This window comes from Lytechinus variegatus, chromosome 6 (genome assembly GCF_018143015.1).
Source record: "Lytechinus variegatus isolate NC3 chromosome 6, Lvar_3.0, whole genome shotgun sequence".
NCBI classification, from domain to species: Eukaryota; Metazoa; Echinodermata; class Echinoidea; order Temnopleuroida; family Toxopneustidae; genus Lytechinus; species Lytechinus variegatus.
Window position 1 is genome coordinate 40,633,203 of NC_054745.1, and position 144,179 is coordinate 40,777,381.

At 37.5% G+C, this 144,179-nt stretch overlaps 4 protein-coding genes across 6 annotated transcripts; all 4 read right to left on the bottom strand.

The window, feature by feature from the left end:
* Positions 1-10,703: 10,703 nt before the first annotated feature.
* Positions 10,704-23,415, bottom strand: LOC121417487 (F-box only protein 40-like). Its single transcript, XM_041611206.1, has 8 exons — positions 23,242-23,415; positions 18,266-18,450; positions 17,840-18,001; positions 16,756-16,968; positions 15,022-15,432; positions 13,785-14,084; positions 12,611-13,552; positions 10,704-12,226 (listed from the first exon to the last, which is right to left on the bottom strand). Exons 2-8 carry the CDS (start codon positions 18,446-18,448, stop codon positions 11,969-11,971), a joined length of 2,469 nt encoding a protein of 822 aa, XP_041467140.1. The 5' UTR covers positions 18,449-18,450; positions 23,242-23,415; the 3' UTR covers positions 10,704-11,968.
* A 6,355-nt stretch (positions 23,416-29,770) lies between these two features.
* Positions 29,771-73,845, bottom strand: LOC121417488 (synaptojanin-1-like). 3 transcript variants are annotated; one of them, XM_041611210.1, is made up of 24 exons: positions 73,632-73,845; positions 67,107-67,193; positions 65,737-66,007; positions 64,808-65,033; positions 63,352-63,497; positions 61,620-61,716; positions 59,068-59,234; positions 57,259-57,340; positions 56,473-56,625; positions 55,198-55,363; positions 54,103-54,291; positions 50,681-50,783; positions 49,540-49,680; positions 48,754-48,946; positions 48,005-48,163; positions 46,758-46,923; positions 44,725-44,809; positions 42,352-42,567; positions 40,875-40,956; positions 39,741-39,909; positions 37,431-37,633; positions 36,647-36,802; positions 35,974-36,024; positions 31,286-31,373 (listed from the first exon to the last, which is right to left on the bottom strand). In XM_041611210.1, exons 1-23 carry the CDS (start codon positions 73,756-73,758, stop codon positions 35,977-35,979), a joined length of 3,432 nt encoding a protein of 1,143 aa, XP_041467144.1. In that variant the 5' UTR covers positions 73,759-73,845; the 3' UTR covers positions 31,286-31,373; positions 35,974-35,976. The 3 variants fall into 3 exon arrangements, with proteins under 3 accessions (XP_041467143.1, XP_041467141.1, XP_041467144.1); XM_041611209.1 differs by lacking the exons at positions 31,286-31,373; positions 35,974-36,024 and adding an exon at positions 29,771-30,893; XM_041611207.1 differs by lacking the exon at positions 35,974-36,024 and having other exon boundaries at positions 29,771-31,373.
* Positions 73,846-108,729: 34,884 nt separating this feature from the next.
* Positions 108,730-127,549, bottom strand: LOC121417489 (oxidoreductase HTATIP2-like). The gene is made up of 6 exons (XM_041611211.1): positions 127,444-127,549; positions 119,875-120,195; positions 118,156-118,263; positions 113,206-113,343; positions 112,411-112,472; positions 108,730-111,570 (listed from the first exon to the last, which is right to left on the bottom strand). Exons 2-6 carry the CDS (start codon positions 120,190-120,192, stop codon positions 111,354-111,356), a joined length of 843 nt encoding a protein of 280 aa, XP_041467145.1. The 5' UTR covers positions 120,193-120,195; positions 127,444-127,549; the 3' UTR covers positions 108,730-111,353.
* Positions 127,550-132,802: 5,253 nt separating this feature from the next.
* LOC121417823 (interleukin 17-like protein) lies at positions 132,803-134,922 on the bottom strand. Its single transcript, XM_041611557.1, has 3 exons — positions 134,612-134,922; positions 133,689-133,844; positions 132,803-132,931 (listed from the first exon to the last, which is right to left on the bottom strand). The coding sequence occupies exons 1-3, from the start codon at positions 134,920-134,922 to the stop codon at positions 132,859-132,861; spliced, it is 540 nt and encodes a 179-aa protein (XP_041467491.1). The 3' UTR covers positions 132,803-132,858.
* Positions 134,923-144,179: the final 9,257 nt, after the last annotated feature.

The following is a 144,179-nucleotide window of genomic DNA, read 5'->3' on the forward strand; positions in this document are numbered from 1 at the left end:
AAATAGTTATATGAACGAGCCAGTTACATCCAAATGAGAGAGTTGATGACATCACTCCCTCACTATTTCTTTTGTATTTTATTATTTTTACGTCATTGTCATGTGAAATGAAGTTTCATTCCTCCCTGAACACGTGGAATTCCATTATTTTAACATTTTGTGCTTCAGGCAAGGAGGTCCTAATCATCAAACTCGTAAAAATTGAAATATTGTATAATTCAAACAATAAAAAACAAAAGAAATAGTGAATGAGTGACGTCACGGACTCTCTCATTAGGATGTAACTGGCTCGTTCAAATAACTATTTTTTTTAATAAGCGAAACTTTGAAATGTCATAACTTTCTTATTTTACATCCGATGTTGATGAAATTTTCAGCATTGTGCTTGTCTGATTTTTCTCTATTGATTTAAATCAAAATTTTTCTGAGGTGGACTTTACCTTTAAGGGATAGAGCCTCGTTGGTCTGGCGCTGCACAGCGGCTGCCGGTCCCACGGTCAATTGGGCAAAGCAAATTTTCTGAGTATTTCATTTCATGTCTATTTCGAACAATACATTATGGATTTTTTAAAAGGATTTAAAAAAAAATCATTTCCCATAGACTCATGTGTTAAAATGGCACTGTTAAAAATCATAAAAAATATAGATGAAATCAGAGGGTCGAATGTTTACTACCAGTGGATAGGATTATATCCGACATTCCATATCTGACCTGAAAAGGGTACCCGATCCTAAATCCATTGAAAGCTTTACAAAACTCAACGAGCGATAGTTGTGCATGGCTCTGAACTCACAAGACAAAAAATACGTTTTAACGTGCATTCTAAAAAATATTGAGTAAAAAATTACCCGAAATTGTGTAAAAAGGGAACATGCATGTTTGTTGGGAAAGATTTTGTCCCATATTGTGGCAAAATTCATGTTTTATGGATAATTTTCAACGAAACATTGGGTAAATTTTACACAATGTTATGTTTTATTTTGTCTATTATGCATGTTCCTTATTTACCAATATTGGGTAAAATGTTTTCAGAGTGTGCATGTGATCAAATTAAAAGACGACTTTTAAACTCGAGATTCATTTTAAAGAAACAAAGATGATAGGCTTTTTCTGTGTATTTTTTCCTTCAGAATTTAATAAAATCTGAAATAAATTAGTCACATATTACATACATGCCACACAAACTACAGTATGTCAATTGCATCGATACACATCTGTGAGATAACACATGAAAAATACACCCAATTGTCATCAATTAATTCAACAGCATTTTAAATATCACTATTAAGGCGGCTATTTCAACAACTTGTAGGCCCAACTGGTTTCGTTTTAAAGAGAGAACTGAATACATGCTTCCTTCATTATACAGTGCGTATCAAAAAAAGTTTACACTAAGAAAAAATCATGTAAAATTATATATTAATAAAATCCTGAGATTTTTTCCACATTTTCACATTGGTACAGATCCATTTAAGCAAATGACAATATAACTGTCAAAAAATATTTCCGCTTGAGTGAGCACCACTTATTTTTGAAAAGTTAGTGAAAAATGATTTGCGCAGAACTTTGAAATAGTAATGCGAATAAAAGTAGACCTGAATCATGAAGAACATGTAGAATTTAGCTAGTAAAATTGATTTGAAGATACCTTTTACCTTTTTAACTTGTTTCCTTGCCCAAAACACTTTAAAGAGTGCATTTCGCCCCACCCCACTCTCTCACACACCGAGGCCATCATGACGATATTTGCTTTACACTGAGCTGTGATTTACATGAAATGGCTTAGGCTTGATTTTCATTTTGTTAATCATTCTCAAGCTTGGGAAAAGTGTAGAGAAACAAGTATTTAAATGAAAAATGAACTGTAAACCCACTTTCAATGATAAAAACTTATAGGGAAAAATGCTGGAGATGTCTGATATAAACTTATGTTCATATTCAGTTATGTCCTCAGATCCAGCTGACACAAAAAGGGTAAAGGTTGTGCTTACTAAGTGTTGAAATTTCAATTTGGGTGGCAAAATTGTTACAAAATGCTTGAATGTATCCGTTTTATTTCAATTGACTAAAAGTGCAAGGGAAATGTATGAGAAATGTTTCGCAGAGTATAAGTTTGATTTCGCCCTTTCCCCTTGACATAGCGTGCAAACAAGCATTTCTGCGCAAACAGATTTCTGCGAGCTTTACAAAAATGGACATTGCTCACTCAAGTGTAACATTCTGTCAAAACTTTTACTTTCATTGGATAGATGAGACCCAAACCCAAGATTATATGTGAAAAAATTACCCACATGTTGCATATTTTTTAATTCCCAGGGCTTTTTCAAAGTGTAAACTTTTTTTTTGATACGCACTGTATATGTGTACTGTCGTTATACCTTGTTGTTCATATGAGAACCAGAATGCAGAGGCTTTCTGTAACAATTTATAGCGCCATTTCTGAATGAGAATTTACAAACTAAGGGGTCTTTAAACATTTCTTAAATCTGACTATGACAGGCCAATCCATGCCATTGACCGGTCATATTAAGACACTAAAAAGATAAGCAAACATTTAGGCCTAGTTGTCACAAATCTCTAAATTGAAATACACATCAAATTTATGTATAAATATGAAGAGAAATTATGTATGTTTTCCTTCAAATTCAAAACATTCAAATTAAAATATTTTCCAAAACATCGTTCTAAAAATGGGTAGATTTCTTATCATAATTTACTCATATCCTACAAGTAACAACTGCATTCAGACCACCTGTACATCCCTCCATAAAACATTTGTGAGTGCAAATATTGGCATGCATGGCCTTCCATAGAAAGATTCAGAATTGTAATCTGGAGAGCCTTTAACCTTGTCTGACAAGCTGCAAAATTGGGTGAGAGGCACAGTTACTATGAAAACCAGCAGATAAAACATACCTCTGTCAGATTCTTTATAAAACTGACAGTAAAAGCCACATCGTACAAAGAGTTACGATTGATTCGATCAATCTCAGCAATATGGAAATCCATCAATGTCATAATTATTTTATTGGGAAATTTGCACAATGTCCTTTGAAAACAAAGAGAAGCATACTGAATTGTCAAGAAAACGGCAAATGTATGAATATACATGTACATCATTTCTAGAAAATATGTTGAATAAATTTGTACGCATAGATGTTGACATTGTTGGCTTTCCATAGTTGCAATTGATCAGATCAATCGCAACGGGGGGCCCTGGTCCCTGTCTTACAAAGAGCTATAATTGATCTGGGCCCCGTTATACAAATAGTTGTGATTGATCCGATCAATCGTAACTCTATGGAAATCCATCAGTGTCATAATCTTTTCGACGAAAAATTTGCACAATGTTCTTTTTATGCTAAGAGAAGCGCAGTGAATTTTCAGGGAAACAATGAATGCGTGAATATACATCACCGCTAGAAAATATTTTGAACAAACATGCATAATAGATGTTGACGTTGCTGGCCGTCCATAGTTGCGATTGATCGGAAACTCTTCATAACTCTTTGTTGACAGGGCCCAGATCAACATCTAAGATGCATGTTTGTTTTAAATATTTTCTAGAAATCATGTATATTTGTGCATTCCTTTTTTGTAACAATTCAGTATTCTCCTCATGTTTATAATGACATTGTACTAATTTCCTGTTTGAAAAATTATGACAAGACATAGACTATAGGGCTATTCCACGGTTACTCACGTTACATTTGGAGACACCTTGACTCATAATTGGAGCTGTAACTCCATTATTATTGATAGGAACTAAACATCTCCTTATCACAACAAAGTACACAGTCTGACTTGAAAAGCGGTTGTGTATTTTAAGTAATTTGACTCTTCTAAACTTCAGAAATATGTAAAGTGGTATGTTGTTGCAACAACAAAATGGTAATAAGGCATATTTCATTTTTCACTATTTTTCTTGTATTTTGGTACACAATGGAAGACACAACTTTTGACAATTTTTTTCCAAGGTATACATATGAAAATAAACTTTTTATTTCTTGTTCCTGAAACTATCATGTATGAAGGACTTAAAGTATTAAAAAATTCAAGAAAATATTGAATTTGAATTTTTAAGCTCATGTCCACCAACCTGTGGAATTGCCCTATAGTTGATTGGATCAAATATAAGTCTTTGTCAGATGGGACCATGTGCTTTGAGGCAAAACATAAATAAATTTGGAGGAAATTCGTCAGATCTGAACAACTTGCCACACAACAACACCCATTTCATCCAATGAGATTAACTGCAAAGGCAAACTGTGGCATGAATGGACTACCATAGGTTCATTGTATGTGTGATCAGCATATTTTGAGAGTCAAACAATGGCATATATGGCCTGCCATAAGTACGTGTACCTGTCCGAATACAATTTTTTTAGTCTTTCATACGTGACAGGACATAGCATGTTTATTATCATTATCATTCAAGTGAATACAAAATAATACAAAACATCAATGAATTTTCAGTTTTCCTTAAACCAAGAAGCACTACACTTTGACTTGAGGTCTGATTTTCGTACCAACATATGTATAATTACTTCTGCTTATTTATAAGTAAATGCATTTGAAATGTTGAATTATACACACATGAGTTTGAATTATAACTGTCGAATCAATCAACAAAATACATGTATGCAAACCGTGTATAATCTAAAGGTCCAGTTGTGTCAATATAAAACTCTTGTTCCAAGTTCAAACTTTCTGCTCGCGAAGGAGTCATTGATTTCTCGTGCAATTCAAGTCTTGCTTAGTAAGATTTCATATGCAAAGAGATACTATTGACTGAAAAGTGGTGAGAATTTTGAATTACAATTGATCATTTATTTCTTTGTTTATCTTTAAAACAGAACATTACTTAAGAAGAAATGAAACGTTAGTACATGAATAATATATTGCATATACTTGCTTCGTATTTTATGAAATTACATGAATGTAATAAATACTAGAAGATTTTATAATACATTTAGGAATAAAGCTTCTCCAATTATGCATAAACATGAATGATTTTAGGATCTTTCAACTATTTTGCAAACAATAACAATACCCTTAATCCCTCAGAAAATTTATTACAAGTCAATAGCCTGCAGAGATTGATGGTGTACAATTTATCAATTATGAGGTATACTGAACAATTCTTTCAAAATAATTATTTTTCTCTTACATGCATAATAAGTGGTGCAGTATTTCTAATAAGAAAAAGACCTGTAATATTGCACAGCTACGTGTACTTTGTAATAATCTACAGAAATAATCAGAGAAAAAAAACCAGAAAGCATTCATTTTTCGTTGCTTGGTTAAAGGGAAATAGATGTTCAATGTTTATCAAAATTCAAAGGTAAATAGCCAATCCAATTGTGTAGTCTAATCTACATATACCTTCATTTAGAACTCAATAATAATTGGCATTTATATAGCGCTTTATCAATCTACGACTGTTCAAAGCGCTTCACAATTATTATTACCCGGTCACTGGATTCATAGCATTTCAAGCAGCCTGTTAGGTCCAAACTTGTTAAACCAACCACATTGACGGTTGTTTCCTACTGGTGTAACTTAGTGTAACTTTATCTGTCAATGTTCACATAGTTTTTTGTGAGTTGATAAGGTTTCCCCAATAATTACTTATTAGAATGATTGATATTAGTTGCCAGCTCAAAAACAAAGCATCGGGCAAAACAGTCAACATATTCAATTGTCATTATATGAGATTTCATTCATCCATTATGACAGGCTATACATCACTTTGGAGCTTAGGAATAGCTTTGATAATCAATATTAACAACTAAATATAATTTGTCCCAATTATGAGGATTTTTTAGTCAATCAAATAAGGTGGTGCTCCATCCTCCTCTCACAAAATCATAGAAAAAAATGAAGAATATTTTGTCAATGTGTAATATTTTGCTAACAAGCCAGGTACAGGCACGAGACAGTATTCTGATAACTAACCCCAGTCTAAACTAGAATTTTAAGCCACACATCTGTGGAATGCTGGCTTCATTAATATTTCTTCCATATTCGGTACAATTATGATGTATCAATTAATTCATGATAAAAATTCACAACATTGTTGTACCTTCCCGTTCTTCCAACTTCATGCCTCAATAGAAATTTGTACAACTTTTTGCAACAGGAAAAAAAAATGGCACTCCGTAAAACTGTGGACTAAGGGCAATTACATAAAATAGTCAACCTATTTGTACATCTGATGCCCATTTTTCTCAAGCTTTACTTCACTTCATAAAATGACCGAATCATGATAAATTTGAGAGCATTACAGACTGTCAAAAGGACCAAATATCAGAGAGAATTTTTTTTAATGAAATCTCACATACATGAGGTCGGGTGTACATATTTAATGGAATTGCCACTTATAGTAAACCATTATATATTATTAATACATTGTACAGATTAGAAATTGTCATGCTCAGTTTTGTTCACATATTTTCAATTAAATAATTGATTTTCGTTTAAATAAAAGATGCATCATATGTATTTTGTCAGTGTTGTTATGTAGGGAAACATTCTCTAAAACTTGTAATGAATAAAAGTTAACCTCCAGGGCCCGTATTCTGAACTCAGGTTTAGCGTTCATAGACCATAGTCAAACTCAGAGCTAAAATTATGGGAAGCTAAATATGTCACAATTTTTTTTTGCGTAGTATACTGCTTATGTTAACTGTGATATTAATAATAATATATAGCGCCATCTATCTAGAAATATTCTATTCCAAGGCACATTATTATTATAACCCCGGCTTTAGCTAGAGCTGCCTTTTAGCGCTCATGCATTGATATACAATTAATGCACATTTATGAGTGTGTTATGACGATGCAGCACACTCGAGGGTATTTACAATTATGCGAAAGCAAGAGGCGCTTCCGCCGAGTGCTTTTGCATAACATTGTGAATGCCCGAGAGTTGCTCGCATCGTCACTAACATTACGAATCTTAAAATGTGCATTGTTTTATAGAACGGGTCGGCAAAATGAATTTTTCATGGAAATCTTGTTTAAATCCCTCCAATTTGTGTACGATCGCACAGACGAAGAGATCACAAGACTGTCAATTGTGACATCACCGGCGTATCTACTATGCGCTCATACGTAAGCGCATCAAAATACTAGCCAGCCTTTTTTACTGAACGCATATCAGTTTTTACGTGCTATTGGAATTAATGCTGCAAAAAATTGCACAGTGCTGCACAAAAAATGCACAGTGCTGCACGAAAAATGCACAAATGGAAGGTTGCGCATAATTAAAGCATGAACATGTGACTTGAATACGCACTCACCATTGGCTACATCCTTGAACCCGTTATATAATAGTGCATATGATGGTGCTGCTTACTATTCAATTTTCACTGATTTCATGTTCCATAATGTTATATGTTTTTACCAAAATGGTCTGGATGTCTGGGAGTAGCATTCCCTTTGCGTGGTATATGATGGAATGGATGAAAAATTGACATGCAATTCAACACAACCAAACATGAATATTGCTATGCAACGCTGCATGCAGTAACAATCCATTTGGCATATCTACTGCCAAAGTACATAGGCACAAAGAAAATCAACAAATTTATAATCAATTATCTCAACAAACAAATGATGCACTAATCAACCATGGGTACTAAGTACACTGGATGTAAAAAGTCAATACTATTCATTCTCCTCTGGGGTTAATTTTTATGTGCTTGTTCAATTTTAACACCTCAGGATGTGGCCCTCTATGGACACCAAGTCCACTGCAAAAACACTGGTGTTAATTTAACACCAGCCTGGTAGTGGTCCACACCGGGGGGGGGGGGGGGGGCCACTTCCATTCACGAGTGGATACCATGCACGACCATGGGGTCTCGAAAAGCACCCTAAACACGTAATTTCCATATTCTGAAAATGCACCCCTTAACAAGTATTGGCGTGTGAAACCCTACCCTTAACAAGTATTGGAAACAAAACGATACTCTTGGCAAATATTCCCTGAAATGAACCCCTAAACAAGTACAGGAATGTTTTATTGTTACGGGTCCTTTGGTTGTCGGCTTTACCTTATTTGGTTTAGTACGACCCACCTTCTACACCTCGCGCAAATAGGACTCTAAACACGTAGTGCTGGGGCAAAAAGGACATCCTTTATAAAGCATTTAAATTTTGTTTTATCATCCCCGCAAATTCGACCCTAAACACGTAATTTTCCTAGCGAAATAGATACCCTTTTTTCATTATTTTTGTGTTTTTGACACCCTTTTCACGTTACGTACATAACGTGCCCTATCGTGAAAAGGACATCCTTTTTACGTGTTTTTTTGGTCGCGCATGGTATCCACTCGTCAATGTAAGTGGCCCCCCCCGGGGTCCACACCAGAGGTGTTGAAACAACACCGACTTGGCGTTGGGCTAACACCAATTTGGAATTTACGCAACACCAATTAGCGTTAAACCAATATCAGTTTAATAACTGGTGTTGTTCCAACGCTTCTCTGGTGTGGACAAATATAGATACCAGGCTGGTGTTAAATCAACATGTGTGTTTTTGCAGTCTGGTGTCAAATTTGAAATCCCATGTATTACAGTGTATACACTGTCAGAACTACAGTGCTTAAAACAACATTTATCTGTGTTATGAGAGGAATGCACCTTCTAGTGTTATAACACCAAATACATGTACACCGTAGTGTCTACATAACAAACAGAATATGTTATAACACTGATGGGTGTTAAACTTCGGGGTAGAACTACATGTAACACCTCAAATTCGACATCGGGTGTAAAATTCTTACTGCGGTACTATGTAAACACTGCAGGTGTATTTTCAACACCACTGTTTTTCCAGTTTGCGAGAGTAACAGAATGTTTGTATGAATGGGCCACACGTACACCCATCTTCTGTGTATCTTTTGCTCAAGATAAGACAAGAAACAAAGCTATAATGAAAGAAAATAAGATCCTACATGTAAATAGTATTAAGACACTCTATAAACACGCATTAAATATATTGATATAACACAGGAAGCACTGAAAAAATACAACATTCTCATAATTCTAAGACACTCAAGAAATCACACAACTCTATGGCAAGATCTAGGTATAATGTTCACAATCAAAATACATGCTAAAGAACTAATACCTAACAAAGAAAACATAAACTATGATTGATAGATGCTATGATTGATAGATGCTAAGATAGTTGGCGAGAGAGAACAGGAGGGGGAGAGAGAGATGACTATTATACATGACTAAACCAAACCTGAACGGTTTTATAAGAATCACATCATTGCCTTATGAACTAATAAAATGACACAGCTTTAAAAAACAATTGAAACATATTTAAACACTTGGAAGCCATCATAATACAGCTTATTATTGCTTTAAAATGAATTATTTGAGCAGCAAAATATAACAAATTATCATTTGGAAGATGGAAGTCCATATTAACTTAGATATCAAACGTATATTTGCAGTGATTTAAAGCAAGATGGTTTACATGTTGATCGATTTGGAACAAAGAATGCACGATAAACACTAGTAAATCCGTCTATTTCTGAAGTTCAGTAACAGAAAAGATATTTTGGTGCTCAAAATGATATGGTTCTGAAAATTAAAACAGGAAAAGTAAACAAGTGCCGGGTATGACCGATTTGGCGATTTCCCTAAATATCTAGTGCAGGTTTAACTCTTCATGCATTACGTTCGCATTATTGCACATCCGTAGGCGTGTTTCTTCCCTTGTCCCATTGTTTTTCGAACAATTGCACGCCCCGGAGCGTGGCTAGCTACATTGTATAGCCTGGGTTTTGTATACCGTACATGTGTACCGATCGATCGCGAGTGCGACATTACATGTAGTTTAGCGTTCGACGGATTATCGCAGTTTACAAATTACAGAATCGTTGAGTTTTCCCCAAAAATCAATACATCCTGATCACAGCCAGGAAGTTCATTGAAAAAGGAGAGGATAGAATCAATAAAACCCTCTTCACAAACAATACCATGGCCAGGTTTATTGTTAGGAGCCTGTGACTCATGGCACGAATGTGAATGAGACCCTAAAATAATGCAACACACAGGGGGTTTACAGGTGAACGAATGAAGAGTTAACCAGTGCCCAATATTAAGGTTAGCGATTCATCGTATGCTTGATTTTCTTGAATAATTACACATACATGTATGCAGTCAATCGTTACAAAAATATGCTCTACGAGGAAAGCTATGCTTTGTGTTATGGGCCCCTAGAGGTGGAGAGTTGTTGACAAATGGGGAAACATCACCAAGTCCCATAAACATGTTAACTTCAGACAGTGGCGGACTGTGACCTGGAGGAGACAAAGCATTGGGAGGCACAGCATTGTTCACAGACAATGCAGTGCCCCCCCCCCATGCTTTGTCTCGTCCGGGTCACGGTCCGCTACTGACTTCAGATGAAAAATCCATGTATTATTGCAAAGTAAAATCACAGATTTAATACTTGAAATGGCATTGTAATTTTTTGTGCTCATAATAACTAAAAGAAAAAGAAAAAAAAGGATATTATGACAAGGTCAGTCACAGTATTCAAATGTAAAATAATGTTAATAATAAATAATTCATCATTTAAATCCTTTTTTATCAATTCTCATTCTTCAAATTGGCAGTTAATCCATATTTGCTTCACTGCTACAATCAACTACAATTTAAATGTATTTTTTTTTAAAGAAGTTGGTGTCCAGCACCTGTGTCTCTTTATCTCACATATTCCTATCTAGCGTTGCCAACTTAAAGCAAGGCATGTATATTAGGAGTATTACAAAGATCACAATTAAATTTGACATACTGTAGGAGTTGCCAATTTAATAAAAATGATGATTCATTTAAGTGATCTCTTATGGTGTGCATCTCTGCTTATCAAATGTATGAAAAACATGTACACAAGTCACTCTTAGCACTGCCGATTTCTAAAGTGTGCATACAAATGAGGAGTATTATCAATAACACAATTCAATTTCAGAAAGGAGTTGCCAATTTGATAAAATGATCATGATTAATTTTCATGATCCATTACAATACCTCTGTTGTCTATACATTTACATCATTAAAATAACCACTATTATTGTTGAAAATTTGAACAAGACTACATGAAGAGTAGTACAGTGATATTATAATTTGAGATAAGAGTTGCCTAATTGAAGTTGTAAGAACATTACCATCACCTACTATTGCGCCCTAATACAGAGAGAAGATGAGTTGACAAGAATAACACTGAGAACATTACCTATTATTATGGTTGAATGAGAGATCATTGACCAATCACTAGTTTTAGAAAGCGTCAACATGATCAGTCTTCTGCACATAGGTCGCCGCTCCTTGACCAACATGGCGCCTCTCCCTCTCTTAGGGTCATTGACCAATATACATTGTACATGTAAGCTACACCCATGAGACAGGTCAGTCAGAACTATTACTAATCATCCTTATGATCAGCCTTTTGTACATAGATTGCTGGGCCTCAATCAACTCGGCTTCTCTCTTTCTCTCACTCTCAGGGTCATTGGACAATGTAATCTTGATCCATGAACAGAAGGCTAATCAAAAATATTATTAATCATCTTCATGATCAGCCTTTTGAAAATAGATTGCTGTGCTTTGATCATTTCAGTACCTTTCACTCTCTCAGGGTCATCAACCAAGGCAAGTTTGCCCCATGAAACAGAAGATAAATCACAAGTATCATCACAATGAAGCGTCCTCTGTACCAAGGTTGCCAGGCCTTGACTGACACAGCATCTCTCTCAGGGTGATAGGCCATTGCGACCTTCACCCATGAAACAGAAAACCACAAACATAACCAATCATCATCAGGATCCAGAAGCCTCCTGTGTCCACGTCGCCGGGCCTGACCAACTTACTCCTCACACTCTCTCTCTTAAGGTCAATGACAATGCAAGCTTGACCCAAGACACAGAAGACCAATCACAAGCATTACCAATCGTCATCTTGATCCAGGAGCCTCCTGCGTCGAGGTCGCCAGGCCTGGACAGACTCGGCTTCCCTCTGTCTCTGGGGATCGTTGGCAGATTCGAGCTTGATCTTTGGCACATCATGACCCATGACCCTGACTGGTTGAGTGGCTGTGTTGCGGACATTGTAAGGACATCGTTTGAGGTGCTCGGCGATGGGAGGGTTGTCTTGGAAGCCCCAGGACTTGACCGGAGTGAAGGCCGTGCTAAAGTGCCACACCTGGACAAAATGGACAAGACAAAGAACAGTGAAACCTACATAAAGTGCACTCAAGGGAGAAAAGAAAAGCAATCTTACAAGATGGTCTTGATGGACAGGTTTCTTTGACACATGCTTCCAAGGAAAAATAATAAAGACCACATCAGGTTAAGCAAGGAATCTTGGGGAAAGTCAATGAACTTTTGCTTCAATCGTAATGCACTACACCTCAATCTTAAAGCTGATGTGATCATAATTAGTTAAATATCGATGTTTTCTTGAATTATCTATCTTTTTACCAATAAGAATTACACATTTTTGTTTGCCTTGCCAGAATACAAGTCTCACCTGAACATTGATTTCTGAAAATGGGAAGCTATTGTCAAGAGCGACAGATCAGCTTACCTTCATGGTTGTGTCCCAGTGTCCTTTATGCTTCTCCCATTGCAGGACCACCATCCCACGTTCCTCAAGAAGACTACAGCAGACCTGTCTCAAGAGCTTCGAAGCCATTGCAAGGTGGTTGATCGTAAAACAGTCCAAGAACCGTAACAAGTATCGCAGCAGTTCAAACGGCAGTTGGCTGAGATAGTCAGTTCCCATGTCCTTTGACACTGCTTCTGTATAATCAACCTTACCGCCAGACGTCATATCGACCTCTAATGCTTCCTTTGGGGAATCCTCAGTACTGCTCTTCTCCCGTTGCCTACCCTTGAACTCTTTGGAAGCTTCTCTATCTGTATCCCCGCTTTGGTCCATACTTGATATTTCAGAGACGTACTCTTCACTCGATCCTCGGTCAACGCAGAACTCACTGTCCATTGAAACGTCCTTTGGTTTGTCATTGATCCCATCTTGGAAGGCATTGCACTTTGATTCTGTACTGTTTTTGTGAAGACTATCATTATTGCTATCAGTTACATGAACATCACAGTTTGTCCTTTCATCATCACCATGTTCAGAACCCATATCTTTACATCCTGATGATTTTGAAGTTACCTCTGCATCAAGCTTAGGATATTTGTAGTGTTCTCCTTGATCCTCACCCTCCTGGGCGTCTCCGTCACCAGTCCGGCCATCAGGATTTCCAGATAGGCTGGTATCGGCGCAACTTCCTGAGACCTCTGTTTTCTCACGCTGGGATTCTTCAAGACACAGACCAAAGCTCTCTAGATTCTCGCTGTGGATGATGTGAGCTCCTTGAGTTCCTGGGTACAGCCGCCGTTGTGAGTAAGTGCAGCCATAGGGGGCTAGCGGACACCGTTGCTCCATCCAACCGTTCAGCCCACCGTGGATATCACTGTGGACATTCTGGAAGTGGTAAGGATACTCATCCCGACGGAATTCCTAGAAAAACCAAAGAAAATTTAGTGTTTCATTATCTTTAAGATAGATAGGAGGCAAAGGGGGAGTACATAGATCATTCTCCATGAAACATTAATATATCTGGACTTCAGTGGGTTCCTTCTTATCTCTGTTTCTTCCAGTAATTCACCAGTCTTGATCATCAACACTACAAATTACTGTATGGTTAACATGGAGCAGTTAAGTTCTCTCTATTTCTTATCAAACAACATACCTGTGCACACAAGAAAGTGTACATGGAATCTGGTTTGGCCTGGTAACGAGTAATAGACTCCAATGAGAGATCAAGACTCAACGACTGTTTACTATCTAGCGACCCGTTTGACGACGAAGACAACCTGTGAATCTTGTTTGTTGATGATGACAGAGCTGGCGGCTGGATGATGATTGGCTTTGAATGGCCTCTAGTTGGTGCTGCGGAGACGTCACCGGTGGTGGACTGGGTGACGAAGACAGCTGGCGTCTGGACCTCCGATTCTTCGCTGGAGAATGTGGAGTTCAGCGATCTGTCCGCCTAAAAAATAAAATTCAACAATCAAATTGCAATGAGGCATGGGGCATACAGTAGCATCACAATGGCCCGAATTCACAAAGGTGGTTTTGAAAACCTACCATTAAGTCCATGGTGTATGCAGATTTCCTGTATAAATTACGCTTAATTTAGGGCGTATCGGGCGCGTGTATAAAACATGCCCAATGCTAATGCGCGCATTTGTCACAGTGCGCCAAATTTATGTCTGTTACCATGGTTAGATATGCTATTTTAATAATGAGTCCACTGTTTTTATTCATGACTTCACTCTTCAAACAGTGGACTCATGAATAAAATAGCGTATATAACCACGGCAACAGGCATCAATTTGGCGCACTATGACAAAAGCGCGCATCAGCATTGGACATTTTTATACACGTGCCCGATACACGCTAAATTAGGCGTAATTTATACAGGAAATCTGCATAAACCATGGCCCCCCCAGCCATATGAACTCCCAAAATACCCAGGCCTAGATAGGGTTAAAGCAGAACTTGCCCTTGATATCTCTGACCTGAGTTTAAAAGCAACTCTTTATGCAACGTGCCCCAGAAAATATCCATCAAGATTACATTCACTTGGTCTACTAGGAGTTGGTATTATAGTTCTTGTTTATTATAATCGTAGTTGGTTTAACATTAATAATAGGATTTTATGGGGCATGTATCCACCTTGTTAGGTGATCAAGGCGTTCCTACATGTATATAGTATTCAAACTATGAAATTGACCATTTCCCTAGAGAAAAAAACAAAATGTATTTTTTTGCGATCACCAACTGACCAATCATTTAGTTTAGAATACTCTTGTACATTCATAGTAGGAAAATAATTCTTTTTATAAATGTGATACACACTTTTATATATCACTTAATGATGTGAAATGAGAATATCAACAAGACACTGAGCTAGTCATATTTACCTCAGGTGGTCCCTCATGAAATACCCCATCCTCCCTCCCTTCACGATGGTCCAGTCCATTGGGGCACCCATCCCCCTCTTGGATGAATCCATTCTGGTGCTCAGGTAGGGGTGTCATAGCGTAATCGCCCACCGAGGGATCGTCTTCTTCATCCAAATCATAATTGTACGGATCATGGATGGCCGCTTTGGAAGCAATGACACGGTCAAGTCGTTCCCTGCGCCGGGCGCAGTGGGAGCAATGGATGAAGGGGTCTTTGGGGAGAGGCAAAGGCTCCTGGAAGGTTGGTTCAGCGACGGTGCCATTGCTTTCGTGATTTTTTCGGTAGAGCTCATTGCATATGCTGCGTTGCAGACCGGGCGGAGTACGAGCTCTCTGGCGATCGGCTGCTTCCTTCTCATCCTGCATAACCTGAATATTTGAAAACGAATTTAAAAAAATACATAAAGATGCGAAACATCTCTGGAAGTCTTGTGTACTTTATGTAATACAGTGCGTCCCAGAAAAAACAAAACCGAAATTTAGCGATGATTTATCATAACTTAATCATAAATAAAATAGACAAATGACCTACCAATGTAAAGCTTAGAATCTCCTCTTTCATCTAGTATTACTTAGATTATTCCTCATTCATGCATGAGTGAGCAACAATTCGAAGAAAGGATGCCAAAAACTCATTTGGCGGGGGGTATCTTAATTTCAAAAAGAAAATTACATGACTAAAAAGTTCAATATCTGCTCTTTTCTTTGACACCTTAATCACAGAAAATAGTCAAGAAGTAAAAAATTTATGATCCCTTGAAACAATGCTTGATTTCCATAATTTCATTAAATAAACATGCTTTCACCAGTTTCCCACAGAAGCAATCGCATGGTAACAAAAGACTTGATGCACGACTGATTGTCAACAAAATGGAGTGTCGAGTGAGTTTGAACGCTAGCCTGTAAAACCTCTTCATTTTATGAAATCATTGAAATTCAAGCCTTATTTCAAATAACCAGAACTTTGTTATTTCTTGACCAATTTCTGTAATTGAGGTATTAAATTGAAGAGCAGATATTGAACTTATCAAAAATGGGGTTTTCTTTTGAAAACCCAGGTACGGCCCGCCAAGTGACTTTTTTGTATCCCCTTTTCAAATTGTTTTTGCTCACTCATGCGTGAATGAGAATTAATCTAAGTAATTTCAGATGAAAGAGGAGATTCTAAGCTTTAAAATGGTAGGTCATTTGTCTATTGTATTTGTGATTAAGTTATGACAAATCATCGATAAATCTTGGTTTCGTTTTTTGTGGGATGCACTGTATAATGCATCAGGACTGTTGACTTTAGATCTTGAAATATCAAACATTTCCCTTTTATAATTTCTCTTTTGAGTACATAATAAAATAATCCATGGCGTGTCCCATGAAAAAAAAAACTGATTCATTTCATAACTAGGTGCTTCAATACCAGGAGACTTTGGAATTTGCCATATTTCGTCTCCTCATTGCTCAGCAAATGAAAATTTTCCAATATAATCATTTGGCACAACTGAAAGGACCGCAGAACTGGCCTTTGGTTTTCTAAAACCATACAAAATCACCTGAATGTGATTTCTTCTATGTCCAGCCCACCCCAACCCCCATGTTAAAACTGTTCCCCTGAATTGTGCAGTGATTATATTGGATCCTGTTGCAACTCATTTTGAAATTGCTACCATTACCAGCATTTACACCTAATGAAGAATTAACCTGAAGTAAATTGACAAGCTCCCTCTGCTCCTCTTCCGAATCGGGAACATCGTTCGTGAGCTGAGCCGACAGGGGCACGGCAGGATGACGACGATTGAGGGCGTTGGTAAGAATCTGACGGGTCCGTTTCGATGCCTTCATAGACTTTGTCAGCATGCGTTGATCCCGAAGGGCCAGAGCTATGTCCAGCTGATTGTAGTTATCTGGTACTACCTATGAAGGGTTATAATGGGGAAATCAGGGACTCAGTTTTATAATTATGAGGGGAGCAATAAAAAGCTCTTCTTACAAGGGGAGCTCTCTTGTCCAATTTCAAAATGGATGGAGGAACGTACACTAAGTTACAACCCACAACCAATCAAGCAATCAGATATCGATCTATGCAATATTTATCTCACTAAACTTTTCAATGTCATTTCTTGCAAATGTGTTTAATTGCTTACAATATGATTGTGTGTTATTTACAAAACCCTGACAGCGAATGAAGATTTCAAGGATGACTCGAACAGTTTGATCATGGACTGACATTGACACAATTGGTGAGGCAAGTGATAAATCGCTCTATCAAAAATGGATTAAGGAGAGCGGTAGGGAGTGATCACTCTCACTCCCCTTAAAACCGAGTCCCTGGGAAATACATCTTTACCCAACATGCCTGATTTAACGTAAATGCTAGATTTGGTAACGATATCAAAATGAGTTCGTACAGAATCCAAAGAAATGACCACCAAAGTGTCTGTTTGTATAAATAAAACGTATGTGCCAAAGGATTCTGGAAGAAATTGTGTAATTGCTGAGAATTATTGCTTAGAGCGTCGGGCCTGACGCTCTTCCCGAATCCTGTGCTTATTTGCTAATTTCTCAGCAATTACACAGTTTCTTCCAAATTCTTTGGCACACACTTTCTATTTATATACAAACAGACACTTTGGTGGTCATTTCATTGGATTTTGTACGAACACATTTTGATATCATTACCACAACTGGCATTTACCTTTAACTAATCGTGACTTCAGAATATGGGCCAGATTCTAAACCATTGCTCCTGGAATACAATAAAATTGAGCAAGCGGCATGGACGTACCTGTAACGGTTGTTGAGGCTGTCTTTCGCTTGCGTAAACAGGCCACCTATTCCATTCCATAGTACAATTAACCACACTAGCTGGACACACCTCCAGATGGCGACATATATGACGTCTTTGTATCTCCACTGGGCAGCCATATATAGCATTCACACATTCAGTCTAAGAGTGGGGGAACAAACCGATAAGTACATACTGTACATGTATCATTGGTGTATGCCTAGAAATTGAACTCTTGTTGGAGAGCTCCTCAAGTGGGGATAGTAAAATCTTCATAAGTCTTTCCATGAAGTTGAGGCATTTTAATAATAAATTTAACACTAATTAGTACTGGTATACATTTATTATTGTAGGCTTTGCATTTAAGACTATACATTTGTCAGGAAATTTTGTGACTGGTAGTGTAGCTGGTACCGTAAAACTCACCTTTGTGTACGGGCAGAGTAGACGATGTTCTTCCTCCTTGCATCGATGGAACCTCGCACCACAATCGACCTCACAGTTGATGAGAGAACAAGCATTGCCGGGCTGCGGGGAGACCTGGCAGTCACGGTTGTAGCAGCTATCGCAGTGACTGTGAGGAAGGTCCGGTTCTACCTCCACCACCATGCCTAGAGTGAATATGCACAAGACACAACATCAGGGTGCTACACTTGCACTTGCAGAGATGCCAAGTTCAAAAAATGTAATGCGTGAGATTTTCATGACTCGACGTCTCTATGCGCGCGCGGCCAGTACTTACACTCGTACGTTGCGAAAAGGTGCGCGCGCATGAGATATGGGCTTCAAAACCATGCGATGCACGCACGCTATTCATCGTATCACGTAGCGCTGTGCGCTGACTGCACTTTTGATTCGTCTGGCGTGTCGGGCTGGACGCGAAGGCGGTCGGCCAGTCGTATAATCTGGCGAATAATGCTACTTTTTCTCTTTTATTTCTGTCGGGTCCCGATGCGTGAGAAAAATGGGTGCCATGCGTGAGATCGTGAGACGGACCCTGAATGCGTGAGTCTCACGCACAATGCGTGAGACTTGGTAGCTCTGCACTTGCCCAATTGCCCGGGGCAAGTAAAAGTTAGAGTTGGGCACGTGTTTTCAAGTAAAGACCGAAACTACTTGCCCGAATTGGGAAAGCAACATTCACACAGTAGAAAGCAAAATTCTCTCAGTAGAATGACCAAAATTAGGGTCAATATGATATTGAGTTTTTTACCCTAATTTTGGTCATGGTAGATAAGATAAAATCACTTTGAAAAAAGAAATGAAATAACAAAGAAGATCAGTTCATGTCAAAAGAGAGAAAAAGGTCAATGGATGATAAAACCGCAAAACTTTCTTTTGAAGCTCTCGGTAAAACTTGTTTTCTAAGATTATACTGGCAAGTGAAATAGATTTGGGGGCAAGAATATTCCAACTATTTCAAAATTTACTTGCCCAACTGGGTAAGCACTTCTAGAAAGTTATGTAGCACCCTGAACATTATCGCAAGGATAACTCAATTGTAGCGTTACTACATGTAGGACAGTACTCGAACTGAATGATGATTCTAAGAACTGTTTGAAGACATTGAAATCTGAGAGATACATGTACATGTATTTGCTATTTTTGAGCAAGCACCATGAGCACCCAGCTGAGGCAGACACCAGCCCTACATGTATACCATAACCCATCATCATCAAGGTATTTTAATTCGTCTTCGCATCAAAATTGCAAAGATATTTGCTTTCGACTGGTATAAAAGCAGGACATTCAAGCAAAAAAAAAATACAAATAAACAGATAAATAGAGATTAAGTAGACACAGATATAACATTGACGAATAATTTTTTTTTGTCGTGCTAAATTCTTCTTAGATTCCCCTTTTCTATACGATACAAAATAGAATCATTTTATTGAATATTGATTACCATTTTATATGAATTTACCATTCTTATTGTTAGTGTTAATCATACAAGATAAAATGGCACATGTATGAACTACACATGTATACCCTCCTCATTTCATAATGTAGGTTTCTACTCAGATGGAAGGGGTTTTCACGGTTACCCACATACATGTAATATGCAGGATTATAAAATTACACTTCATTCATGCAAGACATTTAGCAATCTTTGCCAAAAGCATGCATCAACAGAAAAAAGTTTTCACAAAATAAATTTACTATGCAATGGCATGCCATTAGGAAAATGACAATTGAAGAGGATACAAAATTCAATTTTGAGTCATTGTTGCTAAATGTCAAGTCCACCCATACAATAAAGGCCTGGTCACACCGCCTGAGCGTTGTTGGAGCGGTAGGGAGAGGGTCAAATTTCGCTCACAAACTTGGGGAAAAAATCGAAAACAAAATAAAAACATCGAAATCGAAAATGGTGAACGGTAGCGAGTGGTGATGATTTTTTTCTCTCCGCTCCACGACTGCTCCAACACCGCTCGGGCGGTGTGACCACGCCTTAAGAGTTTGATCTGATGGCAAATTCTAGCAGATTTTACAGTAAAAGGTGACAATTACTCCAACAACTTGGTTAATCTTTAAAATGAATTCAATATTGGTCCATCTAACATACCATGTATGCCTATTGTGAGTTTTGTGACTCACGGGAACAGTCTCAAACCAACTGATCAAATCAGCTCACTGTTCAAACAAAGTTTTAGGAGCTCTAGATCAGTTAAGGCCGTAAGGAATGCTATTACTTTGTAGAATGGGGAGGGGGTGTCGATAAATAACCAATAAAATTGCCTTCTTTCTCGTCTTTGGATGACACAAGAATACAAATTCCATCGTTGTACATGTAGAATCTTCTTTAATTTTGTTCTCTATAATTGCCAAACTTTTTGTACTAACAGTTGATGTGACTTTTAAGTTTGTTAAATTTTTCCAAAGTCTGTATTAAAATTGATTACAAGTCCAGAACACAACAACTGGGTATACATATCATCGCTGCTAATGTGTAAGTGAGAAGCAGTTTTCACAGGACAATGACAGGAAAGAAAAGAAATTTGGGCTATCAAGTTGAATTATTAAAAGGGTGAAGAATTAATTCATCCCCTCAATATCCTTTCCTTTTTTATTTTTATTTAATTTCTTAATTTTATTTTATGATTTCTAATTTCACTTTTGTTTGTACATTATTTCAATTCAATTCAATTCAAATTCAAAAATGGTCTTTATTGATAATCAAACATGTTAGCAATCATACATGAAATAACAGCAAAAGCTGGAAAGATCATGCTTACAAGTTGGTTTTGGCACATTATTAAATAAATAGTAAAATGCATTAAAAACGGTTATACATTTAAAAGTTTATACATTTTAAATAAGGCATAAAAGACAATGAACATGATGAATGAATGAGTGAATGTAATATGATAATGGCAGACTTGAAGGAGAGGAGACTGACACTTATTTAAATGACAAAAATAATTTTTTCGTATGTTCTACATCAAAAAGCGCTTTGATATGGATATCATGAAAAGCGCTATTTATTATTCTCCCTCCTCTTCCTCTTTTTTTTGTTCTTTGACCTTCTTCATTATTTCAAAATCTTCTTCCTTTTCTTCACTCATTCAATTTTTTTTGTCCTTACTAGTATGTCATTAAGTTTGAAAGATAATTATCATTATTATCTTTCAAACTGCATCTTGCCGCCTCCTGAGCACAACATGTCATGGGAAAGTAAAATTCACACTACATGTATGTCAAGGTCAAGAGGAGATGTGAAATATGTAAAATAAAGGGGAAAATCTGAAAATTTGTGTACAAAACTATTGGAGAGTTGTCCACAAAATCAGCCATTTTGAAGCACGTTTGCCAATTTGAGGATCCCCATAGAAAGTAAAACAAGACTTTTTAAACGTCTATAACTTGCTTATTTCATAACCAATTTTGATGAAACTTGGTTTTAATTGTTCCTCTCATATTTTTCTTTCCAATAAGATTGCTTCTCTTCTTGGGTTTTGGTTTCCTTTAAGCTGAACTCCGTTGGCTTCACTCACCAAATACAGAGACCAAAGTTCTAGCGTTCTGTATTGTTACAGGGGACTCAATGGCCATGTTTATTAATTATATAAGTTGGGATAAAAGAGAGAAGTGAAGTTGCGTGACAGCCAAGGTAAGTCACTGTTTTTGTTCCTTAGTTTTAAGGCAGTGTATACAGCCACACGCGTGTGTCTTTACCATCCAGCCACACGCGTGTGGTTATATCCAGAACACCTATCTGTGGATACCGCCACACGCCGCCAGTAATAACAGTAAAACACGTATGTAGGTCTGACCGTCTATATCACGATCAAAATAACCTCATTTCTTCATTAAATTCTTACATTCTAAACCCCTTTGATATCCTTAGATCGTTTCAATTTCATTCTCACCGTCTTCTCTCCTTGCTTTTCTTGTCTTGTTACAAACGGTCGTCTGTTTAACAGCAAATTCTCTTTTTCTATGTGTCGATTCTGGCTTCCTTTGCGGTGGCAGACCCATACAGCGTTAACGCAGCGCAGTAGTAGACATACACAGTTTGGGTTTCGTACGTACGCGCACATAGCCTAGAGTCAGTAGAGAATCGACACAAGTAGAAAAAGTGTGAAAATTTGCTATTTAACAGGCGGCCTTTTGTAACAAGACAAGAAAAGCAAGGAAAGAAGACAGTGAGAATGAAATTGAAACGATTTAAAGAAATCAGAGTGGTTTAGAATGTAAGAATTTAATGAAAAAATGAGGTTATTTTGATCGTGATATAGACGGTCAGACCTACATACGCGTTTTACTGTTATTACTGGCGGCGTGTGGCGGTATCCACAGATAGGTGTTCTGGATATAACCACACGCGTGTGGCTGGATGGTAAAGACACACGCGTGTGGCTGTATACACTGCCTAGTTTTAACTTGATTTTTCCCTATTTCTTGGCAAGTAATGCCAAGAGGGAATATTGATTTGCATTTCGGTCCCATTAATTTTCAAAAGTTTGATTCAATAAAGACAAAATTGAAGAGCCCCGACGGGGGAATCTATTTAGTCCCCTATTGGCCCTAAAATGGCTGCACGATACTCATTCAATTACAATGAACAAGGTTTAATATGCTGCACGATAGCGAGCCGTCTGTGTACGAGGATAAACTTTTTTTTAAATGAAATTAAAAAACTCCTCGAAACAGACAGCTGCCAGCTGTCTAGTGAAAGCAAGGCTACATCATCGTTCTTTCAGAAGGCGTCACTCGCTCACTCATTCACTCGGCAGCTCTACTCACTGCCCAGCTGATCCCCGACGGACGAAGACCGAGCGAGGCCGGGGCGCCACTCCGAGAACATTGAACATCATTGATGAATGAATGACAAAGCACTAAACAGACACACTCGCACAAACATGACAAAAAGACATCGGCAATAATGGAATTATACTCACTTTCCGCTTGCCTTCCGGGGTGAAATTATATTCAATATGCTTGCCAGAATCAGGGTAACTGATGCATTTCAACTTGATAATCGCAAATTCATGGATTTCGATTCACTTTTCCTTTGTTTTGACTCGATGCCGTGCCAAATACTTCGGATGTTTCTCCCTTTATTTACCTTTTACGGACTTGAGGGTCAAAGGTCAACGATATGCATGTTATCAGTGCAATCGATTGCGGTTTGCCCCTAGCAAAGGCCCAAGGTTAAAGCCAAGCGAGAGAGGGGGGGGGGGGGGCGTATGGTCCTCTAAATTTTTGGTTTTATGTTTTTGTCTTCTCTCAAATCAGTCGTACATTGACAATATAGTCTCATAAAGCAAATTCTGCAATCATTTCAAACAAGCATATTATAGCACATAATTGTACGAGAATGTCACATATAATTGTGGCAGAGAACATCACAAGTATAGTTAGAATTAAAAAGATAAAGAGAGAAAACCCCCAAAGATAAAGGTTGGTCTTTTATCATGTGTTCGATTCCAGTGCAAGCACTTGCAACATCTAATTGGACATGTGCTATATCCACATGAGTGGCCCTTTATATGTGTGAATAAAATTAATTCGAGGCATACCGGTAGCTTTTTTTTTTAGAACTGAGGGGCCGAGGGGGGGGTGTTATTGAGACCGGTTTATATGCAATTCCATGAATAAAAAAAACAATTAAAAAAAATATTCAGGGGTAGAGTGAATGAAATTCTGCAAAACAAAACAACCTCTGTATACTGCACCAGTCCCCCCCCCCCCCGGCCCACATCCCATGGACTGTTTGTGACCATATTCCTTTCTTCCTTGATCTCTCCCACTTTCTTTCTTCCCTTCTTAATTCTTTCTTTCCTTACATACCTTCTATTGTTTTTCTTTCTTTCTTTCTTCCATTCCTTCTTTTTTTTGTTTCTTTCTTTCTCTTTCTTTCTTTCTTTTTCCCATCTTAATTCTCCATTAGTAGTTTTTTTATCTCTCCCACTCCTCATAAATCTCAACTTTTTAGTGATTTTCTCCCCCCCCCCCCCCTCTCTCTCTTTCTCTCTCCCTCTCTATCAGACACTCTCAGTCTCCATCTCTCTTCCCTCTTCCACAAGCTCCTAGAAAATTATGAAAAAGAAAACAAACTTCTATATTTTCCACATATATATTTAAAGGGAAAGGCATGGTAACAATAATAATCAAAACATGATCATAAACATATACACTTTTAAATATTGTGAGGAAAGTCTAACAAGCATCATCATTCACATTTTTAAAATGAATTCACAAGGTATGATTTGATTGGTTTGTGCTATCAGTGACGCAACTGTTGTATGAAAAGCGGAAACATTTTGCTAATAAGAATTACATATGAAGGAACAAAAATACAACATTTATGTAGCTCTAATTAAATCTGATAAGCAATAATGGAAGTTATAAAATTTTGAAATTCGGTATGATATTCGGTGAAACCCGGAAGTTTGGAGTATGTTGTCATGAATTTGCAATAGATGGGTTGAAGTCATTTCCACCATTTCTGTTTTTTTTTAAAACATCAAATCAGAATTTTCAAAGTTTTGCATACTTGTCTCAGTTATGAACAAATAAGTTGCAGTGGAGGTCATCTTACACAGTAGATTATTGATTATTTTTGACCTCTTCTTTTAAGGACAAAAATTAATCAAAAATAATTTTATTAAAAAAAAAAATTAATGGGGTATGACATCATCACCTCGCTCTCTGCACATGTATTCATGAAGACATGAACATTTCAGTGAAATAATGCCTGCAAAACTTTGCATTGTAATAACTTTGTTATTTCTCATCTGCTTACACTGAAATTTTCAGTATTTTGTTTGTATGATTATATACTCTTCATCTTTCAAATCACATTCAATTACAGGCTGGAATAATGCGTTCAAGATTGTACAGCACCCTCTTTGAGGATAAATGGAAGACAGACGGGGTAATACTTAAGAGAATATGAACATGAATTTGAATATCAAGATCAATATTAAATAAATTCAATGATACGCCACATGGATCACATACATGACCGTAAACAGACATTTCTTTCCCAGGGAAAGAAGACGCTTGAAACTTTCCTGAAGAAACTTGAAAGCGGAGGGAAGTGACTGAGCTGGTCATGGGGGTGCTTCAGCATTTTTTAAAAGTGAAATTGAAGTATTCTGGTGAATTTTATGAAAATCTTCAGTTAAGATATTGTCAGATTAAGAATAAAAATCCTGGGAGCGATCACCCCCCCCCCCCCAGCTGCGTACGGCCATGACCACGAGTGTAGATCTAGATATGATAAATATTAACATGTTTACATTCGTGTACATGTGATATTACAACTACTCAACAACTCTAGCTCAAACAAATACGTAATGCAGATGAGGGGCCTGTTTCATAAAGAGTTACAATCATCATAACTTTGCAATTATGGCATCTGCTACCATGGTAACAGGGCTTAGCAGCCAATCACAGTCAAGGTTTCCATGGTAGTCACAATAATGGCAAAGTTACCATGAAGTAAGTCTTTAGGAAAAAGGGTCCAGATTAAATTCAAAGACAATTTTTGTAACATCCGTACAAACACACTATTAAAAAATTGAATCAATATGTTTTGTGACCTTGCCAATTTTGTGATAAATAACTATATTGATATGATGTAGTCAGTTAGCCTTTCACAGCATTTTCACAACATACATCTCTACAATAATTATGTATAGAGAGGTTAATATCAAGTTGCTATATAATAGCTTTACTATATATCAGTATTTCTAACTCGTTGATAGCTAAAAATATTATGCTACAACGACCTATAATGCACAATTCATAACACTGACAAATACTGCAATATCTAACCAGCAAAGTGAGCTAATAAAACTATTGCACATAAATCATGATGTGAACATAATGAGACAGATGCCAGAGTAGACCCAAACACTGTCAATAACTATACTGACAGTTATGAAATATCTAGGCTATCAAGTAACTTTGGTAAGGGATGGGACTTGTTGATCAAAGAGGTATAAACAATAAGAATAACATCAGCAGTATGTAGATTGAACATGTATACTACGATCACAAAGAAAGATATAATAAATACAATTATAATGAAATACCTATGTTAAATTTGTTTTATGACATCTACATCTATATACATCAGCTAAAACCCTCATCCCACAGAGAACAAGACCGCTGAAAGACCTTTGAAAGACCATGAATTCTGGTTGATCTTTCAGAGGTCTCTCAATGATCCTACAATGGTCTTTGAGGTCTTACACAAGTCCTGACCAATCTTTCAGCGGTCTTCGTGGTCTTCACGGGCTCCAAAACTTTTTGAAACGGTTCAAAACAGTCTTACAACGGTCTTATAGGAAAATGGTCTTTCAGTGGTCTTTCAGCAGTCTTTCAGCGGTCTTTCAATGATCTTTCGGCAGTCTCTCAAGATTTTTTTGCGGAGATCACTGTAAGACTTGTGAGAGATCGCTGCAAGATCATTCAAAGATCATTGAAAGACCAGGCAAAGTCCATGGAAAGAATTCTGAAAGATCACTTGTTGCATAAAAGATCTCTGAAGGACCATTGAAAGATAGGACTACTCTAAGACCAGTAAGACAAGAAATATTCACCAGTCTTTCAGAGTTCTTTGAGGGGTCATTCTGAGCCATTCCACAGAGATGACAAATTTCAGTGAACTTGAACATCGCTGTAAGACCTCACCAATTTTAAGTCTTTCAGTGGTCTTTCAATGGTCTCCGTTCTGTGGAATGGGGGCCACTGTTTAAGTATACACTGCCCATATAAAGTCAGGGGGTTACATAGTTTCCTACATGAATTAATTCTTGTATGCTGATTGGTTTAAATAGCATCATGTGACCAAACATATTCTCACAATTTTGCGATGATGTCGAAAATGAAACGCCCAACGAAGAAAATGTGCTATTCCATGACGTCAATGATGGAATAGTCGACTATTCCATCATTGACGTCACAGATCATGCAATTTCTCGGGCGCAACGGTCAGTGAGTTGACTCTACCGGGCAAGTCCCGTGAAGGGACGGCGCAGGCACAAATCCGCGTTCCGCTGAGCGCATGGTTTCAGAAAAAGAAGATCAGCCTGCGCAGCGCGTTATATATAATTATTTAAGTTCAGATTAGGAAAAGATGAAGTACGTGTACCAGAGTAGATAAACTATTGTTCTACCTTATTCAGTTATTAAATGTAGGATATAAAACAAATATACCAGGCATTTATTTCGAAAGTATAGAGGGAATTATTTATCCTCGGTTGTACTGGCCAAATTACTATTCAAAATAGTAATGCCAGTCCAACCTCGGATGAATAATTCCTGTTATACTTACTCAAAGCCTGGTATATTTGTATATCATGTGTATGGAAGGTCATTAACGCACAAGTCGGTCTAAGGATTTTGTGAAATTTCAACCCTACAACTGCTAGGGGAGATTAACATTTTCTGTGACGATTCCGCTGCGCAAAACTTTATCACTGGGGCGCTTGTTGACTCTTTTCTTTGAGGTCTTGCTCATCTTTTGAGATCAACTTTATGATGGCAGGGTATGTGGTTGCAAAATTACGCAACATTACGAAAGTGCATGTCAGACCAAAAATTGCTCAAACGCGTGATTTAATTTTGTGCACAAAGTCAATGTAACATGAGTTTTCTTATTTTGTTCGAAAATGTATAGATTATTTTCAGTAAAAATTTTTTACTTTCATCAGCTGAAATTAATCTTAGCATAAATATGCTTCAAAAAGTTTCTGCAATAAATTTGGCCTAATGAACGAAGAAAAACAAAAGGTAGAAAAACAAACAAATACATAAGAAATTCATAAAATAATAGAACACATACAAAATTCATTTTCAAACCAGGATTTTTGTTTCATTTGTAATTGTTAGCAATGGTATAAAAAATATTTACACAAAAATAGCATTCTAGCATTTTTTAGTGAATTAGAGCAAAAAGTATGAATTTTGCACGTATCTATCTTAGTAAAATCAAAGGGGAATAAAACCTTTGGAACAAGTGGGCTTGTGTGGAAATAGAAAAATCAAATAATGTGAACAGAAAGTTTGGAACAATCGGACAAGTAATGATAAAGTTATAAGCACTTGAATTTTGCGATCACTAATGCTATAGAGATCCTACCATTGGCAATGCAACAAAGATGTGTGATGTCACATGTGAACAACTTTCTATTTGATGGACTATGAAATATCCCCGAAATGTCTCTTTTTGCTCTGTCATATGGTGAAATAAACCATAATGTATTCTTTGAAAATCCATATTAGATGCCCCTCTGTAGGAAGAATACACGATCTACTGACAGATGTGATAAAAGGGGCAGATTACGTGAAATATATACAAAATGGGAGAGTTGTTCATAAGTGACACTACACATCTTTGTCACATTGCCAATGGGAGGATCTCCATAGCATTAGTGACCGCAATATTCAAATGCTCATAAATTTCTCATTATTTGTCAGATTTTTCTTAAACTTTGGTTGATATGTTTCTACTGTTCTGTTTTCACACAAACCCACTTGTTCCGAACGTTTCATCATGGAGCTATTAACAGTTAATAGCTCTATGGTTTCATTTTCCTCTTAACGATACAGCCTTGTAGATTACATCCCACACTATCATCAAGCAAATTTTTCATGGCGTTCACGCAATCAGCAGCCAAAATCTCGGTGGTGGAGGGGGGGAGTTCATCCAAACCTTCCTTGATTTTTTTTTACACCAAAAAAAGCCAAGCCTGGTAATGCAATTTTTTTTTTATCCTGAGGGATATAAACTGGAATACAATATTTAAGATCATTACTACAAAAACTACTACATGTATATTAGGATTGCCACTAAAGTTTCATGAAATTCAATTAATATTTGAATAAATATCTTAAGGAATGTTACATCTCATCAGCTTACTGGAAATATAAAAATGAGAATATTTTTCACAATTCTTATTTTGTTTTTCTGAAATAGGCATACTCGTAATGCCGATGTCAACATCTTTCTTGCCTCATAACATTCCACTGACAAAAACTACAAGAACTCTAATAATATAGCCTGGAGTAATTGCTGATGTGGTTTACGGTACACCATGTGGAGTGTTATAGAAACAGCGGCAAGAGACGGACAGTCAACCTGTCCGAAACGTCGAGTCTCTCTACTACTCATCATCTCTACTCGCCGACTCAAGCCAGCATCTCCTCATCAGCTCTACTACTCAAGCTGTTCTCACTCAACATTCCTTCTGGTTTACAGTCCTTTTCAGGACTATTTTCAAGAAAGAATACTCTACTCTCAAATCTCCACTTTCTCGCCTATCCAATTCTTCTCTTCTTCTATCCACTGTTTCTATAACACTCCACATGGTGTACCGTAAACCACATCAGCAATTGTACATGCCACCATGCAAACCTTCAAACAACATCTAACCTCAACTGTATGGAAATCCATCAATGTCATAATCGTTTTCTACGGGAAGTTTGCACAATGTCCTTTGTAAACACAAAAAAAGCACACAGAACTTTCAAGAAAACAATAGATGAGGAAATACAGAGATCATGTCTAGACAATATTTTGAACATGCATTGACGTTGCTCGCTTTCCATAGTCGTGGTTTATCAGACCAATCGCAACTCTTTGTAAGACGAGGCCAATATCTGACTTTGGAACTTTCTCTTCACTGATTTTAGTATATTGAATTCATCATGAAATATTGGATGCTGATAAAAAAATATGCATACAATTTCTTATATCATTGTACATAATATATTTGTTAAAATCAGGTTATCCTAATATACAATAAAATTTAGACATACTATGATATATAAGTTATGATAGAGGCTGTGAACATACATGTACATTTATTTAAATATATAATATTGCAATAATTTCTATATTCAACACTGGAATCACATAGACAACAGCTACAAAACAACATGTATTGATATATACTATATCCTATCTAATACTTGGCCTTGATGGTACCTGTGGTGGAACAATTGCACCAGGGGTAGGTCTTGGTCGGTTGCGAGGTACTGGTGGTGGTGCCATCGGAGGACCAGTGTCAACCTCCTGTGGCGATGGGAGATCAGGGGGACTGAAAGAAGGTGGAGCATTAGACTCTCCAAATCGCTCATTAATGAAATTGTCTGTGGAGTCTGTTTCGATCATCATGGCATCAAGATAGGAATTATCCTCCGGTTCAACTGGTCTCTGGGGAGGTCTCGCTGGGCGGGATCGTGGTACAGGCGGTGCAGTATTTTGAGGTGCTGTGCCATTGGTGTTCATGGAGTCCTGATCTAATGGGACTTCCGTGAAGGCACCATTGTTGGCAGATCGAGGAGGTGCCGATGGTCTTGGTGGTACGTAGGGCATTCTGTCAGGTACCGATTGAATGCCTGCCGGTGCCTCTACTTCCGTACCACTTGATCTTTGCGGTCGACTTGCAGGTACTGGCGGTGCTATTGACAACACAGCTGGTGTTCCTGATGAACCTTCTATCACAGGTGGTGCTGGTCTTGGTGGAGGCCTGCTTGCTGGTAAAGGGCCTCTGGTAGGTGGTACCTCAGCCTTTGGTCGATCAGATTGTGGTTCCTGATGGACAAAGGAATTAGAGTCTGGGATTATTGTACTCCTGGGTCTAGCCACCGGACGACGCGGTGCCACTGACGGTACCTTGTCACTGTTAGTTAACCTCACATTTCCATCCTGCAGAACTGCATTATCATTGTATTTATCAATTGTGGCACCACTTGTATTCCTTTTCAAGGAACCAGAAGATCGTGGTGCCACCACTGGTACCTGGGTGGTAGAGGGAGACGGGTTGGCAAGGGGTGTAGGTACACTACTATCACTACGATTTCTATCAAGGTTGTTCACACTACGGGTAGTTCTTTTCAAACTGGCAGAGGATCGTGGCGCCACTGTTGGTACCTTAGTGGCATCGGGTGGTGGGGTGGAAAGGGTTGGGGGTACATTGGTACCAATCTCCTGGAGAAGTCTGACAGCGTCATCATGGTTCTCTGCATGCATGGTGTGACTCACTTTGTAAGGATCACTGATAATGGAGGGATGCTGCACAACAGAGAACAACAAACATGCAAGTGACAGGTTATGGAAAGCTACATACACATGACATTCTAAGTTTATGGACTGCTATCACAAATCTGCCTCAGACTTTTCTTCATAGTGAGCATTAGTTACAAACCAAAAGTTATGGAAAGCTACATGTACAAGGACATGACAATCTTAGCTAATGGAGTGCAACCCCCAAACAAATAATATGGACCTGCTTTAATATTTTAGATAGTGGTAACTTTTCTTCAGATCAATCATTATTTAAAAAAAAACATAGGACATGGAAAGCTACACAGACAAATACCATAGATCTGGATAGAGTGCTGATTTTTCTGTTCTTAAGAACAATCATTAATTTATTATAACAAAATTTATTTATTTATTCATTTATTTATTTTATTTATTTATTCATGCATGTATGTAATTATTTATTTGTTTATTTATTCATTCATTCATCATTCATTCATTCATTCATTATTCATCATTCATTCATTAATTTATTTATTCATATTTTTTAAGATTTTTAAGATATTTTGTATGTATTTCCCCTCCCCCCAAAAATAAATAAATAAAATAAAATAAAAAATTCATGTACAAAGGGTCTACATGCAGACAACATGAATGAATTGAAAATGCTTAGTGTCAGGGGTCATACAAATTATGCAAATGGGAAGGGATAACAGGGTTGTTAAGACAAAAATCAGGTACAAGCATGCATAACTAGAACACAATGAGACAGCCGTCTACGTCTAGGGCACATCAGACCACATGCCATGCACTGATCTTTCTCATATCATCTATCCCGAATACACAGTAAAATCTGTATTCAGTATAGAAGCACTGACATCTTTTTCTGCATTTCAGTATTTTAGCACATACATGTACAGTTTCAGGAAATACTCATCAGAACACTTTCCTACTGGACTCCCAATAAGATATTGTATAATCATTTCTGAAACTGTATATTGGCGGAGCATGAATGAAAAAAATCTACAACCTAGATTTCGCAGGAATCAGTACGTAGGGGCCAAAGACAAGGCTGTCAGAATACCAACTTAGCCCCATTGATATCGTTGAAAATTTTACGCTAATTTCAATGAGCCTTTGGTTTCACCTGGCCATACCTGGGGACAGCATGAACCAACTCGTGTCTAACCAAGCAAAAAATATTTCTTTATTCTCAGGGTCGTATTTTCACAGCTTACTGCTTAAATCCAGAACATTGGATAAACCTTGAAATTGCAATAAATTGTGATTTGCAGGGCTTCTTTCTTATTTTCCAAGCTCTTTTGAGCATTCCAGGGGCTATATTGCCCCCAGCCCCCGTGTATTATTTTCCCTTTTGTCAAACTTGGTGTGTGGACGTTTTTGTTGTCATGCTCTACCAAATTATGGTCATGAAATTGCCGAATTGCGCAAAAAAAATTGATGATCTCACACTCCAAGGTAAAATAACTAAATTTAATGGGGAAAACTGTATGTGGGGGCATCAGACATCTTGGTCGGTTCTACGACATTTGCTCTGGCGACAATTGCTCTGATGGAAAAACTGCATATAAGCCAAACACAAAGCCCCAAACCCCCAAAACCATTTAACTGCTAAGCCTTGACCATAAAAAGACCAACCCTCAGTGACGTCAGCTAACTTCATGGAAGAAGTATGACTCACACTCCAGCCCCATTCACTTGCACAGAGCATCACCACACCCCTTATACCACAGAAAGTTTGATAGACAGTGACCTGTAGACCAATCAGATCAAGTTTAGATCATTCCCACCTTAAATAGTTACACCCCAAAACTAATGACAACTTCTTGATTATTAGAGAACACCAACGGTAGAATACTACACCCACTCTGATCCTAACTGACTGACTGCAAGACTTAGATGTCCATCGAGTATTATCTTAACTTCACTCCGAATCTCAATCTGATACTTCTAAATTGTTTTCTATTCATCGTCTCCTGATAAACTCTGAATCTTCATGTACTTCAAATTGTGAATTGTCAACTGCAACTAATGATTAAATACCTAGTGATTTGAACTGTATAACTTTCTGCAAAGTTTCCTTATTACGCTTCCCTTCAATAATTACCAAACCTAACACAACATTACCTCCAAAACTAATAACACTAATCTTTATCTTCACATTATTCTGAACCAAAAACTCTAATGCGGTCCGAAGTCTAACCCCATGCCCTCTGAGATACTAAAGACCGGAGCAATTGTTACAGGATCAAATGTTGTGTCACCGTCTTGGTCACATTGCCAATGGGAGGACCTCCATAGCATTTAACCCTATCTAGGCCGGGGGGGGCCTCGGAGGCCCCCCCCTCAACGAATCGCGCGATATTTTCGCCGTGCGAAATTTTTTGACCACGCCGCTCGCTGAGTTTTTACTTTCAAGTCTTGCGCAACTTTTGAGACCAATTTTGCGTCACCCGGGTATGTGGTTCCGAAATTACGTAACATTATGTAAGTGCATGTCAGACCGAAAATTGCTCAAAAACGTGATTTTGTGTACAAAGTCAATGCAAATTGTGTTTTCAACCAAAATTCATAAATGTATGATTATTTTTAGTTTTGCCAGTCTAAATGTATTCATTTTATGATTTTTATGATCACAGAAGAGTCCCCAACAAATTTCATTGAAAAAACAATGAAAAACAAAAGGTCAGAAAAACAATGAAATACATAAGAAATTCCAAAAAACAATATAATACATAAGAAAATGATTTGATATCACAATTTTTTTCATGTACTCTTGCTAAGGACACCACAAAGAGTTTCTATACCAAAAATTAGTACATTTGGAGCTTTATTTAGGGAGTTAGAGGAAAAAGTATGATTTCGCATACTAATTACGCATAAATTAGCATAATCACTTAATAGCAATTCGCATGAAATAAATTACTGTACAATCTTGTAGATTATGTCCCAGACAACCCACGTGCCAATTTTCGGCGCGATCGCGCGGTCGACGGCCGAGATCTTAGGGGGGGGCCTGGGAGGCCCCCCCCGGCCATAGGAACTCCCAAAATACCCCGGCCTAGATAGGGTTAAAATGATCTCAATATTCAAACCCTCATTCAATCTTCCTAAAAATTTCACTGATCCGTTTCTTTGATTTTTAAAATCTTTATAAAAGTTCCACTGGTTTCAAACGTTTCCTTCGCCTTTAAGTGAAATCTTTGGTCAAATTCAAAACTTTGTGACCCCCCCCCCGGGTCTCGTTATCCCAATGTCATCATGCATCAAGCTGTACTGACCACGCAGACACGTTGTTAGTGCTAACAATGCGCTATTAACAGAGGCTCAGTCACAACCGGTAATGTGGCAGCGATGCCTAACGTAACAATGCATTACTTGCACGATGAAATAAATATAAAAAAATGAATAAATAAACTTCACAATCGAAAAGATGTAACTGGGCTTACGGTAAACGCTCTGTCAGGCTAACAACATTTCTGTGCGGCTGGCACAGGTCATCATGCATGCAATGATGCTGAATCTAACGACTAATACCAGAAGAACAAACAAATCAACGTCTTATCATATTCTTTGGTCAAAGGCATTTGCAAACCACCCCCTCGCCTGCCCGCAGGTCTTGCAGAGCCGCCAATAAGTAGGATTTCATTTTATTTAGTAGAATTTTTAAGGGGAAAATGACAGTAAATATGTTTTTTTTTCTCCTAAAAATAGGAGTTTTTAATTTGTCAAATTGATGATTTCTGGTGTGTTTTTCAACATTTTAAAGAAAATAGGATTTTAGGCTTTAAAAAATCATAAAAGAATTAAATAGGATTTTATTTTCCACAATCAAAGTTTGGCAGCTCTTGGCCCTGTCTTACAAAGAGTTATAATTGATCCAATCAATCGAAACTCTCTGGAAATCCATCAGTGTCAAAAAAATTTCTGCAGGAAATTTCCAAAATGTCAAGAAATCAATGAATTTATGGATATACATTCATACCTTGACATTTTTGTTAACATACATTCATTATATATGTTTACTGGCTTTCCACAAAGATACTACAAGGGGAAGATTGGACACTTCGACGATTTTTTGAAACGCTCGATAAATGCTTGTGGGGAAGGGCGCCCAACAGCTTTAAGTAAACCTTTGCATATCGGCACGTGACTGTGTATAAAACATATGGGGAAAATGAGAGAGGGGAGTTTGGAGAGGGCTTAAGGGTGGTACATGGGAATAATTCCACATTTTATTACCAAGAATTTTTTGAAATATATTCATTTCAAATTTGAGGGGGGGAAAATTGAATGAAAAAAATTTAAGATGTAAAAATTGTCTATTCCTTCACCCCTTACCATTTCTCTCATATGTTTTGTACACGACCATCTCGCGATACGCAAAGGTCAAAAAAGGTCGTTACTTACTCAACGCTGTAGGGCGCTTTTCCCGAGCGTTTCATTACGCGGTCTATGTACTGTCCGATCTTCCCCTTGTAGTTTCTTTGCTTTCCATAGATACGATTGATTTGATCAATCACAACTCTTTGTATGACTGGACCACGAGTAGTCCCAGCCTCATCATGCATCAAGCGGGTTACCCTACATGCAATGATGCTGAACCTACTGACTAATACCAGAAGAAAAAATCCACTTCTTCATCAAATTCTGCGTTGAACTGCAAAGAAGGTACAACCAATCAAATACAAACTGAATGATTTATTATTCTTTTTGACTTCAAGGTATTGATCTCTTCATAGAGCTCTGTGAATTATACAATTGATAATAATAATAAGAAAGGATTTATAAAGCACACGTATCAACCCTGTTTAGGTGCTCAAGGCACTCCTGGAACCCTGTTTCAGTTGCATTGCAACTGTTGCAACTTTGCCTTTATGGCAACTACCATGGCAACTTCGATTTTGATTGGCTGCTGGGCCCTGTTGCCATGGTAATTGCCACAATGGCAAAGTTACAACAGTTGTAACTCTTTATCAAAAGGCCCCCTGCATTAACCCGGCTAAGCTCGTCTACCGACTCTTATTCTCACAGCTTCTTGAGGAATTACTTCCTGTCGAAACCCATTTACCTCACCTGGGTTGAGTGCAGCAGAATGTGGGTAAATTTCTTGCTGAAGGAAAACATGCCATGGTTGGGATTCGAACCCACATCCCTCAGATTGAAAGATGAGAGTCTTAAGCACTAGGCCATGATGCCTCCACCACCTTTGTGGATTTGGGCCTATTTTTTCAAATCGTGTTTTTATCAATATGGATATGGCCTATAAAGGATTTGCTTACCCTGACTAGAGGGGCATCGGTTTTCCTCTTGCTCTCCTCTACCGGTGGAGCCTGGGGTCTTGAGGGGGGCGCATTGGGTCTAGCAGGGCGTGTCGGGGGACCAGGTCTCGCGGGAGGTATGCGTTTCTGGGATGCAACTTTGGCTTCAGTCTCCGCCTGGGGGTTAAAAACACAAGAATGATTAAGAACTTAAAGTTGCAATCAGGTCTTGCTTGTATGTTCATGGTGAGAATATCACTCAATATGTTTCTATTTGGATTATCTAATGTATTGATGTAAAACAAGAAAATATATATATTTGTTTAGGGACTACTTTGCAAAAAAATTTCTGCCTAAATCTGCAAAATTTCCTTCACTCCCTTTCTTCATTCTGTGATATTGACAACATTGAACTCTTCATATTGTCACTCAAAACTCACTTATTTTAGCAGATATGTAGTAATTAGCTTCATTGAATGAGCCTGCGCTTATGAATGTTTTCAACAGAAATAAGGTGCAATATAAATATGGCAGGAGAGCACCAAAAACAGTCTAAATTTCGCACAGAAATATGCAGGCAAACTTCTCTCACAACTTCTGGACCCTAGTGAACAGTATATCCACCCAAGCGCTGTATAATCGCGTGCATGCATGAACTTAAGTACTATCACATGCAACAGATGTCAACCTTTTCCCAAGAGGCATTGCATATTTTGGCCTATCCGCTGCTACCGAAAGATGGCGCACCGTAATGTGAATCCACACTGAATTATCCGGTAGGTAACGACGTGATACAACGCCTTACCTGAACCTCTTCCACATTCCCTCCCCTTGGAGGGGGTCTGCCTGGCCTAGCAGGCCGGGGCGGTCTCTTGGGCCGATCTGGGCCCTCCTGGAGTTCTACCGTGGGCGAAGGGGTGCCCGATCTTGACCCACCCAAGGTTGGTAGGAGGGGGGCAGGGAGGTCCGGTTTGAGGGATCCAAATTCTTGACCGTTCTCGTCTTCGTCTGGTGGTGAGGAAATGTAGATAGAATGTTAATACCACAACCAGCAAATGTGAAAGTATTTAAGCAATATTATCAAATTATCAAAAAGCCTGAATGACCTTCGATGTATATGTTATTATCATTGCGATTTACAAACCATCGTCGTCTATATTTTCATAAGCATGGTCATTATTATCATCATCATCATCCCTATCAATATAACAAATCATCATCATCACCATCAACGTCATCATCATCATCTTAATCATCACCACTACCAATATAACAAATCATTGTCATCATTATCATCATCACCACTACCAATATAACAAATCATCATCATCATCACCACCACTATCAAATTACAAATCATCATCACCACCACTACCAATATAACAAATCATCATCATCACCACCACTATCAAATTACAAATCATCATCACCACCACTACCAATATAACAAATCATCATCATCACCACCACTATCAAATTACAAATCATCATCACCACCACTACCAATATAACAAATCATCATCATCACCACCACTATCAAATTACAAATCATCATCACCACCACTACCAATATAACAAATCATCATCATCATCACCACCACTATCAAATTACAAATTATCATCACCACCACTACCAATATAACAAATCATCATCACCACTACCAATATAACAAATCATCATCATCATCACCACCACTATCAAATTACAAATCATCATCACCACCACTACCAATATAACAAATCATCATCACCACTACCAATATAACAAATCATCATCATCATCACCACCACTATCAAATTACAAATCATCATCACCACCACTACCAATATAACAAATCATCATCACCACTACCAATATAACAAATCATCATCATCATCACCACCACTATCAAATTACAAATCATCATCACCACCACTACCAATATAACAAATCATCATCACCACTACCAATATAACAAATCATCAGCATCATCACCACCACTATCAAATTACAAATCATCATCATCATCGTCACCACTACTACCAAAATAACAAATCATCATCACCACCACTACCAAAAGAACTAATCATATCATCATCAAATTCTTTTCATCATCCTCACCACCATCAGTATCAATCAAAGTTGAAGCTCACTGATGCCACACCAAAAAGGCTCATCTAGTAGACTGCTGATACAGGATTGAAAAGTCTCTCCGTATGAGACTGCACATCAGCATATCAATCATCATCCTCCTCCTCAAACTTTTCCATCTTCCTCTTCATCATTTGGATCCCACTACCAATATAATAAGTCATCATCATCATTATCATCATCACCATTACCAATATAAAAAATCATTATCATCATCATCATCATCGTCATCACCATCATCACCATCAACATCATCACCACCATCATCATCATCATCAAATTCTTTCCATCATCACCACCATCATCATCACCATCACCATCATCATCAACATCATCACCACCATCATCATCATCATCAAATTCTTTCCATCATCACCACCATCATCATCACCATCACCATCATCATCAACATCATCACCACCATCATCATCATCATCAAATTCTTTCCATCATCACCACCATCATCATCACCATCACCATCATCATCAACATCATCACCACCATCATCATCATCATCAAATTCTTTCCATCATCACCACCATCATCATCACCATCACCATCATCATCAACATCATCACCACCATCATCATCATCATCAAATTCTTTCCATCATCACCACCATCATCATCACCATCACCATCATCATCAACATCATCACCACCATCATCATCATCATCATCAAATTCTTTCCATCATCACCACCATCATCATCAGCATCACCATCATCATCAACATCATCACCACCATCATCATCATCATCAAATTCTTTCCATCATCACCACCATCATCATCACCATCACCATCATCAACATCATCACCACCATCATCATCATCATCATCAAATTCTTTCCATCATCACCACCACCACCATCATCATCAAATTCTTTCCATCATCACCACCATCATCATCACCATCACCATCATCATCATCAGCATCAACACCCTTCTCTATTTCCATCTTCCTCGTAATTTTTATCCCATTACCTTCTAAGTCAAAGCTCATAGACGGCACGTCAAAGGACTCCCCGAGCAGACTGCTGGATACCGGGTTGAAAAGTCTCTCCGTGTTCGGACTACACATAGCTAGCTCCTTCTCCAGCAGCTCCAACCACCCCTCCATCTTCAGCTTCACATGGAGCACCTTATGTCCAATCTAAGGTCAAAGGTCGATAATAATATCAAAGTAACATTTCACTTTGTTCTGATATCTAAAAATTCTCATTCTGGTTTATGGCGTAAAAACACCATCACACAAATTTTAAAGTATCATAAAGTGCCAGACCACTGCACCTCAAGCTACGATCTAACGACTTCTTTGGAGCCTTGCACATTTTCCACACCATGTTTGTGAAAGAGCAAAATTGCCTCTCAATATCTGAAGAGAAAACTTGAACCCTCTAATAAGAAAGGGCCACCCCCCCCCCCCCTCCAGAAAGGATGAAAGGGTAAGTCCAACCTTGGTGATATATGATTTGCATAAAAAGGATTTAAAAAAAGTTATGGCTTTTGAAAAAACATTGATCACTACTATGTAATCTATGACTCATGGCAAGTATGTGTAATACAACATAAGGGGTCCTCCAGAATATTTTTTTCTTTCCCTTTTCTACCTCAGATGAGATGTTGTAAGGCTCTCAAATTATCAAGGCATCAGCAATTTCTGATGAGAATGGAAAAAACAAAATTTAAATAATACAGACAAGTGTTTTCATGGAATTGCATTCATTCTTATATTTGCACACTGAGTGCTACTTGAAAAGCTGTAGCATGCACACTCAGGGCTGTTTTTATGTTCATTTAATCTATTTTGTGGAGCGTTGTGGCCCGGTGGATTAGTCTCCGGACTCTGAAACAGAGGGTCGTGGGTTCGAATCCCAGCCATGGCGTAATTTCCTTCAGCAAGAAACTGATCCACAATGTGCTGCACTCAACCCAGGTGAGGTAAATGGGTACCTGGCAGGAATTCATTCCTTGAAACGCAGCGAGCGTAACAGCTGCACTGCTAAAGCCAGGGTAATTATGCTGCACATACTGTAGAGCGCTTAGAGACTCCTTACAACATAAGTATTAAGCGCTATATAAGCGAGTATAATTATTATTATTATTATTTTGACTCACGCTTTGATTGTTGAGGTTATCCCGAGCGGATAAAGCACTGAGTCCGTGGCGGAAGGTCACCAGCATGTCAGATCCAACAAACCTGTAAAGGAATATCATTTTTTCATATTTTGTCCAGATTAGATTACTGTTAACAGCCTATTAATATCCGTTCCCCAAGTGTATTTGAAGCGCCTACAAAGTTTACAAAACTGGGCAGCCCGTATTATCTTTAGGGTGGACCGACGTCATGATACTGGCCCTTTACTTAAATTGTCTTCATTGGCTCCCAGTAAAGAAGACAATTTTCTTTACATTACTTCTTTTTGTCTTCAGAGCCTTTAATAACCAGATGCCAAAATATATCAAAGATAGCCTTGCTTCCCATAGACCAACTCGCCCTAATCTCCGTTCATCTAAAGACCCATATTTGCTTGCCATACCCAAAACTCGTACAAAAACAGGTGATCGCACATTTAGTGTTACTGCTTCTAAAGAATGGAACAACATACCCACTTTCATTAAATCATCAAACTCTTCAGATCAATTCAAGAAACTTCTAAAAACATACCTCTTTTCCGATTAATTTCTTTTGAATGTATTTTCATTGTAATTATTATGTACCCTTGTTTTACACTCGTTTGTAAACGCTGTGATATAGTTAACTATGGAGAGCAAGCTAAATGCTAGTTGTTATTATTATTATTTTGTGATTAGTATCACAATTCTAGGAAAGCCTTATAACAAAAGAAGGTATGGTCAAAGCAAAAATAGCAGAGCTTCTTACTGTAGCACTGATTCAAGTCATAACTGAGATTTACTAAACTCTGAATAAATTTTACTTTCATAGCCTTGCAATCAACTCAAATTTCTGTCATAGTTTAGTCTCAATTTAAATCAAATTACTTTTTCAATTTCAATTGTCTAATATTTTTCATATTTTCATATTGTATTTGCATAGATATTTTTTCATTCTATTTTATTATATTTAGGGATGCCAGTTGGAATTGATCAGAGGCCATGAAAATCACCTAGAATACAATATTTTGTACACAAAAATGCTAAAACTATGGCCTGAAAATATATTGCCAGAGCCTGAATTCAGGCTTTTGCCTGAAAACTGGCGTCCCTGAATATTTAATTAATTCTTATTTACACTTGCCCTATAAAAATTATTTATTGTTTAAGTACATCACAAATCTTTACATGTACCTGTTTAAATTGTAATTGTTGCTTTTAACCATGTACATGTATGACTAGTGAACATTTTATTGTAAACATGCCTATTTCAGCCTTTTGGCTGTGTAACATGTATTGTTCTTATATTATTATTGCAGAATAAGGGAATTCAATAGAATAGAACTACAAGAAAATGCAAAGCCCTGCACTTTGAGAGCGATTTTCAAGAGGAAGTCATTCATGACATCCCAATGATCACAGTAAAAAAGTGTGCATTTTGCCATTAAATTGACATGCAATAAGTAGTAAGGACACTTACCTGACGAGTATAGAATCGCCTTCTGACGCCGTCAGCTCCAACGCCTCATCGATATCATCTTCAGCAAATGCTACCTGGTTGCCATGGTGGTCAGTGAGGGAGAGGATGACAGTGGCGTCGGGAGGGCCCTGCTGGCAGAAGACATCATGGAAGATTGATTCCCGGGTGTCCTCATCGACCAACTGGACTTCGACCTCGATGATGGCCACCACGGGTCTGTACACAGAAGTAGAAAACAAAGCTGCCAACCTCAATTGAGAAAAATCCTATTCATCATTTCTTTTTTCCTACTTTCAATCAGTGGTGTAGTGGTTCTGACTCTCACCTTGTAATCACAGGGTCATGTGTTAAAATCCCATCATGGCTTAGCATCTTTTAGCAAGGCATCAATCCACACTCTGCCACTCTCACCCAGGTGCTACTTGGGTACTGGTAGCAAACAACCGTCATTGTGGTTGGTGCAGTAAGTGTGCGCCTAACAGGCTGCTTGAAATGCTATGAATCCAGTGACTGGGTAATAACTATTCTGAAGTCGTAAATTGATATGGCGCTATATAAAAGCCAATTATTATTGTTATTACTAAAATCCTAGTTCCCTTTAAAATTTTGAAAAACATACCAAAAACTAGTATTCTTGCAGATTTGCACAAGAGTGTCCCTAAAGCGAGCACATACATGCAATACGCCTGCCTTTAACGCAGAAAATGGAGTTATTGGTCAAGCAAGAAAAGTGGAAGGTGGCAACTTCACCTTTGACTTTCTGACCTCAAAATTAATTGCTGAGATCTATGCTAGTATTATACACACAAAATTATATGAGACTAGAATAAGTTAAACTGAAGTTATTGCAAATCAAGGACTTTGGAAGGGTAAGATGAAAGCATGTCACTGACTTTGACCTTTGACTTTCTAACCTTAAAATCAATAGGCTTCCTGGGTTCCATGCTAGTATCATGAATGCCAAATTATATGGGCAGGCGTATAAAAAGTCACCACCACTAATCATTGATGATTATAATAAGCCATTTTGTAATAAGCTCTCTAGCAACTCATGACCTTTTCTTTTTTCAAATGGAGAGGAACTCAATTGTTGTTAATCTTTTGAAAGAAGATGTTACGGAAGTTTGACAAAGAGCTACAATTGATCCGATCGACCACAATTATATGGAAGTCCGTCCACATTGTAATTTTGTCTCCAGGAAGTTTGCAAAATGTCCTTTGTAAACAAAGAGAAGCACACTGAATTGTCAAGGAAATAATGAATGTATGAATGAATCCCAGCCAAGGCATAATTTCCTTCAGCAAGAAACTGATCCACAATGTGCAGCACTCAACGCAGGTGAGGTAGATGGGTACCGGTAGGAAGTAATTCCTTAAAAAGCTGTGTGCGCTATGAACGCCTAGCTTAGCCGGGTAATGTAGGAGCGCCTTGAGCACTTAACAAGTAGGATATGTGCGCAATATAAATACCCTATATTATTATTATTATTATGTATGGATATACATCACACATGTATCTAGAATATATTTCAAAACAAACATGCAGTTTAGATTTGACAATGCTGGCTTTCCATAATTGTGGTTGATCTGGTTAATCGCGATTCTTTGTAAGATGGGGCCCAGATTTGCTGCAGCTGCATTCTTAAAGCAGCCTGCCACTGACAAATCATGGGGTAATTCAATCAATATGAAATTTGCAAAAGGCCAATTGACTTGCATATGAGGCCTCCATCATCATCAAGCCTAATCGCTCACGGTGGCGGTCTCCTGCATTCATTTATAATCTTGTTTTGAAAAATATATAACACATCCTTTTTTGTTAATATTTATTTACAATATTTATACTATGCGACTGTTATTATTTTGTTAAAATCATGTTTTACCTTTGTAAATATTGTATATATGTATTTTGTAATTCTGATATTGATGTGAATGCAGAAATAAATAAAATCAAATATAATCCATCCATCATGAGAGCCCGTCAGACTAAGGCAAGTTCGGACATTTGACCGAACTCGTTATTTACTTCGGGTTGTCCCAGTTCTAGTTTCCCAACAATCCCCATTCCTAGACTCTTAGCAGGTCTCTTGATTGCTATTACCATAATAAATAACGTCTGTGAAGTTACATGCTTCAAAGTGAAAACAAGCAGTTTACTCCTGGTCGGTCAGTCTCTTGACTATTGCTCTCCTATACTGTATAAGACCTCCCAGACATGCCGGCGTCTATTACATAACACCTCCAGGCACGCAGCTAAGCGAAAGACTTGAATCCCTTCTCTGTTCCAAGAAAGGCCTTGATAGGCCTCGATTTCCCAATGATTTGTTAATGGTAGGTCGTTTTAAACTTTAAATATAGATAAAGTTTCCATACCTGTGATCAGAGGTCTTGAGTTCAGCTCGACCGTAATGCAATACGCGACCTGGATCCCAGTTATCAGGAAAAGCTTCAAATGGATCTAAGCAACAAAATACAAAAAGAGAATGAGAAAAAAGACAGAGGCCCATATTCTGAACTCAGGTTTTATTTAAAGCCTGGTTTAAAGTTGTGGTTCAACCCTATATAGCCCGGGCTATTTTGAAATTGCAACAAAGCCCGGGGGGGGGCCTATTAGGCCTATTTAGGCCCCCACCCCCCTCAGATCTCGGCTGTTTATCGACCGATTGCGACCAAATTTGGTGTGTGGGTTTCTCATTATGTATTCGTTGTCAAATTTGTGATATTTATTATCATTTTTTATTTATCTAATTAATTATGCAAATATTTAAATTTTTTCAAGGAATTTTCATTTTTGTTGTAGTTTTCCCCCCATTTTTTGAGAAAATGCAATGGAATCCAGCATGTTAGTAGCCAGTCATGTAATCTAAAAGACAGCTCACCCAACTGCATTGCAATTGTATAATTATTAAGATTATACTAGTAAGTAATTATGCGCATATGCTAATTCTTCTCCAAATTCTGAATTTCACATATTGATTACGTCTGGGAATAAATTTTTTTTTCTAGTTGTGTACTGAAGAAAGGTGATATTTACTTTATATTTTGACATTATATCATCAAAGTGAAAATACTTATGCAAATTAGAGATAAATGAATATTCATTAGCAGCCAGAAAGTTGAATGTTTCAAAGTAATTTATTAGATGGATAATATTCTTGTTTCCTTCCGTGTTTCCAAATTCTTTGATTTTAATTTATTATGTATTTCTTTGTTCTGAAATCTCTATTTTTTGTTTTTTTTAAATCTAGAATAGTTGGTGATAGTCCAAAAGAAAGTTATGTGAGGAAAAACAGAAAAAAAACATTCATCTGACAACACTTCTTGTAAAACCCATACATTGTACACACAAAAGTCGATGGAAATTGCCATTTTCAGTGACATTGGTCACGAATATGTGCTATATCTCCGCAAGTGTACCCCCGATTTTCGCAAACAGGGTCTCAAAATGTGCGGGAGATGTGAAAGAAAAAAGTCATGAAGTTTCAGTGTATTATTTTTTGGCATTTAGAAATTATCACGATAAATGTCGAGGGGGGGGGCCTTTTAGCCCCCCATCCCCCCGGGCTATATAGGGTTAACTATGGATAGCAAATTGGAGCACATAATCCTAACAGTAAACATTTTATATATTAAATCATATGACACCAAAATTGTTCATGATTGTCTGGGAATGATACATGTAACTGAAGTCACTTTTCTTTATTATGAAAGCAAAAGGAAATAAAATAGTAAACACAAGATATATACAATATAAACAGAATTTTCGAACTTTTGGTTCCCCATAATTTTAACACAGAGTTAGACCTTGGTCTAAAGGCATGGTCACACCGCCCGAGCGTTGTTGGAGCAGTCGTGGAGCGGTAGGGAAAGAGGGTCGAATTTCGCTCTCAATAATTGGGAAAAAATTGAAAACAAAAAACAACAATCGAAATCGAAAATGGTAAACGGTAGCAAGCGGTGATGATATTTTTCTCTCCGCTCCACGACCGCTCCAACAACGCTCGGGCGGTGTGACCATGCCTTAAGTTAAACCTGACCTCAGAACTATGGAGAGCCAGCTACGTCGACATCTAAAATGCATGTTTGTTCAAAATATTCTCTACATAACTATATATGCATATTCATAATTCATTGGTTTCTTTTGTTATTTTTACTCAGTGTGCTTTTCTTTGTTTACAAAGGACATTGCGCAAATATCCTGTAGAAAAAATTATGACATTGATGCATTTCAATATACCGGTAGCTGAGGTCGATTGGATCAATTGTAACTCTTTGTAACACAGGACCCAAATTATTGTAAAAAGGACAGAGGGACTACCAGAAATCATAACACTCTGGTAACCACCTAGATGCAGGACAGAAGTATGATGATAAACATATGCCAATTCGAGATTTAATTGTCTTACTATCTGTGCTATGTTTGAAGTAGAATGGCTTGTGTCTTCTCCATAGAATGCGGTCAGTCCAGGCTGGTGTTCTCATCTTCTCACTTGTATCGTAATCATCAGAAAACAGGTCGTATTTGTAGGTCGGTGCAAAGCGTATCGTTCCTTCCGAAAATCCTTGGAATGTCTGTATGAGCGTAAAACACAGCGGTTTTGTTGTAACTCAGCATCAGTAATTGTAAAAATATAATCAAATTTATGGTTGATTGTCCACTACCCCAACCCCACCCACATTTTTTGTTTCAAATAGTGAAAGAATAGAGGGAAAGGAAGAAGTACATACATGCAAGACCTGCTACCACTCCTGTATAAATAAAATAAAAAAGGAAAAGGAGGAAGTTTGCAGTACCGGTTATACAGCAGCCTACCAGCCCCTCGAGGTAGGCATCCCAATAGGATACATGCCATTTCCCCAATTCTATTTGTCATGGCATTAGAAGTCATAACTAGAGCAGCAAGTTCCAGTTGTAGAGGTGTTGAGATCAAGAACGAATGCAATCCTAAGTCTAACCCCATGCTCTCTTGACATATCAAGACCAGAGCAAATATCGCCAGAGCAAATATCGCCAGAGCAAATATCGCCCGAGCAAATATCACCGGAGCAAATATCGCTAGAGCAAAAGTCGTGTCACCTACAATCAACCAGCCTAGTTGGGAGTTGAACCCTTTACTTGGAACAAAATTAAATTGAAAAGGTATGGGATTTCCTGAGACTGGTATTATCTAGCTCACTTCAATACTAAAATTTCCATTGCATTTTTCAACAAAAAGTTGACCGCATTCAAATTAGCTATTATTTTTTTTATAATTAAATTTTGCAAGACTGGTAACATAACACATCTTGAATAATGGGATACTTACATTTAAACTGCGTTTTTCATTCAAGAGTTAATAACATTCCAAATACCAATTTTTATTATAATTAAATTTTGTAAGACTGGTAACATAACACATCTTGAAGACTGGGATACTTACATTTACATCGCATTTCTCAAACAAGAGTTGATCACATTCTAAATGCCTATTATTTTTATTGTAATTGAATTTTGTAAGACTGGTATTCAACACATCTAGAAGAATGGGATACTTACATTTCTATTGCATTTCTCAATCAAGAGTTGAACACATTCTAAATGCCTATTATTTTTATTATAATTTAATCTTGTAAGACTGGTAACATAACACATCTTGAAGAGTGAGATACTCACATTTCCATTGCGTTTCTCAATCAAGAGTTGATCGCATTCCTTGAGTGCTTCATAGTCATGAATGGCTACTAGATCTTTGACTTCATCGTTGTCCTTATCAATCCGATAGTTGAAATCCCCACACCAGAATACATAGTCATGGCTCTCCAGAGTACGGCCCTGGCAATAGAAAGTCAAGGGTTAAAGCTGAACTCAAGGGTCCGTATTCTGTAGTCAGGTTTAACTTAGACCACGGTCTAACTCTGTGCTAAAATTATGGGGAGCCAAAAATTCAAAAATTATGTTTATATTGCATTTTTCTAATGTTTACCTTTTCATTTCTTTTTGCTTCATAATGCAATAAAAATACCTCAGTTATCATTCTCAGACAATCTGGGCGTCACATGAGTTAATGAATTGAATGTATACCCCAGTGGCTCTCCATAGTTAAACCACAACTTTAAACCAGGGTTTGATTTAAACCCAAGTTCAGAATACGGGCCAAGATCTCTAAATAATTTCATCAGAAAACTTTTACAATGAAGATTGTATTTTTTTCACTGAATGCATTGTTTTCTTTTATTATTGGAACTGTCATTCTCACCATAGGAACAAAATCTTGGAGTTAAATCTAAGCATAATCATTGTTACCACCCTGGATATGTGACAGAACTGTTGTAAGTTAAGCACAAGTACAAGGACGCCCACAGAACACAAATAAAATTGCCCCCTCACTTGATATTTTTTATTATTGGAACTCTCAATCTCACCATAGGAAACATGATCTTGGAGCTAATCTCAGCATAATCATCGTTACGATCCTTGATATGTGACTGGCCTGCAGCCAGATGAGCACATACGAAGCACATGGACGTTCCATGGAAGACAAATCGAATTGCCACACCCCCTTTATTGCCTGCTGCCCCCTTAAGTCCAGTCTTGACCGTATCCACGGCAACATCCCTGTATTGTTGTAAACAATGAGATATCTTGACTAGTAATGGCAAACAGTTGTCATACATTTGTGAAAGTATTTTCCAAAACTTTATTTGATCCCCCTAAATTTCCATTTTATTTTTGTAAAGTTGTTTGTATTTTCTTTAAATGTAGTTTGCTATGCATTGTATTTTCTGGTTTTTAATTTGAATGCAGAAAGAAATTCAATGCCATTACATTCAATTTGAAGTGAATTTGTAAATTTGAATTGAATATGTCAATGAAATCTCGATTGACGAGAATTTTTTTTATCCAATATGACTACAAACTTTTATATAACTTTGAAATGAGACAAAAGGGTATCCAAATTTGGTCTCAAAAAGATGTGCAAGATTAAAAAAGAAAATGATGTAACATAATGGCCAGTTCTTCTGGCATTACAAATGTATCCAATCAAATGTCAAGGCGGGGGGGGGGGGGACTTGGGATTAATGAACAGTTTTGAGAATGGAAAAGTATAATTCAGGTTATGGAAGTCCAGCTCGAAAATCAACAAATGAATGAAGTTGCTTCCCTGGGTAAATATGAGTTATTAAAAATATTCTACAAATAAAATGTACCTGATGAACGGTGCGTGCTGAGGTCGAATGAAGATGTAGAGACACACTCCGACGAGCTGTTCACACACCAGTAAAACGTATTTGTGTTCTCTTGATAACGTCTTTTGGAGATCCACTCCCCATTTTCTTTGGTTTGTTGTACTGTGGGAAATGCAAACAGAAATATACGATTCTAAAATTACACCTTCATGCTCTCTATCCTCCCCACCCAAGCCACCATGTGACTTGACAATATTCCACGTCAAGTAGTGGCTGAGACGAGACTAGCGGTGGACGAAGAGAGTGGGCAAATGCTGGGTGAACGCGAGATTGAACAACTTCGTTCGTGGGGCCTTTTGTATTCGAGACTCAGGGAAACAATAGTTAACATAAGAACTCCAAGTCAGGTTCATAAAGGCCCAGGAACTAGGCTTGCGTTGCTCACATTCACCCCGCTTCTCGCGATCAAAACCCTTCTCCTTGTATTCCATGCGATTAACCATTCTGCTCCACAATACAATACTAATTTAATTAACAAATACACACCTGTCAGATCCCTTCGTTCATCCAACTCTGGTTCCCTAGTTGTTCCTTATCTGTTAAGACAAGGGGGGGGGGGCACAGGCTTTTGGTCACACTGGCCTGTTCTCTGGAATAACCTTCCATTGGTTATCTGTGAACGCACTTCCATTGACACATTTAAATATTACCTTACAACGTGTCTATTCAAGGTTTCCTACTCTTAATTGTTCCTTAATTTTATTTGTACTTTTCTCTCTTTCTATCACTGTGCCTTGGGCACTCTGCAGAGTGGATTAGGAGCAAAACAAATCCCATCTATTATTATTTTTATTTATTAGTCTTTTTTTCCAGATGGTAGGCATTTGATATGAACATTATAACAGACACAGAGCCTTGCCTACAGGCTACCCCCACCCTGACCTTCATCCGTCGTGGGATGAGCGTAATCAGGTCTTTCCTGGTGTACTAACAGCGTTACGAAAACATAATGAATCCCCCGTTTCTTTGGAAAACTTATATTACTACAAATTATTTATCGCTGACTCCCGGTAAAATTGTTTATTTTCCACCCAATCTGAAGGTTTGTCAAATCGTAGCAACATCGTTATAGTGGAACGGGGGCTTAATTCGCAAGACTCACCTTGCACTAATGATATTGCCAGCATTCAGATCAACCATTTCTTCAAAGCCAATAGCATAGATGTCATTCGGAACAGAGAAGTCAACGCCCATCTCTGAACAACCTAAAAGATAAAACATAAAGTATTTGTATGAAGAGTTTGGCTCCAAAGAGCAGTTATATGTCCACTTTCAATTCAATTCAATTCAATTTCAATTCAATTCAATTCAATTTCAATTCAATTCAATTTCAATTCAATTGAATTTCAATTCAATTCAATTCAAATTCATTTTCTTCTTGATAATAATAAAAACATCATCAAACTGTACATTCGTATAAAGAAATATCATTGCAAGAAAAGGAGGACAACAAAAAATTTACACTTGAAAATAAGAAGCCTCCAAAGAATACAAAAATCAATATAAATTATGTACACATCAGATGTAGAGGGGGGGGGCGAAATATGCTCATTCACACACAGACACACACACCCACCGAGGAACATCGTCATCATAACACACAAAAGCAATCAATATCAATATACAAATAGTGAACAGGCATGAGTGAGATGGTACAAGATTTTGCATAAGGTGAAAGAAAGATTTCTTTCTTTCACCAAATGACATTCGTGTTGTACAACTCCTCAGAGGTTAGCGAAAATACAAGCAATACTCAATTTATCTTATGTTACTCAATGAAAATACAAAATTATTGAAAGCAAAAGCAAGGCAGTCTGCAGTGCAATAAATCACAAACTGAACATCTGTACCATGGTTTGCGCCTACCTGCATGCGTGTACCAGCTACACTGCATACACCACACACAGGTATAAAATTTATCAAAAGGCTACGAAAGGGCCAGATCTATGTAGTTTCTTGTCCCATTTCTCCTTTTCCTCTATTTTGTTTGTTTGGTCTACGTTGGACTACGCCTACAAATCAAGGGTTGTATAAAACAAATATTCAATGTTTTGTCATACGTGCAACCATTCGATTGTTGCATTTGGTGCAAGTTGAAGCAGCCTATTCAACTCTGATTCGCGTCGTTGAATAGACTCTTTCAACGTGCAGGCTCATGTAATATTCAGAATTGTACAACGCCTACTTAGCTTCTTGTACCGAGGCAAGTGTGAAGCTGAACGTACCACGTTCCGCACCATTGCACGGCTTTAGGAGGTGACATCAAATTACGATTCAATTCATCGCGCTCAGTAAACAAATCAAGGTGCAATAAGCATATAGCCTGCTGGATAAATGCACAATACTGCCCTAGATACCATGCATGCTTGTAAGATTTTGCTTTTCGCTTTCAACATTTTTGCCTCCTTTTTCATAGATTAACGAGGGGAAAAACTCCATATTTCTTCATATTGTCGCTAACTTTCAAGGCATTGTCCAAAACAAATAGCAAATAGGTATGAGTGTGATGGTAAGACAATTCGCATTTCATGGAAGAAAGAGAATTTCCTAACTTGTGAATGGTGAAGAAAGCTATCTTACATATCCTTCCGAAACAGTTAAGAATGATTTGAGAGAAAAGTGAGCTGATATATTAGAATTTTACTCTACGGCAGATTTATGTCACTATTGGCTAACCACAACTTGAAACCAGAGATTAAGTTAAGCCCGATTTCAGCATACAGCCCTTGGCCCGTATTCTGAAGCCAGGTTAAACTTAAACTCGGGTTTAAAGTTGTGGTGTAAGTATGGATAGCCAATTGTTACATAAATAACTAATGGTAGAGATACATACTTGCCAACATTTGAAATCTAAAAAGAGGGACAAATTTGGCCGGGCGGCCCCCTGGACCCCCGGCCGGCCGGGGGTTCAGGGGGCCGCTTAGCTTAGGCTCCCGACTTGGTTCAGGGGCAGCGCCCCAATTGGGGCCTCAAGGGGGCATTGCCCCCTTGAGGCTAAAAGAAAAATAGCACTATGGAGGGCCATTAGATGCTTAAAATGATACCAGAATCACATAATATATATATTAATAGACACTCTACACACATGCACCAGTTCTGTAGTTCAGTATCCATGATCTTGAAAATATTCTCCCCTGTTGATCTGTCAGAGCACTGTTGCAGTGACAAAAGTTTACATGCTACCTGACCAATATTATCGTCATAAGTTTTCAGGAGTATTGGGTACAGTTTCACGGCTCCTTGATCGGTACTGCCATCTGTAGTCTGTAAGGCTGATGCTTGACTTTACTGACCAAAGCTTTCGCATAGCTGTCTGCTAGGGTACAAAGGATGTTACTTGTTTTTGTCCGAGCAGCACTGTAACCCTTAGCAATTTTTGAGTCGGGAAAAACTTGTCTGATTCTGAACAAATCACCAGCATGCCATGGTCAGAAACATCAATGTTATTGTTATGTTCCACGAACTTCCACCAAAAAATCAGTAAATCTTACCTCAGCTCCAATGACAGAGGTATCCTCTTTGGGCATAAAGGAAGATATTTTGGACATGCGAGTCGCATCGAGATCCGCCTTTTCATTGTCGATGTGTTTTTTCTTCTCAGCGTGCCTTCTTATATCATTAGCTCCTCCACTTGAGTCGAGATTTCAAATTTATGTCCTGCCGGCAACACATGCAAAATGCAAATTCAACGCCTTTCGTGCTTGGCTTTATGACATGAAATCGTTGTTTGTACTCCCCTTTAAATTTCTGCAACCGTTTTCCACTCATTTTGATCAAATCCTCTCTAGTTTTGCGAAATAATCCCGTTAAATCCACGATCGTCGCATACCCCGTGAACAGCTCAGCAAGCGTTAATACATGTCCCACATATAGAGATCGGTGCTGTGCATACATGCGTTGTGCACAAGTACATGGGCACTCCGCATCGCATGCAAACAAACCACGTTTTCGCAGTCTAGTCAGTCGCATGTGTACACCGGTCACACAGCGGAAAATCGACTTGGGAGAGCGATCGAAACTTGACATACCGTACACATGACCGTACATGTACCATCGGTCAGTGTCGTTGGTGGGTCTGAACATTACGTGTATCGATAGCTCAAACCCGGAAGTCATAGACAATACTGTACACTTCGTAATATTGAACACGCGCAAACACTTTTTTCTCTTTTTTTCTTTATTGATTTTTTTTTGTCTAGGCTCAAAAATCGGAACATTCCGATTTTTCTGCTCTACAAAATTTTAAAAACGGGACAATTCCGATAAAAACGGGACAGTTGGCAAGTATGGAGATATCACATTTCAGCTTCTTTGGCTCTTAAATCATTCATAATCGTGTAGGAAGTATAAATAGATGATTGTCTTCACCATCAATGAATCAGGAAAGAGCACAGTAAAAATAAGAAACATACAACTTAAAAAAAATTGATACCTTTGGCTTCCCATACTTAAGCCACAACTTTAAACCAGAGTTTAAATCAAACCCAACTCCAGAATATAGCCCATGTCACCAAGTTTTTTCACCTTGATTGGTTTCCTCTACGACCTGTGGGTTGTCAAGAAGCCAGTTGGCAAGAGATTCGTTCTTGAACGCGATGCTGTGAGAGTTCTTGCCTCCGTTCACGTTCCACGTCCCGACGCATATCCTGAAACGCGAGCTCGATGTGAAGTCCCCCTCCCTCTCGCACACACCTTGCAGAATGTGCGGTGAAGCTGAAATAGGGAGAGAGGAAATGGCTTTTAATACCTAACCAGATTAAAAAAGATAGCCATTTCTTTATAGTGCATATCACTTTACGATATAATAATGATAACAGCAATAATGATAGTACTTAAGACTTGTATATAGCACTTATAACGTTCGTGTGATAGGACTTGGTATTATTACATCAGATTTGGCATGGCGGCCTCATCCAGCGCACAAACATTTCAAGGAATAAATTCCTGCCAGGTATCCATTGAACTCATCATTTACTTGGAGGAAATTATACCACAGCTAGGATTCAAACATCGCTCTTCAGATCATATAAGTATTGATTTTAAAATTAATTTGGTATGATTATTAATTTGTTCTCTATCATGAAAAGCATCAAATAATTAGGAATAGCTAGGCTTTTCACAATTTGCCTATGCTACTTGAGAAAATCATTCTTAATGAGAACATAAAGACACAAGTCTATACAGACATGTATCTTACCACATAACAACTTGTTAGAAGTGAGCTAGCCTTGTCAACCGAGCTTCTTGGCAACTAAAATAATCAACTAAACAGAATATATTTTCATTGCAGCAGCATTTATTACAAAAACAATCTGACACAAGTCTAACAAATTTGCCTCACCATGTGAATGACTGGTCGGTAAGAGTGATCTGGCCTTGTCTTCCAGGACTCCTGTCAAGTAGCTTCACAGAATATCTTTTCATTACAACAGTACAGCTTACAAAAACAACCTGACACAAGTCTAATAAATGTGCCTCACCATGTAAATGACTGCTCGGTAAGAGTGAGCAGGTCTTCTCTTCCAGGACCCTTGTCAAGTAGCTTCACAAAATATATGTTCATTACAACAGTACAGCTTACAAAAACAACCTGACTCAAGTCTAACAAATGTGCCTCACCATGTAAATGACTGCTCGGTAAGAGTGAGCTAGCCTTGTCCGCCAGGGTCCCTACTAATGAGCTTCCAAGTAAAAGAACATCGATAGATTCTTGCTTTGTGCCATCAAAGAAGTTGTTCTGTATGGTCCGCGTCACCGATCTTGCACCATCCCGGAGCTTACCAGCCTGTAAAGGAACATAAGAGATTAATATTAACTCAAGGAAAAGGATCTAGTTAAAAGCTATTGCTAATTCAATATCCTAAACCTAAAATCTGTAACTCTCTTGGTCTATAAATGGATTACATACCCGCCACCATTAAAACTGTAAAATCTGGTTACCCCAATACCTAGAGCAGGTGCGCATCCAGCATCAGACCCTACAAAGCATTTCATGGGCCCAATTGGCTGGGGACAATAGTGACTCTACAGTGCGAGTTAGAAAAAATGTTAAACTTCTTTATTTAAGTATTTTTCTAAAGAATGTGGGATTCATAGAGGATTTCTACCATGTATGGATAGAGCAAATATTCCTCTGTCACTTGGTAAAGTTTGTTTCAATGTTGTTGTTATGGTTGAGTGCACAACAGCCATTGTTTGAAAAGTGTCGAAACACATTTGCGCCAAGTAAGGTGATTATTTGCTGAAACAGACAAAAATATTCACACAAACAATGAGAGTACAGCTATTGCGTATGTTCATTAATCAAGAAAAATAAACAAGGGAGTCAGTAAATCTATAAATTATCTTCACTGAAAAGTTTTTTGTCATTGTCTTTTTGGCCACAAGCTGGACAAAGCTTTCCGCCTTCAATCTTCCACATGCTGTCCATTTCTCTCGATGCACTTCTGAGCTCGATGGAGCATTGCTGCCATGGTCCTGCGAAGTGTCTGCCTGTCTTCGTCTGGGGGTACCCGAGGTCAAAAGTGTACAGCACTCTTCCTGCAGATCTGGGGAGCGTTTCATCAATATTTTCATCCTCCAAGATGTCAGGATCTGACATCTTTCCATGAATTTGATTGGCTGAGAGGCACTGTTCCTATGGTAACTGTCGGATAAAATGGGTCTTGTCGGATAAAATGTCCGACAAGTCCTTTCATGAAACGCTCCCCAGGATGACTTACAGCAGAGCATCATCAGAGCAACGTGTGGAATGAAACAAGGAGTGTAATTTCATTTGATACAGCTTAAATGGATGTAATTGATATTGAAATTGCAACAGAAAATTTGCGATTGATTGCAAATGATTTCTTGCAACAGCCCCGAAGACTGGTGTAACATCTTTTCTTGACTTACCGTTGTCTTGCCTTCTAACGCGCCTGTACCGGCGTATATCCTGCTAATATGGTCACCACTCAAACCCCATATGGTCCTGTATGTTTCTAAGAATCGTGACATGATCTGAGGTTTGCTGGTAACACCAAGAGCTTCCAACTGCTTAGCCAGCATCTGTATCAAAAATTAAATCAATCAATCGATAAATCAAATGAAAAGAAAAGGTTAACAAAAGAATAACTATGGATTCTAGCAGAGGTGTTGTGGCTCAGTAGATTAACTGCAAGGTCTGGGGTTCAAATCTCAATGCATTACTTGCGTTCTTTAGCAAGGCATCTATCTACATTTGCCACTCTCCATCAAGGTGTAGTAGGCTAGATGGATACCCAGTAGGAAGGAATTCCTTGAATGCTGGAGCACTTACAAACATTGCTTTATGCACAAAATAAATGTTGCATTTTATTATCATTCTCAACTCCAAGCATTCTAAATCCATGCCTCCACCATTTCCCATTCAGAAGTACATTACATGCCTAGCATCTAAAATTCTAAAGGGCCTCCTTTAGCTTGGACCTCAAAACTTTAAGATATCTCAACATTTTTTTTTTATTATTCCATCATTGACGTCACAGAATAGCACATTTTCTTCATTGGGCGTTTCATTTTCGACATTATCGCAAAATAGTGAGAATATGTTTGGTCACTTGATGCTATTTAAACCAATTAGCATACAGGATTTGATTTATGTAGGATATAATAGATACTATGTCTCTATCGACATAACAAACAAGTGACTTCTGAACTTACATCTTGTCCGAAGAAGGTCTGTACAGCATTCGTCCTGTCTAAGCAATCGAGGCAGTTTGTCCTGATCGTCCCTGTCTGATGTCTGGAGCAAAGGTCAAGAAAATAATAATAATAATAATAACAATAATAACGTTTTATTTACCCAGGGTAGCCACTTCAGTTAGGAAACTGCTCTACCAGCGGGCCCTGCATGACATTATATGTTATTATTACCCTTCTCCAATCCAAATGCTGAGCGCCTAGCAAGAAGGCAGAAGGTCCCATTCTTATAAGTCTTTGGTATGACTCGGCCGAGGATTGATCCCACGACCTCCCGTTCATGAGGCGGACGCTCTACCACTGAGCCACCATGTATAGTATACCAATGACACATGCACATGAGTTCATTAGGCCATCTATCCTCACTTGAGTTGAGGCCCTGTTCAATCCATTGCATGAAGCTGTTAGGCTGAGTGCAATGAGTTGAACACAGCATCAACGAGAGTGGATAGGAGGCATAATGGACGAATAAAAACATGCATCATTTCATTTATACAACTCAATGAGATTGTGATTATTGTCAAAACTTGAAGAAAAAAAAACCAACAAAGCAGATGGATTTGCAAGATATTTGTCTGTCCGGCAACTCATTTTCTCTATCAAATACAATGATTATTTTCCCCGTGTATGAAAGCAGTTGAAGGGAAATCCAGCCTTGGGTCATAAAAATGTTGTGTTGGAAAGAAAAAAAAAAACAAAACAGAATGGTGAAAGTTTGATAGAAATCGGTCAAGCAATACGAAAGCTGACTGCTTTAAAATTGAGATCCCTAAGACTATAATGTAGATTTCAAATTGGCAACTGGGTAGGTGAATTATGACAAAGGGCAAGGACGACTTTCTCCATAGGCCATGTACTTAAATTATCAGGGATTTGTGTTTTTTTTTTCCTAAGTATGCATTCCCCTGGGGCAGTAATTTACATGTATATATTACCCAAATAGTGTATTGTTTAATGTCCTGATGATATAAAAATATAACTTGACGAAAAACTTTTGGAAAAAGGGCCACTTTATACATTGCAGCACATGGAAGAGTAGTCCTTGCCTTACATCATTATGACATCACATATGTGGCCAATTTGAAGTCTCCATGGGTATAGTGATTACCAATATGTACAACTTTCAAATATTTATAACTTTCTTATTCTGTGTCCGATATGGTTCAAACTTTCACCTATCCTTTTGTCTGATTTTTCTTTTTCCTCTAAAAATTAATTTTTATATGGGCTGGATTCCCCCTTTAAAGGGGAAGTTCACCCTGACAAAAAGTTTATTGTAAAAATAGCAGAAAAAATAATTAAAAATATTACCGAAGGTTTGAGAAAAATTCATCAAATAATTAAAAAGTTATTAGAATTTCAATTATTTGATTTGTGACGTCACATGCGAGCAGCATTCCTACATAGCGAATGGTAAAATATCTATGAAATGTCATTTTCTCAGAAAATTGAAAATGGTTTTCACTGTAACTTTTGTATATCAATAGACAAATCATTTCACACCCGTTCATGAAAAGAAAACAAAATTAAGTCATAAGGAACCATACAAAATTTGAAATTCATACATTTTATATTACATAACACATGGGGCAGCTGCTCGTTTATGACGTCACAAATCCAAAATTTTGAACTCTAATAACTTTCTCACTCTTTAACGGATTTTCCTCAAACCTTCACCAATATTTTTTACTATTTTTTCTGCTATTTTTACAACAAAGTTTTCTTTAGGTGAACTTCCCCTTTAATGATGAGGAGGAATGCAAGACTTACCGTACGACTTCCTCCCCCTCGCTGTAAAAGAAACCGAAGCGGTCAACGTCCGCGGCCACCTTTTTCTTGAGGAGGTGGAGGTTATCGGTTTTCCCTTTACACATCTGATGGTAGTCAAACAGTATGTGGGGTGTATCTTGAACATGGGATGAGGCTTTTAGATGATTCTATGGAGAAAATAGAAGAATACCAGATAGGTAATATATACAGTAGAAGAGAGAGAGGAGGAGGAGGAGGAGAAAAAGGAGAAGGGGAAGGAGGAGAAGGTGGAGGAAGAGGAGGAGGAGACGGAGAAGGAGGAGAAGTAGTTGTAGCAGCAGCATTAATAGGAGTAGAAGTACAAGTAGAAGTAGAAATAGAAGTAGAAGTACAAGTAGTAGTAGTAGTATTAGTAGTAGTAGTAGTAGTAGCAGTAATAGTAGTAGTAGTAGTAGCAGTAGTAGTAGTAGTAGTAGTAGTAGTAGTAGAAGTAGTAGTAGTAGTAGTAGTAGTAGTAAAAGATGAAAAAAAATGAGGGCGCTGTTTCTCTAGCGCAGAGAGCAATTTGTGTTGCTGAAATTTCTCTTCTTTCATAGACGACTAAGAATAATGATTCTTTCATAATTCTATTTTGATATTGTTATGTTTTATGTTGTTTTTTATGTAAAAGTTCTGCACAATTCAGCTCTTGCTGCGAACAGTCTTTGAACAAAATACCATTATTATTGTTATTTTTAGTAGTAGTAGTAGGAGTAGTAGAGGAAGTAGTAGTAGTAGTAGTAGTAGTAGTAGTAGTAGTAGTAGTAGTAGTAGTAGTAGTAGATGTAGTAGTAGTAGTAGTAGTAGTAGTAGTAGTAGTAGTAGTAGTAGTAGTAGTAGTAGTAGTAGTAGTAGTAGTAGTAGTAGTAGTAGTGGTAGTAGTAGTAGTGGTAATAGTAAAAGAATAAGAGGTAGTAGCAGTAGTAGTCATAGTAAAAGAATAAGAAGTAGTAAAAGCAGGGACGGATCCAAGTTTTCCAAAAGGGGGGCACATTTGACCATAGGGTTGACAAGCAAAAAAAAAAGCTTTTAACCAAAAATTAAGGACATTTCATTGACTGCAATGCACAATCAATCGCTAACATGTGTGACAGGCCCCTGGTGGGGGGAGGGGCTTAAAAACACCCTCCCCCTGGTTACACAAATTCAAAATAGCATAGGATCAGTCCTTCACGTTTATAATTTCGTGGAGCTCAATAAATCGCTCTCCTTATTTTTTTGAGGAGCTCAATTGAGCTCCTCAGAATCGCTCTCCGTGAGGAGCTCAAATCAATTCATTACAATACATGTACATGTATGATAAAATGTACATTTTCTTAACATTGTATATATGCAATAACTGTCTTAGCTATTAATTAATCTGTGGTGAAACTAGGCCTGGGTCACGTCAATACATTTACAAGATGTCGTAAGCGCTCCTGCTAAAAAAAAAAAAAATAAATTGAAAAAAAAATTGCTAAAATTTCACATTTTACATCTTTAAATCCATGAAATGGCCTTCTTTTTTCCATAATTCCTTGAAATTACTTTGATTTAGTTAAGAACTATCAGAAAAATGAAGAATATTCACCTCTTTCCCGACTCTGATTTGAACTTACCTCGGTAAATATTGTAATACCACATGTAGACTTCCATGGTGTTGCCATGAAAATCTACATATGGGACTACATGGGACTGCAATATTGACAGAGTTGAAATTAAAATCAGAGTCGGGAAAGAAGTGCGTATTCTTCATATTTCTGATAGTTTTCAACTAAATCAAAGTAATTTCAAGGAATTATGGAAAAAAGAAGGCCATTTCATGGAAGTACAGATGTGAAATTTTAGCAATTTTTTTTCATTTTTTTTTTAGGAGCGCAATTTGTTGCACTCCTTATTTTTTTTTAAGAGCGCAGTAGGAGCGCCGGCGCGATCACGCTCCTCAAAAATGAAGGTCTGTGGGATATATAGGGCTAACAAACTACAGTAGTTTATAACAAGTTACGTATATATACGTGAATGAAACTGGGGGGGGTTCACAAAGATTCAAGTTCAGTATGACTTAGAGTTGAACTTAAAGAGAAAGGCCAGTAGTTGCAGTAAACACTGATTTCATGAGAAAGTCCGTAAAACCAGGCTTAATTGTCAGAATGTCATCGAGGATCTAGATCTGGTACAGTTACATAAACTAAACTTTGTGAAATCTTGAAATCTACACTGAAAAACTTCACACTGAAGATCAACACAGATAGGCACACGTGGGACAGTGTATTATTATTGCTGGAATAAAGACCCGACAGAAGTGACCGAATCCGCGCTTATTTTGCTTATTTCTCAGCAATTACACAATTTCTCCCAGAATCCTTTGCCAAATATTTTTCATTCATACAAACAGACACTTGGGTGGTCATTAAATTAGATTCTGTGAAAAGTCATTTTGAGATCGTTACCAAAACTGGAATTTATCTTTAATTGCGACTCTAAGTCATTTGTGACATCTTTGTGAAACACCCCCTAGACTTAACTGTCATGGAATATATTTATATTTTTTTTACCTGGAATGATTTACTCAGCATGTCCTCCCCTTCTTTGTGTCCTAGTAGGTTGACAATGACTTGATCCCCGTAGTGAGCCTTCAACATGGTTAGATGACTAGAGAAATAAACAAATCAATGTACAAACTTATGTAAAGGTAGGATGCGAAAGATATTTTTGCCAGCGCCATAATGTGGCTGCGATGAATGCAAGGAATGCTCCCCGGGGAGTGGGAATTGTGCTTTTTTTCGTGCTTGATTGAAATTAATCCAATGACCGGGGTAATAATATGCTGTAACGCACTTTGGGTCATTCTGGGAAAAGCGCTTTATAAAAATTGGCGATTATTATTATCAAATTAGCCAGTTCGTAGTTCCTTTCTTTGCATGATCAAAAGATTCTTTGCACGATCGAGGAAGGTAATTTGTACTAAAGTGACATGGTGGCTTAAAATCTAATGAGATAAGCACCAACTTTGATGTCTTGATTATTTGTATATTCTTTTGAATTGTGGTTTTCATTTACATCCACAAAAAACAACAATGCGTCCACGAACGACTGGTACTTCACGGTTTGCCAAGTACATTGTGGAACATGCTATGATATGCATTCAAAGTAGAAATGCAACAAATACCTTCATAAAGAGTTCCATGGTGTACTATACTAGTCACCTGGGGTGGTATTCTGGAACTCTGTCATAACTTTCGTCATAACTTGTCATTTCTCTCCGAGATGTGACACTGCTATGATTGTCACAAATCGGTATTCTGAACATTGTCTTTTCCCTGTCATATCTCTCAAAGTTCCCACCCATCTTTTCGGAAGCAAACCAATCTAATCATCGTTAGTTCCCAGTTGGGGCCCTTCTAGCCAATAGGAAATCCCCGTGGCAGGTAGGGCGTATCCCCAAAACAGTTGCTGGCATCGCGCAATTACGCGTATATTGATGCGCTTAATTACAAAGAGAGACAGGGAGCTGTGAAGAATTTTAGAGAAGTAGAAAAGTAAGGAAAACAGAGAAAAAGAGGAGGAATAAATATATGGGGCCTAACTAATTGTAGAATGAAAAAATAATTTTGAAAATTGTCATGGAAAATGAGTAAAACTTATACCACAATCTAATCTAAATAATATAATTATTTGCTTGACATTCAGTCGGCAGGGTATCGGGATATTTGGTACTAAAAGATATGACAAAATTTATGACTGCTACCCCCTGTCATAACTTTTGTCATATCTTTTGCTTGTATAAAAGGATTACGCGCATTTTAAGCAGCGTATTTTTGCTGCGCGCTAAAGGAAAGAGACAAAATTTATGACAATTTTCGTGACAAAAGTTATGACATCCACCAGAATACCGATTTTGTCATATCTCTGAGATAAGATAAAATATGGAGAAAAGACAATGTTCGGAATACCGCCCCTGGTCTATTCAATTTCTTCATCCTGCTATGTAAGGCAAGCTTATGTAATATCTTGCTTTCAAATCTGCCTATCATAATGGAAGGTAATTTGACCAAACTTGTCCATGAAGTAACTACGAACTGGTCTATAGGCAGGGCTCGACATTAGCAGTGGCCTAGGGCAACCAAAAATGAGAGTCGGCCACAGAAATTTTGTAAAAGCCCACATTTCGTGGCCCGGTCATACTATCAAAGTCTTTATAAATTGTCATATTTTCTATTGTTTTAGGGCCACCAAATTTGCTTGGCGTGCCACGAAGAATATGAAATTGATAATATCACTACTCACCGGTCAAAAGCCGGGGCTGATGCCTCAAAGCCTCGTGACATCTTGACCCTGTGAACTCCAACCTGTATACCCGGCTGCTCCCAGAACAAAGGTACCGACCCTCTCGTCTGAATGAATGATGTGACTTTATTATCAAGGAATATCACCTGTACAGAACAATGAGAAATAATATTTCACATTCACGAGGCATTAATACCTTCTATCGGGAAAAATAGTAATATTCCCAGTCCAACCGAGGATTGATAATTCCCACTATGCTTTCGAAAAAAAATGCCTGATATATTTGTTTTATATCCCTTCTTTAAGTGATATCTGTTGAGTAACCAATCTGGACCAAAAAAACGTTAGATCGTCCTGGCTAAAAACAGACGGTCTAGACCTTGCGCCTGAGCTAATGCGCTCCAGCTCCTATGGGGTAGTCTGTGCGCAGCTTCTAACCGACTCCGGTTATTGAGAGGTCCGCTGCGCTGCTGCTGCTTTTTTCACTCAAGTCAAATTCCAAAGCGCTGGCCAGCTAACGTTAGTTACATCCGATCTTAATTGACTCACCTTGTTACGCTTCTTCTCAATTTAAAATTATTATCCTGTATGAATAAAGCGATAAAAAACTCTCAATTATCAAAAGATGGCAGTTTCTGCAAGTGCAAGCGCACTTGATTAGTGCATACCGTCACAGCGCAGCTCGCCGAAACTCCCCGAGGCATGCAGCGCATACCGGTCATGAGTAAACTAGCTCAGCTATGTTGTAGCCCCATTTCCTGCATAAAGGACTTTGCACCGTCCTGTTCCCTGAAACGGGAAACTCTCTAGAGCGCATTGATTCCTTTAAAAATGCAAGTCAAATCACAACGGAAAGCTGAGAGGCTTTTGTCAAAAGTTGTTGGACTGGGACAGCATCGGAAGATTTGCACTGGACGAACAATTGCAAATATGTCATTGTCCAGAGTCAAGAGATTCAGATGCTGCCGCAGACCATCAACTTTCTCAACAAAAGCCTTTCAGCTCTCCATTGTGATTTCACTTGCGTTTTCAAAGAAATCTGTGAATTGTAGACAGTTTCCGCATAGCAAAAGCGAAAAGTCCAGAATTCTTCCATGAGAAGTTAGAACTCCTGTGTAATTATTGTTCGTTGTGACCTCTAGACTAACCATCCTGTGGGCACGTCATGGTCTAGTGGTTCTGACTCTCGCCTTTTAAACAGAGGGTCGTGGGTTCGAATCCTAGCCATGGCATGTTTTCCTTCAACAAGAAATTTATCCACACTGTGCTGCACTCAACCCAGGTGAGGTGAATGGGTACCCGGCAGGATTAATTCCTTGAATGCACCGAGCGCTGAAAGGCAGCTCAAGCTAAACCGGAGTAATAACAATTCACCTCGGAATAGATTGTTTCCAGATGGCGCTATATAAATGCCTATTATTATTATCATTACCATCCTCAAATGATACACTCTCACCTGCTCTGTTTCGCAGAAGTTTGCGACATGGCCGTCGTCGTTGGTCCCCCTGACATTGAACCGAGTACCAGCCCTCTCGCAGCTCAGCCTCGAGATGATACATGCCTTAGCTTGCCTGGTACCGCAGTAGACAGTCCGCACCTCCACCCCTCCACACATGGTCTTCAGCAACCAGTCGGAGCAGTTCACATCAAACCGCTGCAGGTAAAGATGTAAGGCTCGATTCCTTGGGAGAAAAATTAAAGGAAAATGAAATTGATGAAATCAACATTTCATTGTTTGAAATAGAAACCTGAAAAAGAAATACTCTGAGAATTGAATTTTCCCAATCGCTCATGTGCCCAGCAGCCGCTGTGCAGCACAAAACCAATGTTGTTCTATTCCTGAAATCATTGAATGTCAAACAGGGTAGCAGCAACTCTAATCTATTACTGTCTTATGGTTTGATGCGACAGGGACTTGAATTCCCGACCTCCTGGAGGGCGTTTCATGAAAGGACTTGTCGGACGTTTTATGGGGCTAAGTATGTATTCATGAGGTCATATCTCAAGCCAAATGGACCGACTCTCACGAAGTTTTGTAAGTGGAGGTTTTTCATCATGCTCTACCAGAATATGGCATGTAAAATGCTGAAATACAAAATGTTTTTGGGGATGTCATCACTTTGGTACTCTATAGGGCCTAACTCCTCTTTGAGAATAAAGCTCAATACCTTAAGTTGCAGCAATCAATGATTTCATGAAAGTTGTTTTTTTAATGAAGGGTAAATTGTCACCATATCATGGTAGATCTAGGTCTGATTTCTTTACATAAACCCACGATGCAGTGAAATAACTAATTTGTTCAGAGCCAATCAGATGCAAGGATTTCAATAGCTTGTAACAGCTGTCTCTGACTATTTGCGTCATGAAAGTCTCCCCCAAACTTACCAGAAAAATCGATTGTCTGTGACGTGATCTTGTTTCTGCCTTTGCGCGCACAGACTGAGATCAAACCTCGATTTCGTCGATGCCGACCACGAGAAGTAGAACGTGCCCGAGTTGAGGAGCTTGCGGACTTCGCTGACGCGCTCGTCGTCGCTGGAGTTATTCCGTAACGAGATGAAGAGGGTGGATGTGATGCGGAAGATTTCTGATTCCTGGACCTTACCTACGGAAGAGCATCCCGTCACTAGGACTAAGAACACCGGTGATTCATCACCTATGGATTCAGAAAAAAAATACATATATATACATCTATAGGTTCTTACTGACTGGGTCCATCAAATCTGATTTTTATTATGAATAACAAAAAGTAATAGTTCTCTACTAGGCACATTTTCTTAATTATTTACATGTAGATCATAATATAGAGAAAGATATTAATTATTTCCAAATTGTGTAATGCCAATACTTCCAATTGCCAACCCGTCTACTATCAATTGGTCTACCATCAATTTGTCCAATATCCACATGGTCTACATGTACTTTCATTTAGTCTAATGCCATTTCGTCTTATAACCAGTTGGTCCAATAGCCATTAGGTTCACATGCCATTTGGTTTTATCGGAATAAGTGTTAAATTGTGCAAAATGAATGAAAATGAAATGGATTTTAGATTACAGAAACTGGTTATTAGACGAAATGTTCATAGACTAAATGGTGATTACCGGTAGACAAAGTGATGATTGGACCAAATGGTTGTTAGACGAAAGGTTGATGGATGGACAAAATCACTATGACCCGCAGGTCTCTCCACCCGATATAACTGATAGGGCGAGTGTAGGTGGACCACTACACCGGGGTTCCCCCCTACTCTTACAGTGTATATGAATGTAGTGCAGTGGGTTGAGCCTTGCTGTCTGCATGCACAATATTGTGTTGATCTTTATCTATGAAGAAGAACAACTACATTGGCCCGTATTCTCAAGTCAGGTTTAACTTAGACCATGGACTAACTCTGTGCTAAAATTATGGGAAGCCAAAAAAGTCAAAATTTTTATTAAGTTGCATGTTTCTTATGTTTGCTATGCTCTTTCCTGATTCATCGAAGGTGAAGGCAATCATCTATTCATACTTAGACAATTATAAATGATTAAGAGCCAAAATGAGCTGAAATACGATATCTCTACCGTTAGTGATTTATGCAACAATTGGCTTTCCATACTTAAACCACAACTTTAAACCTGAGTTTAAGTTAAACCCGACTTCAGAATACGGACTATTGTATTAAACTAAGGATTGTATTAAATTAAGGATTTCTTGCAGGTTTCCAATAAAATGCAACATTGGGATATGAAAATAATGTATAATATTCTTACCAACATTGAGTCTGAGAGCACCTAAACACCCGTAAGCATCCGTCATTTTCTGGTACTGCTTTCTCAAACTTTCTGTTTCAGCAATGCCTGTACAAAAACAAGAAAGACAAACTCATTGAGGGATTTGATGCTCTGTTCTTGCATCAGCAAGCTTTCTTATATCATGAATAAGAGAAGATCTAGTTAATATTGGGAATTTGTCAGAAATAGGAACAGAATTAGATGGTCAAAAATAATGGCGCAAGATTTTGTCAAAATTTGATTTGCCCCTCTGTAGCTACGCTGATGGCAAATTTTGAATGACCAATCCAAATTATCGGTAAGTAGATACATTTAGTTAATTTGAGGTAAGATTCATGATATTTATAGGCCAATGCAAGTACTTTTAATCTAAAATTTCCATGTATTAAGTGCAATTGTATTTAAAAAAACACACAATTTTTGGCCAAAAGGGTCAACTCAAACTGACATTGTAGCCCATTTACACAAGTTTGGGCTCAAAACCCTAAATAAAAAGTGTGATTTGGAGTGAGTTACAGCGTGGGGAAAATAGGCAGTGCGTGTAGTGCTATGGTATCCCGTCCCTGGCTCAGCTCCGTTTAAGCACATAAGTGATATCAGGGAATAATTTTCCTGGTATCGCATCACAATTGCTCCACATTTTTAAAAGATTTTCATGCTATGCACAAATAGCCTTATAATAATAATAATAATTGGATTTATAAAGCGCTTTTTCCAGAGGATACAAAGCGCTGTTGATTGCATGAGACAAGTTAAGGTTTATGGTCATAGAAGTGTGTTTTGAGATGATTTTTGAAGAGGTTAAGAGAAGAGAGGTTTCGAAGAGATAGAGGGAGTTTGTTCCAAAGACGGGGGGCAAGAGATTGAAAGGAGATGAAACCGGCCTTTTTTCTGGACTTTGGACGGGGGGCAAGAGATTGAAAGGAGTTGAAACCGGCCTGTATTCTGGCCTTGAGGAATTCGTGATGACATTCGTTAATATTTTGACAATATACTTCTTCATCACGAAGCGAGACCTACAGTGTACACACCCAGATGGATTTCCCTAGGAAATCCATATTTAGAGGGTGAAATCAGTTTGTATGTATTCTATTTATCTATGTACCTTCATATGCCTAATGCGTATGTATGGATAAAAATTATTTCACTATAAATGTGAAAAATGAGATGTTTTTACCAGACCGAAGCTTGGAAAGGAATAGACCAAAAGCTTCAGTCTCTGTATTTTGGTTGTTCCGCTGAACTGCATTGGCTCACTTACCAATACATAAATAGACTGAAGAGCTTGGAGGCCCGTACATATAGACAACGTGTTAGCAGTAACGTTAGATCTAACATTCGGCGGAAACCTGATTTTCAGATCGTTTTTTTGTGCATAAAATGTAACATTATGAAAAAATAATTACATCAAATTTCCGAAAAAATATGTTAAATTAAAAAATATCGTACTTTAGACCGCAGTTAACGCTAATGCCTTTCAAATGATGATCAAAACATAGTCATCTTTGATCCTTTCGTCGGTCAATGTAAGTTGCCATCTTGGATGACGTCACCATCCTTATTTACCAGTCGCTATATATCGCGATTTGCGCTTGTTGATGTGCATGCGTTCGGAACTTGTCACTCGCATTGATTTGCCAGGATATCAAAAATTTAATCGGAAAGCCTTGATAAAAGCACAACTCGTTGAACGTAGAGGGCAGCAACACACAGCTGCCATTTTTTTCACCTCCGGCAGAAGAATTAAAAAATAAGAAATAAATCATTGGTAACATTAATTCAATATTTTATTGCATTTGCTGATGTGGTTTACGGTACACATGTGGAGTGTTATAGAAACAGTGGATAGAAGAAGAGAAGAAGTGGATAGGCGAGAAAGTGGAGATTTGAGAATAGAGTATTCTTTCTTGAAAATAGTCCTGAAAAGGACTGTAAACCAGAAGGAATGTTGAGTGAGAACAGCTTGAGTAGTAGAGCTGATGAGGAGGTGCTGGCTTGAGTCGGCGAGTAGAGATGATGAGTAGTAGAGAGACTCGATGTTACGGACAGGTTGACTGTCCGTCAACCTGTTTGTATAGTATCAAAAGAAAGATTAGTCTAACAAAAAATAGTGGGCATTCGTTCAAGATGATATGTAATTTAGAATTTAAAAAAATTAAAAATCTATAAACCCAGTCACCCGAATTGTAAGAAACAATTACACATGCAGGCTCGCACTAACACATTACCGTTGGTGAATTGGGATGATAGCAAAACGTCATCTTATTTCCTATTGTTCTTCGCCAACGTTGCAGACGCGTGCGTCGGGTAACATTGGCGAAGAACAATAAGACACAAGATGGCGGCGTAAACATCGGGCAAGTCTCTTCCGTCTTTTCACAATATTTTTCTCAATTTTTTTATGAATTCTTGTTAAAAAATAACAACGAGAGCGTAGAAATGTCGGAAATGAAATTTTATCTCATGTACATGATTTAGGGCTAGGTCTTTTAGAAGGAAAGTAGAAATCTCGGGGGTGAAAGTTCAGGTTTTGGCTTCCTTCGTGTGGGTCAATGAGAAAGAAGACCTGGCTTCACTGAGAGTAAGCCTACGTTAGTAAATGATTTTAGAAATTTACTCTCAAGCCGCCTTGCTAGCTTTGCCTAGATCTTGCCCAAATCATGCAAAGGAAGCAGTCGCGCAATTGCAATCAGCTCACATAGCTCATAGCAGTGCCCTCAGTCGCGGCACACACCGGCATCTGACTCAACCTTTCACCTAACCCAGGGAGCGTCGGACCTCTCTCTCTCTGTTCTCATCCCTCCGCTTGGTTCGGAGATCGTCGGGTCCGCTGGGGTCCCCAGTCTCGATCGGCCATTTTGTTATGATTCACAACAAAAACGGCCGATCAAGACTGGGGAGGAGAAAACTTTTCAGTTTTTTCAGGTTTCAGTCTGTGCCTCGACGTCCAGTAGAGGCGCACGGCCAATATTGGAGACTGTCTACAATGTGGGAAGTTATCTCCAATATCAGAGACTTTTGTAAAGAATTTGGGTATCCAATTTCAGAGACAGTCTCAAGTTTTGGAGACTAATTTCCTTTGTTTACATTTGCGGCAAAAGGATTACCTTGGCGGCAAATAAAAATGTGATAAGCAGATTCCTCATTACAAATTACCCCTTTTCACCGCGCCGTCTACTTTAAAAATTCACCGTCTACATTTGTTTTGATAAGGATTTTTGTTGTCAATCACACACAAAACAAATGGGCTTATGATGTCAGTGAGACAAAATTTTGGGTGGAAAAAAAATCATGCTTTTGTTGGTGTTGTTTCTTTTGTCCTTTTGCAAAGCAAGTCTCCAATGTGGGAGATTGTCTCCCCTATTGTATTGGAGGGAGTCTCCCATATTGGCCGTGCGCCTCTAGTCTCTACTGACGTCAGGGGCCCGTTTCTCAACACCTGGACAAGTTAGTCATATCTTTATCTACCAACCACAGAGTTAGTTCCAATCTTACTAAACCTGTTTCTCGAAAGGCTTCCTAACTAAAATACCTTGATATCGATATTATCGGTAAAAAGAGCAGACGAGACGTAGCCTTAGTCACAAAATAGCATAATTTTCAAAAAGAAAAATAACAAAATTGCAAATATTGTGATGAATTGGGAATTTCATCTTTTAAGAATAATAGCACAGGTATATTATGCACCATACATACTTAGACCATGAAGACTAGAGCATTCAATTGCTGAGAAAATGGAATTATGAATAATTGATCTCGTGACTAAAAAATCACATGTGGACGTTGAGATGGGTACCCCCGGGATATCCAATTTTAATAGTTTACGAAAGTAAAACCATAATGGTTTTCGTTGTAAAATGAGGATAATTATACGGTATTTTACGATTCCAAACATCATCAAAATATAGTTTAACAATTTTCTTTTAAATCTTAGATACTGAAACTTACTATTTGACAAATTCTATGCATAAATTAGAGATAGAATTTATCAAAATGTTAATAGGGGTCTGAAAATGACAAATACGAGTCCATTTATGGATGGCCTGACGTGGTAGAATCTTTATCAAATAAATTATTTTACTATTTCAAAATGAATGGTTTTGTGGAGTATTACCAACAGTTTTTGTAGATTCTTTGTATTACCATGATCATAGAATGCATTATCCAACTTGTTTTTTGATGTAATTTCAACATCTTTGATTGATTACGTAAGATTATACTTTTCACATTTCTAGGCACTTTTGCATGTCATAGTCTACCCACGTGATGCCACTACGTCATTAAGAAAGAAGTTGTGACAGGTTCGGAGGTGTCATAAATATTTAGTGAGGTTGTTGTACCCGATCTTGGTAAAGAGGGCTTCGTGAAACGGTTAGCGGACAAGTAGCTCACTATTTACGATTTAGTCAAGAAGTTAGACTTATGACGGTGTTGAGAAACGGGCCCCAGGATTCTCTACCACTCGTCACTTGTTCACTGCTACCACCCTGCCTGTGGGGAATCTACAGGTAGGACTATGGTATGCCAATGTTGTACAGAGGACACACTTTTAAAAATCATTAAAATATCACTTTTGTGACCAAAATTACTAATTTCCATACAGTTGCAATTTATTTTTCATTAGTAACTTGGGAATAATTTTTGTATTCACCAAAGCACTTAAAAACTTGAATTTGGGGCATATTTTTGTGTACGCCCTCTATTGGTGGAAAGTAATATGGTGTGGTCGTAAGTACCTAAGACCACAGGGTATGGGCACTCATGGTTTCAAATCGTCTCGTGTGTGAAGGATTCATATGCACCTGGTGCACGCGAATCTTTCACACCATCTTTACTAAAATAACTATGACTTTACATCATAGCTATGAAATATGATTTTTCTATAATACTTACCGAACCATATGGACCGTTTGTTGAATTCTTTTGTTGTTTGTTTTAATAAAATAAGAGCATTTTTCGTGATCTTCACGTAGATGCCTCCTGGTCAGCGTTGATATCAACTTTTGCCTAAAGAGGGCGCGCGATATTATTCACCAAGCCGGTAGGCACTTAAGAACCAAGTTTGAAAGGATACTCGTAAAATTATGTCACTCTTGCCGATGAATATTCATTAGATCGTGGTCGTGCGTGTTCAATACACACCGAGTGCATGCATGCAGAGAGTTTGTATTGAACACGCACAACCGGATCTAATGAATATTCATCGCGAGAGTGACATAATTTTACGAGTGTCCTTTCAAACTGGGTTCTTAAGTGCCTACCGTACCTTTGTTTACGGTGTTGCAAGCTAGCTGCATTCTAGGCGATCAGCATTATTTTCTTGCTCGTTCAATCCACTTTCATCATCATCTTGTCAAAAGATGGCGTACTTTACCAATAAGTATATACATGAGATGCAACCTGTTGATTTTTGGTACAATTTCCTATTACGCGCTGACGACTTGAATTGAGAATGTTCGATACGAAAAATTGCTTTTCGATTGTTGTTTGCGTACTTTCCACCGCAGTATTAAGGACGGATCGAACGGAGTATCCTGGTTGAGACTTGGAGGTAAGCGATAAAAACAGTTTTATAAATAATTTCCACTTCATTTTGTTTTTTTAAACTAAATTTATTAAAAAGAAATCATTAGTGGAGAAATACTAAAACGTTTGGCGTTTCTAATTCCCTCACATTCGTGTGATGAATGAAAACGTCAAAGTCCACTATGAAACCACATGCGTTGTGCGAGGTTAGTATTACTAACCTCGCATGTTGTGTGAGTGGGGTATGGGTAGCTTGCACGCGCGCGTCCCAAAATGGGGAGATCGTGAACGGACGGCCGTACGTTCGCAAGGGGCCTTGCCTACGCGGAAGCCATCTTCATCACTTTGAGAGTCGACCGGAGTGAGACGAGGACGTCTGTGAACAACACATCAACCTTTGCCTCGCCCGTTCGCTCTTCGAGTTTTCCTTACACCACAAGCTACATATACACCAGGAATACATCACATCCCAGCAAACATCCACAGCAATAGTCTACTAGTTTCTTTGACCTGCTTTTTGGTTCTACCTACATTATTATTTTCACACCGTGCCCTGCACCATCATTTGCCTGGTAAGTATCACTGGTACTTTCCTCCTGATAACCCCCTTTCCTTCCTTCTTGTTCATTGAAATTTTGAATGAGTGCCACTCGTACGCGTTAGACCTTCATCCATATAATTGTGGTAAGTGCATAATTTCTGTTTTCACAATTCATCTTGCTCTATATTTTGACCATAGTCTACCCTTGTCCCGTGAGTATGGGTAAATACACGGTGAGCTCCTGGGCGCCGGGCCGGGCCGCTTCGCGGACCGGCGCTCCCTGGGTTACCTTTCCCTAACCCAGAGGGCTCCCGGCCGCGTAGCGGTCGCGGCCTGGAGCCCTCTGGGTTACCTTTCCCCAGGCCCAAGCTGCAGGCGTAGAAGGTGCACAGGATCCGCTCAGTCGCCACCGCATTTGGAGCATTTTCAATACTTACTCAGCACGGCGACCGCCTCCGACTCAAAAAGAAGTGTTTCTTGTTTATTTCTCGCCTCCAGAATCACGGAATATGGTGGACCAACTTTATGATAAACTCGGAATGACTTTCCCATCGTAGTAGCCATGACTGTGTGGAATATTTCACCAAAATGTAAAAGATAATTTTGTTTCGGCGCTATTTAACGTTAGGGGAGGATACCGGAAAACATGTAAATGGCGAAGAGTTGAAAGAGGGGTCACACTGGTACCCGGATCTCGCTCTTAGGGAATTTTTATTTCCTTATTTCCATTTTTTTTTCGTTTAAAAATATAGGAAATCGGAGGAACAGGCCTCTAAAATGCACTTCAGTCAACACACTTTGAAGGAAAATATCATGAATACATACTATTTCTCATTGTCTGTAGTTTCCCATTTATCTCGTCACTTTCCCTTATCGTAGAGTGTGTACTACTCGTACCATGCGTGCCCCATCACTGCATGTATGCTCTTTAGGGGGGCGGGGAGGGGCGAATGGCCCGAGTCTAGTCAGGAGTGTTGACCCCCCCCCCCCCCCCCCTCCCTTACAGTATAACAGAAAATTCCAACAAAACTCGATGGTAGGTAGTGGCCTAAATTAAGACAATCATCTCGTTAAATTTGATCAGGTTTGGCAGCTTGTAAAAATGTTTTATTTCGAAGATGGGTTAAGCTGAAAACGAATTAGTCAAGAACAAACCTCATTTAGACTGCCTCTGGATATATGGCGAAATACCAGAGAATTTTGTTTAACCTACAAAATATAGTATATTTCGGAATAGGCCTATATGTACATGCATGTCTTTCTCCCTTTTCTTCTTGTTTTTCTGATTCCTAATCCTAATTCCACTTTTTTAATTTCTTAATGTGTTACTCTGTCTTCGATCTAAAGGTACTAGGCCTATTCTTTCATTTTACTATAGTACAGCAACTACAGTAAACCCCTTTCTCTCTCTCTACGGGGGGGGGGGGGCGGGGGGCATTACCGAGCGGATACCATGCGTGACCATATCGGGTCTCCAAAAGCACCCTAAGCACATATTTTCCAGAATCTGAAAATGTCGCCCTTAACAAATATTGGCGTATGAAACTTTCTATCCTTGAAGAATTGTAAATAAAACCACATTCCCTGAATTTAACCCCTAAACAAATACAGCGATATTTAATTATGTCACGGACGCCGGTTGTCGGTTTTACCTCTACATCATTGGGTTTATTACAGCCCCCTCCCACACCTCGCGCAATTAAATCGTAGACCCTTTGGGCAAAAAGTACATCCTTAAACATTTAAGTCTTAATACCCTCGCAAATTTAACCCTAAACACGTAGCTTTCGATCTTAGCGAAAATAGATAACCTTTTTTTCATTATTTTAGTATTGTTGACACCCTTACCCCACCGCGTAGCCAGGATTTCATTTTGGAGGGGGCGGTAAATGCACGCGAAGCGTGCCAGCACTTACAGAGCGCGGGAAGCGCGCTCCCTAGGGGGTAGGTGCAGGGAGGGGGGGTTTCCCCCTCCCGCGCGAATCTTTCGAGGTTTCATACATTAAAACGAAAAGGAGCCGTCTCTCTTGTCTGTAGTATATCAGCTCCAATTCAGTTGACTATATTGTGATTTTGAACCTTCTTTTGCATATCTGTAACTCGCAAAATAGAGGAGAAGAAGTGTATATGCCGGGCGGAAGATATTCCTCCCCGCGCAGGGCAATATAATTCTGAAATTTCAAAGGGCGGACGTTTCATCAAATACAGATGAATCTCCAATACCCCCATCGGCTCTAATTCAATTGATTTTCTATGATTATTGAACTTCATTACAAGGAAAATGGTGAGCAAAAAGTTGAGATTTCTGTGATTTTATTGAAATTAGATTTTAAAAAATGATGCCTTATTTCTTTGACTTATCCTGAAGCGCTTCATTTTGAATTATAAAGAAACTTACGTGTCATTCAAAATTTCAAACTGAGGGTGCAAAACAGGACAGGAGATGAATGTGCAGGGAAATGACATGAAGTTTAATAGAATTTGATAAAAAGATATTGTACTTTATTATTATTTATTTTTATAATACGACAAGAATTGTATACCTTCCTCTTTTTAAATTAGGAACCTGTTTGCCCCAAAATTATAGTTGTTTAGTAATGAGCTGAAAAACGGAGAAGTTGACTTTATTGAGGTGACGGCAGAAATTGATAAAAAGACTACCCGCCCAGCATGTCCAGAGCCGACCCGACCAGAAGTTGCGCGATCAATTAAAATAAAAAAGATTACTTCATATACTTCGGCCTAACCTTACTCTAATTCCATGCCGCAATGCATACATTTGGACTTTAACTGTCAAGAAATATAGCTGAGATGGAAAAACAGGGTTTACAGAAAGGGTGGGGGAAACAATGGAGACCTTCAATGTTGTCATTTAACCGCGCGCAGCGCGGAAGCAAAACTCATATATAAATTTAGAGCAAGAGTGAAGGAGTTTCACTTTTGAGAAAAAAATAAAGAATGAAAAGAAAAAAAAAACAAAGCTACCTTTCTTCCCTTTCCTCCCTTCCCTTTTCCTTTTCTTCTCTCTTTTTCCCTTCTTTTTTTCTTTTTGGGGACGTTTGGCGGGGGGGGGGGGGGCGACCGCCCCCACCGCCCCCCCCCCCTGGCTACGCGCCTGCCCTTACCTTACCATTACGTTTACGTACGCGTATTAAACGTGCCTTATCTTGGAAAAGGCATTCTTTTTAAGTGTTTTGGGGTCGCGCATGGTATCCACTCGTCAATATAATGTAAGTGCTCCCCCTTCCGACCGGGCTCTCTTTCTAACTCTCTCCATCTATTTAATTTCTCATTCTCTAGTTTGATTACCTTCTTCCATCACTTGACTTTATTTTCCATATTATCATGTTCAATCCTGTTCCTAAATTTAAGCGTGTTTCTATGTTGTTGCTCATTTAGAAACTCAACTTAATTGATTTATCATGGATTTTTATTCAAATTTGCTCGATCCGGGCTTGACTTGGTGTGAACATATTACTAATATCGTTTGTAAAATATCTCAAACAATAGGTTGTATAAGGCGGATTAAGCATTTACTGTCCCTTGATATCATGAAGAAGTTGTACTTTTCTATGATTTTACCTTACATTGATTACATCTAGGGAAAGCAGTGCAAAAATACATTTAGATAAGATACAAAAACTTCAAAATGAATATGCCAGGATGCTTTTGAAAAAAGATTATAATACATCACAAATTTCTTTGTTGCAGTCACTGAAGTGGCAATCAGTAGATCAGCGTATAAAATATCAGTATTGTGTTCTTGTATATAAAATAATGAATAATTTAGTTCCAAATTATTAAAAAACTTTAGTATGTAAACGGCCCGTGAAATACAGGACACGGTTTTCTTTGCGATGCCCCCTTCAGCTTCCCAAAGCTAGAACTGAATATAAAAGAAAATCTTTCGCATATCTCGGACCAGAATTATTTAATGCACTCCCTTCAAATTTGCAAGCCTATACCTCCTTGTTAGTTTTTAAAAAATTATGCAAAGCCTTTCATACGAATTGATAAAGAGCGAAATAGTACTCCATTGATTTACAATGCTATGTACTTGTACGTTTAAATTGTCACTTCCCACTCTATATTTTTGGTGTTAATTCTTTCTGATGTTAAATAGTTTGTATTTTGTATTTTTGACGTTGATTGTTTTTGATGATATATTTTATAGTTATATTGACATGTATTTTAAACTGCAGGGCGTCTTTTTAAAGCAGTTTTAAGAACTGAACAGGCCTACCCTGCAGTATAAAATGAATAAAAAAATAAATACTGGTCTTAAACTAATCCGATAGAGATCTTTCACTGGTCCGATAGAAATCTTTTATGCAATTCTTTTAGAATTCTTTCCATGGACTTTGCCTGGTCTTTCAATGGTCTTTCGATGATATTTCAATGATCTCTCATGGGTCTTACAGTGATCTCCGCAAAAATCTTGAGATACTGCCGAAAGATGCATTGAAAGATTATTAAGACCTTTGAAAGTTCATCGGAAGACCGCTGAAAGACCGCTGAACGATCACTGAAAGACCATTTTCCTGTAAGACCGTTGTTAGACTGTTTTGAACCGTTCAAAAAGTTTTGGAGCCCAGCATGAAGACTATGAAGACCGCTGAAAGATTGATCAGGACTCGTGTAAGACCTCAAAGACCATCGTAGGTTCATTAGAGACCTCTGAAAGATATACCAGAATTCATGGTCTTTCAAAGATCATTCAGCGGCCTTGTTCTCTGTGGAATGGGGGTTAAAGGATGTTAATAGAATATTAAGAATATACTATACACACACGCATCCTTGATTGAGTAGTCCCCCCCCCCCTTCCCCCATGATTTTTGTTTTTCACGTATTGGTCGAGCAAAGAAAGACTATTCAAATAATTTACTAAAACTTAGAACCTGTACTGTAGAAAGTTTCAAGGCGAGCTATTTTCAGTACGTGCATGGGAAAATATTCATTAAATTACTTCAAAAACATACGGTCCAGCAACCGCATGTGTATGAAAAAAAATAATATGACCTTGCCTTGGTCAAAATCATTTTTTTAAAGTATAAAATACGTAAAGAAAAAAAATATAGGAAAGGAAGGGGACGGAAAAGTATATGCAGATTGAATATCTCATTAAAATGATGGAAAGTGTAATTTAGGTATAGAAGGATGGTGTGTAGAAAAAATATATATATCCGACGGGTTTTAATGCACAAATAAGATTCAATGGAAACTAAACATTTTGTTTCTTGTTCATCCTCTTTCTACTCCAATCTTCTCCTGCTTCTCCATATTCACCCTCCTCCTCCATCTTCTTTTTTCTTCTTCTTCTTCTCCTTCTTCCTCTTCTCTTTCTTCTCCTTCTTTTTCTTCTCATTCTTCTTCTTCTTCTTCTCCTTCTTCTCCTTCTTCTCTTTCTTCTTCTTCTTTTTCTTCTTCTCCTTCTTCTTCTTCGTCTTCTTCGTCTTCAGCGTATTTCCATTATTGTTTCCCATTTTAGAGACTCAACTAATTTATGATTTATATGGATTTTAATCATGAATTTTGCCTATGTTCGAATAAAAATTGATCATTCTAGCTGTCCTATCTTACTTAGCATGTTAAGAGAACAGCAATAGGATATAAAAAACACGCAGTCTTGACTGCATTTTTTAAAATGTTTTTTCCCATGATTTTTTTTTTTGGACGTATTGGTCGAGTAAAGAAAGACTATTCAAATAATCTACTAAAACTTAGATCCTGTGGAAAGTTTCAAGGCAAACTTTTTCAGTAAGTGCAAGGAAAATATATTCATTAAATAATCAAGAAACATACGGCCCAGCGACCGCATGTGTATGGAAAAGATAATTTGACCTTGCCTTGGTGATATTCTTTACCTCCATGGTCAAATCATTAAAAAATTAGGAAAAAAGGGAAGCAAAGGTGTATGATACGAAAAGAAAAATAGTATAATAAGGAAGGGGTCGGAAAAGTCTACCGAGTGAATATCTCGATAAAATGATAGAAAAGTATATTTCAGATAGAGGGATGATTGTTTCTTGTTCATCCTCCTACTCCTGTCATCTTCTCCTGCTCTCTACTTATACTCATCGATTCCTTCCCCCTCTCCTCCTCCTCAATGGTCATCCTCCATCATCTATCCTCCTCGATCCATCCCCCTACTCCTCCATCCTCTTTAATTCTCGAGTCCTCTTCCATCCTCCACCTCTTCACTTTCTTCTCCTCTCCTCCTCCTTCTTCTTCTTTCTCTACTTCTTCTATTTTTCTTCTTCCTCTTCTACTCCTCCTTCTTCTTCTATACTTCTTCTTCGTCCTCTCCTTCGTAGGCGAGCGGCGAGAGGCCAAAATTTGGGACTTTAATCCCCCCAACTGGATCAAAGCAAAAACATGCATCATTTTGAAGGAAATTTTCTAAATTTTTCAGAACTGAGAATTAAAAGTGACGCAGAGTGTAGCTTCACCATGGAAACCAGCCTTGAATAGGCCACGTGCCATTTTTGATACATGCAAATCAGTAACTTATTATCTATATTTTTTTAATTAATTACACTAATTTATATATAAATATGGAATTTACAAGGATAAAATCACTACGCATTGAATGATATAAGATAATATAAACGTTGTAATCTGGTCATTTGCCTGTGTCGGGGTATATGTGCAATCATTTGAATTTATGTAATGCCCTGGAAGTCACATGTTGTTTCCTCTCTCTCTCTCTCTCTCACACACACACCCCTCTCCCTCTCCCACCAGCCCCCCCTCTCTCTCTCCTCTCTTTTACTCTCCCTTTCTCATTCCTTCTCTCACTTCTATTTTCTTTATTTCACCTTTGTATGTACTGTCTCCCCCTTTCCACCTCTCTTTTCTCAACTGCTTTAGTTTACGTTTTTTTTCTTTTTACACACTGTACTTCTTTATAATAATTTCATGCTTGTTTTAATATTTTGATTCGGGGTAATTATAGTAATGTATTGTATATGCTATTATGTTGATATATTCTATGTTATTCATGTATGCCCTGCTTGTTCTGTTACTCAGATATGTCCTGGGCGCTCCTTCTATGTTTGTATATATTTTATTCCTTTGTTTGAACGATTTGAATGTTAATAAAATGAATTACTACCTAGCAACCAAATATGTATTTCATAATATTTGATTTCAAAACTGTTGCCTAGCGGTATTATTTTCCCTAGCAACCGTATATTCACTTTTCAATATTCTCTTATTTTTTTACCAGATTAATTGATTTTATAACTTTTTTATAGATTTTAATTTGTAACAAGTGGAATGCCTCTGGCCGTCTCACCTGCATCACGCGGTTCAATATAGCAGCAGTGCTGACTTTGAATACTACTCTAACTCGCACAAGATGTTCAGTGATACATGGTTACTCTTATGTCCACTCTTTATGAACTAGACCAATAAACTTACAGAGATATGATGGTTATTCAACAAAAAACCCCAACATGGCCAAAGTTCATTGACCTTACATGACCTTTGACCTTGATCATGTGACCTGAAACTCGCACAGGATGTTCAGTGATACTTGATTACTCTTATGTACAAGTTTCATGAATCAGATCCATAAACTTTCAAAGTTATGATGGTAATTCAACAGATACCCCCGATTCGGCCAAAGTTCATTGACCTTTGACCTTGGTCATGTGACCTGAAACGCGCACAGGATGTTCAGAGATACTTGATTACTCTAATGTCCAAGTTTAATGTACTAGACCAATAAACTTTCAAAGTTATGATGGTAATTCAACAGATACCCCCGATTCGGCCAAAGTTCATTGACCCTAAATGACCTTTGACCTTAATCATGAGACCTGGAACTTGCACAAAATGTTCAGTGATGCTTGATTACTATTATGTCCAAGTTTCATGAATCAGATCCATAAACTTTCAAAGTTATGATGGGAATTCAACAGATATCCCCAATTCAGCCAAAGTTCATTGACCCTAAATGACCTTTGACCTTGGTCATATGACGTGAAACTCGTGCAGGATGTTTAGTGATACTTGATTAACCTTATGTCCAAGTTTCATGAACTAGGTCCATATATTTTCTAAGTTATGATGACATTTCAAAAACTTAACCTCAGGTTAAGATTTCGATGTTGATCCTCCAACATGGTCTAAGTTCATTGACCCTAAATGACCTTTGACCTTGGTCATGTGACATGAAACTCTAATAGGATGTTCAGTAATACTTGATTAACCTTATGGCCAAGTTTTATTAACTAGGTCCATATACCTTTTAAGTTATGACGTCATTTCAAAAACTTAACCTCAGGTTAAGATTTGATGTTGACGCCGCCGCCGTCGTCGCCGTCGGAAAAGCGGCGCCTATAGTCTCACTCTGCTTCGCAGGTGAGACAAAAACTAACGAGGGAGGTGAATTTTGATGAAAAAGTGATAAAAGAGGAAGACTAGGATGTATAATGCATGCAAAATTACATTATTGCCGTGTTTGATTATCCCCTGCATATGACGGATATCACTAATATAATTTAGATCTAGTTTTTACCAGAGATGATTCAGTTATCTTACAATGTCACACATTTGATACTTGTATTTCTGATCATTATATGATTCATTTTTTACTGGCTCATCAGAAATCAGACCCAGTCTCTGTTACTTCTTCCTTACGTAATTACCGCAAGATTGATAAAGCTCAATTCAGTAATGCTTTACTTGACTTAGTTTCATCTCAACCAGAAGATTTAGATAATGTGTCTCTTTTTGACTGGTATGTTTCTGGCGTCACTAAGGTATTGGATACCTGCGCACCATCCTCAACCAAGTCCCGCCCTCAGAAGCGACGTAGACCCTGGTTTAATCAGTCTGTACTTGTTGCTCGCCAGCACCGACGTAAAGCAGAACGTAAATGGCGTAAAACACGACTAGACTCAGATCGCACATTGTTCATAGAAGCTAATAGGAATGTATGCCAAATCATTGATACCGCTAAAGAAGATTTTTTGAAAAATAAGTTAGGCTCGTGTTCTGTCAAGGAGGTATATCAGATCATTCATTCATTTTTGAACAAGAAGTCGAATCAACTTCCCTTATATGAATCTGCAGCCAGATTAGCTCATCAATTCTCTTCGTTTTTTTTTAACAAGATAAGGAGAATAAGAGCTGAACTTGATGCATGTACTGTACCTGTTAACATTCATTTTACTGATATTGAAAACCAAACTATTCCACTTTTCACAGAATTTCAGGTGCTTTCTCAGTCAAATGTATCCAGAATCATTATGTCTTCTGCTACTAAATCCTCACGTCTTGACCCCATTCCTACATGGATTTTGAAAGAAAACATCGTTCATTTATTACCATTGCTCACAAATTTAATCAATCAATCTCTTTCCACAGGTATTTTCCCTGATCAAGCACATTCAGCAATCATCAAACCTTTTTTGAAGAAATCAGGGTTGGACGTAAATGATATCAGTAATTATAGACCGGTCTCAAACTTATCATTTCTAGGTAAACTCATCGAGAAGGCGGCATGTACTCAACTAGCTGATCATATTGAATCTAATAATATTCTTGATCCTCTCCAGTCTGCCTATAGGCCAGGTCATAGCACCGAGTCTGCTCTGATCAAAGTAAAAATGATATCATGTTTTCTCTCGACTCTAATAATGTAGTTTTCATGGTGCTGTTAGATTTATCTGCCGCGTTTAATACAATAGATCATAACATTTTCATATCCCGGTTATTCAATAGAATAGGCATTAGGTCCACAGTCTTATCCTGGTTTCAATCATACCTGTCTGGATGGACTTCGCAAGTTGATATTGATGGCACATTATCAAATCCCATAACTCTAGAATTTGGACTCCCTCAGGGGTCAATAGTTGGACCCATAGGCTACTCAATATATACTCTTCCAGTTGGTGATATCATTCGAAATCACTGTATCAATTATCATTTTTACGCTGATGACATACAATTATATGTTTCTTTTGATCCGAAGACTCCTGGAGCTCTCAATAATGCACTGGTTAAACTCCAGAATTGTATATCAGATATAAGACAGTGGATGATAGTGAATAAACTAAAACTTAATGATAATAAAACTGATTTTTTTGTTGTGGCCTCTACTTATAACTTGCGCAATCTTCCAAATGTTCAACTTGATGTTGATGGTACACTCATTAGACCATCAGAAAAAAATACGAAACCTTGGTGTCATATTTGATTCCCGCATGTCAATGTCGTACCATATCTCTCATATCTGTAGCACAGTCACTTTTTATTTAAGGAACATTTCTAGAATCAGAAGGTATATTGACCAGTCTGCCTGTCACAATGCTGTTCGTTCATTGGTTCTGTCTCGTATTGATTATTGCAATGGGCTCCTTTCTACAATTCCCTCTAATCAATTAGCCCGTGTTCAACGACTACAAAATTGGGCAGCACGATTAATTCTACAGGTTTCCCGGGATCATCCTTCCCAACCACTCTTTAACTCTCTTCACTGGCTTCCTTTCAAACAGAGAATTACGTTCAAATTACTCGTGATTGTCTACAAAACACTGAATAAACAGGCTCCACGGTATTTAAGTAACTGCTTGAATCTGTATACACCAACTAGAGCTCTTAGATCGGCCAGTGATCACCTTCGCCTCACATATTCAATAACTCGTACATTAGCTGGTGACAGAACTTTTACAGTGTCGGCTTCAAAATCCTGGAACAACCTGCCACTAATAATTAGACAGTCTCCATCATTAGCAATCTTCAAAAAGTCATTAAAAACTTATCTGTTTAATACTTTGTAGTTTTTGAAATATTACATTGTAAGCGCTTTGGGCCTAATGGGAAAAGCGCAGTACAAATGATAAGTAATAATAATATGTTTGTGTGTATATATTTACGACTAAATGTATATGCAACATATAATGGATTTTTATATTATTGTTATAAATCATTCTTAGATACCCTGCTGTGTCATGTTATCTGTTCTAATTACTGAGTATTCATAGTTTTTTTTTCTGTTAGCTTCTGATCCTGCTCAATCTTCGTCTTCTCAACGCCACCGAACTGAATGGGTGAAAAAATTGCGCTATTATATTCTTTGACCATAATGCAGCGAAGGGCGAGGGGGGCTAGTTGTTCTGAAAATGTTGAAAACACACACACAATTTTTTTTTTTTGGGGGGGTCGTTTATTTGTTTGCTGGATTTTGGGGGTGGAAATATGGAGAAAAACTACAAAGATTGCGTATTCTTCAATTTCCCTATCAGAAGTGCACGATTTCGCGGGGGCGTCCTACGTGGCCTTGTGGTTACGTCTTTCAATATGAAGGACGTGCCTGGGATCGATTCCTAACCATGGCGTGTTTTCCTTCAGCAAGAAATTTACACACATGCCGCTGCACTCAATCCAAGCATGCCAAGTGAGGTGCATAGATATCCTGTAGGAAGAAATTCCTCGGATGCGTGAGCGTCTAAATTAATGGCGGCTCGCCTACAGCTGGAGTGATTATTTTGATACCGCAGAAGATGTATATTGATACAGTTACTGCGCTATAATAGTCCACTTTAAATGGTTTTAATGAACATATAACTTCGAAATGACTGGGCGTTGTGGCGTGCGCCTGTAATCCAAGCTGTGGGGAAGTTACAAATTGATGCAGAGGTTCGAGCCCTGGTCATGTCTTTCGGATGGTGACGTTAAAGGTCGGTCCCAGGCGTAAATAATCATATCTGATTGATACACGTCTGACAAAACTCAAATACACACACAAACACACACACACACACACGATATAGCTTTAACACGTTTTGCGCACGGCCATGCTTTTCTGTCATTTATTTCGTGCCTCCATCATCAACACCGGGCCCCAACAAAATGACATCTGAATAATTCATCATTCTTTTTGATCTTACTGGATGAGTGGAGAATGAGACTCCTGGGGAGCGTTTCATGAAAGGACTTGTCGGACGTTTTGTCCGACAAGTCCTGTTTTATCCGACAGTTACCATAGTAACAATGCTTCTCAGCCAATCAAAATCAAGGAAAGTTGTCAGGTCTGACAACTTGTCGGACAGAAATGTTGATGAAACGCTCCCCTGCAGTACACGTGCAGTCTCCCCTTGTCTTGTCTACGGTTTTATTTTTCATGTTTTCTAAGTTCGAGTAAAGAAAAATCTTGTCTTTAAACTTTTAATGACAATAAGCGTTTTATTTTCCTAGAGTATAGCTTCTTCAGTTTTGAAACTGCTGCATATGTGTTATTGCGGACTTTTCGCATTTACTACGGGGAAACTCTCTACCAAGCGCCAATTCCTTTGAAAATGCAAATGAAATCACAATTGTGCAATTCCATATAAAATGATAAACCTTTTTGTGAGTCCGGCCTCCATTTTTCTCAAGTTTTACTTCATTTTATATAAAATGGCCAAGTCATGGTCCTTTGGGAGCATTACAGACCGTCAACAGAACAATAAATCAGAGACAGGTAATGATTTAAAGGTCCCATGCACATATGAAGTCGGGCGTACATTATCATGATTATTATTGAATTGCCGAATATAGAGCTGAGAGGCTTTTTGTCGAAAGTTGATTGACCGGGACAGCATCGGAATCAAACTCTGGACAACGACATATTTGCAATTGTTCGTCCGGTGCGAATTTTAAATCTTCGGATGATCTGTTGTCCCAGTCCACCAACATTCGACAAATTAAAGCCTCTCAGCTCTCAAATGTGATAATAACTTAATTTCAAAAGACATCGATGCCTTGTAGCTAGAGAGTTTCCCTGTAGTAAATGCGAAAACTGTCTATTGTATACTCCAATATACATGCTGGGCATGAAGCAAAAAGGGCAGATTACCTTTAGCATGACTTGGCTGTGGATAAATTTTCTTTTATCCCACTGCTTCTCGTTCATAATTGCACTATATGAACCACTATACCCAGCAAAACTCAGCTTCTGTACAAGGTTTCAATTAAGGCAAAACTAGTTAGGAAGCAAACATACGGTCCACAAATCTAATCTGATTATGGCCTTGTCTTAAACTATATCAATCTATATCGTTTTTATTCGTACTTTCAAGGATGAAATAGGCCTACTACAAATTCAATGTCTTGCTTTGATTGAATCTTTGCGACCTCGATCGATCCTCCATAAGAAAATATAGGAGCGAATATCTATAAATTTATGCATCAGGAGTGAATGAAATCATTCCGCTGGAAAGCTTTCATCGGAACAGGAGCAGTTTCATCATCATCATCCAGGACAGAGCATTCTACTTACGAGATCTCGAAAGTTCAGTCAGATTGAGATTCCGAATCTATAGGTAAGCCTCTTCTCTTAACCCCCTCTACATGCACCAACGCTACGTCCATGCAGTTCTCGTACGTCGGCGACGTCCCTAGGTAGAAAATCACTTCGGGGCTTCTATGTCGAGCTTCAATTTGGCGCCCCGAGGTCGGACATCAATTGGGCGCCCCCTCCCCCCACCTCACCTAGATTGAACTGTCGATTCGGCTCCCCTTCCCTCTTTTTGCTTCTCCATTCTCTCTTTCTTTCCCCTATGTTTTTCTTGTTTCCCTGCTTCCCCCTTTTCTTTCCCTCTCTTTTCTTCAATTTAATTCCATTCAATTTATTTATCTTCCTCTTTTTGGCGCCCCCTTTTTCACCTATACCGGGGGGAGGCGAAAGCACTTTCCTGAATACGCGCATGCGCTTGGTGCGCTAGTGCCCTTTGGCAAGGCATTAATCCTCATTACCGGATCCCTCGGAGAGGACTTAATTACGTCGGTCCTCTGATTACTTGCTTGTTAACATTGATGCTTAGCCAACCAGCAGACCAGGTGAAAAAAAATCACCACCATTTACCATTTATAGAAGTTATCCCCAAATCAAAATCATGAAATTGGCGCCCCTAATGTTGAACATAACCCCTCCCCCCTAGGCTGAACATCAATTCGGCGCCCCCTATGTTAAACATCGATTGGGTTTTCGTAGGCAAAACATAGATCCGGCTCCCCCTTCTTAGGTTGAATATCAATTCGGTGCGCCTATGTCGAACGTCGATTCGGCTTCCCCTAGTTCGAACGTCAATTCGGCGCCATCCTAGGTTGAAGATAAATTCGGCGCCCCGAGGTCAGAGATTAATTTGCCCCCCCCCCCCCTTGGTCGGGTCGGACATAAACTCGGCGTCCCTAGGTAGAAAATCAATACGGGCCTTTTTTTAAAACTTCAATTCAGCGCTCCGAGGTCGAACATAAATTGGGCGCCCCCTAGCGAGGTTGAACATCAATTGGGCGCCCCCTCCCCTCACCTAGATTGAACTTTCAATTCGGCTCCCCTTCCCTTTTCTTTGCTTCCCCCTTTTCTCTTTCTTTCCCTATGCTTTTCTTGTTTCTCTGCTTCCCCCTTTTCTTTCCCTCGCTTTTCTTCCTCTTTTTGGCGCCCTCTTTTTCACCTACCGGGGGGGGGGGGCGAAAGTACTACCCTGAATACGGGCATGCACTTGGTGGGCTAGTGCCCTTTGGTATGGCATTAATCCTCATAACCAGGTCCATGACTTTATGACGTCGGTCCTCTGGTTGCTTGCTTGTAAACATTCATGCTCAGCCAACCAAGAAACCAGATAAAAAAAAATAGGTCACCAACATTTACCATATATAGAAGTTTTCCCCAAAAATCAAAATTAAGGAATAAAAAACAATTCGACGTTTGTACTTAACAAAATAGATAAAAAACGCGGATTATCTAGAAATTAAATATGAAGGAATCTTAACAAATTTAGAGCATTTTTCAATAAATTTTGCATTTAATGCTGAACAAATTCATTCCTTACGATTTTGGTATGATACATAGCGTCAATATACTTTAAAAATAAAGGTTACCAAATATTGGATTTAGATGGAATGTATGGTTTACGTAACGGAAATTGCTGTGCAAATCTTACTTGTTGCTGTGGAACTCACATATGAAACATGACGTTTCTTTTCTTACATTATACGTTTATGAAAAAAAAGGTTAAAAGACGTGCAGCAATTAAGCTCAAACTTTTCAAAGAATGTAGGAAATGAGTAACTAACGCTCACTATCGCGCTGGGCTCCGGACTGACACACAGAGGCATTTATATTTTCCTTTAAAATAATTGACAAATAATTCACTTTTTTTTCTAAATGCTTGTATGTTTGATATTAATGCCATATATATTCCTTTTTCTTTTAATAATGTTTTAGACTAACATCATCATGATTTCGAAAACCATCATTTCGCTTTTCATTCTCGTCTCCATCGTGGGTGTGGTGATGAGTAGGACCGTTTCTGAGGAAGATGTCGGTAAGTTGACACACTTACACACCCCTATTCCCACACCCACCTTTACGCATACACAAATCATAATAATAATAATAATAATCCGCTTTTATATAGCGCTTAATCCATCGAAACGACGTGTCTAAGCGCTTTACAGATATATTATTACCCCTGTCATCGGATTCAATCAGTCATTCCCGCACACAATGTGTGCACATCCTCCACTCCCTAGGGAGTATTCCAGTCAGTCGCCTGTGAGGCGCACACAGTACTGGACAAGCTACAATGACTTTCACACCCTACCGGGTACCCATTTAGCACCTGGGTCGAGAGTGGCAAAGTGTGGATTAACGCCTTGCCAAAGGACGCCAGACCGCGGTGGGATTCGAACGCACGACCCTCTGTTTACAAGGCGAGAGTCAGAACCACTACACCACGGCTCCTCCTACGTGAACATTAATAATCTGTTTGACATTTTTTGGTGCATGGGGGAGTGTATTTTCATAATACAGAAAACACCAAGTTATTTCTGAAACAATGTTCTGTAAAATTATATTTCTATCGTGTCTATATTATATTTTTAAAGGGATAGAGCCTCGTCGATCTGGCGCTGCACAGTTGCTGCCTGGCCCACGATCAATTGGGCAAAGCAAATTTTCGGAGTATTTCATTTCATGTCTATTTCGAACAATAAATTACGGATTTTCATCTTTCTTTTCATCTTTTGTTGAATTCTTTAACGAAGGTTGAATACCTAGATTATCTTGGTCCATCAGATATGTACTTCCAATTCTTGATGCTCGTGATATTGCATCCCCATGCATAGACGTTTTTAAAATTAGCTTTAGTTCAAAGGGTTGCTCAAAATTATAAAGCCCGGCTTTCAGGACTCCAACATATACAATATATAGACTGTATTTTGGACTTTGCAAAAACTCCTATTTTGATTTAACACCAGCCCGGAATGTCAACCCCAGAGAAGTATTGAAACAACACCAGTTTGGAATCAAACCGATGCTTTTTTTAAATACTAATTGGTGCTTAACACCTATCTGGTGTTTGACCAAAAAGGAAACTGGTATTAATATTGTTTAACACTATAAGGCGGTCATATATATTCCGGGGGGGGGGTGAAGAAACTGATCCACAGTGTGCTGCACTCTACCCAGGTGAGGTAAATGGGTACCGGTAGGAAGAAATTCCTTAAAAAGCTGTGTGCGCTATGAACGCCTAGCTTAGCCGGGTAATATAGGAGCGACTTGAGCACCTAACAAGGTGGATATGTGCGCAATATAAATACCCTATGTTTACTATAACTACTACTACTACTTCTACTACTACTACTACTACTACTACTACTACTACTACTACTACTACTACTAATACTACTACTACTGCTACTACTACTACTAATAACAATAATAACAATAATGATTATAATAATAATCAACAACAAAAGCAACAATAAAGCTTATCGTATGTATTATTTTGCAGCAGAGGAGGACTTTGATCCGTGCAGATTGCAAATTTGTCGGAATCATATCCGTGCCGAGTGTAAGGTGAACTTAGATACCAACCTTTTCGAATGGTACCATAATGGAGTGAAGATCGATTGCGGTAAGACAGACTGTCGCTTCACTATATAACCCCCAGGGGGAGGGGGGCACTTCGATCAATTGGTGGCGGAAGCCCAAAAAATTAGGGGGGGGGTCTACCTGAATTTTTGTGATGGACACATGTAAAAAAAATTGACAAGCAAAAAAAAAGGTCATCAGTCTAAAATTTAGGGGGGGGGGGGTGTTGCACCCAAAAATGTAATAACGCCCACAAATGTAATAACACTACCCACAAATGTAATAATTTTTGATCGCCCACAAATGTAATAATGACTTTACCCACAAAAGTAATAAATTTGAAGGGATTTTTGGCGAATCCGTTTTAAACTAAAATCCTATAGTAATGCGTTCATATAGCACAAAAGTGCAAAGTCTTTTTTTGAGACTGGGTTAATAAAACATTAAAGTACAAGTCCAAAGTCTTTTTTCCAGACCGGGTTGTTTCAAAAATTATAATATAAGTCCAAAGTCTTTTTTCCAGACCCGGTTGTTTCAAAAATTATAATATAAGTCCAAAGTCTTTTTTCCAGACCCGGTTGTTTAAAAAAGTGTGATATAAATCCAAAGTCTTTTTTCCAGACCGGGTTGTTTCAAAAATTATAATATAAGTCCAAGTCTTTTTCCAGACCCCGTTGTTTCAAGAATTTTAATACAAGTCCAAAGTCTTTTTTCCAGACCCAGTTATTTTAAAATTTATAATATAAGTCCAAACTAAGATACGATAGTGATATTCATGTGGACAAAATGGGAATCGAGCTTAGTCTTTTCTCCAGACCCAGTTAATTAAAACTGGTGGAATTAATGTCTTTGTTGCTGTTTCAACTTATACGGTGTATATTGTGAATATATGCACTAAGAGTAAATTGAGAATCAAACGTAGTCTTTTTTCCAGACCCGGTTATTTGTTATTTAAACATTATGAATAACAGTTTAAAAACAATATAAAGACCCCATAATCTTATCAATGCTGGATATAGCGTAGTCATTCAGCCCGACCAAGTTTTTTTCAAAAACGCTAATAGTAAGAATTAAAAAAAAAATCAAAGTCTAAGACCAAACAAACCTTCAACCTAAGAACCTCTTTTAAAAAGAGGTTTAGAGTGTTGTCTTTATTCCAGACCTAAAACAGTAACGAAAAAAATATTCTAACATAAGACCTTATATTCTTATTCTTGTGGAATAACGCGAGTTTTAAAACGTACTCTTTCCTCCAGACCCAGCTATTAAAAAAAAACTAAAAAACTTCAAATCTAGGACCAATTTTCCAAAGTTTCACCCAGTAAAAATTTGTCTTTACACCACACCCAGTTTTTTAAATAATACTACTACCCCTACAAAACATTGTAATAACGCGTGGGTAAAGCAGACATCCTTTCTCCAGACTTGGTTATTTTTTGAAAAATAAAATAGTTTTGACAAATATTCTTAAACGAATACTCAATAATCTAATTACTGTGGAACAACATGAAGACCGATTGTCGAAGATCGACTTTCCTCCAGACACAATTATTTCAGGAATAAAAAAATCAATAAAACTCAACCCCCAACAACGAATCTAAGAACCAACAATCCTCCAAATTAAGACCATGCATGTAGAAAAGCTTATGTTGAGAGCGTTGTCTTTATTCCAGACCCGGTGATTTAAATATGATTTAAACAATCTTAAAAACAAAAGACTCATATTCTTATTCTTGTGGAAATTACACGAGTATTATGCTTAGTCTTTCGTTTGGACCCGGTTATTTAAAAGATAAACAAATATTGAAAAAAATCACAGCTAAGACCAATCTTCAAAATTAAACCCACTTAAAATGCTTGGGCTTAGAATGTTGTCTTTACCCCTCACCAAGTTCTTTTAAAAATACAAATTAGCGAAACATTAATCTTAAAACTTAGACCCCAGCATACTTAATTTGACAAGACAAGTTTATTGAAAAAATACAGAAAAAAAAAACATTTAACCCTCTTCAAGCCTAACATCCTGTAATACATTATGTGATTAAACATTCACTTGTTTTCCAGGCAAAGAAATTTATGATAAAAAAACAACATCAAAACTTAGAGCCCGGGAAGCGTTTCATGGAAAGGAGTTGTCTGATGTTTTATCCGACACTTACCATGGTAGCACTGCTTCTTAGCCAATCAACACCAAGGACAGTTGTCAGATCTGACAACTTGTCGGACATAAATGTTGATGAAATACTCCCCCAATCATCTTATTCATGTTGAACAGGCACAAGAATATGATTGAGTCTTAGTTATGAGGATTTCATTTAATATCTTGTTTTTGAAAATGGAATGGTCTGGAATAAAGAAAACTCTCTAAAATTTTATTCATTGAAGGTTCTTAGTTTGAAGGATAGTTGGGCCTACACCATCCTTTGTTTTGTTGTTGTTATTGTGTTTTAAATGACTTTTATAACTGGGTCTGGAGGAAAGACTACGCTATATTTCCATGTTTTTCAACATAAAGAGGATCGTGGGTCTTCGTTTGCTTTTTTGTTTATTGTTACTAATTTATTATTATTATTCATCATTTCTTATTTGAAAGATCTGGGTCTGGAGGAAAGACTACGCTATATTTCCATGTTATTCAGCATAAATAGGATCGTGGGTCTTTGTTTGCTTTTTTATTATTACTAATTTATTATTATTATTCATTTGTTATTTGAAAGATCTGGGTCTGGATGAAAGACTATGCTATATTTCCATGTTATTTAACATAAATAAGAGAGTTGGAGTCTCTGTTACTTTTCCACCAGTTTTAATTAACTGGGTCTGGAGAAAAGACTAAGCTCGATGCTCATTTTCATTCCACTAGAACATCATTATCGTATCTTTGTTTTGGCTTATATAATAATTTTTTAAACAACCGGGTCTGGAAAAAGACTTTGGAAGTATATTATGATTTTTGAAACAACCGGGTCCAGAAAAAAGACTGGACTTTTATCATAATTTTTGAAAAAACCAGGTCTGAAAAAAAGACTTTGGACTTGCATTATAATTTTTGAAACAACCGGGTCTGGAAAAAGACTTTGGACTTATATTGTAAATTTTGAAACAACCGGGTTTGGAAAAAAGGCTTTGGACGTATATTACAATTTTGAAACAACTGGGTCTGGAAAAAAGACTTTGGACGTATATTATAATTTCGAAAAACCGGGTCTGGAAAAAGACTTTGGACTTGTACTGTAATATTTTATTAACCGGGTCTGGAAAAAAGACTTTGAACTTTTGTGCTATATGAACGCATTACTATATGATTTTAGTTTAGAACGGATTCGCCAAAAATCCCTTCAAATTTATTACATTTGTGGGTAAAGTCATTATTACATTTGTGGGTAAAGTGCATTATTACATTTGTGGGTAAAGTGCATTATTACATTTGTGGGCGTTATTACATTTGTGGGCGATTATTACATTTGTGGGTGTAACAGGGGGGACCGTCCCCCACCTCAACTTTTTTTTTTGGGGGGGGGATCTGTCCACACCTCCCATTCCCCCCACATCCGCCGCCTTTGCTTCGATCCATTCACGAGTATACCATGCGAGACCGTAATCTCAAAGAGCACTCTAACACGCATTTTCCATATTCTAAAAATGCACCCCTATATTGGGGTGTGAATTAAACCTACCTTCTTCTTCTTCTTCGTTTTCTTATCTTCTTCTTTTTCTTCTTCTTATCTTCTTCTTATTATTATTCTTTTTCTTATCTTCTTCATCTTTTTCTTCTTCTGTGCTGAATTCCTCCGTTAACGACCGGAGAACTGCAAGCCTATATATTTACTGGTAAACTATCCAAACCCACTAACCTTGATTTTGGTCTTCCGCAAGGTTCGGTAGTAGGCCCTATCGGGTATTCTATATACACCCTACCAGTTGGTAATATTATTACACATCATTGTATCAACTACCATCTTTATGCCGATGACACCCAATTGTATATTTCATTTAATCCGAAAATCCCAGGAGATTTAGTTGTCGCTCTGTTTCGACTTCAGAACTGTATCTCAGATATTAGAAACTGGATGACAGTTAATAAATTAAAGTTGAATGACTCAAAAACAGAATTCTTCATAGCGGCCTCTCCACACAGTCTACGCAATCTGCCAGATCTGAAGTTAACAGTCGGCGATATATCCATAAGCCCTTCAGTTACTGTTAAAAATCTTGGTGTAATTTTTGATAGAGAAATGTCAATGGTTGACCGTGTTTCTCAAATATGCACTACTGTAACTTTTCATTTAAGGAATATTTCTCGAATTAGAAGATATATTACTCAATCTGCCTGTAACAATGCAATTCGTTCTCTAGTTCTGTCCCGTTTAGATTACTGCAATGGTCTTCTCTCTAACATTCCTGTTACTCAAGTAGATCGCATTCAAAGGCTTCAAAATTGGGCAGCTCGAATAATTTATCAAGTAACAAGATTTCACTTCTCTAAACCACTCCTTGAATCGTTACACTGGCTTCCCATACGACATCGTATAGTTTTTAAGTTACTTTTGTTAGTTTTTAAGTCTCTCAATAAGCAGGCACCTTTATTCGTGATTGTTTGACCCTATACACCCCTCGCAGGAATGTACGAGCCTCCAGTGACCCATTCCGTCTCACATATAATATCACTAAGAAACTGGCTGGAGATAGGACTTTTACCATAACCGCTTCAAAATATTGGAATCGCTTACCTTTTACTCTTAGACAATCACCATCTGTTCCTTCATTTAAAAAGGGACTTAAAACCTTTCTTTTTTCCAATCCAGATTTTTAGGATTGTACGTTTTCATTTGTATAGTTGTAATAATCTCCTTTTCTTCTTGTAAGCGCTTTGGGCCATTCTGGGAAAAGCGCAGTATATAAATAATAATAATAATAATAATAATATATATTTACGCTGTGGCCCAGTGGATTAGTCTACGGACTCTGAAACAGAGGGTCGTGGGTTCGAATCCCAACCATGGCGTAATTTCCTTCAGAAATTGATCCACAATTTGCTGCACTCAACCCAGGTGAGGTAAATGGGTACCTGGCAGGAATTTATTCCTTGAAACGCAGCGCGCGTAACAGCTGCACTGCTAAAGCCAGGGTAATTATGCTGCATATACTGTAGAGTGCTTAGAGACTTCTGACAAAGTAAATGTTAAGTGTCAATGAAGTATAATTATTAATCATTATTATTTAGTTGCAGTACAGCATGGTAAAATAATGAGCTATTAGTTGAGCATCTTGATCAACAAGGCGCTATCTTGAGAAATGTAAATCAAACACTACTAACAGGATGAAAGTCAGGAAACTGATACGAGACACCAAGGAGGATAAGAGTCTCTATTTGAAAAGCTTCACAGCAAAAACTGTGGTGTTAACCGGTGTACATAGAGGACCACACCAGTTATTTTACACCGGTGTTAAATTGGTGGTGTTAGTTTTACACCTATAGGTGTTATTACAACACCTATGGTTGTTACATTTACACTCTTTGGTGTTATGTTCAATCTCTAGGGTGTTATTTTAACACCTCAGGGTGTGGTCCTCTATTAACACCTATTGGTGTCAGTTTTAACACCACAGTTTTTACAGTGTTGAGAGCACTTTAATGGCATCCTCTGGAAAATATTTCAGAAGATTATTCCTGATGGGTATAGGTTAGGCCTATGCATTCACTAACAAAGTGAAAGACAGTTTCCGCAGGTGCATGGCAAGCAGGACAACTTGGGTCGAAAACTAGTCTGGAGATCTTGCACAGTCTATACTTTGGGTGAGATAGGTGCTGGTAAGAAGCTGAGCTTAAACAAGTGTTTGAAACAAAATGTTACTATTGGCAAGTATTCCCTGAATTGAACCCCTATATGCAGCGATATGTCACGGACGTCGGTCGTCGGTTTTACCCGCATCATTTGGTTTAGTAGGCCTACAGCCCAATTGGCGCAAATCATACTCTAAACACGGAGTGTTGACTCCTGGGGCAAAAAGTACATCCTGTATAAAATTGTTTTTTTTTATACCCTCGTTAATTTGACCCTTAACACGTTGCTTTCATAGCGAAATAGATACCCCTTTTCATTATTTTAGTGTTTTTGACACCCTTACTACGTACGTAACATGCCCTATCTTGAAAAGATACCCTTTTTCGTGTGTTTTATTTTTGGTTGCGCATGGTATCCACTCGTCAATGTAAAGTGCCCCCCCCCCCCGGGATAAAGACGTTGTTTGACAGAAATTGTGATGAATTTTGAAACAAATTATTTAATTTTTCTTGACAAGATGTTGATACATCAAGGGAAAAAAAAAAAATGGAAGGAGACACATGCTGTTAATCTGCTCCACACTACACTGGATTTTTCAACTGTTTGTTCTCAACTTCATCAGTTCTGCAAGATAGCAATAGAGATAATTTTGTTTATAGAACACCAGCATCTGTGTGGATTTTTGTAACTTTAAGTAAATCTTCATTAAAGTTGATGGACTCCATAACAAAATTTGCAGCATTTTACTCTACAGCCTCACCTGAAGATTTTTTTGTGAGTGCATTATATTTGGATCATCGTGCCTAGTGGTGCCAACAAAAAGTCAAAAAAGAAGGCAGGGAATTTCCTTCAACAAACAACGGAAGCCTTTCAAGGGCAACCTTCCCCAAGATGGCCCTTTGTTGATGACAAATTGCTCCACCGCAAAGTGAATGAAACTATTGGAATGACAGGGGCAGAAGCAGAGGATGAGAAAAGAGGGCTCTTTGTCTCATTTGACATTGATAGCCATTTGCAGGACATTCTAGAAAGTAAAAAGGGGGAATTTGGGGAGGTGCTAAAAAAGGCAGTTAAGTCGGCCATTGAGGCAGCTATACCTGCTATCATTACAGCAGTGAAGGATGTGTGCCTCTCTGCTGTAAAGGAGGTGGTGATTGGTGAACCCACATCTCCTCCGTCTGTAATACAGGGACGATGACTTGGAGCAGCAACTTAGAAGGGACAATCTTCGTTTCTGCTGTATTAAGGAATGTGAAGAGGGAGAGGAAGGTGAAGAAGAAGAGAGTGAGATGCTCTACAACAAAGTTTTAGCAGTGGCAGAGAAAGCTGGAGTACACATGAAAGCAGAGGACCTGTCTTCATGTCACCGCATTGGCAAGAAGTCTAGAGGAAAGGAGCGACAGATTCTGGCGCGCTTTAGTCTGAGGAGGAAGAGGGATGCATTGTACAGTGGTCGGTTCAAGTTGAAAGGCATTGAGAGCATGAAGAGCGTCTACATCAGTGAAGACGTCACCCCAATGAGGCTTGCTGTCCTCCATGCGGCAAAGTCAAGTCCCCATGTGAAGAGAGTTTCAACTAGCAACGGTAACATTGTATGCAAGCTCACTAATGATGAATACAAAACTATTAAATCCCCTGATGACCTCTTTGATGTTGGTCTTGACAGCATCAACTACAAGAACTTCAAACTCCATTTCATGGAACTATAATCCTGGTAGGCTTGTGTTTATTACAAATAGGTCTTTGTCACTAATATAAATGGAAAACAAAGTCTATTCTTATGAGTTATTACCAAATGATTTTGACACCGCTTTGAATTTTGATCTGTCTACATCTCTTAAACTGTCCCATATCAACATACGATCATTGGGAAAAAATATTGAAAATCTCAAGTTGTTATATGAAGATTGCATTAATACTAGATTTGATATAATTGGTTTGTCAGAAGTTTGGAGTGTCCCTGATACTTCACTTCTAAATTTGGAAGGTTACACCCTTGAAGTAGATTGTCGACAAAGTGAGTTTAGAGGAGGAGGAGCTGGAGCTTATATCAAGTCCAATCTGAAGTATACTCGTTTGAATTATGATATTGTCCATTCCGAATCTCTTTGGTTTCAAGTTAGTTTTACTAATGAACTTAAAATACTTATTGGTGTGATATACAGAAAACCTGGTACAAATGTAAAAGAATTCAAAGATAGCCTGCTTTCTATTTTAGAGCAGAATAAGATTGATAAACGTAAATGTGTAATGTTAGGAGATTTCAACCTGAATATATTAAGTTTAGAGGATACAGTGGAGGACTTCGTTTCATCTCTACAGTGTGTGGGATTAGAACAATTAATATATTCACCAACAAGGGTAACCAAAGATTCTTCTACCATATTAGATCATATTTATTCAAATTTTGGTATGATTGAAACACACTCAGGTATCATACAATGTGACATTTCGGATCATTTCGCAGTTTTTGTAGTTTTCAGGAATATTAAAAACAAAATATGTGAAAATCAGAGGAAAATTACTTTTAGATGCTACAAAAATTATAATGCCGATCGGTTTATAAATGATCTTTCCCTTTGTGACTGGGAAGAGGTATTTAATAGCAGTGACGTAAATGTTGCATATTCTACTTTTAAGAGATCTTTTTCTTGTATTTGCAATAAGCATGCTCCGTTTGTGACTAAACAGATTGGAAAAAAGAAAGATATAAAAAAGAAACCATGGCTGACAAAAGGAATTTTGAAATCTATACGTACCAAGCAAAAATTATATGCAAAACTTCTTAAGTCAAATTACCGTGATGACATTTTGAAGGAGTTCAAGAAATATAGAAATAAGCTAACTACAATATTAAAGAATGCAAAAAGGATTTACTACAGTAAGTTGTTATATGACAACCGATGTGATACAGGCAAAACATGGGATATAATTAATGAATTATTGGTTGGTAAGAAAAAAGCACCAAGAAGTACTGAGGTGGAAAAACTTATCAAAAAGGTAAACGAAAATGATACTATTCTTACATCTGCATATGATATTGCTGATGAATTCAGTAACTTCTTTGTAAATATTGGACCTAACTTGGCAGATTCATTGCCCATTGAAAATATGTCACATTCACATTACCTTGGTGCACAAGCTAGCAATTGTTTATTTTGGAAACCTGTGACAGAGGCTGAAGTATTCAATCATCTTATATCTCTAGATATAAAGAAAGCATGTGGTCATGATTATTTACCTGCAAGGTTGTTAAGAGAGGGAGCAGTTTATATATCAGGTGTCCTTACTTATATCTTCAATCTGTCTTTTGAGTGTGGGAGAGTACCAGATGACATGAAAATAGCTAAGATTACACCTATCTATAAAAAAGGACCAAAAGATGATCCAGGAAACTACCGACCAATCTCTGTTTTGCCAGTTCTGGGTAAGGTTCTAGAGAAAGTAACCAATAAACGATTAATGGAATTTTTAGAATCCAATGATGCATTATTCAATCATCAGTATGGTTTTCGTAAAAGATACAGTACAAAATTGTCGCTTATCAATTTGACAAACACTATTCTTAAATCCTTAGATCAGGGAAGTACTACCCTTGGAATATTCATTGATTTTAAAAAAGCTTTTGACACAATCGATCACAATATTTTGATACAGAAGCTCTGTCTCTATGGTGTGAGAGGGATTCCTTTAAACTGGTTTAAAGACTATCTTGCTTGCAGATATCAGTTTGTCCAACATGGGGAAATATATTCAAAGAAAATGAAAATAAGATGCGGTGTCCCTCAAGGCTCAGTATTAGGGCCTACATTATTTTTATTATACATAAATGATCTTCCATCCGTTTCAAAGTTTTTTAATTTTAGACTATTTGCTGACGACTCTAATCTATTTCACACCTTTCCAATTGGAAAGGATGATATCGATACCGATGAAATAAATAATAATATATATAAAGTGCAAAAGTGGTGTGTTGCAAATAAGCTTACTATCAACTCTCTGAAAACAAAATTTATGTTAATTAAGAGTAGAAGAAGGAATGTCAAGTTGCATGGTAATATTACACTAGATGGAGAGGAGTTGGAAGAAGTTGATGAAGCAACTTTTGTAGGTATAACAATTGATAAGCATCTGTCATGGAAAGGTCATATACGTTCGATTAACTCAAATATACGTAAGAAAATAGGAATTTTGTTTCGGTTACGACATTTTGTACCCAAGTTTACTTTGATATTGTTATACAAAGCTTTTATAGAGCCACATCTCACTTATGGCATTGAGGTGTGGGGGAGTACATACAAGAACAGCCTGAATTGTATATATCTTTCCCAAAAAATGGCAGTGCGAGCAATTACCTTTAGTCACTGGCAAGCTCATTCCCGCCCTTTATTTAATGATTTAAAAATTCTTAATGTTTATGATTTGCATAATCTATCAGTATGTACCTTCATGTATGATTTGCGTAATAATAACCTACCTCACTCCTTAGCAGATTATTGTAACCTAATTGAGCACAATTATCCTACTAGACAGAAGAAAGGCCAACAAGTAAATCTTCCAAAACTAAAAACAACTCAAGGCCAATTTTCACTTTCTTTTCTAGGTAGTAATTTCTGGAATAAAGTACCAGTCGAAATCAAATTGAAGAAATCAAGAAAAAGTTTTCGGAATTCTCTAAAAAGTTATTTGTCTTCATAAATTCATACCATCAACGTGTAAGTCTACTGTAGATAATTAATACAATTAAGATACTTCAAAAATGTTTATGATAACCCTTTACATGGAATATAATGTGATTTAATTTTTTGTTTTGTTTTTCCTTCTTAAAAGTGTATTTTGTAATATTTGTGGGGCCAGGCTCGATTAGCACTTGTGCTATTTTCTGGTCCCATTTACCATTGTATTTTTATACTGTGTAACTGTTATGCAATTTGTTTTATATTCTGTAAACATGTGAATATTGTTGGTAAATAAATAAATCAAATCAAATCAAAAATATTTAAAGGATTTAAAAAAAAATGAAAACAATCGTGGAAAAGTTTATACAACTTTTTGTTAGATTGACGCGTTTAAACAGCGTGCACTGTGTGAACTACGTATCCGGCCCATGGATTTTATACGAGCAGTCCTTTTTTTTTCTCAGGTCGCTAAAAATGATTTCAATTCACGCATTACAATGGCATTGTTTATCTGATACGTATCTTAATCACTTTAATGAGACAAAAAAAGGCTATTGCTAGAATGTCTCATTCTCAAGTCTCAATGTCTAATGATTTGGGTAAATTAGATTTACCTTGGATTTACCTTGGAAGTAGGCATAAAGTTATACACAACTTATTTGCCCCTCTGTATCCAAACGTTGGTACCTAAAACTTATTTGGCGTTGAGTGGCATGGGTAGAGCATGGACAAAGAAAATTTTCATCTGGATTGTACATGTTCAGGGACCTTTTCGAAACGTGATTTGAACATGTTGACAGTTTGACTGTTCACAACTTCATCTGGTAGATTGTTCCATTGTGTGACAACTCTCTGAGAGAATACACCTTGTCTCAGCTTTGAACGAACCCGATTCTTCTGAATTTTCAATTTGTGTCCACGTGTTCTCTCTGATCTAGACAGTGTAAAAAATAGGTCTGCACAGAAGTCGTCAATACCAGTCAATAATTTGAAGATCTGCAACATGTCTGATGATCGGTGTCTCCTATAGGCAAGTGTAGGCAGTTTCAGGCTTTGGAGGCGTGCAGGGTAGCTGAGGTCCCTTAATGAAGTCAGAAGTTTAGTTGCTCTTCGTTGCACCTTTTCAAGCTTCTCAATATCTTTTTTGTAGATAGGATGCCATACACATGAGGAATATTCTAAGACAGGCCTTATTAGTGTCTTGTACAGAAGTAGGAATCCTTCTTGATCAAAAGATGAAAAGGTACGTCTGATCATTCCAAGTTTCCTGTTTGCTGCAGCGACAACTCTTCCGACTTGCTGTTTAAACTTGATCATCGAAAGTAACTCCCAAGTCCTTCTCCTCCGATACTGATGCAATGTCGGAAATCATACCATCTTTCTGCACTTTATAAATCCTGTCTGAACTTTTTCTACCTAAGTGCATCACTTTACATTTTGACGTATTAAAGGGGAGTTGCCATGTATTGGACCAATTTGAAAGACTGTCCAAGTCTTGCTGCAACACCTCACCATCATTGTTATTGTTAACAGAAGAGTAGAGTTTGGTATCATCTGCAAACATTTTGACTGTCGATGAGTTACCAGATATAACCTCGGGGAGATCATTAATGTAAATAATGAAGAGAACGGGGCCGAGCACACTCCCTTGAGGAATTCCGCTGGTAACAGGTACATGATGTGAAAATGATCCATTGATCGACATTTACTCTCTGGCTCCTATTAGATATAAATGCTTTTATCCAAAGCAGAATCTTCCCTTGGATACCATAAGCATGCAATTTCTTCAGCAGTCTTTCATGCGGAACACTGTCGAAAGCCTTTTGGTAGTCGAGGTAAATGCAGTCCACATTATTACCATTATCCAGAATATTACTCCAATCTTCAATCACTGTCTAGATGGCAATAGAGAACTGTTTATATATATATATATATACATGTATTACTGAGCATCATGAAGTTCTTTTCCTAGATTCATTAATTTGATATTGCCTTGCATTACAATAATCCAATTTATCTTATCAAGATCATTTTTTTATTTACTTATCAAATCATTTATACTTTTTGTTTTTATTTGTTGTTTGCCATGTTTATGTGTTTGGTTGTTTTTGTAAATGTATATTTCTTTCCCGGGGAGCGTTTCATGAATTTTCAGACATTTTCTTTGACATGAGTCTAAGTGGCACTTTTCTGTTTAACGGCATTTTTACATAAATTTTTTCACTTGTGCTTCCCAAGAGGGGGGGGGGGGCTGTTGCACCCACAAATGTAATAACGCCCACAAATGTAATAATGACTTTACCCACAAATGTAATAAATTTGAAGGGATTTTTGGCGAATCCGTTCTAAACTAAAATCCTATAGTAATGCGTTCATATAGCACAAAAGTGCAAAGTCTTTTTTTCAGACCGGGTTAATAAAACATCAAAGTACAAGTCCAAAGTCTTTCTTCCAGACCCGGTTGTTTAAAAAATTATAATATACGTCCAAAGTTTTTTTTCCAGACCCGGTTGTTTAAAAAAATATAATAAAAGTCCAAAGTCTTTTTTTTCAGACCCGGTTGTTTAAAAAATTGTGATATAAGTCCAAAGTCTTTTTTCCAGACCCGGTTGTTTCAAGAATTTTAATAAGTCCAAAGTCTTTTTCCTGACCCAGTTATTTCAAAAATAATGATATTCCTGTGGAAAAAAATGGGAATCGAGCTTAGTCTTTTCTCCAGACCCAGTTAATTAAAACTGGTGGAATTAATGTCTTTGTTGTTGTTTCAACTTATATGGTGTATATTGTGAATATATGCACTAAGAGTAAATTGAGAATCAAGCGTAGTCTTTTCTCCAGACCCGGTTACCTGTTATTTAAACATTATGAATAACAGTTTAAAAACAGTATAAAGACCCCATAATCTTATTAACGCTGGATATAGCGTAGTCTTTCAGCCCGACCATTTTTTTCTTAAAAAAACGCTAATAATAAGAATTAAAAAAAATCAAAGTCTAAGACCAAACAAACCTTCAACCTAAGAACCTGTTTTAAAAGAGGTTTAGAGTGTTGTCTTTATTCCAGTCCTAAAACAGTTACGAAAAAAAATCTTCTAACATAAGACCTTATATTCTTATTCTCGTGGAATAACACGAGTTTTAAAACGTATTCTTTCCTCCAGACCCGGCTATAAAAAAAAGTAACTGAAAAACTTCGAATCTAAGACCAAATTTCCAAAGTTTCACCCAGTAAAAATATGTCTTTTTAAAAATAATACTACTACCCCTACAAAACATTGTAATAACGCGTGGGTAAAGCAGACATCCTTTCTCCAGACTTGGTTACTATTTGAAAAATAAAATAGTTTTTACAAATATTCTAAAACGAATACCCAATAATCTAATTACTGTGGAACAACATGAAGACCGATTGTCGAAGATCGACTTTCCTCCAGACACAATTATTTCAGGAATAAAAAATCAATAAAACTCAACCCCCAACAACGAATATAAGAACCAACAATCCTCCAAATTAAGACCATGCATGTAGAAAAGCACATGTTTAGAGCGTCGTCTTTATTCCAGACCCGGTGATTTAAACAATCCTAAAAACAAAAGACTCATATTCTTATTCTTGTGGAATAACACGAGTATTATGCTTAGTCTTTCGTCTGGACCCGGTTATTTAAAAGATAAAGAAATATTGAAAAAAAATGAAAGCTGAGACCAATCTTCAAAAGTAAACCCACTTAGAACGCTTGGGCTCAGAGTATTATCTTTACCCCTCACCGACGTATATTATAACTTTTGAAATGACCGGGTCTGAAAAAAAAATGGACTTGCATTATAATTTTTGAATTAGCCGGGTCTGGAAAAAAGACTTTGGACGTATATTATAATTTTGAAAAAAACCGGGTCTGGTTAAAAGACTTTGGACGTATATTATAATTTTGAAAAACCGAGTCTGGAAAAAGACTTGGACTTGTACTGTAATATTTCATTAACTGGGTCCGGAAAAAAGACTTTGAACTTTTGTGCTGTATGAACGCATTACTATAGGATATTAGTTTAGAACGAATTCGCCAAAAATCACTTCAAATTTGTTACATTTGTAGGTAAAGTCATTATTACATTTGTGGGTAAAGTGCATTATTACATTTGTGGGTAAAGTGTTATTACATTTGTTGGCGTTATTACATTTGTGGGTAAAGTGTTATTACATTTGTGGGCGATCAAAAATTATTACATTTGTGGGTAAAGTGTTATTACATTTGTGGGCGTTATTACATTTGTGGGTAAAGTGTTATTACATTTGTGGGTAAAGTGTTATTACATTTGTGGGCGTTATTACATTTGTGGGCGTTATTACATTTGTGGGTAAAGTGTTATTACATTTGTGGGCGTTATTACATTTGTGGGTAAAGTGTTATTACATTTGTGGGCGATCAAAAATTATTACATTTGTGGGTAAAGTGTTATTACATTTGTGGGCGTTATTACATTTGTGGGTAAAGTGTTATTACATTTGTGGGCGTTATTACATTTGTGGGCGATTATTACATTTGTGGGTGTAACAGAAGCACGTGCCGGTTTTGCGTCGCCCCCCCCCCCCCCCTCTCCCGGCACTCAGATCTGTCAGTGATTTTGCTGAGCACATCTGAGTATATAGGCTTTCAGAGATTCCTTGGGTATAGAGTTAAACTCTAAGCAAAGTGAGTCCAAATGATGCCATTGTTTCTATTTCTACTCCGGCTCCGGTCACAATAGATAGCTGTCCAGATGACGACCCCAAGCAGGAATGTGTAGATATGTGCCAGAGTAACGTATGTGACACTGGGGCACATAAAGCCGCCATATGCAGGATGTTGAACTGTGGACAATGCACTCCGGAATACTTCAATCCTGGGAGCAGCGAAAACATACTCGAGTGCTGGGGTGAAAAGCGTTACGAAAAGCAAGAAGATGGAATTCTCCGGGAAATTCCCACTGTCGCCTAAAGACAACTTTAGATCATTCTCCTCTTTCGCTCTCTCCCACGTCCCCCCCCCCCCCCTTCCTGTCTCTACAAATTGATACGTCGTTTGATGTTCTAAAACCGAGTAGTCTTCACTTCCGGTCTTCACTAAACAATTGGTTTCCGACTATTAAAACAAAAAGAGCTTAATTGAAATCTTCGGAGATATGTGAAGAAAAAGTATTACCATACGTTATATTTTCAAGATATTTGGAAAATGATATGAGCATGAAGAATTATGAAGGTAGAAATAATGGCTCCAATCAACCTTTATCCCCTATTAATAGGACCCGTTTCACAAAAATTGTTGTAATGACAAATTTACAAAAACATAATTTGGTTGTCTCATTTACCTGATATAGGAACTTCTATCTCAATTTAGTCATTGTTTTTTTTTCATTTGACTCATTAATTCATTTCCTTCTGAGACCGAGAATGATATAAAAATAAAAGGAAATAGAAAGTAAAATGAGCCTTAGTTTCTTTATGTCATTATTTGAAAGTGTTATTTAAATATATCTGGGGGTGCGCCATGCGAAAGATGAAAGATGGAGGGAAACAACAACAAAGAGGTGGTGAGAATGAGAGGGAGATATTGAAAAGAGAGAGAGAGACCGGGAGATACAGGGTGACAGAGAGAAAGAAAGGAAGGAAGGAAGGGAGGAAGGAAGGAAGAAAGAAAAAAAAAAGAAAGAAAGAAAGAAAGAAAGAAAGGAAGGAAAGAAAGAAATAAAGAAAGAAAGAAAAAGACAGGGAGGGAGAGAGTGTTTGGGATAATTTCCCAAAGTCCCAAAAATTTCAAAATGTTTAGCGTAGCGTCCTTTATTTTTAATCCGAATTATTATATATTTAATTCTTCTTTGATTATTTTGATTCATTTATTTGTTGTTAACACATGGTCGGAAATCCCAGGGGGGGGGGGGACCAAAAATAGTAGGGGAACACATTATCAAAAGTCCCCCTACTATTTTTGGTCTTTTAAGATGAAAAGAAATACATCATTCAAAATCGAAATAAAACATGCATTTTGAACGAGATGACTTGGGGTGATAACCTTATTGCTTGTCAAATTTCCCACCCCGACCCCCCTCTCTTTGGCGAGAGATTTCCGCCCTTGTGTTGATAAAAGCTCTATTCAGCTCATAGCCTATTTTCAAAGGGCCATGCAAAAGATCAATAACATAATTTGAAAATTCAAAAAATGTAACATAATCTTGATTCAACATATTATATGAAATGGGATATATTGGAGTGAATGTATGGCAGTTTGTATTATTTTACTACTGACGAAAATCCGAGGGATGATACAGCCCACCCTTTGAAACACAGGGTCGTGGGTTCGAATCCCAGTCATGGCGTAGTTTCCTTCGGCAAGAAATGGATCCATATTGTACTGCACTCGACCCAGGTGAGGTAAATGGGTACCTGGCAGGAATTTATTCCTTGAAATGCCACCGCGCTGTAAAAGGCTGCGTGGCTAAAGCCAGGGTAAATACACAGGGACGCATTTGGCAGTGATATGCGCTTTTTTATGTTGGTATTATTATTACCCGCCATCCCCCCCCCATTTCAGAGATGGAGATGGCCTGTACAATCACCCCTCCCTCCCTCCCAGACACACAAACACACCCTCACAACCTCCCCCATCTCGTGTAAGGCATCGTTAATGAAAGCATCACAAAAAGATATTCAATCAGAAAGAATAGAATATAATCTAACAATATATACTTTAATGATCACTTACATATAGAATTACATTACATTTACAACATTAATGAAATAGACATCATGGGGTGGGGGAAGATTTCATGGAATAAATAGCCAGTGATTTTCTCTTGACTAGCTTGCTTTCAGCCACACAGCAAAAACTCCGGTGTTGATTTAACACCAGCCAGAAATCTATATATATATAGATTCTGGGCTAGTGTTAAATCAACACCAGAGTTTTTGCAGTGCAATCAGATTCCAGGATTCTTCAGGTTTCATCAACCGTCTGTGAAAATCACTCGACTATTTATTTCATGAAAACCACCCCAAGGAAAAAATAATAAAATGAATTAGCTGCAATAATCACCCGCAGGAACTTTATCGAAATGAAGTACCTCCAACAGTACCCGTCATTATTTTGAATTTCAAGGCAGTTTTATAGTCATATAAAAATTTTACCAGTAATCAGCTTTCTTCAGAAAGGAAATTGCACCGCTGTCAAACAAAAGAAAAGAATACCAATTACCAATATTTCAATCAAAGAGAAGGGTAATTGTATGCAGCAAGCAGCATCTGTGCAGAAAGAAATTGTTTAATTAATACCTTTTGGGGTGTACTTATTGTTTTTATATATATTTTATATATATCTATTGCCCATACTTAGTGCTCGAGAACTTCATCACTGTCCACATGTATGTCATTGTATTATTAGTAAAGAATTTGGCAATTCTAGATTGTTTTGTTCATATTTCTCAAAAGATTTAGAAAAAAAATAAACAGAATTCAAATTGTACTGAATTGACAAATATATACAATACTGCACATAGCTTAGATAGATATGCATAAGTACCAAACATAGTATATATTACAAGTAAAACCAAACTCTTAGCATACAGGTGGATTAAGCTAGAAATACAAATCAACTACAAAATTATCATAAATACAGTGTCCCACTAAATAGACAAATAGAAGACATTAAGTAGTTTACCCTCAAGCTCATCCAGCTCAAAATTGCCATGACAATTACTTCATAACAACATGACAAATTCCTGTCATGAAATTCTTAGGCCCGAATTCACAAAGGTGGTTTTGAAAACCCACGGTTGAGTCCACTGTTCATGCAGGTTTCCTATATAAATTAAGCTTAATTTAGCGCGTATTGGGCGCGTGTATAAAAAATGTCCAATGCTGATGCGCGTTTGTGTCAGTGCGCCAAAATGACGCCTGTTACCACGGTTAGATACGCTATTTTATTCACGAGTCCACTGTTTGAAGAGTGGACTCACGAATAAAATAGCGTGGATAACCACGGCAACAGGCGTCAATTTGGCACACTGTGACAAAAGCGCGCATCAGCATTGGAATTTTTTTATACACGCGCCCGATACGTGGCAAAATAAGCATAATTATACAGGAAATCTGCATAAACCATAAAATCAACCGTGAGTTTTCAAAACCACCTTTGTGAATTCGGGCCTTAGTACATGTACTTTTGGCCTTGATCTAGCAAAATAAGATTTCTCCATGTATTTTAATCTCTCCGAATTTCAGTTTTGAAATTGATTAAAAAATTTCAGAAAAACTGCATTCTGGCAGGACTTTAGCTTCGGTTGTTTTGCCAGATCAAAGTGTCCCATCTGGGAATATTTTGCTTTGCCATGAATTTCGTTTTGTCCTAGAGGATTCAAGGTAACTGTCAAACTCAGCAATAAATAGGCTCACATGCTCTCACACTGACAAGCTGGGCATGAAATAACAAAGCTTCCATCATTGTTGCAGGTAAATGGAATACCTATAATGTTCTCTTTATGTGGCAGTAATTAAGTCAAATGGATAACCCATTCACCAAGAGAAACAAGATTAAAAATATATTTCAGTTATTTCTGTATCAAATTAACAGTGAATATATTCTAATTTAGTCTACAAGATCGAAATTATAAAATCAATTCAATTCAAGCTGACAATATATATAAAGTACCATCTCTCCCCGAGGCTAAAGTAAAGTGTAGCCTCTAATTTAAACTTAGTCCCTGATTTAAATCACTGATTTAGGTACAGCCAGACACAATCATAATTGCAATCCTTTATTTAGAAAACACCGCTTAATGCAATCATAATTGCAATAATATCAGAATACAAAATACAAACATAACTACAATACTTAGATGAGACTGCTTAATTGCAATCATTTATGTCAGAATGCTAAATACAATAATTGCATTCCCATAAGTCGACTGCTACAAGTAAATACAATCATAATTGAAATCATTTAGGAAACACAGCTACATACAACCATAATTTGAGGTCATACTGCTAAATACAATCATAATAGCAATCACTTAGATCATAGTGCTGAATAAAATCACAATTGCAATCATTTGGGTCAGAATGCTAAATTATGCAATAATTGCATTCCTTTAGGTTAGACTGCTAAATACAATCATAATTGCCATCATCTAGGTACATGACTGCTAAATACAATCATAATTGCCATCATCTAGGTACACGACTGCTAAACACAATCATAATTGCAACCCTCCAGGTACGACAGACTGCTAAACACAATTTTAATTGCCATCATCTAAATACATGACTGCTAAATACAATCATAATTGCTATCCTCTAGGCACGTCAGACTGTAAATACAATCATACTAGAAATTACAATCCTGTAGGTACGGCAGACTGCTAAATACAATCACAATTGCAATCATTTAAGTCAGACTACTAAGCACAATCACAATAGCATTCCTTTTTGTCACATCGCTGACACTCCATAACATTCTTGCTATGGTTAACTCCTATTTAATTAAGCCATGACTACCCTATATTGGAATGATGATGATCAATGTTTTCTCAACAGGGTACCAACAGCGCGTTCTTGAGTCCTCAACTACTAATACCTGGCCAGTTTCCTGACCCATAATGCTAGTGTAGTCTAGTAATATAGACCCACTTGAATGATAACATGCTAATTAACTACTCAATACATTCATACAGCAATAATTATATTACCAAGTAGCAAAACAATTACTTTTCCTCTCAAAACTTTTTAGTTTCTCCATACAAATACAATTATAGGTCACTTCATTCTCTGTAATATTAGTAGGTATCAGAAAACCTATAATTTAAGACTATGTATAACACACAGTCAATTAAGACAACACACAATTTACCCCCCTTGAAGAGAAAGTTACAATTAATTGCACGAGATATGATTGATTTATGGACCAAAAATAGACTCGCAATTGATCACAAGTTTCTTGTAACACGCCATCAAATCAAATTAGTTTACTAAATATGCACCAATATATTTTAAAAGGGCTATTAATTCAAGTAGGAATTTGTCTAGAATGCAATCGACGTCGGCCTCGAGGCGACGTTTTGCCGGCCTTGGTCTCGGCCTCAGGCTGAGTAACGTGTACAAACTCTAGGGGAAAATTTTTCTCTCGAGACCTTGTGACTTGGAAGTACTGGCCTTGACCACATCCCTGGAGGCATGGTTCCCGTCTTACAAAGAATTACGAATCAGATCAAACGCCAGCAACGTCAACATCTCAAATGCATATTTATTCAAAATATTTTCTAGATATGATATATATTCATACATTTCCTGTTTTCTTGAAAATTCAGTGGGATTTTCTTTGCATACAAAATGACTTAAAGCAAATCTCTTGTAGAAAAATCATGACATCGATGGATTTCCATATAACAGAGATTGATTGGATCGATCGTAACTCTTTGTAGAGCGAGCCTAAGGATACAGCCAGATCTTGCGCCTAAATGGACAGATTCCCACTGAATTGGTTATGGATATTTGTCATCCTCCTCCACCGAGGTATGGGGGGCATTTCACAAAGATTTAAGTATGACTTAGAGTCGCACTTAAATACCGAGTTGCGTACGGTATGAAAGGCTTGACCGCTTTGGTCAGATCGTGCCGTGAGGACGTGCGCTACTGCATATCTAGCAATAAGATCGCGCGTTGCAGATCATGTACGTGTCGGCATTTACTTGCGAATTAAGTCATACTTAAATCTTTGTGAAACACCCCCTGGTATTAAATCTGATGGAATGCAGCAATGTTTTTGTGACATCATCATTTCGGTATCGAATAAAATGTAAATTCTTAGCCAGTGACTTCTTTCGAAGCCCTGTAGATTTCCTTCCCTTCAACAATAACCTTAGCCGTATCAGCTGGCTTGACGGTTCTTGCGATCATCGCTTGACCGACCGAGAGAGTTGTGTTGGTGATTTTTCCCGGGGAAAAGTACTCGAACGGTGCGCCAACCACTCGTGCGATACTTTCTCCGAAGCGGAATTCTTCTCGATGGCACATTAGCATTCTGCGGGTTAAAGAGAGAAAATGGCAAACTTCTTTAAAGTGTAATAGTCAGGCAGCATATGTCCTCTACTTTGATAAATTGACCAAGTCTGATTTTACACTTTTATGTGATTAGTGACATCACAAGGAACTTTCAACTTGGTGAACAATTTCTACTGGTTATCTTGACCATTATGGTCAAAATGGGTAACAAGGGGTCAATTTTTTTTTTAAATTGCCAAGATTGTGTAGAGTCTGACATCAAATGGTTGGTCTTGTTATACTAAACAAAAAAGTGGCCCCCTTTAATTCTTGCCATGTGCACATTTAGCTGGGTTGAGAGCGGCTTTTGTGGATCAAGTTTTTCGCTGAAGGAAACTCTGCCATGGCTGGGATTCGAACCCACGCTTGGTTTTTGCCAAAATTTTTATTTGGACCAAAATCATGCGAACATTCAGGGGCGTTCATACGGGAGAGCTGCTGCAGGCCAGGCACATCTTTTGGTCGCTAACTTCAGTCCATCTCATAATTACGGCGAAGCCAAAGGAAGCGATGTCTGACTGAGGAGTCAAATTATGTTGAGTTCGAACCCCAAAATACAGCTGTTCCCGAAAGCAATATTTGGAAAAGCAATGGGCACTTTGACCTTAAATGTGACCGAGGGACTTGCCACGACATTTGCGAACAATTACTAGTGGTGAGGTATGCTAATAAAGGCCGGTGGGTCCTAGTCGGTCTACCAAGCAAAATGTGCATACAACGATGGTCTTGATAGGCCATTTCATTTTTACAGCAAGTAATCGCCAAACCCTCGTGTTACGGGGCTCAGAACAATGAAATGAGAAAAACATAGTGTAATTACCCTGGTCTGTAGATTGCGAACTTGTCAAATCCAAGTTCTGCCGTCTCTTCCTCCGTCTGGCCCTGTAAGGAATGCAACGACAGGGGAGAGTTTCACGAAGACATTTATAAAGTGATTGTCATCTACAACTGTTATAAGCTCCTGAAATCATAGAATCTGATTGGAGGCAAGCAAATTTTCTGAAATTCAAATATTATGTGAAGCTCTCCCAGAGGAAGTCTTTCACATAGACTTTTTGAAAGTGATTGTCATCAACAATTGTTATAAGCTATTGAAATCCTTTTATATGATGGAGGCAAGCAAATTTCTGAAATTGAAACAATTTGTTGAACACTCCCAAGAGGAAAAGTCTTCAATGAGGACTTTTTTAAAGTCCTTTATTGTCTACAAATGTCATAAGCTACTGAAATGATTTTATATGATTGGCTGAGAGAAATTCTTAAAATTACACTAATGAATGAGACAGGAAGCACTCAAGATGAGAGTTTCACAAAGATCTTTATCAAGTGGTTTGTCCTCAACTGTTACAAGCTGCTGAAATCCCTGCATCTCATTGGCTAAGACCATATTTTGTTAATCACAATAATACATGAAGCACTCCCAGTAACTTAGGAAGTGGCGTTTCAAGTTCCTTTAAATCAATTGAATGCCAACCAAACATTGTGCAAATTTTACCCAATGCTGCACAACCATAAACCGAAAGTGCAACAAAATCACACCCAACCAATATACATACATGCCATTGCTCCCTTAGTTACATAATATTGAATAAAAAATTGTAGTGTAGTCCCATACCTTGATTTTTAGGTAGAGCATACTGCTTTTAGCATTTGCTCCCACTGATGATACTAGGTGGTACTGCTCGCATCCGTTCTTTTTTGCGAGCTCCCCGATCTTCATCACGTAGTCGTGATCGACCTTCTTGAAGCCTTCCTATGTAGCAGAGAATAAAATTGATGTTATTAGTGCCAATATCAAAACTATTCATTACAGTGAAACCTGTTTATTAAGGCCACTGGAGAAATGTGGCTTTCACAGACAGGTTCTTACACACATATTCCCTTTGAATGGGAGAAATTTTTAATGTCCACTAAATAAATGATTTCACTGTAGTCAGGTTGCTTCCAAGCCAGCTTTGACTTTAGGGGAGACCAGGGTTAGTTGGAACATGGGGTAAGTTGAAACATTGTAATTTTCTTTAATGCCTGTAAAATAAATCTATGTAATACTGCCCTCAATTTATTGCAAAAATAATTCAAACACTGTTGTATTATCAATAGCAATTAATTGAGTGCAGTATTGCATAAATTTATTTCACAGGCTTTAAAGAAAATTACAATGTTTCAAATTACCCCATGTTCCAAATAACCCCAGTCTCCCCTACTATCAATTTATTGCTATAAGATTGTTACAATAATAGTGATGATACTACTAACAATTCGCATAATATCTCTCTGTATAAGCTCTCAACATTTCTAGGTAATAACAAATAAGCCATCTCGGAGTGTTGGAGATACAATCTCAGCATTTGCAGAAAAAGGTTATTTGAACAACCATTTCTCAGACCAACTGACATGCAACTCTTAGGGGTTTGCCCGACATAGCAATACTCATTTTCAAACAGACTGGATTGGACTGTGATGGACTTTCTTAAATCCTTTCTCTGAAACAGAAAATGTCGACAATGAATGTGAACAGCTGTGAAATTCAGACTATTTTGTGTCATGGAATGCCTCCCCAAGCAATATCCTTAATGATACTAGTGCTTGGCGATATTATGGATACTATCCAAATTATGCGATATTGACAAAAATATTGAATATTCGATCATGGTTATGTAAGACTATGTACGTATTTCCTAAATACACAACTATTTCCTAAATACACAACATGACCAACATATTGCTCATTTGGCTGCTATTGCTCAAGCATTTTTTTTGCTTATATAGTGTGCCACTGCATTTTTTTTTCTCCCATTACTTTGTCACCCTTATTGTATTCATGTCTAAATTTTGTTATGATACTACTATAAATCTGTCACATTACAATGTACTTTCATGTCATATTACGATTATGTTTTATGTATTGTAAAATTTATTTTGACTTTACAATAAATGCAGAAATTCCTGCAAAAAAAAATATTGAAAAGTTAAACACTATTTTCTGACCACAAATGCTGCTCTGCATTGCTTCAAACCAACTCAGAACTTTGTATCCACAGTTGGCACGCAACTACCCGCTTCTCATGGACAGGTACCAATGAAGGCCTGAATTTCCCCTTTCAAGCTCTCACGGAATCACTTCTCATATTGAACGTACAGAATGAATCTTCAGACTTGGCAATATATCATCATGTTATCAGCGATATTTAGATGGTGATGAATTCAAGCCTGAGTCGCTGAATATCGATTATTTTGAAAACCGGTGTTCGACAGCTCTAATTCGATCGAACATCGATGCATCGAATATGGAAGGCGGGGAAAATTTAGTCTTGTTTTTGCGTCGATGCGATGCGCTTTGCATATGCATTATACGCACTGACGGTCTGCGCTGGCGTTGGCCGGGTGAGCGTTGCACAAGCAGATGACAGAGCAAAGTTCGTTTGTATTTTTCATGATCACAAAACACACAAAAAATGCCGGGGACCAAAGCAGAATTCTTCCCAAAATATCTTCAACAATGATATTTGCAGATGACAACATATAAGTTTAAAATGAAACAATAATAAAGACATGAATCACGCAGAGTCGATCCGAATGATCTTCGGTCAACTAGCATTCGCAGTCCATTCACCAGCCCCGTCCGCAGCTCCGTACACTCACTCTCCCGAAACGACAGGCGTGCTTGACGTCAGCGCCAGCAAACAAGTGCAATCAACGGAGAGCGCTGTAACTTGCCTGAGATTGTGTAGTTGGATCCAAAATGAGCTCCAAATAAATTTATGGGAATAAATACGTAATTTTCTCTGGATGGTCATTTGAATTGCTATTCAATGCTGATATAACGATTGTGAGGAAAGATTGTGGAATATGAGTTATGACGATGTTCGAGAATTAATCCTGATAATGACAATCCAGTTTTTTAGACGCAATTGAGCATGCGATCAAAATAAATACGAATGGTTCGAATCGAGCCCTAAATTCATCTAAATTGTTACGATTTAACAAAATTTTATGGTCATACTAAGAATATTGACGATGTCAGCAAAGTATGTTATGTTCATATGGAAGAATTAATACTGAGATTATTTCTATGATTCCATTTCTGGACGTCTCCTCCAAGCTCCGAGAAAATAAGCACAATGCGCATGCGTGTTCGATGACGTATGACATATTTTCCCATTCATGAAATCAGAACCCAAAGTTGGGCACAAACTAGACCAAAAGCTTCAGTCTCTGTATTTTGGTTGTTCCGCTGAACTGCGTTGGCTCACTCACCAATACATAGACTGAAAAGCTTGGAGGCCCGGACGTACAGACAACGTATTTTAGCAGTAACGTTAGATCGAACAGCGGGAACCCGATTTTCCGATCGTTTTTTTGTACATAAAATGTCATATTATGAAAAAAAATCACATCCATATTTACGAAAAAATGTTTAAAATTCAGAAATATCGTACCTTAGACCTCAGTTACCGCTAATTCTTTTGAAATGATGATCGAAACATCGTCATCTTCGATCCTTTCGTTGGTCAAGGTAAGTTGCCATCTTGGATGACGTCATCATCATTACAGACGTATTTACCAGTCGCTACCTATCGCGATTTGTGCCGCTGCTTTGCGCTGCGCTTGGTGTGCGTGCGTTCGGAACTTGTCGCTCGCATTGATTGGCCAAGATATCGAAAATTTAATCGGAAAGCCTTGATAAAAGCACAACTCGTTGACGGCTGCCATATTTTCCTCTCCGGCAGATCGGTCAAAAAATAAGGAATAACCCGGGGAATAACTCATCGGTAACGTATATTTTCAAAATAATATAAATAGTATATGATATCAATAGAAAGATTAGAGTCTAACGAAAATAGTGGACCTTCGTCCAAGATAATATAATGTCATTTAGAATCTAAAAGAAGTAACAAATCTGGACAAAACCCGTCCGCCGAATTGTCGGACCAGATTACACATGAAGGCTCGTACTGACACATTGCCGTCGGTAAATGGGGATTGTAGTAAAATGTCAGAAATTGTTGAATAAATCCCCAGAAACGACGGTTATTCCTGTCTAGGCACAAACTAGCTTCAAATTGATGGGAAAAAAAAATCAAACGCAATTTTCTCTGTTTTGTCATGTAAAATGTTATTATATGGTGATATTACGAACTTGAACAGAGTTTTTGCATGTAGACAATGTTCGAGAATCAATCCTGACGTGATGATTACTTTTTTTAGACACTAGTGCACTAGCTCGACTCAAGAAGTCAAGTCGATCGTCATGAGATGCCCGCCATTGAAAATTGAAACGAAATACAAACGTTTCACATCAAGCTCTAAATTCATATTAATGATTATCATATGCAAATTATTGTTAAATATTACGATTCAATAATGTTCTATGGTCATGATATTAATATTGTTCATGAAAGCAAGATTTATTTTGATCGCGTCAATTTCCGGCCATTTTCTGGTTTGATTAAAGAACAGTACTGCGCATGCACGATCGATGGCCATGACTTCCATTCATGAATTCATCGTGCATAAATTATCTCGGCACGAGCAGACGAGTAAGACTCGAACTATGATCGAAATAAACTTCAAATTAATGGTGAATAGCATCATAATTACTCAATCGGTTTCATTTTGGGGGCAATAGAAATCAAGTAAGTGGTAGTAAAGTTGGACATTGCTGATATTTTGATGATTGATTGTGTAAACCAAACGAATCGGCCGGCCGACGTTTTTTTTTTTTTTTTTTTCGATGCACCGATTTTGCAAAATCTGCACCGGTGTTCGATTACATCGATCGAACACCGATTTTAAAATCGATTCGACTCAGGCCGCAAGCGATATTTAGTGATGATCAACCAACAAGAAATCACTATCTCGACCAGTATAAGCGCTAACACTGTGCTAACTGAGGCCCTGTTACAACCGGCAATGTAGCAGTGAAGATCAAAACTTGACATCACAATCCAAGATGTAAATGGCCTGCTGTTGAAGGAAACCAAAACCTAAGAAGAGAAGCAATCTTATTGGAAAGAGTAAAATGAGAGAAACAATTTAATACAAGTTTCACCAAAATCGGTTATAAAATAAGCAAGTTATGGACGTTTAAAAAGTCTTGATGTACTTTCTAGGGGGGATTCTCAAATTGGCAAACATGTTTCAAAATGGCTGATTTTGTGGACAACTCTCCACTTGTTTTGAATACAAATTTTCAGATTTTCCTCATTATTATCTTTCAAATTGCATCTTGCCTCCTATCGAGCATAACATATGTCATGGGAAAATATAATTCACATCACATCACAAAAATTGTGCACAAAACGAATGGAGAGATGTCCACAAAATCAGCCATTTTGAAGCATGTTTGCCAATTTGAGGATCCCCATAGAAAGTACATCAAGACTATTTAAACGTCCATAACTTGCCTATGTTAATAACCGATTTTGATGAAACTTGTTTTAAATTGTTTCTCTCATTTTACTCTTTAAAATAAGATTGCTTCTCATCTTTGGTTTTCTTTAATAATGCTCTGTTAGAGTGAATGTTTCTGTGCAGTCAGTACAGCAGTGACACTATCACATACCTTGCCAGCCTTGCCTCTGGTTGTTCCTAGACAACAATAGCCAACAGAAGGTCCTTTGAAGATATCATCTGAGGCATCTAGGTTATCATAGTCAACAACCTTCTGTTCCTGAAGATAAAAAAAAGGAAATTATTTTGATACAAAAAACCGAGGGATAATAATAATTAAGTGTATGAGTCGCTAATTACCTACATGTAGATGCCTATATTGTATTTAATGGTACACCATATATTCCCTGGCTGTAAGCTCCAGCTGCTAAAGCCGCTTGGTGCATTAATGGAATTAATCCTGCCAGGTACCCATTCACCTCAATGGGGTCAAATGCAGTAGTGTGGATAAATTTCTTGCTGTTCAAAGGAGAACATGCAATGGCTGGGATTTGAACCCACATCTTTGATTGAAAGATGAGAATCGTAACCACTAGACTACCATTTTATCCACAATCGGTAGCGGTATCTTGGACAAAATCCCATCATCAGCTAAACCACAGCCAGGGTGTCAGAGAGGCATTCCTAGGCCCATTTCATAAAAAGGTACAATTGTAACCTTGCCATCATGGCCATGTTATCACCGTAGATGTATCTCTTGTGTTCATGACAATATTTTCAATCAAATTGGTATTGGTTTGTGGTATAAAGTTGCTTGTACTCACTCATATTAAGTGCTTATTTTGTCAGCAAGATTTATAAAGTATCCGCCTATTATATGATCCCTACCCTTTCATCTAGGCAGGAGATGCAGCTTTTGTATTTGCCTTCAAGAGTGCGAGTACTGTTACGCATAACATCGGCAATATGTCCTATTTGGAAGATTATGCGCAGCCACTGCTATGCAGCCGACTCCGGTCGTGCGTTAGTGCTTGTTTTTAAAATGACTAGGATTCGTGACAGGCTTTTCGTTGTGAAAAACGCCAGCAGGCATTTGCCGCATCACCCGTATTGCTGATGTTCTGCAAACAGTATCAAACTGCTGTAGAAAAGACAAAAGCTGCAGTCTCTGCATAGATTATTATCATAGGCCAACTCGTTCCTGGCACTGTAAAATATTCATCTTTAAAAGGACAAGTCCACCCCAACAAAAACTTGATTTGAATAAAAAGAGAAAAATTCAACAAGCATAACACTAAAAATTTCATCAAAATCGGATGTAAAATAAGAAAGTTATGACATTTCAAAGTTTAGCTTCATTTCACATAAACAGTTATATGAACGAGCCAGCAACATCCAAATGAGAGTCGATTATGTCATTCACTCACTATTTCTTTTGTTTTTTATTGTTTGAAATATGAAATATTTTTATTTTCTCGTCATTGTCATGTGAAATGAAGTTTCATTCCTCCCTGAACACGTGGAATTCCATTATTTTAACATTTTCTGCTTTAGGCAAGGAGGTCCCAATTGTCAAATTCGTAAAAATTGAAATATTGTATAATTCAAACAATGAAAAACAAAAGAAATAGTGAGTGAGTGACATCATCAACTCTCTCATTTGGATGTAACTGGCTCGTTCATATAACTATTTTGTTAAAAATAAGCGAAACTTTGGAATATCATAACTTTCTCATTTTACATCCGATTTTGTTGAAATCTTCAGCATTGTTCTTGCCTGATTATTCTCTATTGATTCAAATAAACATTTTTCTGAGGTGGACTTGACCTTTAAGTTGGAACAACTTATTTTTAGCTTTGGGGTGGCTGTAAGGTCGTAATCTATACTTACTGCTGAGAAATCCTTGAAGACATCCCCTTTAAGAGGAACCTCCCGTCGTCCAATCAAGAAGACCTTACTGAAGATCTTCGTCCTGGCCAGCTCCTGTACCAGGGCCTTCCCGCATTCTCCTGTGTACCCTGCCACGAACGCGGTCTTTCCCAGGGCTCGGAACTTCTCCATCTCGTCCTGGAGAGGGGGCGGTTTACCCTTGGCCCCTTTGGTACTTTCTGGTTCAGGTTCTGCTGCTGGTTGGGTTTCCGGGGAGACTGGAGGGGCAGATTCCTGTTCTGTTGGGGGCTCCTGCTGTTGCTTCTGTTCGTCAGCCATATTCTATTACGATAAATAATGTGTTTATATCATAAACATATTGCACACTGGAGTCCTTGACCCATTTAGAGATTCAACCCGCATATATCTGTGGGTGGGATTCAATGCAATCATCCAGTCTGCATTGCAACACAGTACAGAGCTGCCAACCTTTGAATGAGTGAATTACAAGTCTAGGCCTACTCTAGTCTAGTCAATGATAAATATCATTAAAATTACATGATGTTTATCAACCGAAACAAAAATTTTACAATTCGTGATATTTAGCGGCCAAAGCAAGTATTTTTAAAAATCTAAATTGGCAGCTCTACACACGTGTGGCATCTAGGTATCGATAACAAAAGACTGCAAATTGGTGACGTCAACAGACTGGGTAAGTGAACGCTCGTGCTCTTCTTTTTTTTCAATTTTACTCCTATTTATTTCATAAACATTAGAAACTTTATGAAACACTGGGGGTAGTTTGGGCGCAAAACAAAACGTAAATTGGTGATTTAGGTCTAGTTTCACCGTGGGAAATCATAGCAGGTATGTTACAAAAGCGCCCTCTTTGTGCATTCTGAATGAGGCATTGAGTGTGCGGACTAGAGAATTGCAGGGTGACTGTGGGGGCATTGCTTTGTATTGTGTTTGCATGTGCAAGGAAAGGTTATTCCCCATGACATCATTGTTTTTACGTAGTTGAATGTTTATGGCAGCTGTCTGGACTTGAAAAAAAATCTTACTCAGTGATCTTGCGACTCTGTGTGCTGCTGGAACTTTGGCCTTGCTTTCAACCTCTTGCTATATTAACAAGTATCATCCCACTCAAGGTATTCATTCCGATAGAGCAACCTTAACTATATTGTGCCTTTTTTTTGTGGTGAAATTTGAATGAAATCTACTGACGCTAAATGTGTTTTTTATGTCCGTTTCGGCAAAGTCTGTTATTTTGGGGAGTGTTGTTGAGCACTTCCATATGCCAATGTATGCGCATTGTTGTTTTCTATTCGTGCACCTTGGTCCCAGTTAAGATCACGACTTTTGGCTTAAAAACAAAGGAATACATAAGAATTGAATAGGCAATTTATACAACCTTAAAACTACAATGACTTTCTTATTTCAGGGGCTATTGTGATAAATGAAGTGTTAAATTAAAGGTCTTGATTAGCTCTAAATGGTGCCAAGAAGAAAACACCTTATTTTTGAAATATTTTTTTTGCAATGTACCTAATCATAGCCTCTAGACGGCCAGGTATGGGTATCTGTCTCAGGCACTAGGCAGGCTTCATGGGGAGTAAGCCTACGTTAGTAGCAATATAACCTCGTTCGTAGGATAAGTGGTTACTGCCGGTTAGTAGATGACTTTACTTCCCAGAAGCCTCTAGCTCTAGGCTAAGCCACTCATTCAATGAACAAGGTTTTCTATTTAGGCCTATTTATTTATTTTATTTATTTTTTTAATTGGTAGTGTATACAGCCACACGCGTGTGTCTTTACCATCCAGCCACACGCGTGTGGTTATATCCAGAACACCTATCTGTGGATACCGCCACACGCTGCCAGTAATAACAGTAAAACGCGTAGGTAGGTCTGACCCACTCCTAGTACCAATGAGGTCCAAACATTACATGTATGGACCTCATAGGCGACATCAGTGCTAAAATTGGGTTAGAGATTTATGTGGATCTAAATTTATTGTAATTTCAACAAAAGTACTAGCTAAATTTGAGGATTTTGTTGAAATTTTGCTTTAATGATACATTAATGCTTCAATAAGTAACAAAAAATTGAAAGAAATGAAGGGGAACTTACATTTTGACGACTTTTTCCTGATTTTCTTGGCAGTTGTCCTTCACTTCTGACTCTCGATCGGACCTGATATGCAGATCACGTATACGCGTTCTCGTCAGGTGATCGGTCGGTTATTCTTTTCGCCAGATGTTGATAATTATATATTTCATAACGCAGCGTTCATCGCAAATTTAGCTGAAAGAGATTGAAGTTGAACAGCGCAAGCTTTAATTTATTCAGAAATAACGTTTGATTGCACAAGTTTCGCCTCGGACATTTAGGATCATTTGGTCCCATATTGGCGTAACTACGGGGGGGGGGGGGGGGGGGGGGTGTCCCTACCACCGTCCACACCGGGCGTCCACAAGCCAGCAATTATCTTTTTTCTCTTTTTTTAACCAAAATGCTTCCCCCCAGAAAAAAAGAACCAGGGTTAAAGAGAAAGACAATTATGATAGAGGAACACAAAATACTTTATTTTTTCAGCTTTTAATGCATCGACTTATAATCAAATATTAAATGGGGCTTAGAACATTTTTTTAAAAAGTCAATTAATAAAAATATTCCGCTCTTCGGGATTTGAGCTTTCATGAAATATCCGATCTTTTTCATGATTACCGAAAATACTTCAAATGTCAAAAAAAAAATTATCGGTGTAGTAGCTGATACCTTGCGCCCGCCTTAATTATTTTAATGTTGAGATACTTTGCTTTAATTTAATGAATTCCTAAAAGCATTAATTCTCAGATCATTTGTCGCAATCGAATGATTCGATTGGTAAGCTAGTTGTATAATTATTATGATTCATGAATTGTTTAAAATGTGTCTATCAGTTTTGAATATTTAAAAAAATGTCAGCTCGTGCTTTTTGCTCGCAATATTTTGATTAGTAAGAAATTCTTGTGTATGCGAGTTTGATACATAAATAACTAGAGAGAGAGGGGGGGGGGGTGTCCCTCAGCTACTTGTCCTTGCTTATTCCAATTTTTTTTATTATGCTCGTGTTGTGAGTATTTCAAAGTCTTTTCTTTTTCTCACCCTTTTTATTGTCTCGGAGCTTCCCTCTATTTCTTTGCTACGATGTATAGCCCATCTTACTTGTTTCATTTTTTTATGTTCTCATTTCATTGAAAACATAATTATTAAACTGACGTAGAAGACTTTACAACAAAATTTTGATATTGTTTTTTCTTGTTTGTTTGGCTTTCTTTTTTCTTCTCCTCAGTCCTTTTTCTAATTAGTTTCCCTTTCCTTATTTTATATTATTTCATTTCATGAGGCATCCGCCAACTTATATACAACAACAAACGTTAGAGGCGGATATCCAGTAAGGGGGCGTGGTGGTGTGCCCTCTAAAAAGAGGAAAATAGGAAGGAAAAAAAGCAGGATTTATCTTGGTGAAGATGATAGTGGTGGTGATGGTGGCGGTGATGATGATGATGATAATAATGATGGTGGTAGTGGTGATAAAGATGAGAATGAAGTTGGTGACGATGATATGATGATGATGTAATTTTGTCTTTAAAAAAATAATAGTGCAAAGGCGAAATCATTTAAAGTTTATTATGAAAATAGCAGAAAAAAATAATTTGAAAAATTGTACGTATGCGTATGGAAAATCTATCCCCCACCAAAAAAGAAAAAAAGTGAGATTTTGTTTTGTTATTTGTGACGGCGTAGGCCTATGCGAACAGCTGTGTGATATAATTATGGTAAAAAAAGTAAATGAAATGCCAAGAAATACATGATAATGACTTTTATTGTACATTCAGTATATCAGTAGATAAATTCATACTCGTTCCAAAAAAAGAAGAAAGTGGGTATATTATGGACCATTAAAAATGGGCAGTTGCTCTATATATTATATTACATAGAATATATAGAGCAACTGCTCGTGTGTAGCGGTAAGTTATTCACCTGATCTACATAATTCATGCGGCGCACGGCGCGTGCGCAATGTTTAATAATTATTGTTGTGAATACAATGAATGTCATCAAAAACATAATAACACAGATCAAATAGTGCCAGCTCGACGCGCAAAATGAGAAAAAAATATATATTTTCTGCCCTGATAATTTGATAACCCTAACCTAACCCAATTTCTAAGTATTTTTATCATAAACAGGATAACTATATACAATGATTGAAATTAACTTTATATTCTTTTGCGAACAAAATGAATATGAAAGACAGCTTTTTGATAAAGAACACAGTTTTAGAGCGTTAGAGCGCGATTTATACCTACAACCGCTAACATAGGCGGATCCAGGGGGGCCGAGGGGCCCGGGCCCCCCTATTGGCGGAGCAAAAAAAGAAAAAAAAAGAAAGGAAAAAAGAAAAGGAAGGGAAAAGAGAGGAAAAAAGAAGAAAGGCAAACATAAGAGGAGGAACATGATTAAATGAAATAACATTAGGGGAAGACTCTGAAAATAATTTTTTTTTAAATCTATTTGTTAGGATAAAAAATTTTCGCTCGCGCTTCGCGCCTTATTGTCTTTTAGGGTATTTGCATATCTTGCTCAATATGGAGCTTGAAAAATCAAACTTTGAAGTCATTATACAAAACATATTTCAGCTGGGAAATTGAACTTTCATTATTTTGTTTCATTTACAAATTGATTTTTAAAAAGTGCTCTGTAAAAATGTCTGTGATATCATCTGAACATTATCATTTTCTGCTTGCGCTGCGCGCTCGCAAAATTTGAATTTTCAGGTACGTATTATTTTCCTGTATTCCATAAAGTTCTCAAAAAGTTCCCTATTCAGGTCAGATTGTTAAAACGTATCAGCTAGCGCCGCACGCTATAGCATTTGGATTAGTCGGTTATGTATATCCCAATATTAATTCTAAATCAAACTAATTTGATGACAGTTTATCAAAAACTTCGACTCGCGATTTCTGCTCGCATTGATAGATATATAATGCCTCTTATGCATAATTACAAAGTGCTTTAAATGTCCAGTTTTCAGGCCATAAAATTAACACATTTCGCGCTCCCATGCGAGAGAAATAGGAAGATGGTCATCAATTTCATATGATGACATAATGCCCTCATAGCATGTTCCGGTCCTATGTAAAAACTCAAAGTAATAAAAATAAAATACATCAGCTCTTTTTTAACTGTGATCCATCACAATTCACAATTTTCCCACAAAGTGTTTGCATTACAGAGCTTAAATTCACCCTTTGTTATATCATATATTTTTAGCTCGCGCTTTGCGCTCTCTTTATTGATTTTCATGATAAGAAAGTTACTTAGAATACCCAAATTCTAGGTCGAAATCTAAAACACACGTTAATTCAGATACGCAGATTGTTCTCTATTTAAATCATTATCCAGTTTCAGATGACAATATCAAAAAGTGTCTGCTCGCGGATAAATAACTTATCCTTTTCATGATAAAACATGAATAGTGCATCCAGAATCTTTCCCCATAATTTTGTTTACCCATCACATTTCTCCTATTTTCTCCTCCCTTTTATTTTCCATTAATTTTTCTTTCGTTCACTTTTTTTCTGTCCTCTTTTCCCATAATTTATTTTACCCATCACATTTCTCCCTATTTACTCTTCCCTTTTATTTTCCATTAATTTTTCTTTCGTTCACTTTTTTTCTGTCGCCTTTCCCCTTCTAAGTTCTATTTTTTTTCTCGTCTCACCGCTTTTCCTCATCCCCAGCCCTCGATCGACGCCCGTGCAGATTCGCAAACAATATCAAGAGTATATGTCTACTTGCAAGGGCGGAAATCTCTCCCCAAAGGTAGGGGGACCAGGGGCTGGAAAATTTGACAAGCAAAAAACAAACAAAAAAAGAAGGTTTATCACCCTCTAAAGAAGGTCATCTTGACCAAAAGAAATTTGACAAGCAAACAAGCAAAAAAAAGGGGGCATGCCAAAAGTAAGATCGTCTCTTCCAAAATACATTTCGAATTTGAACGACATGACCAAAAATAGTAGGGGGACATTTCATAATGTGCCCCCTACTATTTTGGGTGAGGGGACATGTCCCCCGGCCCTGGGGTTTGCGCCCATGTGGGTGGGGGTGTTGCGCCTCCCTATCGGGATCATATCACAGCGAGTATACACTCTTCCATATTGGAAGAGTGTTTACTCGCTGAGATTTCGATCTCACACATAATTTTATAAAAAAAAATAGAACAGCTACGCCTTGAACACAGGCCAAAATGCCTAACGATTTCTCCGCGGCATTAACAACTCTCGTAAAGGGCGCTCCATTTATAAATAACGTTGCATGAACAGCTCTCTATGGCGACGAAATTTACCGCGGAATTGCAGCCAGCAGCGTGGGAAATTGGCAGAAAATTCAAGAAGAGAACCGGTGAGTACCGATTTAACAGTATTCATGTATTAATTAATATTTATTTAATCATAAGAATAATTTTTTTTTACGGAAAGAAAGCTTAGTTCTAAGCTAGGGCGGCCCAAATGCGCGTGAGTGGAGTCCCAGTTTCTTAACACGGGTAAGTATTGCGGTGTCGCCTAGAGTGGTCTGACCGTCTATATCACGATCAAAATAACCTCATTTCTTCATTAAATTCTTACATTCTAAACCACTCTGATTTCTTTAAATCGTTTTAATTTCATTCTCACCGTCTTCTTTCCTTGCTTTTCTTGTCTTGTTACAAAAGGCCGCCTGTTAAATAGCAAATTTCCACACTTTTTCTACTTGTGTCGATTCTCTACTGACTCTAGGCTATGTGCGCGTACGTGCGAAACCCAAACTGTGTATGTCTACTACTGCGCTGCGCTAACGCTGTATGGGTCTGCCACCGCGAAGGAAGCCAGAATCGACACAAGTAGAAAAAGAGAATTTGCTGTTAAAAAGACGACCGTTTGTAACAAGACAAGAAAAGCAAGGAGAGAAGACGGTGAGAATGAAATTGAAACGATCTAAGGATATCAAAGGGGTTTAGAATGTAAGAATTTAATGAAGAAATGAGGTTATTTTGATCGTGATATAGACGGTCAGACCTACATACGCGTTTTACTGTTCACAGATATAGGTGTTCTGGATATAACCACACGCGTGTGGCTGGATGGTAAAGACACATGCGTGTGGCTGTATACACTGCCTTTTTAATTAGGCCTATTTTTTATTTTTTAAACCGCACATATGCAGAATATATCTTAATTTCACAGCACTGTATATACTCCTGCACAATTCTACAAGTACGATGATACAACATCCTGATGGACTTAAGTTTAACGGATGATGATGATGATGATGATGATAAGCGCGTAAGGTCAGCAGCTCCGCAACCCAGCGGAGCGGTTCGGTTGAACTTATTTACCCCAGCCCTGTCATGCCTGTCGGCTGCGATGACCAGCTCTCTGTTCGACAGTCCCCCACTCATTTTGCCATTCACCCAATTCGACTCGACCCTCACACATCGCAAACACTATAAAATAATATATTTCAAAAAAGAAATTATCCAAGAAAATGCGTCACATTTACCTTGAAACACTATAGGCCTACTCGGTTTTTCTTCCAGCTTTTGAATAAGAGACTGACAGATGGACGATGACTAAGCAGATTTTAATAACACTAGTTGACCTCGATGTCATCGATCAACAAACGTAGAGGGCGTCAACACTTCATATCTGTGCATTAGAACCAGACAAATAATATAAACCCCTCAAAAAAGTTTGGAAATCTGAGTTTGGCCATTAATTCTTCAAAACTCCCAATTCTACACAATGCATTTTTTTTTCATTGAAATTTGAATTTTGACTTGCCCCACATTTCAAGGCACTGCAACTCCATGTGAACCATAATCATACCATGACATCATTTTAAAGAAAATTTAATGATCTATACTTACGCATTGATTATTACTAAAAACCAAGGAGGGATTATCGATCAAAATAAAAATAAACCGCTGAGAAACTCACTCATCACCACCGAAAAAAGAACAGAGACTTTCTATATAGTGTCATTTTGCAACTTTTGAATTTGGACCTTGACCCACATTTCAAGGCACTGCACCTCCATGTGAACCAAAATCATATCATGTAGGGTATCATTTCAAAGAAAATAAAATGATCTAACCATTGATATGAATAACACATTAATATTTACTAAAACCGAAGAGGGGTTATCGATCAAAGTCAGATTTTCAAACTTTTTTGAGGAGTTTATATTGACTTTAATGAGGCTTATGGACCGATTCGCAACAAATTTTGTTTAGAGAGATATTTCACCATGCTCTAAGCTAATATTGGTATCCAAAATGCCGAAATGCAAAATTGGAAAATTGATTACGTCAAACTTCGGTTCTATTCTTAACATCTTTGGGGACGGATTTTTATTTAATACGGTAGACCTATACCACGTACGTTTCTAGTTTCTTCCCCAATGCGCTATTCTTTCATAAAAAACTGTAACTTTCACACGCGTCAATGTACAGCTTCCCTCAGCTCAATGAGGCACTGCACATGCACATGCAGGAATTAGACATTATGTTGTTTGCTGATCACAAAATATGGGTAATGAATGAATAGCATTTAGTAGCGTAACAAGCCGGAAAATGCAGGGACAAGATAAATCACATCGAAGCAAAATGAATAAAAAAAATAAAAAAGAGCATGAGCGTGTAAATCTAGCGAGCAAAAACTCTTTGTTTTTTTAAATCAAAATTTATCTTATCCTTTCATTTTTTTTGTCTATGTGTTTTTGTTTCCTTTTTTTTGGGGGGGGGGGTTCTATGGTCCCAAGCCTACCCCTCATCTGTATATACTTCCGCTCTAGTTGAACTTAGAGCCGTGAATGCAGTTATTGATTTCCGGATTTGGGCTGATGCCTGATTTGGTTGAGTATTGTTCAGGTTCCTGCCATCCACAGTGAATGGGATCAAGACTTGGTGCAATAAACATCAGAGAAATAAATGATATAATAATAATAATTATACTTGCTTATCTCAGAAGTCTCTAAGCGCTCTACAGTATATGCAGCATAATTACCCTGGCTATTTAGCAGTGCAGCTGTTACGCGCTGCGTTTCAAGGAATGAATTCCTGCCAGGTACCCATTTACCTCACCTGGGTTGAGTGCAGCACATTGTGGATCAATTTCTTGCTGAAGGAAATTACGCTATGGTTGGGATTCGAACTCTGTTTCAAAGTCCGGAGACTAATACACTGGGCTACAACGCTCCAATAATATTGTTATAATATTGACATAATAATAATAATAATAACATTGTAATGCAAAGTTTACGCGTATCAAACGCTCTTGAGGTGAGAGTATATATAGACATCATAGGATGAGGTCAAATCAAAAGAAGACGCATGGAACCATTCTTAGCTTTAGCTTTCGTCCTTATCATGAAGACTTCGTCAGAAAAATACAAGGAAAGATACAACATCCAAGTTTCACAAATTAATGCATATCGATGAATTATCATCAGTTGAATATGTTTCATAATCTCATTAGACAGATGAATGAATAACTAATTAATTAGGTTTATTCACAAATGAAGAAGGCATACCTATGAATACTGACAATTGCGGCAGTAAAGTAGGATGATTACATACACTGGCGGATCCGGGGGGGGGGGACCTGTGCCCCCCCCCCCCCCCTGTGAGGCACAATTAAAATTTGGAATGTAAAAATGCCGTTAAAACAGAATTGTGCCCCCTCCCGCCCCGTTTCGAAAGTGAAGACCTTTTTTTGCTTGTCATTTTTTTCCACGGGAGAATGTGTCCCCTCCCCCCTTCGAAAAATCCTAGATCCGCCCCTGGTTCAATTAATGGAACAATATCACAAGTAGGGGATCTTTCGATCTACGTTTTTAAAGAGCTTTCCTACAGGCTCGGATACCATCTTATGAAGGATGTTGGTATACAGGGATTTGACGACGTCGCCACGCGTCGGCTGAGACCAGGGGGGGGGGGGGGCGTTTCATGAAGGGACTTTGTCCAACATGGTCTGTTTTATCCGACAAATACCATAGTAACAGTACCTCTCAGCCAATCAGAATCAAGGAAATATGTCAGATCGGATAACTTGTCGGACAAAAATGTTGATGAAATGCTCCCCAGGAATACCCCATTTGGAATTAGGCCCTCTGAGTTTATTCTTGAGAAAAAAATACTAAAAAAGAATTAAAAAGATGGTCTTGCATCGGTCGTGCATGGTAGTATCAAACAAAATAAAACAACCGTAGAAAAACAAAATTTGATCAAATTTTCGTTCATTATTTGACCAAACCGGACCACAACATCAGCCACTTCAGGGAACGTGCTCTCCTGACTGATTTCGTTTTAATACCTAAATAGGAAAGAGAAGGAGGAACGCCTCATCTACTCTCTCGGCTCGCTACAACTTAAGGGGATGAATGTGTCTTTCCAACCCTTTCCCTAGTTTGATCTTCTTTTATTCTCTTCTTCTCTTTCTCCCTCTCTCGCTTTTCTCCCCGTTTTTCCTTTTTTTTCTCTCGTTTCTTCTTTCTCTTGTCCTTTCTCTTTTCGTTTTCCTTTTTTTCTATTTTACTTCTTTCTCCCTATAGTTGTCGTCTATTTCTGCCCCACCCTCTCTCTTCCTTACTTGTTTTCATTTTCCTCTCTTCTCTCTCTCTCTCTCTCTTGCTTTTCCTTCGTTTTTCCATCCCCTCTATCTCTTTCATTCTCCGAGTCTCTCTTTCTCCATCTTTTGAAATGCTGCGCTTCGCGCTTTACCTTTTAGCGCGTTGCCTTTTACGATTTGCGTTTTGCGCACTACCCTACTCTGATGCTTGTTGACTCAATACATTAATAAATTCCTGACGAAGCTCAAAATGGCGAAAAATGTTATCATAAATATCCTGGCTTCAGAAGAGGGGCTGTTACGTGCTTTGTGGTTCAAGGAATGAATTCCTACCAGATACCCATTCACCTCACTTGCGTTGAGAGCAGCACAATGCGGATACATTTTTTGTTGAATGAAAACATGCCATGGCTTGGAATTGAACCCATGTCCCTCATATTGAAAGACGAGAGTCATTACCACTAGACCAAGACACCCCTTCACCACAACCTACCGATATAGCAATCAGACATTATTCTGTAATGAAAATAAGCTGGAACTCTCTATTTGTTTTCCTTCTCATAATATGATCTACTGAAAAATTCTCAATTACTTTGATTGATATAAAATCAACATTTGGGAACAAATAGACACAGTTGAGGAATGGTGAAGTAAGAAGATAATACAAGTTTATTAAATATCAAGGTTTTTCGTAGAATAAATAGGACATCATTCGAGCAGTAAACATAGCAATACTTAAAACGAAGTCAAATACAGTTACAAAAGCATATAATAATCAACATTTTGTTAGTTGTTGTTGATTTGAGAAATTTAAAGCGATTCTTAATATCAACGAAGCTAAAACAAAATAGTCAAAGAAACAACAATAACATAATGCTTTATACCTTAATTGATAAAAAAAATATAGACAATGCTTAAAAATCCAATATATAAGTGACATAAAAATGCATAAACATCAATAGTGAAACAATAGGCAACTGTTTTCCATAGGAAGTACATGTAATAAAATAAAGATACACACAAACCTAGAGAGCGAGGGAGCACTTTACTCAGATATAACCATAACCCCATTTCAGTCACTCCAAAAATCCAGACCACAATATTATCATATTTTAATTGCAAGGTAATTCAGGCAATAATTTCCCGGTTTTAAGCTTGTCCAAGTATGTAATTAAACCTTTTTTGAAAAAAAAAGGTCCAATGAAAACGTTGAGTTACAGACATTTTAACAAGGGGTTATTTTTCAACCTGAATAAAAGTCTTCCTCTGCTCCAGACATTTAAAGGCACTATAAGTGCTTATAGACGTCAATGATTAACAATAATCATTTGATTTTAACGCGTCGTTTCATAGTAGAAACGAAAGACCACATAGTAGATAACGAAATATTCCATTTCACAGAAATGATACATAAATACATAACAACACGAAACTATAGTAAAGAAGAATAGATATGTAATCAATACAACAAATATACCATTGTAGGAATAGATATTCAATATGACAACACAATATCAGATACAAATTCATTTGTTCGTTAATTAATATAAGTTAATGTCAGGTAACAATTGAACTGAAATACATTTAGACATGAACGATTCATTAAAGCTTTGTAATGAAAGTTATTAACATATTTCCATTTCAAGGCGTATGTTTCTATAAATAAATACGAAATTATAGGCCAATAGACCTTTTAAAACAAATTGAAGTAATACAAGCTCATCATTATTGTATAACGTAAAATCTCATTTAGATGAATAAATGTATAAACCTAGCTTTCTGAAACTTAAAACCAATTATAGTAATTTGATTTCACGTCAATTTCCCATGCCATGCCATTCCTTTAATTTCATTTATTTAAAAGAAAATATATATAGTGATAAGAGAATGAGGTATGTTTTTATTACGCTAATGTAACACAAACTTGCCAAAGTAAATATTCACACACCATAGATAAATATATAAATAGATAAATAACTTAATATATTACTTCCTCATCATACGATGAATGCATTGAAAACTGAGGTCCTTTTTGTGGTCATTTTGCAATGAGGTACAGACATCAACGTGAAAACATTTCTTTTTTCCAACAATAGGATGGTCAATTTACACAAATAAAAATATGTATTTTTAATCTATGAAGCGACTTTACAAGACTATGATACAGATAACAGATGATAGAAGGGAGGAAATATGAAGAAAATAGAGGGGATAGTAATTCAAGATAAATATTTTTATTTGAAACAGAGAGAGAGAGAGAGAGAGGGGGGGGGGGGACAACGAGCGTACGAAATAAATAAATCGAAATACAAACGGCACTTTGGAGAAGACTTTTGATCCCGTCAGCTCAACCAAGGGCGGTGACTCGCGTTCTCGTACATACACAAGCGACCGGCACTTGAATTAATACTTTCTTAAAACTGTTGGGGGAGCATCAAGAAAAAGAAAAAATGTAGAAATTATATTCATGAGGTAGAAATAAGTTATTAGATTTGTGTTTCTTTCCAATCACTCAAAACTAATTTGATGCACAAAGCGGAGAAATATATACACTGTAAAAACTGTGGTGTTAAAACTGACACCAGTTGGTGTTAATAGAGGACCACACCCTGAGGTGTTAAAATTACACCCTAGAGATTAAACATAACACCAAAGAATGTAAATGTAACAACCAAAGGTGTTATAATAACACCTATGGGTGTAAAATTAACACCACCAATTCAACACCAGTGTAAAACAACTGGTGTGTTCCTCTATGTACACCGGTTAACACCACAAGATTCCAACTGGGTGGCTTTCATTTGAATAGAAACAGCTCGAGACACAGACTACAAAAACAGGACATGGCCCCTTACTAACCTAAAAGTGTACTTTTAGGTCAGTGTACTTAGTGGAAAGTCAATTCGAGCCTCCTCCCATATAGGTTGGTTAGCAAATCATCCCATCTTTAATTCTATACAGGGCTACTGATTTGTATAAAATGATGTCCCTAAGACCTTATTACTATTATTATTATTACTACTATTATTATTATTATTATCATTATTATTATTATTATTATTATCAGCATTATTATTATTATCATTATTGGTAGTAGTATTGTTGTTATTATTATTATCATTAAACGGAATTTGTCGATACTTTGTGGATAGAATAATATACTGATCGTTATCTTACCTGTAGACACCCTCATCACAATCTCCACGTATCAGTACTTCTGTCTGGCGAGTAACTGGCAGACACTTCGCTCGGCCTCTTGGCAGGAAACCTGTATTACTACTATTGACGCACTGTGTGCAGGCACATCTTGCGTAGGAAATCTCTCTTGGGAATCTGTGGGTTAAAACGATGTCAGGTACACCAAGAATTAATGAAAGATGCTGTTTGATGATAACATTGACATTAGATAAACTGGCCAAATGTTATTTTGGCTACATGTTCCGGAGAGCGTCTGATCAACAGTTTTGTTCGGCAAGTTGTCAGATATGTTGTCAGATCTGCTAGGTCTCCTTTATTTTGATTGACTAAGAAGCGCCGTTACTATGGTAATTGTGGTATAACACTAGACTTGACGGATAAAACCTCCGACAAGTCCTTTCATGAACATCTGCAAGATCGTCCAATTTATGGTGGCAGCGGTGGGATTGTAGGTAACAAACAAGTTTAACTGACAATGTAATTTTATTAAAACCGGTTATATAACTGATTGGGTAATGTAGTTCGCTTAAATTCCAGAAACGTATGACTACTTGACAAAATAAAGTATGTATGAAAATTTGCTGGCATCGTCTTTAGAGGCTTTTAATGAGCATCATCACGGCCTAAATTTCTATAACAACAGCGTGTGTGGCCCTACCTACAGACCTTCAAATGTGCAATGATACGATTTTTTTTTATATTTGTCAGAGCTTAAACATTTGTGCAGCCTCTCTGACCTGTTAATTGTCATTTAAGCAGGAGTTCCCTTTTTATTGATATAACCTGTTTTAAAATAGGCTCTTCTCACATATCTCTAGTAATTTCCAGTTATCAAATTCGCGTATTTTGGAAAGGATATCATTGACATGAGGGATGGGCTTAAAATGCTTTATAATGTGTACCTTTGGTTGTCTATATCCGTAACCATCTTGTAAGGACATAGCGCTCTCTGCTCTCGCTTCTCCTGAGTAAGATCGAAGAGCGAACTATCGCAAGTGTTCTGATACCGATGAGAGATATCGTTATCGGAATCGCTCTGACTCATTTGCACATCCTGGGTCTGGAGTTGGGTTGTTAGTTCGGCCTCTGTAGGGTATCTGCATGTATGCATGCCGTCTACCGCGTCCTGGATATTCCTCTTGCTTCGCATTGCCGCATCCTCCTCTCCATTCGAAGTGACCGTGAAGCCAAAGCCACTTGCTGATTCCTCCATCCTCCCCGCTGCCACCGGTAGGTAATTCTTTTACAGTGCCCTCTGCGGTTGGGGCTTCGAGAGGTGTATCTAAGTTTAGGTGCGTTTTGGAGGAAGTATCTGGGTAAGCTTTTCCGGTGTCCGCAACTATTTTGGGAGTATCCTTTGATTTAGGTTTTGATGGCAAGAAGCCGGTTTCCTCTGTTTCCTCAAACAGGTCACTTTCTGAAGAGCTCACTTTTCCCTCATCGTCCCCGCTGGCAAAGAGAACTTCTTCGATTTCTTTTGCCTTTGCAAGAAATGACATATCGTTTGAGTGTTTCGTACTTATAACACCAGTTCTATCGCCTGATAATGCCGACTCGATGGCAAGGGATCTGGCGTCATCCGAGTGTTGTCTCCTTACGTTAAAAGCTAGGCAGTGTGACGTCATAGTGGCGAGTGTGAATACGAGAATAATTCTTTGATCCATTTTCTGAAATGAACATGGACAGGGAAAAAATAAGCATAAAATTGTTGCGGTGGTTTCATATCTCCCCGATAGCAGTTGTACTGTAAAATAATTTAGGTGGGTGGAATAAGCCACCCCCCTTCTCGAATTGTAGATGGCTGTAGTAAGGGTAATGCGAAATAAATGAAGTTATAAACAAAACTATCAAAAGAAATGAAAGTGCTTCACCGATGGCATAACGCCTTTACGTAGTATATGATTTATACAATACATTTGATTGGAATGAAGACACATGTGAAGTTATTTACAGGAAAAGGAAACATTAACTTGGACTATTCCTAGTTTCACTCCAAGTCTTTAAGCACCACATGTTTATTGAAAACTGTTAGGGCTTACTACTGACATCCGATCCATGCATGCATCTGAGTAATACAATCCAAAAATAATACACTAATAATTTAGAAATGGTATCAATTAAGAAATAAGATCGGGAAATTCCTCTTAGCTTTCACCAAAGATAGATACTATAAACACGATCCTGACGATGTTGCGTAAATGCATGACGTTAATTGAGTTCGAATGGCACGATATCAAGCACTTAAAAGATACTGGAGAACATCTGGAAGCGGGTGTGGACTGAGGGGATGTGGGGTGAGAGTGGGGTGGGGGGGGGGAATGGGGGACAGGTGCCCCCTAAGTTCGCGGTAAATGATGTCCCCGTTCAGTGCTGACTTTTGCAGTAAATCTAAGCAGTAAACGTATTGTTCGGGGGGGGGGGGTGAAATATTCTTTCATCCCTCACCTGAATAGTATGACGTCATGGAGGTACGCCAGTAGTTGCATGGAAATGTGGGTGTGTGTGTGTGTGTGTGAATGCTTGCCACTTTTAAAAAGACAATATTTTCCTTCCCCAAATTTACGTCTTAATCAGAAGAAGTAGAAATGCCCAAAACAACAAAAATCATATTTGATTAAATGAGAATGCAAAAAAAACACAATATCCTTTAATAACTAATAAAAGTGAACGCCTTGCAAAAAAGCTTATCAAATTAAACTTACGGATCATTAGAAAATATTCAGAAGTTTAAAACAAGTAGTAAGACACACAGAAAACAAACTGCGAGAGAGCATTAGGTATTTTTATGTTTTTTTTCTGTTTCCATTTAAAATGTCAATCTGCTAATTTGCATCTAATTTTAGTGCACTAAAGTATGTATAAATGGAAATGAAAAAAAGAGAGAATTGTATTGGAAGTTTATATTGAAATAAAAAATTATTAAAAGTAGTGAAAAGAAGACAAAAATACAAGTACTGGAAATTACCTTTCTAAATCTCCAAGTTGATGAACGTTCGATGGACAGATTATTGCACGGTTTATCCGAACAAGAAGCTCCTCTTCTACCGGGGTAACAGCGTGAAGACGCGGCTTATTCAAGGTGTACAATTGATTTCTTCTAGAGGCGGGTGGTCTTCTCGCAACAAAGTGATTAGTTTATTTGATTTGAGCTATTCACACCTGATCAGCGATAGTGCCCGAGTTGTAATGGCCACTCTCCATTGCACTCGATCCTTATATGTTCGAGCGTTTCTTAACTTGAGTGAAAATAAACAGGATTCCTTTATTTTTAAGCCTGAGCAACGAATAAATAAAAACTATTGGGTTTCAATAATTCCATGCCAACTTTGCAGGAAAGTATTTTTGTTGCACTCAGAAGCTAAATATGGAGGCGAGTGGGAACGCAGGGAAAGTCCCCGAGCATCCGTATTCGCAGATTGGCCTTAACTTGCAAGCGAGCGCGCAATGTTCAGTACTTCCGTAAAACAAAGCACTCCAGTACGGCATTACTTTAGGACATCCCAATTTTTTTACTATTATTTTCAAAATACTACTCGATATGATTCCGGAGTAGGTATGGTAGTTTTCTCAAATAAATAGAAAACAAAATTAAAACAATATCATTCCCTAACACTCCTTAAAGAAATCCCAAAAATAGACTTTATGAGAGCATGGTCTTAAAATATTAATAAGTGTTTCTATAACGGTCGAGACAAGGCATTCTGATTAAGAGGGATGGGTGACATTTTTTTTTAATTGAAAAAAGGGGATACCAAACCTCTTTAAAAATATTTTCGAATTTTTTACACTGATTTTATATTTTTCCTCCACGCCTATTCTTCCTCTTTTTATTCATTTCAACCTGTACCCCACCCCTGCGCTATTGGTCTTGTGTTTGAATTGGCATGATTGAATGCTATTGTGCTTACTTTAAAAAACACCTAAATGTGTTCTAATAAAGAACTTACTATTTTATTGATGAAATTCACGGGTCGTGTGGTCCAGTGGTTAGAGCATTGGACTCATAATCGCAAGGTTGTGAGTTCGAATCCCAACTCTGCCATTGTCTCCGCTTTGATAAAAAAAGAAGGCCCAAGAGTGATATCTGTCGTCTATTACGTCAGCCACTATGACTGACTAACCTAGACGTGAAATGTTTCCAAGGTAATTGGTTATATACCAGCTTGGCGTTTACCAGCAAAAAAAAATGCTGTCCTGCCGAGTTCCTACGGGAGTTGCCGCGAACAGAAACAGAAATGATGACACGAAACTTGCTCCTGCGACATTTGCTCTTGGCATAATATCTCAGAGGGCATATATGGTTAGAGTTAGGATTGTTATAGAGGTTTTGGTTCAGAATAATGTAAATAAGAGGACTGGTGGGTGTTTCATAAAGCCGTTCGTAAGATAAGAGCGACTTTAAGAACGACTGGTGATCCTTTCTTTTGGTACTGGTATGCACCGTTGGCGATGGTTTAGCGCGTAAGAAAGGTTCACCAGTCGTTCTTAGAGTCGCTCTTAACTTACGAACAGCTTTATGAAACGGCCCCCAGGACTTAATTTACTTCTATAAAATAATACTGTATTTGGTTATTTGATATTATGTTTTATGTTTGGCCCAACGTGTAGATTTTCCATCGAGGCGATTGTCGCCGGAGCTAATGTCATGGAAGCGATTTTGAGATTCCAAATCCTGCTTGAAATCTTAAAGGGGACGTTCACCCTGAAGAAAACTTTGTTGTAAAAATAGCAGAAAAAAATATTGAAAAATATTGGTGAAGGTTTGAGGAAAATCCGTTAAAGAGTAAGAAAGTTCAAAGTTTTGGATTTGTGACGTCATAAACGAGCAGCTGCCCCATGTGTCATGTAATATAAAATGCATGAATTTCAAATTCTGTATGGTTCCTGATGACTTAATTTTGTTTTCTATTCATGATCGGGTGTGAAGTAATTTGTCTATTGATATACAAAAGGTACAGTGAAAACCATTTTTTAAAATTCACTTTTTTACCATTCGCTATGTAGGAATGCTGCTCGCATATGACGTCACAAATCAAATAATTGAAATTCTAATTACTTTTTCATTATTTGATGAATTTTTCTCAAACCTTCGGCAATATTTTTTATTATTTTTTCTGCTATTTTTACAATAAACTTTTTGTCAGGGTGAACTTCCCCTTTAAATCATATTGGACCATTTCAAGTTTCATAAAGATGCCCTCTAACAATGCAAAAATTGAAGAAAAAAATGAAACATTTTCACATCATATTAATCAATAAAGCAAAATTCTCCAAGTGGCAAAAAAGAAAAAGGTTCAGACCATCGCAGCGTGGAACACAATGTGAAATCACGTTCACACTGTTACACTGAGCATGTCAACAGTATGAATCACATATTTACACAGTCGACCATGTGGACACGCTGTGGTCTCCTCAAAACAGTAAGAAAATTATGGGACCATCTCTACTGGAATGAACACATAATGCGTATCACAGTGTGTTCACAGTGTGGAACGCACTTTCAAATCGCCTCCGCACTGTTAATTTTGAGCATTTCAACAGTGTGAATCATACAGTGCGTATCAAAAAAAAGTTTACACTTAGAAAAAAACCCTGTAATATTATACATTTGTAATATTCTGAAGACTTTTCCACATTTTAACATTGGTACAGAGCCATTTAAGTAAATGACGATAAAACTGTCGAGAAATATTTCCACTTGAGTGAGCACCACTTAATTTTGAAAAGTTAGTGAAAAATGATTTGCGCAGAACCTTGAAATAGTTATGCGAACAAAAGTTGACCTTAATCATGAAAAACATGTAGAATTTAGCTAGTAAAATTAATTTGAAGATATCTTTTACCTTTTTAAACTTGTTTCCTTGCTCAAAACACTTCGAAGAGTGCATTGCGCCCCACCCCACTCCCCACACACCAAAGCCATCGTGACAATATTTGCTTTACACTGACCTGTGATATACATGTAATGGCTAAGGCTTGATTTTCATTTTGTTAATCATTGCCAAGCTTTGAAAAAGTGTGGAGAAACAAGTATTAAATGAAAAATTAAATGTAAACCCACTTTAAATGATAAAAACTTAGTGAAAAATGCTGAAGATGTCTGATATAAACTTTCGTTCAGATTCAGTTATGTCCTCAGATCCAGCTGGCACAAAAAGGTAAAGGTTGTGCTTACTAAGTGTTGAAATTTCAATTTGGGTGGCAAAATTGCTACAAAATGCTTGAATGTATCCGTTTTATCTAAATTGACTGAAAGTGCAAGGAAAATGTATGAGAAATGTTTCGCAGAGTAAGTTTGATATCGCCCTTTCCCCTTGACACAGCGTGAAAACGAGCATTTCTGCGCAAACAGATTTCTGCGAGCTTTACAAAAATGGACAGAGCTCACTCAAGTGTAACATTCTGTCAAAACTTTTACTTTCATTGGATAGATGAGACCCAAACCCAATATTATATGTGAAAAAATTACCCACATGTTGTATATATTTTAATTCCCAGGGCTTTTTCAAAGTGTAAACTTTTTTTTTGATACGCACTGTATATTCACACTGGCGACCATGTGAACACGATGCAAACGGTCACACTGTCCAGGGGCCAGTTTCGTAAAGGACCTGCAATTGTTCTAACTTTGCCACAATGGCAACTACCATGGTAACCTTGATTTTGATTGGCTGCTGAGCCCTGTTGCCATGGTAGTTGCCATTATGGCAAAGTTACATCAGTTGCAAGTCCTTTATGGAAAGGGCCATAGGTGGGTGTTTTTTAAAGCTGTTAGTAAGATAAGAGCGACTTTAAGAACGACTGGGGATCCTTTCTTGTGGTAAACGCTATATTCATCGGCGATGGTTATAGTGCATAAGAATGGTTCACCAGTCGTTTTTAAAGTTTTTTTTATTGAACAAATCAAAACAAATCACAAACAATCACAAGCAATCAACACATTTACAAAATATGGTATCATTGAAAACAAAGGAAATAAAAGAAATAAAAATAAAATAAAAAAGCAGCCTTTTTATAGATTATCAAATCTTACATCAGCTCTAATCAATTGATAAAAGAAATCAAACTTTTGAATTATCTTGGAAAGCATATACAATATGTGCATGATAGGGGTGATCACAATTGGAATCTCCACTTTTTGAAGTGACAAGAAAGTGTGTTATTTTCCTTAGCAATAGAATATTCAATGTCTTTGCTGGTTTTTACATAACATTTATTACCTTCAAAGTTAGGTGGTTTGCTCTGAAATTTACAAATGTGAACATAGTATTTGAGCAAAAGAAATAAACATGTAAAAAATTTATTAGAAAGTAAACCAAACATTTTCTCAAATGCAGAGACAATAAACTTCTTGTTAGTTTTCTGGGTGATAACCGTCAGAGTTTCCTCCTATATACATTTAATAGTGGAGCATTCAATAAAAATGTGAATTTAGGTTTCAGGCCCATCTAATGAATATTCATGATGATGTGCACATAAGTGTTTTCGCAAAAATATTGATAAACTTCAATATTCAATAACTTCGTTAATTGTTATCCGATCTTGATGAAATTTTCGGCATTTTGCTCTTGAATTAACCTTTACCTTGAATTATTCTTGCATATAAAAGATACAAGAGTTTCTTTGACACAAGTTTTTGCAGACTGCTTGTAAGTTCATGGAAATTATTCAGTATGCACATTTCATGCTTGAGTGAACACAAACTTCAAATGCTGTTTTCTCCTTATTTTCTGAAGCTCTCTCTCTCGCTTTGTTTTCTCTGCATTCAATCAAGTATTTGAGTAACATATATTGTCGATCAAGTGTGACAAATCGTAGATCATTTTAGTTCTTAGGATGTGCTTCTTCAATCTAAATAAAAATATCAAAATTCATTTTGGGCAACTTATTCTTGGTTTTCGGCTGGCTGTTCACATATGTAGCTTTACGAAAAACCCAGATTTTGTTTACGCTTTTCCCCAAAAATGGAAACTAACTTAAAATTTTGATTCATCAATGATGTTTACATAAATCGGTACCACACTTGAGGGACAATAGGATGATGAAGAACCTGTTTTTTTTTATAATGATTAGCCCCCTCCCCAATAAATGAATGAATAAATAAGTAAATAAATGAATGAATAAATAAATAAATACATAAATAAATGAATGAATAAATGAATAAGTAAATAAATAAGTAAATGAATAAATAAATGAATAAATAAATGAATAAATAAATGAATAAATAAATAAATAAATAAGATAAAATAACCAGAACACCGTGTTTTGAAATGATTCGTTACCTTCTTAGGCATTCATAAAATGCTTTTTGAGATTATCCGTTTTAATTAGTGTTTTTCTCCTTTGTGATATATCACTGTGAGTATTCATTGTTTTATTTTAGTCGTGTTTCTTAGAAGTCAGTTGCCGGAAACAACTCCCAGTTGCAACGTAAATTTTGATTGCATTAATATAATTCCATTTGAACAAAAGGTCGTTTTTCCATTTGTCAACTTCGGGATAATTATTCCTTTTTATACCATTCCGTTTAATGGTTTTATTTCCTTCTTTTACCGTTTGCAATAATCATATATGGCATTCTTTCTTACAATTATGATATTTATTATTTCTCTTGCATATTAATATTGCATATTACGTCATTTTCACATATCGTTGTATCACAATTATAACTTACACCTTATCCACCCCCGAAAAAGAAAAATTACATCGCAAAGGTGACCATGCATGTTATTTATCAAAATTTGCAATGGTAGAAAAGGTCAATTTCATATTCATGCAGGGGCTGCGGAACAGTTTTCAAAAGGGAGAGGGGGGCTGACCATGCAAAAAAACACAACCATATGGTAACTTTTACGTTTTTATACACGGTTTTGGAAATAAATAGGGGCTTAAGCCCCCCCCCCCTCGCTTCCGCGGCCCCTGTCATATGAATACGCATATTTGTACGAGTCCATAAACTTTCTTCAAAATTCTAGACATATGTCTCCTTGATCATTTAAAAAGAGTACACAGTTTTTTGTTTTGAGGTGGGGTAGTACCCCCTTTTCTTTTGCCTCTCTTGCATATAATATTTTATATTTCGTCATTACAGAGCTATTTATTCATATGCAACCATATGTTACCTAAGTGTCTTCAAGATTATTTCAAATTGAATAATTTGTATCACTCATATCAAACTAGAAATTGTAACAGTTACCACCCTCCTTTGCCACGTATATATTTTTTTGTAAAAGAATATCTTAAAAAAACTATGAAGACAGGCAGATTTCTTTTATACCCAATGTTATGTTCTCATGGATGGTATTATGAAAATTCAGTTGCGCATAAGAATATTGCAATATGAGAGAAAAAAATCATTTCGAGTGGATCTAACCCCTTTTGCAACCAAAATCTTCTGTAGAACTCATTAGTCAATTTTTCATAAATTTTATAGTTTTCTGTCTCTAAACCTCTTAATTCTTAGTCGCTCTGAGGATATCAAACAATATTTGAAATTCAAATGAAAACATAAATGAAAGTGGCAAAGAAAAATCACTGTTTTAATCAAAAGAGATTGGATTCATTTCAGTTTGCTTGCAAAAGTGGTTAGGTCCACAATGATATTTTTGTTTAAGATATATTTCTTAAAAATTCAAGACAGGTAGATCTCCCTTATTCCCAATTTTATGTTCACATTATAGGGTAGTACATCATGTCAATTTCGTTTCTCATATGAATATTGCAATAAGTGAGAATAAAAAACATGTTTTTTTTCTCGGAATGGTCCAAAGTGGACCCAACCCCTTTACGACTATCATTATTATTATTTTTTTTTATTATTATTGTATATACATATAATTCCCTTCGCCCATGTAATATGATGACTAGACTCTGTCACATGAAAAAGGAAATTTTAAGTATTATTACTTTTGTATTTCGTTAAATTAATCATCTAAATATTTATACCCAAAAGAAAACGATCAATATTACCCAACGGGACTTCCAAATGCAGCGTCCAAATGAGGTAATGCAAATATCACTGGAAGCTTGATAGTTTCGCTTCACTAAACAGTTATAGAAATAGCAGATATGCTCCTATGTTAACCGAAATCAGGATTAAGAGTATCTTAAACAGCATACACATATATCAATGAACAATAACCAGCAAATATAAAAGAGGTACTCTCTGTCAAGTTTTAAGAATAAACTAGTTTGAAATAATTTATGCTCCCGACGTTCAGTGATATTTGCCGGTATATGTATGGCATATCAACTGCCAAATATAATTCATGTTATAAGATGGTTTTGATAAAGGGAAAGTCAGCCGCCACAATAAAACGTTGACTTGAAGAAAAATATAAATGAAAAAAAATAAGAAAGGTTATCGCTAAAAAATTAACCTACATATGCACCCAGGTCTGTATAAACTCCAATTGTTTAAAACCTCCAGCAATTACTCCACCAAGTACCCGACTGCTCTCCATATATGAT

Bases quoted from the DNA above. Each gene is read 5' to 3' on its own strand.
- LOC121417487 (XM_041611206.1), bottom strand. From the start codon at position 18,448: ATGGTGGTGGAGGTAGAACCGGACCTTCCTCACAGTCACTGCGATAGC. The intron at 14,085-15,021 runs GTAAATATGACT...TTTATTTTTTAG, and splicing joins TTCATGAGGGACCACCTGAG to GCGGACAGATCGCTGAACTC. The intron at 13,553-13,784 runs GTATGTTGTTTG...TGGTTTTTCTAG, and splicing joins ACACTTTCTTGTGTGCACAG to GAATTCCGTCGGGATGAGTA.
- LOC121417488 (XM_041611207.1), bottom strand. From the start codon at position 73,758: ATGGCTACTACGATGGGAAAGTCATTCCGAGTTTATCATAAAGTTGGT. The intron at 66,008-67,106 runs GTAAGAATATTA...CTGAATCCATAG, and splicing joins TGCTCTCAGACTCAATGTTG to GTGATGAATCACCGGTGTTC. The intron at 40,957-42,351 runs GTAAGTGTCCTT...ATTCCTTTACAG, and splicing joins GGCGATTCTATACTCGTCAG to GTTTGTTGGATCTGACATGC.
- LOC121417489 (XM_041611211.1), bottom strand. From the start codon at position 120,192: ATGGCTGACGAACAGAAGCAACAGCAGGAGCCCCCAACAGAACAGGAA. The intron at 118,264-119,874 runs GTAAGTATAGAT...TTTTATCTTCAG, and splicing joins TCTTCAAGGATTTCTCAGCA to GAACAGAAGGTTGTTGACTA. The intron at 111,571-112,410 runs GTAATTACACTA...TTTAACCCGCAG, and splicing joins TTCGCAATCTACAGACCAGG to AATGCTAATGTGCCATCGAG.
- LOC121417823 (XM_041611557.1), bottom strand. From the start codon at position 134,922: ATGGAGGAATCAGCAAGTGGCTTTGGCTTCACGGTCACTTCGAATGGA. The intron at 133,845-134,611 runs GTACACATTATA...TTTAACCCACAG, and splicing joins ACGGATATAGACAACCAAAG to ATTCCCAAGAGAGATTTCCT. The intron at 132,932-133,688 runs GTAAGATAACGA...CTCCCCCAACAG, and splicing joins TGTGATGAGGGTGTCTACAG to TTTTAAGAAAGTATTAATTC.